The 144,179-nt window shown below is 40.7% G+C and overlaps 1 protein-coding gene and 1 long non-coding RNA gene across 5 annotated transcripts; one reads left to right on the top strand and one right to left on the bottom strand.

Annotated features, from left to right (window-relative positions):
• Positions 1 to 29,578: 29,578 nt before the first annotated feature.
• On the top strand, positions 29,579 to 63,998 carry LOC134476999 (uncharacterized). The gene is made up of 3 exons (XR_010048867.1): positions 29,579 to 29,731; positions 54,011 to 54,109; positions 63,603 to 63,998. It is a non-coding gene; the product is annotated as an uncharacterized LOC134476999 (long non-coding RNA).
• Positions 62,473 to 143,758, bottom strand: Epc1 (enhancer of polycomb homolog 1). Of its 4 annotated transcripts, none has more exons than XM_003468708.5 (15): positions 143,498 to 143,758; positions 87,821 to 87,980; positions 80,367 to 80,512; positions 79,737 to 79,943; positions 79,299 to 79,447; positions 77,121 to 77,280; positions 75,311 to 75,487; positions 75,138 to 75,227; positions 74,897 to 75,045; positions 74,366 to 74,718; positions 67,406 to 67,524; positions 67,257 to 67,325; positions 66,344 to 66,485; positions 65,845 to 66,208; positions 62,473 to 63,835 (listed from the first exon to the last, which is right to left on the bottom strand). In XM_003468708.5, the coding sequence occupies exons 1-15, from the start codon at positions 143,498 to 143,500 to the stop codon at positions 63,763 to 63,765; spliced, it is 2,361 nt and encodes a 786-aa protein (XP_003468756.2). In that variant the 5' UTR covers positions 143,501 to 143,758; the 3' UTR covers positions 62,473 to 63,762. The 4 variants fall into 4 exon arrangements, with proteins under 4 accessions (XP_003468756.2, XP_063109804.1, XP_005003293.1 ...); XM_063253734.1 differs by lacking the exon at positions 143,498 to 143,758 and adding an exon at positions 119,733 to 120,122; XM_005003236.4 differs by lacking the exon at positions 67,257 to 67,325 and having other exon boundaries at positions 143,498 to 143,757.
• Positions 143,759 to 144,179: the final 421 nt, after the last annotated feature.

Raw genomic sequence — 144,179 nt, 5'->3', positions numbered from 1 at the left:
CTCCCCATAAGCCTGTCACTTACAGCAGGGAGTGAGGGATTGCTGCTTCTTGTTTGCCAGCCCACCTGCAGGAAGGGGCTGGGGTCTGGCTGTTTCAGTCTGGTCCCAGCCTGCGTATGGCACTGGTTTCCAGACTGGGCTTGCTTGCTGGTGTCTACTACACCTGTTCTACTTCTCAAAAATCAAATTCCCTGGATCCCACCCAGGAGACCTGAATGAGAACCTCTGGGCATAGGCACCTGGACTGCACATGACAGTTCTGCACCCTGGGTGATTATAACTTGGGCTATACTAGGGGAGCCACCGCCAGAGGTTCTCCAAAATGAAGGCTCAGCAGCGCTTATCCAGGTGTCCCCACACTCGAGCTGGCTAAGCCAGAAGCCGTGAGTGTCGAGGCAGCTGGTGAAATCTGGGTAAGCAGGCTGCAAGTTTTATGTAGCTAACAGCACCTAGCGCCTCATCCTTCTGGCGTTTGGTTTTCACTGTTTCCCCCATATGGAGGTGCCTATGCCTCTTATGCCTCTTTTCGATCAGGACTGTCTGTTGATCAGGGACTATCTCAGTCCACCTCTCCAGACCCCTCCTTGCACCACTCTATCAAAAGCTATCTCTAATAGATGGGTAGGTTAGCACACTTGCCTTTTTAAGTGACATCTAGGTACCCATATGTTCAAGTGAAGTCACTGTAGGGCCCCAGAGTAAAGGGTAAACCTGGCTCTACGGTGCTGGATGACCAGGTTGGGGGTGCACAGCATCTATTCATGTGACTGGGGTCAAGACTGAGTCCAGATGTCACCTTCTTTCTGTGAATTTGTGGCCAGTTTTAAAAATTGGCAATTAAGAGTGAGTTAGGGGGGCTGGGGATTTAGCTCAGCGGCATAAGTGCCCACCTTGCAAGCAGGCAGGCATGAGTTTGATCCCCGGTAGTGATAAAAAGGAAAAAGACAAAAAAAAAAGGAGTGAGTTAGGCCATTTTTTTTGACTTGGACAGCACAAAAAGGGATTTCAAGGATTATAAACTGTCATGTTACGAGATTTATTTTTAAGCACTACAGCAAAGAAGTGAGTGAGTGTGTGTGTGTGTGTGTGTGTGTGTGTGTGTGTGTATGTGTGTGTGCATGGTTCTTAAACGAAAATGTACAATCTAGGGCTATGTAATTAGATTTGGAAGATTAATCTAGAGGCCCATTTCTCCAGAGAAGAAACTTTAAGCCTTTCAGTTTTATTATAAAAGATGGCTTTTTTTTTCTTTTCTGCTATGCAATTTTATTTTATTTTTTCATAAAATCAAAGAAAACACTCAAAAAGAAGCTAAAAATGGATTTTATAACTGGCTTTTACATTGGAAGAGTGGCTGGGAGCTGAGCAGGGGGGGGGGACAGCTTCACACCTTGCACGCGGTGGCCCTCTGCCCCGAGGGGACAGCAGTGACCAAGCTTTCCACCACAGCCCCTCCTCCCCCCGGCCTGCGACTGCCCAGTGCTGCTGCTGGGACGTGGCTGAGTCTGCCTTGGGCAGCCTTCCGTGGAAGCTCTGCAGGAACAGAGAGCTGCCATTTCCTGGATCCTCCAGAACAGGCTCTACAGCTGTAACCTGCCAGGTTGCTAGTAAATATTTGCGGGTGTGACAGAGTTATTTCCTGAGCGTTGCTTTCACTGTAAGAAGCATCCTCCAGAAAGGTGGTGTTGTCGGAACAAACTGCAGGTTGCCCTCTGCTGTGTTTTCTATAAATTCCCCCAAAGGCCTGTGTGTTAAAGGCCTGGTCGCCAGCCTGTGGCACTCCTGGGAGTGGTGAACCCTTTAAGAGAGCGGGCCATGCCGGGCGTGGTGGCTCATGCCTGTAATCCCAGCACTCGGAAGGCTGAGGCAGGAGGATCATTGTGAGTTCGAGACCAGCCTGGGCTACAAAGTGAGCTCAAGGCCAGCCTGAACTGCATAGCGAGACCCTGTCTCAAAAAGACAAAAAAAAAAGAAAAGAAAAGAAAAGAAAAGAAAAGAGAAAAGAGAGTGGGCCTTCTAGGAAGCAGTTAGGTCCTTAGGGGCATGTCCTGACAGGGTATTAGCGTATATTCTCTCCCCCCACCTCCGCATTCGGGTTGTGTGAAGCGAGCAGTTCTACTTTAGGCCCCTGCTGTAATGTGCTGCCCCACCACATGCCCAAAGCAACGGGGTCTGTTCATCATGGACTGAAATGTCTCAATCTGTGTGCAAAACAAACCTTTTTTCTCTGTAAGAGATTGTCTCAGGTCCTTTGAGATAGTCACAGCAAGCTGACTACCACACCCTCACCAACTTTTTAAATTTTTGGTGATGACTTATATCTAACAATTTTTAAAAGGACCTAAAAATGGTGAACGGCCAAATTGGCTCCGGTTGTTCATAACATCTATGATCTAAAACCTTTTTCTTTTTGCATCTGCCCAACCTCCAACACAGCTGGCACTGCTCTGAGGGAATGTGCCAGGAGAAAGCGGCCATTGCAGGGGATGTCAGCCTGCCCATCCCACCTGTGAGAACCTGACCCCAGAACTGCTCGGCCCTGTCCTTGCTGGGGTGCATCTAGCTGCCTGTGCATGGCCATCTCTCCCAGCAACCAGAAAAGCAAAATAAAGCAAAACAGAAATCAAGGAAAATTTTTAAATAGGGCTTTATCATACTTCTACAGCAGATGATGTCAGTGAAGAGGGCCTCAGATGAACTCCAAAGCAATTCCTGAGTTGGTGCAGTGGGCCAGCGGGGCGGGGAGAGGAGTGATGGTAGAATATGAAATTGGGGGAGAAAGTGGGCCAATCTACTTAACTAAATAACGTAATTACGGGGATGTTTTGTGTCTTTATGTGCCAGAAACTGTGCTAAGCACTTTGTTTGTTTTAATGGCTTGGCCCTGCTAAGCAAGCCAATGAGCTACACCCCCAGCCTTATCCAAGCACTCTGAACTTATTATTTAATTTCATCCTTTCCCCAGATGAATAAGGACAGTGCTATTATTATCATGGCCCTTTGATAGAAGCAGCAGCAGGTGGTAGGTCTCTTGCTCAAGGTCACAGAGCCAGGAAATGGGGGAAGCAGGTCGCTGACACAGGAGTGTACACGCTCTCTCTCACCGAGTCTGAAAGAACCGGAACCTCAGGCACATGGAGGACTGAAGCAGGGTAGAGACGTCCTCTGGGTCAGGGGGTGGGGTGCGCTGGGTCACCACTGGGGATGGACCTGGCCTCCTCGGCTCCCACTGCATTGTCTGAGGGCGGTGAGGAGGAGAGGCAGGCCTGTCCTCTGATAAATGGGACACAGAAGACACTGGCGTGGTGCCTGGCGGCATGTGCTCTTCTTTTCAGGTGAGAGGAAAAGCGAGGACTGAGGACAAGCCCCCGCCCAAGACAGAAACCCAGAAAGGAGGATCCGAGGGCGGGCAATTGGAATTTGGGGAAAATGGAAGACCAGTGCCTAGTGTGATGGAGGGCCCTGCTGTCCTGCTTTGGTAGGGTCCTAAGTAATTCTTGGCATTGTTTTGGTCTTCCCCAAATTGACATTTGGAGTACTTCATTTTGATCCCTTTAACCATTCAGTTTTCCCCTTGTTTGTTTATTTGTTTGTTTGTTTTTATTGCTGTGCAGTTCAGGCTGGCCATGAGCTCACTTTGTAGCCCAGGCTGGTTTTGAACTTGCAACAATCCTCCTGCCTCAGCCTCCCGAGTGCTGGTGCCACCATGCCCAGAAACCTCCTTATTAAAGCCAGCCACAAAGTATCACAGCCATGTACCGCTCCTGACAGGGTGACAGAGATCAGTCCTCACCCCCAGAGTCCCTGCTTGCTCCCTGTCTGCACTCAAAGCATCAGAACTGCAGTGCTGGTCAAACCTCTGACCTTCGTGGTTCTGCTGGTATTTTCTTTTCTTTTATTGGTCTTTTAAATGCCACCTTTGGTTATGGAATGAGATGCCTTAAGAAATTTTTTCTGTTAGTGGGACTGATAAAAAAGGAGACATTTGGGAAGAGAAGACAGGACACCTTCTCAGGTTAGAAATAGTCCTGGTCACAAAGTAGAGGGAACCCAAAGGTCTGAGTGAGGGCGCCTCCAGCAGCTGCGCCTATGGCTGCAGGGTACACGGACCAGAGAGCAAAGCTACAGCAGACACTGTGTCCCAAGAGGCCCCACTGCAGCTCACCAACACATCCCGAGCCCCAGGGCCTGTCCTATGATGTAAGCACTTGGAACAGTTGCCTAGCCACACCTCTGGGCACTCCCATCCCGAGGGGAAAGGCCAGATCTCGGGGGCCAAGAACTAATGAGAAATGAAGCCATTTGTGCCTAATGAGGGAGCTGCTGCCCACCTGTCATCACAGAAACAAATCCGAGCCAGACACAAGTAGAGACTCGGCATAGAAACGTTACTGGAAGCTTCTGAATAGAGCAGCAAAGACAGGAAAAAAGAATGCAAGAAGCAACACAGTGATAAGTGAACTTGCAGTCTGGTTTTGTTTGTTAAGCCAATGAAAGTAGGACCATCTCACAGGCAGATGGGTACTTTGTTCAGGAGTTTTCTGTCTGTGTAAGTTAGTACAGTTCTGACCCCATCGACACGTCATCTAGATGGGGAGATAAGGCACGTGACTATGGAGCAAAGCAGAATTTAAGGCAGTTGGCATTACAGGACCTAGAGGAGGAAAAAAGTTAAGATTCATGGAAGAGGTGGGGTTTCCCTGAGCCTTGTACCAGTAGCTTTGATGGAAAGAAGGGGTGAAGGGAAGGATTAGCCTGTGAAGGTAGAGATGGGAACCGGCAGGGTGAGGAGCTGTTTGATTTATAACCAAGAAGGAAGAGCCAAACCTTGAAAGGATAGCTGGGCCCTTGTTCCTCCAGCCCTTTCGGTGAGTCTGTAAGTGATCCAAATTCTCTGTATAAATAAATTCCTGTGCTGCTAAGTGGATGAGAATTGGCTTAGGTTGTTTGCAACAAGAACATTGCAGGATACGGTTACAGGAAATTGTGTTTTAAATAAATCATTAGCAATGGTGGATGGGATGATAATAATAAAAGTTATTGATCAACTCCTGCACGCCCTTACAAGCTAGTGGGAATAAAATAGGAAACAACAAACTCCTTCTCCTCTGGAGTATGCAGATGAGCCAGTTTCTCATTTTATAGATGAGAAAACTGGGGACCAGAGATGATAAAATCTGCCTGAACTTGCACAGCTAGAAAATGGCAGAGTAGGATTCCAGACCAGAAAGCCTCAGGTCTACAGACTGAGCTGTATTACATGTGGTTGGGTGTTTCTAAAAAGACACAGGACCAGTGAATGGGCACACCCCAGTCTGAGGATATGGAAGATACCTCCCTCTAAGAGATATTTAAGAGAGATTGGGATTTCATTTTGTCTTATTTATTTTTGTTTTTTTTTTTTGAGATAGGGTCTTGCTATGTAGCTCAGGTTGGCCTTAAACCTGCATGGTGATCCTCCTGCCTCAGCCTCCTGAGTGCTGAGACTACAGGTGGGCATCACCATGAGGTTGGTTTTTTAAAAATGGATATAAGTATAGAAAGTCATTTACAAAACATAATACAGTTATTCCTAATCCCTTCATTTTTCTTTTCTTTAAAAAAATTTCACAGCAAGGGACATTATCAAGAATATACAAAGCCAACCTCCAGAATGGAAAAAACTTCCAAGTCATATATCTAATGAAGGGTTAATATCTGGAATATATAAAGAACTCTTAAAATTCAACAACAGAAAGACAACCCAGTTAGGAAGTGAGGAGAGGACCTAAACAGACATTTCTCCAGAGAGGATAAACAGGTGGCAGAAAAAGCACAGGAGAAATGTGCATTGTCCTGGTCCTTAGGGAAACGTAGACCGCAGCCACGGTGAGACACCGCTGCCCACAGCCCAGAGGCGGCTGAGATCAACAGAGGAGGGAGGAGGAAGGGGGGGGGGGCGGAAAGAAAGCAAAGTCACAAATGTCAGAGAAGACAAAGAGAAACGGGAACCGTCGTGTGCCCCAGGCGGTGGCGTAACAGGGAATGGGTGTCGTGAGAAGAAAGTCTAGCAGTTTCTCAAAAGGTGCACATAGAGTTTCCATGTGAGTTAGCAGCTCCGCTCCAGAGTATGGGCCCAGGAGAAGTGAAAACACCTACTTACAGACATTTATACGCACGTGGTTTAGCAGCATGTTTAGAACAGGAAAGGTAGAAGCAACCCACCCAGGCCTCCGTCCTCGGATGAAGGGACCAGCTGGGTGCAGGATATCCTAGCAATGGAATAATAACAGTCACCGACAGGGCTGAAGTTCCTTCCACACAGGTTCCAGCGCTGGTTGAACCCTGGGATGGTAGGCGAAACCCCTGCAGTTTCACATTGCACCCTGCTGTATGCATTCATCATCCGGTATAGGCAAATCCATCGAGGCAGAAAGCAGGTTAGAGTTGCTTGAGCTTCGGGGAGGGAGAAACGGGGGTGATTACTTCATGGATACAGGGTTTCTTTGGGAGATTGATTTTAAAATATCTTGAAATTAGAGAGAGTTGGTGGTGACACAGCATTGTGAATGCAATGAATGCGGCTCAAAATGAACAAAATCGGTTAATGTTGTCACGTGACTGTCACCTCCATAAAAAGAGTGCTCAGTTTGGGAAACAATTAAAAAGACAGTTGGAGCCAGGTCATAAGAGATTGAAAACTGAGTACAGGATTTGTGCTTTGTTCTGTAGGCAGCAGGAGGCAGTGAAGGACTTGGGGGTGATAGCTAGAGTCTCGCAAAGGGGACCGTGGGAGGAAAGAACTGGAGTTTTCAGATCGACGGGAAAGCCGTGGCTGGAGTCTGACCACGGGCCTGAGCTAGCACAGCTCTGGGGGTGGCAAAGAGAAAGGCACAGATGTGCAAGCAGAGCCAGCACCAGAAGCTCTTGGCAACTGACTGGGTGACAGGAAGGACACACAGGAGCTCTCGGTTTTGACTGTTGAGCATTGAGCCTGGCGGTGGGGACAGGAAAGAGAAGAGAAAGGGGAGGAGTTCAAATCAGCTCGAAGCCCACAGGGCTGGGGAGAGAGCTCATGAAAAACTATCCAAGCAGGACCACAGCCTGGTTTTGGGGGCTTTCAAATCCCAGGCCCTGTTAGTTTCCCAGACTAACAGCTCCCAAGGTAGCCTCCATGGTCCCCAGCCAAGAGGGTAAAACTAAGGCCATGGAGATGCCACCCACTGTGCCCAGCATGGACGCAACAGTAGAGGACTCTGCCTTTGCCGCATGGGGTGTAGGGGGATGCGACGCAGCACAGAGATTTGGGAAACAGCTGGAGTCACCCAGAGAGGTTGGTGGAGAGACCGGGACTGAGAGCCACCTCTTGAAAGCTGACAGTTGAAGTGAGAATGGAAGAGACTGTGGAGGTGACCAGTCACAGGACACTTAGGGAAGAGAGTCAAGGGTGTCTTGGGGAACTCTGCTGGAGGGGACAGAAAGGAGAATTACAAAGGGGGTGTTATATTTTGAGGAGGAGGAAGAACAGAGCTCAAAGCAGATCCCACAAGAAAATCAGGGTTTCTGCTCCAAGAGTGCAGAGAGATCCTGGACGCAAGGCAGAGAAGGCTGATTTGGGGGATCCTGAGATCGCCTTCAAGAGGTGTTTTCCCAGGGTGGTCAGGAATGAAGATGGAGATCTGGGAATGCAGTGTGAGGAGGGAGCGGGTTCCCCAGGGGCAGAGGGGTCACTGAAGCACTCAGGGTCAGGGGGGCTGAACCCTGGGTCCAGTCCTGAGTAAACAGTCGCTGGGGCAATCACCTCCTTGTGTGAAGGTCACCGAGAGCACTTGTGCACACCTGGTTGGGACACTTCCTGCCCTTGGATGTCAGTCTGTCACTGGTGGAAGTGTCTCGCTGCACAGCAGTGGCTGAGCTGAGTCGTGGGGTTGGGTGAACTCGCAGGAGGCTCAGGAGAGGTTAGCAAGGACCAGCAGAGGTCTGTCCCTGCTCTGCCAGGGGACCTTATGTGGAGGCAAGGAGACACCCAGAGGGGAGAGGAAGGATCAAGGTGGGCGGGGAGACTCCCAGAGGGTCCAGGAGGAGAGGGGCAGGCTTGGCTGAGCTGGGTGCTGTCTCTTCTGAAATGCAGAAAGGAGGCATGGGGACAAAGCCAGGACATTTTGGAAGAAAATGGCAAGTTGTCATTTTAGTCTGAGTTTCTTCCCAAACAGACCTGAGATGAAATTTCTGTGCCCTTACGGTATTGGACACGAGACTGAAGGGATGTCCCCTGTGGACAACAAGGCCTCAGTCTTGCTGAGGACATTTGAGAATGTGTGGAATGTGCCACAGAATTGTCCCCAAGAGATGAGGAAGATGGGGTGCCCAGCCCACCCATAGAGTAAGAGGTGCACCTGGGGTTACCTTTAAGGTGAAGTCCTTGGACAGCCGTGGTGCAGGGAATTTACCCACAGGTGACCTCCATGGTAGTTGTTTTGATGTTGTTGTTGTTACTGGTGGTGGTGGTGGTGGTGTGTGTGTGTAAGTGATGGGCAGATCATTGTCAAGGCTGGTTTATAGGCTACACAAGGTCTTCAAATCCGGAAAAGGGAATCGGAAAGGCTGGTGCCCAGGCACATTTCTGTGGGGAGGAGAGACCACACAGGCTGGGCACAGATTTGGCACTGAAGAGCCTTCTGGGCTGATCTGGGGAGAAAGTACTTTGCTGCATAGTGAACACAACACAAATGTACAAGAGAGCCAGGCGTGGTGGTATATACCTGAAATCCCACTACTCACGAGGTCAAAGAAGGAGGATCAAAGGTTCGAAGCCAGCCCTTGTGACCTGGCTGGCTCAAAATAAAATTGTAAAAGAATGGCTGGAGTAAAGTGCCTCTGAGTTTGATCCCAAATACCAGAAAACAAAAACAAACAAACAACAATGATAATAATAAGCCAGCTCCAGAGAGTGAAGACAGGGAGGGAGGAATACAGGAAAAATACCAATCGGGGCCAGATTGTATTTCTGGATCCACCGAAGTCACAGGATTTGGGGAAAAGAGAATTTCAAGGGAAGGTATTACTTTCAAATTATAAGAGAGGGACCCTGGGGAGAGTTACGGTGCACAGTTGTGTAGCTGCTGGAATTGGGGACCTTTCAGGTATCTCTTGGGTATTTGTTTAACTTGTGAGACCTGGAAAGCAGGAGACCACGCCCATGGGGTTAACTCTCACACAGGGCCTCGTGCTCTGCGATTCATGACTCAGTGGTCTGAGAAGGCACACTGCCCCTCAAAAAAACCCCCTCACTGCGGGTGATTCCTACCAGCTTGCAGAGGGGTCCACAGCCGCTGGAGCCTGCAATGTTGCTAGAAGAAGAAGCTCTGGGTGGGGGAAGATGCCAGTGGAACCTTCGTCTCCTCAGGTCTGGCCAGTGTCCGGTAGTCCTCACTGGGTGCCTCTAGATCACGAGCAAGGTGTCTAGGAGCCAAAGCCGGAGATGGCCTCTGCCCCTTTTCAGTCACTGACCCAACAGTGGGACAATAGCTGCCTTGTTTATCAGGATCTTGACTATGTCTGTGTTTATGCAGACTGATCTGGGGTGCCTGCCCGAGAAGGTTGGGGTCCTGCTGATTCCTCATTAGGTGCAACATGATAGTTTGACAGAACCTGACACTTTTCTGCAGAAAAGTTGTGATCGTCAGAGAACTCTGGTTAATTTAATATGATTTATTGTCTAAAAGGAACTCCACAAGGTTCTCATCAAAATGATGATGGAATAGATTACTGTTTCCTCCGCTATTGATTTTAAATTAACTAGTTTACTTTCCTGGATTTTTCACCTCCTTTCCTTCATTACCATCTTATATAAATTTTCTTTTCCAAATCTATGCTCCAGGATTTTCAAATGGATTTATGATCCTGGCTCCTAACCTTCCATTTTGCAGGTCTGTTATAAATCTACCTCTAATGATTTGAAATCCATCACTAAAGAGTGAAGGTGCAGTGGACCCCTTTTACACCAGGTTGAGGGCTTAAGCCTCAGCATCCTGGGGAAAGCTGTGTGGGGTGCAAGAAGGTGCAGATGCTGGAGCCCAGGGGGCAGGTGACTGATAAGCTGGGGGACCCTGGAGACATGAGCGGCTTTAGAGTTTCAATCTGCACCTGTGAAATGAGAAAATGCATAGATAATCTCAGATACCGATCCATCTGTAGTGGCTAAATATACCATTGGGTGAGCATGACAACAAGTTTGTTGTTTTTTTAATTGACACAATAATTGTATGCACTTATGGGGTACAAGGTACAATGTGTAATGATTAGGTCAGGATAACTATTACTGTATACCCATCATCTCTGACATTTATCATTTCCAGTACTTGGATGCCCTCAAAACCCCACTTGTAATATACTTTGATATATTGGTTAATTGTTATCAGCCACAGCTATCCTATTGTGCTATGGAATTTCAGAAGTTATTCTTCCTACCCAGCTGCACGGCAAGTGCTGTTTTTGATTTGGAAGAAGAGGCTAATGCTGAATTCAAGGTCAAATTTTGCAAAAACACATTCCTGAAAGAAGCGTCTGTGTGTCTGAGGAAAGACATCAAGTTTGAATACCAACTGGAAATGCGAGTTGGTCAGGAATGAGTGGCTTTCAGTTAAAAAGTATCCTAAAAACTTCACACTTGGCTGGCTCAGGCTTTGAGAAAGAGGGCGGGGTCGCAAAGCTTCCCACACATACAGCAGTTGCTGTAGGAAGAGTAACTGGGTGACTTTTCCTGCAGCGCACTCTGTTAATGACAGAACTTTATTTGCCTCCACAAGCCCATGGTCCCCTTCATGTGCTTTTTCCACCTCTCATTCTTTGATCCTGGAAATAATTGCACTTGAAAAATCACTATATTCAGGATTGATCCTAGTTTTATGCATTACCTTACTTAAACTTCCTAATGCCTCAATCAAATAAGCACTGCCATATTCCCATTTTACAGACAAGGAAACTGAGGGCATTCAAGCAGGTAAAAGTCTTGCCTACAACCGCATGAGGCTTTGTGGGGACATCTAGGCACAAAATCACAGAGTATATAATGGAAACCTCACTCTGAATAATTCAAGAGTCCTCTGGTGTCCTTGCAGGGTGCAGCATGAACTAGATCTCCCTGGTTTTGACAGTCTTGACCCTGAGGGGGTGGGAAAGAGATGGACACTTGGAAATGCAGGCAGAGGACGGGAGAAGAAGCCAGAGGACATGGGTGAAGAGAAGATATATGGGCACACAATAGCTTTCAGGTTTGAAAGACTCACCCATGCAGGCAGTTGGGGGTCTGGGGTATAGGGTGGACCCCAGGCTTGCCCTATTGACAAGAGGAAGACAGCCTTCCTTGGGAGGGGCCACAGAGCTCACAGACAGTGGACACAGGTGAGCTGGAGGCCGGAGAGCGGGCAGGGCCGCTTTCTGCTTATCTTTGGCAAAGCTTCCCTACAGATTCTGATTCAGCGCAGTTGAGGTGGAACCTAGGGTCTTTATTTCTTAGAAACTCCCTGGATGGTTTTGCTGCATGTGACCCGAGGAAATCATGCCGCTGGTCCGGAGTTCTGTGGATAAAAACTGAGCGTCAAACAGATTTGGTAGCTAACATTGCAGTCAGCTAACATACAGCAAACCTCAAACCCAGGAGTCTCAGCTTCTTCTTTTCTTTCCCTTCTTCTTCAGCACACACCAGTGCGATGGAAGGGCGATTGTGAGCGTGGAAGGTGGGGGCTCTGCAGGAAATTGGCTCATGAATTTGTCTTGCACGGCATATGTAATGAGCGTGCTGCTTTGGCGCAGAATGCTAAAAATCAATAACAGGATAAAGGCAGCAAATCTTAAAACGACTTAAAAGAGTGAAAATATAAAGTCACTGGCTGGAAACACAAGCTGCTTGAAACTGATGCCAGCAAATAAAATAAGAAAATGTGACTAATAAAAATGTGTATTTTATTTACATGCATGCAGAACTTAACTAGAATTGATACAGTTTGACCTTTCCTCATTTTTAAATTCTAGTAGATTTTGGCTGACATGAGGTTAAATGTATTTATATTGGGGCTAAGGATTTAGTTCAGCAGCATAAGCACCTGCCTTGCAAGCAGGTGGTCATGAGTTCGATCCCTGGTACTGATAAAAAAAAATGTATTTATATTTCTACTTACTGAATAAATATGCCAATGCCAATTTGGACTCCTCTGAAAATAGAAGTGTCCACCAGTGTAGTTCTATACAGAGAACTCCTCTTTCCTGTTTCCCATCAGCATGAGTATGGCTCGTAAAAGAAATGTGTGTATCTAATGTTCTTGGGATCCAGTCACACATTCTCATATACATACAGAATTATTGTTTGTGGCTGTATTTAATCCTTTATTCATTTATCCAATAAATATTTGCATTTTGCTAAGTACAAAAATGCCAAGAGAAGTTTTAGAGATCGTCTTAAGGAGCTGATAATCCTAGAGCTATGGGCAAGCAACCAACAGGCTCAGTACACGTGATTATTATCAAAGACAGCGTGGCGGAAAGTGTCTGCCTGGGTGGGAGGAAGCCTGTTACTTGAGCTTGATTCTGAAGGATGAAGGAGGAACTTGGAAGAGACAGGGGGAGAAAAATTCCTCCAGAGAGAGAAAAGTGTTGTGGGTAAATTCCCAGAGGCGAGAGAATTCAAGAAATTCCCAGAAGATGCATCTGACCAGAGCACTGGCAGCGTGGTGTGGACTCAGGACTCAGGAAATGGGACTCAGAAACTGTGTTCTCAGCTCACAGCTTGAACATTATTCTAAAACCTCACACATCACCAGCAGGGGCCCCTTTCGGTGTCCACAATTTTATAAAAACAAAATTGCTCTTACTGTGTGGGACAGTATTTCTCAAAAATTGAGACTGTCTATAAAATTGAGCCAGGGTATATTTGCCAAAACATTAAAGCAAAATACTTGGAAATAATGGGCTTTTATGACATGGCTGATCTGGGCCATAGTGAATATGCCTTTGTTCTAACCTCTATCTGTGAATTTCTACACCTTCTGGGATTTAAACAGATTTATGATTTTATTGACATCCACATCGTTTATAACCTTAATAGTCTGAGTTACTTAGGGCCTGACGGAGATATTTCTAAAACTGCAGCAAAGAGAATTTCTTATTATTCAGGCAACAAAGATTTATTGAGACCTGTAGTGCCAGACACTATTTTAAGTGTTAGCCATACAGCAGTGAACAGAATAAGATTCCTTCTCACTTGGGGCTGGTGGGAGAAGATGGGAGCCAAGCCAAAAAATGCATAAATAGAGATGTGAATTTCATGTATTCTATTGCAAGGTGATCTGTGCACAGCGGGGAAAAATAAAGCAATCAACAGGTATAGGAATTAGTGGGGACTGAAAATCTAAATCTTCAGATGTAAAATTCAGTGGTCAAGGTAGGCCTTCAAAAGGTCCCCATAGCAGACTTGGAAGGCGATCTGATGTAGAGACAGTAGCAAGTATTAAGCAAGTATAAAGGCCCTGAGGTGGAAGCTCGCCCGGCAGGCGAGCTTGGAGGACAGACAAGGACGCCAGTGCTGCTGAGCTGAGGGAGCAGAGTGAGCAGCAGAACACTGAGCCAGCCGAGTGGCCCCTGGGCTGGGCTGCCGTGGCTGTCTGTGGGACGCCTGAGCACGCAGTTAGACCAAACGGTTGAGGATGGATTCATGTCCATGTCTGGTGGGTGATAGGCCGGTTGCCCTGGACCAGCTTTTCACCCGAGACAGTTTGTCCTTGTTCTTGGCACCTCTTGCTCCCAGTATGCCAGCCCAGGTGTCTTCAAAGAGCCATCAGCTGCAAGGGCACAACAGGCCCAATATGCCAGTGTTTTGCAAATCTCTGCTAACAACGTGCTTGCTAATGTCTGAACCTTCAAGCAAATCACACCAAGTATCCCAGAGTCAGTGTGGGAGGGGGCCGCATTGGGTGGGATACACCAGGACTGCGTCTTCAGGGCCACTGCTATAAATCAATTCCACTCCCACCTCTGTGACGCAACACACGGCCTCAGGCCAGCCTGAATGCTCACTTAATATATGGCCTCTGTGATCACTGTTTCCTTCCTCTGTCACGGGGGAAATGCATTCTCTTAGAAGTCCAAGCACTCTTCCAGTGCCTTTAAAAATAGATGTTATTTTTCAGAGCAATTTGGGTCTTCAGAAAAGTGAGTAAGGTACAGAGGGTTCTCATATTCCCTCTACTCCATCCCAATACTCACAGCCTTCCCTGTCATCCTCCCACATCAGAGTAAGCATTTGTTACCATTGGTGACTCACATGGACACACGCCAGTCACCCAAAGTCTGTGTTGGAGCCCCCTCTTGGTGTTGTGCATCCTCTGGGACTGGGTAGATGATAATGACACCTATCCATCATGAGTATCACACTGAGTATCATCCTGGGCTTCCAAGAGAACACATTTCCCCATATGATAGAGGAAGGATTTGCCCTTCTTTTGATGCTGTCTTCTTCCAGAATGATGCTTCTTTGCTCATATACTCTTAAGGTTCCCCCCTCCAGGAAATCTTCCTGATGCTCCGCAGTAGGCCCCGGCACATGCCTATGCTAGTTTATGCTGCTGTTCCTTGACACCTACCGCCCCTCTCCCCAGAAGGCCCTTCTCACCTCCCTCACCCAGTCCATTCCCTACAGCATGATGTTCTGCTGGCTGTGGACCACAACAGAGTCATGTTACCACGGACTGAACCTCTGAAACTGTGAGCCAAAATCGATCTTTCCTCTTTCAAGTTGATTTTCTCAGATATTTTGTCATAGGAATGAAAAGCTAACACGTCTCCCAGAGGGAAGAGTGGATCATAAATCCAAATCACAGTAATCATAGACAGGAGCAGATTGATCGAGGGATGGAACTGCTTTGGGCAGACACACACAAGGGTGCCGAGAAATGTGAACAGTGCAGAGCAGGTATCCTGGTCATTTCCCAGAGTATTGTTTGATTGTGGTGACCCACTTTCTGTGTCAATTTGACTGGGGATGGACACCTGGATAGCTGACAAAACATTCTTTCTGAGTCTATCTGCGAGAACATTCCAAGAAGATTTTAGCTATTCAGTCAGTAGATTGGATAAAGAAGATCAACCGTCACCAATATGGTCAGGCTTCATCTAATCCCTGAGGACTAGATAGGAAAGAAAAAGGCAGAGGGAACATCGAACCCTCTCTCTGTCTTCTTACACCAGGGATTTTGGCTTGCAGGAGGAAGTTAGTGGATCTTCTTATCAGCCAATTTCCACAATAAAATTCTCAGACACACATATGAGTATAAATATATCAACCACTGGTTTTGTTTCTTTGGGGAACCCTGGCTGATACAGTCAATAGTTCTAAAAAATATCCACCAAACATTCCAGCTTAGATGCTTAATGCCCTCTAGTTCTAAAACCAGGAAAAGTCAACAAAGCTCTACTGTGGACAGAGCTGTACTCCAGGCATTAATAAAACTGGCCCTTGGGGGAAATGCCGGTACACAATAACCCTGAGAAGTAAGGGAACGGCTTGGTGTACAGGGAGTTGAAAGGGTCTGGGGAAAGGGAAGCCTGCGCAGGTCAAAGGGGACTGGGGCTGGGGAGGCAGTGATGCAGGCAGGGCCAGAATTACCGAGAAAGCGACACCGAGCAAAGACTGAAGACAGCGAGGGAATTGTGTGACCCTAGCGTCTTCCCTTCCTCTCTTTTGTCTCTTGGCCATAAGAACCACCTGGGGAAGCACAAGGCCGAAGGCTGTCAGTGTGGCCCTGAGGTAAAAGAATGTTTGGTGGTTTGAAAAACGGGCGGTGTAGGGTCTTTGGTAACTTCTGAAAATTAAAGCTGCTTCAAGCCGCCCTAAGCTGGTGACCGTTTCCAGTACTTCTTGCCCTGCATTGTCTTTGGGGATCATGATTTATTACTCTTATTGTTTTAAGCCTGAATTCACTCACTGGAGCCCAAATGCAAGAGCGGTTGGTCACCCAGTGAGCGATGGATAAGTTTTGGGGGGTCCATCAAAGGAACAGGGCCACCACTGGGCTCAGAAGGGCCTCAAACTCCTAACTTCAACATTCTTTCTGAATGATGATAAAATATAGTTATTGGCAGTTGTGTGTAGGTAAACATGCTTACCTAACAAATATTGATTTACAAAATATACAATATTTTTACCTTGGTTTTGACATTTATTTATTATAATACAGCAAGATCTTTAGGAAATGAAAGAACCACTGAGGAATGGGTAAAAAAGTTGTGGTATTTTTATACAGTGGAGTACTACTCAGCTATAAATAATGATCACATTGAGATATTTATAAATAAATATGGGGCTGGGGATTTAGCTCAGCGGCATAAGCACCTGCCTTGCAAGCAGGCAGTCGTGAGTTGGATCTCTGGTATGGATAAAAAGGAAAAAAGACACAAAAAAAGAGATATTTATAAATAAATAGATGCAACTTGAGACCATACTCATAAGCAAAATAAATCAAACTCACATATATAAATACCATATAGTCTCCCTAGTGTAAGAAATGGTAAGAGTACATAAGATACGAAATCTCAATAAATACAGTGAAAGGATAAGAATCTGCTCAAAGAGGGGAAAATAATATCTCAGGGAAAAGAAGGAAAAGAAAAATATCTAAAATTAGATAAACACACTCAGGATAGCTAAGATGATTGAGGTACTATGTAAGACCGGTGTCGCAAGGAAGACTCCAAGGGCCTCGCTCTCATGTAAGAACAAAGGGGTTTTTATTATTCCATGTACACGGGGTCCTCCAAACAGGTGGAAACGGAGAACCCTGAGTTGGGGCAAGGCTGGTGTTTTTAAGGGGGAAAAACTGCAGTGTAAGCGTTTATTACAGAAGCCAATCATTACAGTTAGTGCGGAGCGGTGGGCATCTTATCTATCTGCTATTGGTCAGTTCATAAGGGGTGACCAGCGGGTCAGAGTTAATTAACTGTCTTTGTTCTGCACAACTTATCTTTAAGACACCTGGTTTCTGTAGGCTCGAGTCTGACATATTTTACAACCCTGATTAGCGTAATGGCAGGCTCTATCTCTGAGTTCCCTGGCACAGCACATCCCGAGAACATCACAGCCACAGATGTTTTTTTTTTTTTTCTTCCTTTAGGGCTGAGTTAGGACTGAGTCACGAGGCCCAGTGCTGTTTCTAGCTGAGAAACAGCATCTTGTTTTTAACCTTTAAATTTCTGGTTCTTCAGTACAAATTCTATTAGTTCTTGGAGCAAAACAATTAATATTCATGGGGTTGGATCAATTTTCCATGTTAGTGTCTGGTGATCTGAGGAACTCTTGAAAATCATTATGTAAAATAACAACCCTAGTTATGCTCCCACTACCTTGTTTTGAAGGCCTGTGTCACCATTGTTTTGGACTCTCTGCTATTGCTATTTATTTGTCTCTTTTGTTTCATGTTTTTGTAGTAATTTGCTTTGTTTTGGTTTGTTTTTCCCTCTAATACAGAAAGGATAGGTGTACATGTAGAGACTTATACATGTGTAGAACAAACTATTTAGAAGAAAGCAAGAGGCATTATGGTAGCCAGTGATGATCTCCTGTTGTCATGCTTTGAAATCTGTGTCACTTACTTTGTTTTCTTCTGATCTGCTTTGTTCTGCTTTGTTATGTTGTTTTATCCTCTTTAAAATAAAAAAAGGAAATGAAAGGACCTATGTCTCTCAAAACTCCAAGAAGCCTTGTTAATATGATGGCTCACTCCAACTCTTCATCTTCCACAAGTGGCCCTGAGGTGGTCGATAGTAACATCTTCAAATTATGCAGAAGGCACACAGTGAACTCTTTCTTCTAGGGTGATTTGGAAGGGGATGACTTCGTAAATACTTGGATAATGGCTACAAAGGAACTCATTAGATTTTTTTTAGGGAAATATGTTAGACTAGATATTATTAGATTAGATATTAAGTAGATTAGGTTAGATATTCATGGGAAGTATGTCCGTCAGCTTTCCATCAGTGTAACAGAATTCCTGAGAGAATCAAAAGAGAAAGGGAAAAGGCTCATTTTTCTGTTGGCAAGGCAGAAAGAACATCATGGTGGCAGCATGTGGCAGGGAAAAACTGCTCACCTCTCAGCCAGGAAGCAAAAGAGAGAAAGAGGAAGTACTCAGAGTCCAGCAGACCCTAAGTGAGGTTTCCCCCATGCAGACCTCCACCTAAGGGCACTCCTGCAGCCTGCACTGCCTCTCCAGTGAGCCCTAAGCACGTGGAACTCTGGGAGACACCAGAAGAAGCCTGAGATTTTCTTGAATAAAGATAGATGAGTGCAACATAAAAAAGAAAGTGCTTTCTCTAACCACCCTTATTTATAATATGATGCCTGGATTGCAGCAGCCATGTTGTGATAAAGAAGAAACAGATAGTCACACCTGGTACTGGAATCACTGATCACCTTTCAGTCACCTTGTTTCCCTTAGGCAGATTTTCTGTTACATGCACTTGCATGCATTTTACCTAATATGCCAACAGCATTTTTATATTATTTAAAATGTCTTTTAAATGCCAAGATGGAATGAAGTGCTTTTCTAGAAAGATGTTCTTCCTTTGTTCCCTACAGCACTGTCTTCCAGAAATCTCAAGTCAACCTAAATTAGTTGACCTAAATATGTCAAATCCCAGGGCTAACCTTTCAAACACTGAGAAGACATCCTGCTTAACAGATCCTAGCCCAAATGACCACAGCCATCCTTTCAGAGGGCGGATTTACCCCTTGGCCAACCCATGTTAACAAGTGGTCCGTGACTTTTGGTTTTCACCTTTACAGTGACGGGAAGGCCGTATGCATTTGGCAGAGGCTGACTTTCAGATTTTGAACTTTGATCTTTTCTCAGGCTAGCAGTACGTGGTGTGATATCCTTGCTGGATGCTGAGCAATGGCAGTGAGCTACCAAGCTTGAGGGTAGACAGCACACTCTACTGTGTTTGGAGGGCTTCATGTAAAAAGTACTTGTTTACTTAAGATTTTATTTCTGAGGCTTGTTTGGGGCCAGTGATTAACTTCACATCCTCATGCTTCCTAAGAACATGCTCTACCACTGAGATAGCCTCTTAGCCCTAGTATTTTCAATGTTCTCTGGATTTATCAGTGTGGGGAGTGTTGTCGGTCCCTATCTTTAAACAAGATACTGATGGCTGGGATGGTGATGCACACCTGTAATCCCAGCAGTTGGGAGACTGAGGCAGGAGGATTGCTGCAAGTTTAAGACCAGCTGGGCTACATAGTGGGTTCAAGGCCAGCTTCAACTACATAGAGAAACCCTCCTCTAAAAAGAATATATATATATGTATAGTACAGTTACCAGCATTCTACCTATGATCACTGATGCTTTTTATGGAGTTCTTGTTTCCCCAGAAATGTTTGTAGCCATTGATTGACTGATTTGTATGACCATGAGCAGTGGTGCCCGTGTTCTGAACCTTGGAAGTCCCTAATTCAGATCCTCCTGGCTTTTATTCTCTTCTACTTCCTTGCAGTCTTGCGGGGGGGGGGGACCCCCTGTTTCGCTCTTTTGATTGTGAAGTTACAGAAGTGACATATTCCTAATAAAGAAGATGAGGACATAACAAAAGCTATAAAACAACAACAAAAATACCTGTTGCAATGCTTGGCCTAGGACGAGGACTTGATGACCACTACATCAGGGTAGAGGATGTAGCTCAGCAGCACACTGCCTGCCTGAGTTGGATTCCTGGTACCAAAAAAAAAAAAAAAAAAAAAAAAAAAAATTGCCCTGCAGTTTCTTTCTTTGACTCTGTCTGTGCTAATAATCAGTGCCACTAGGTGGCAGACTTTTGACCCCAAAACTAAGAAATTCACACATAAAAATATTAGGTCCTCACTAAGGGGATTTTAGGGTGTCCAATTAATATGAATCTACTTAGTTCTCAAATCACAGAAATAAGAAAATTGTGGGTAGCAAAGATCTCTTTAGGCAGGAAAACTATCTAAATCTATGCCCTGACCAGTACTTAGCAGATGACTCTGCTCAGAAAATTATTATGATCTGTGTACTCAGTACTGGTAAATTTCTATTTACCTTGCAATATTCTCAGTGTTTGTTGGTGACACTGTTTATTTCATGGTCAAGTGTTACATTTGCAGTCACATGTTCTTTGAAACAATTTTATTGGAGAGTTTGCTAACTGCAGCTCACATATTTACCTTCTCCAGGGACTCAGAGGTGGAAACTCCAGGAAGCTTTTGCAGGAGAATTGAGAGTCCCAGCTCAGTTTGTGACGACTAAGGACTGAAGACCCTGCACGCTTCTTGTATGCCGGTTATTACGCTAGCTCCTCGGGGTAACCTGCTGATATTATGTCTTTTCCAACCAACTTTTGCTAATTTCAAGATTGCATTTGCTTCAACATTGGAAAAAAAAATCTATGCAATTTCTGTACAAGAGGAAAGTTACATGGTTAATTCCATAGGTGCAGAAGAGTCTGACAAAATTCAATATCCAAAGTAAAAATTCACCACAATGGGAATGAAAAGAAACTTCTTTAGTTTGATGAAAAATATGTAGCTGCAAAAATCCACAGCAGACATTAGAAACTTTTTGATAAACGAAGAAAATTTTCCTAGAAAATCCTCGATTCTTTTCTAATGCTCCCAACATGAGGAAGTGTTGGGTCCGCTGGCCAGGTCCCCTGATCTGGGCTTGACTGAATACAATTAGGAGGCACCGATTAATCTAGGAAGAGCCAGTCCTCTGAAAAAGACACCTTGCTATTTATTGTTTTCCCAAAAATTATTTTTTTAAATGTGACAAATATTCTTTTTAATAGTTTGTTTTATTTTTTAGCTTTCTGAGATACAGTCTCTCTCGGTAATTCAGGCTGGCCTTGAACTCCCTAGTAGCTTGGGCTGGCCTCAAACTCAAGGCGATCCTCCCGCCTCAGCTACCAGAGTACTGTGAATACAGGCATGCACGCCCCACCTGGCCTGATACATACACTTATCATAATTTTTACCATTTTTGTCATTTTTAAATGAACAGCTCCGTCATCCTCCAGAACTTTTTCACCTTCATAACCTGAAACTCTACTCATAACCATCTTTTTACTTCCTGCCTGTGTGGCTTTTTCTATCCTGGGTGTCTCGTACACGTGGAGCCATACGACACCGACTCCTCTGTGACTACTATTTTACCTCCCATAAAGTCCTCAAGGTTCGTCTGTGTTCCGGCAAGGTGCCAGGATTTAGTTCTTTTTAAAGGAACACAGTGTTCGTGTTTATCCATTTACCCGTCGATGGAAACTTGGTTTGCTTCCACCCTTTTGCCCTTTATCAATAATGCAGGTAGCATCATAGATATTCAACTGCCTCTTCCAGTTCCTGCCTCTCGGTTGTTGGGGTGTACCCTCAGGGGAGGAGCCACTGGATCATGTGCTAACTCTATTTTTTTCAAGCACCTGCCATGCTGTTTTCCATACAGCTGTATATTACACGTCTACCGACGGTGTAGAACAGTTCCAGTTTCTCCACTCCTTGTTAAGACTTGTCATTTTCTGATTTAGTTTCTGGTGATTTCCGTACTTATTTACTCATGAGTTTCTCAGTGAGTTTGGTGTGGATTTATCTAATGATTAGTACACAGTATGGAGCATCTTCTCACTTATACACTTTCTTTTGAGAAACGTCTATTCAAGTGCTTTGCCTGTTTTTATTTTTTATGTGTGTAAGTGTCTTTATTTCTCATTTGTACCATTGACAAGAATTTGGTTGGATTCTATGTAGTAACAGACACAAACTCTAGCTTCTGCAAAAACTTATTGCAAAATTACAAAGGTACCTCAAAGCCAAGGATGATGGTTAAATCCAAACCTCAAGGATGGTAACCAAAAACAGAAATCAAAGCATGCAAGCTTAAGAGAAAAAGGAGGGATTTATTGCGGCGACCCATCAGCTCCTGAGGTTCTTGGGGTTAAGGACCGTGAGAGGATGAAAAAGAGACAGAGCTGGGGTCAGGTGGGGTCCTTGTCCTCCTGATGGGAGGAAAGGCAATGGCTCCTCCCTGCAGGGGCATTTATTTAAACCTTTTAGCAACTTAATATTACATGACGCCCTGTTGTCCTAGCAACCCACTGTTCAGATTGTTTTGGGGCCAGGTGTTCTCCGGGCTGAAGCAGCATCTGCAGGTGGTTTACCCAGGTGCTCTTTGTTCTTGGAATGATCATGCTCCAACCTTACACATGCGGTCAATTTCCAGCTTCTAGGGCTCCCAACAGTTTACAATTGGGATACGAGGACACCTTACCAAGCCTGGGCAGGGCGTGTAGCCACGCTTCAGGAGTGCTAGAGCCAGGAAAGAGGGCACTGTTATGAAGCAGGGATCATCGTGCTCTTCCAACCTCTGCTTTTCAGTTTGCCAAGGCTGCATTGCTCTCTCACTGCAGACGGGCCACTTTTTCTTCCCAGAGTGCACAGTAGGCCACGGGAACTCCCAGCTCCCCGGGAATACAGTTCTAGTCTAGAGGCTGGTCAGACAAAAGCTCGAATCTCTAATCTCCAACCCCAGATTCCTAGAAAGTCTTCAGACCTTACCAACAGCAACCATCACCCCCTTCTCTAGGATGCACAGGAAGGCGCAAGGTTCAGGAAACAAGGCCAGACAACCACTGAGTTTTTGTTTTTACCGCTCTTTGCCTCCTTGCCATAGAAATGGCCAGGTGCTTCAAAAGATAACGGTGTTCCAACTTCTCTACCATTTCCTGGTAGCAAAGAAATAGAGACCTAGACAGTGCTATTTATTTTCTTATTTGAGACAAGTTTTTTCATTTATTGTAATGGATATGATTTATCTCTGGAAGATATGAGGAGGTCTTACATCACTTAAGCATAAAATACTTAATCATTTTTCCTGAGAAAGCAGAAAATAATAATTGCATGGACAGTGTTTAAGAAAAAGGAAAAAAGATTGCACTGCAAGTGTCAGAAATCCTTGATAACCATAAAATTTTGATCGGAGTTCTCATACTAGAAAGAAACTCTGGATTCAGACTTACCTAGCTTGAGTCAGGGGTCAGTGCATTCATCACCACAGCAGAGGGAGAATGGCATTCTGAAAACAGGGACAGCAGAGGGAAAGCAAATTATTCTCTGGGTTCCTTAAGATTAGAAAGGCAGTTGATTTGTATTTTTTAGATTCGAAGATGGAAGTATTCCATCTAGGCCCACTCATAGCGAAATAAAATCCTCATGTCCAAAGTATAACAAGAAGCTGTAGGCATTTTATTAAAATATGTTCATGATGATCCCTTAAGGTCTTTCACACATTGAAAACACTTATTACCCATTTTATCTTTTAAGGAGATACAAGAAGTTAAGCTTAATAGTCACGATACTTCTGTAGCTCTTCCCATAGCTTTGTCTCAAGATACAAGAACCAGCAGGAGAAGCAGGACCCCTCTGTGGTAAAGAACAAGAAAAACAACTTTGGCCTGGACACATTCAGAGCTTCAGAAGCTGTTTAACTGAGCTGATTTCACTGTGCCCAAGGTTTGAAAAGAGTCATTAAATATTATGTTGGAGGTTTTGCATCTCAACTCCCGTGTCTCTCCGTGAAAATATTTCCCTAATGCTTTTGGTTTTTGATCGTCATAAATTGTTGCATCATTACATGTTCAGTAATTCCGCTAATGAAACGGTTGACAGGTGTGAAAATACTTTTCCACTGGAAGTTCCCCAAGGAAAGGCCTTAACTTCTTTTTTGCTAGAGAATCGTCAGAAACTGCTCATCCGCTGCTTCTATGCTTGGGCTGTGATGAGAATCAGCCGGTGATGCGGGTGGGGTTAACGCAGCACCACTACGGTTTGGTACCAAGCTAACTGGGTGGGGTCACAGAGGGCCTCGGTTGCTGCCGGGGAGACTCCATCTTTAGAATGACCTTTAATTGCTTTCCTGTGTGCAGCTTCTGTTTTTCTTTGCTCTTCCTGATGTAGAGGACTCCGTGGAGGCTGACAGTCTCTACTGAAAGGAGCAAAAGCAGCAGTGTGACAGTTTTTCAGTGTGCTTGGAGTTTGCTGGAGCCGCAGAAACAGAGGTGGACCCCGCGAGGAAGCGAAGCGCAGGATGAGGCAGCAGCTCCATCCCAAGGCCCTTTGTTCTCTTGCTGTTGAGCTGTACTTTGTGTTCTAGATATTAACCAGATACCTGACATATGATCTGCAAACGCTTTACCCCATTCCATTGTTTGCCTTTCCTTCTGCTGATACTGTTCTTTGCTTCACAGTTTTAAATTTTGATGTGACAACATTTATCTTTTTTTGCTTTTATTGCTTGGGGTTTTGGTGTTATGTTAGAAAAATCATTGCAAAATTCAGTATCATGAAACATTCCCCATGTTCTAGGAGTTTTACAGTTTTAAGCCTTACATGTATGCCTTTGATCCATTTTGAATGTGTATCGTATATAATATATAATATATAATATATAATATATAGTATAAGGAAAAGGTCCAGTGAAGCATGGTGGTACAGGCCTGTAATTCCAGCTCTTTGGAGGCTAAGACAGGAAGAGTACTATGAGTTTGAGGCCAGCCTGGCCTACATAATGAGTTCAAGTTCAGCCTACTGCATAGTGAAACCTTGTTTCAAAAAGAAAACAAAAAAATGAAAAGGTCCAATGTATTTTCTTTCTTGGTTTTTGTTTCTTTGTCTGAGGTACTGGGACTTGAACCCAGGGCCCTGCACTCAGCTAATTCCTCAACGCTTTTAAATTTTATTTTGTTTTGAAACTGTCTCATTAAATCATTAAGTTGTGCAGGCTGGGCTTTCACCTGGGATCCTCCTGCCTCAATTTCCCAGTGCTGGGATTATAGGCCTGAGCCACAACACCCAGGAGAAAGTGTCCAATTTCATAGTAAGTTTTGAAATCAGGAAGTAGAATTGTTCTAGCCTTGTTAGTATTTTTCAAGGTAAGAGCTTGGCTGTTTTGGCTATTTGGGGTATTAATTTTAGTTAAGATTTTGTTATATCTGCAGAAAAAAATCTTTGAGACTTTTACAGAGATTGCATTGAATGTGTGGAATGCTTTATGTGGTAAGTCTTCTAACGTATGGGCATGAGATGTCCACTTACTATTACTTGCTTAATTTCTTTCACCAATATTTTATAGATTTATGTATAACTGTATTCTTAATTACATATCTTCCTATTTTATTCTCTCTGGTGCTATTCTAAATGAAATTAAATTCTCATTCATTCTCAGTGTATAGAAATGCAATTTTTTTTGCATTCTGTTCTGTATTCCAAAAGGGATGACTGGGGGGATAGAAAAGGGTAGGACCACATCAAGACATAAACCCAGGAGGGCAAACATTAATTCTGGCATGCAGGACACAGAGTGATCAGCAGGCTTGCTGTTTGCTGCCCACATTGTGTCTCTCCAGCTGAAAGAACAGTTCCTTGACTTTCCACTTCTATCATCTCTCCCTTCCTGGGGTCTCTGCTACACCTTCAGCTTCATGCCCACAGACTAACACATTGCCCTCTCGGGGGCTTCTTGCATATCTCCCAGGCCTTCCTTTAAAATCTGACTGGAAGCCTCCACAATCCCACAACTCTTCAATTCTGCCTGCCAGCAAAACCAGCACCCAGCGGGTTATGCTAAGGTCTGCTGCCCACATGAGCAGTAGCCAGGCCCCTGCTGGACCAGGGCTACAGTGGCCTACGCGTGTCTGGATGGCTGGGCGTACTGAGTTGAATCCCAGGGAAACACTTCCTGAGAAGTCTTTCTGAAAAGGGGTTCTCTTGTCAAAGGAAAGGTTGATACTTTTGTACCCTTGAATCTGTGATGGATGGGGTCTTGCTGATTCCCAGGACATCTTTTATCTTGTCCTGGCTCAAAGTACTTGGTTTCTTTTCAGTGGTCTTAATCTTTTCAGTAACCATACCTCTTTAGGTCCCAACTTTTGGTTCTTTCAAAACAAGATTTAAGGTTTTCAAGTATTTTTCCTCCTGATTTTTCACTATGAATCTGGTTAGAAGCAGCCAGATAGCCATGCTATAATCTGGATGTTGGGCTGCCTTGAAATTTCTTCCCCCAGATCAGGTTAATCCAGTGCACATAGACTCAGTTTCCCACAAAGCCACAAATGTCAGCAAAATGTAGACAGTTTTCTGCCGGAGTGTAACAGGCATGGCCTCTAGTCCACTTTCCAATAGAAACTTCATTCTTATCTGAAACCTCCCGAGGCTGGCCTCTGCTATCTGCATTCCTGTCAGTATTCTGGTCTTCTGCGCTCCAACAGAATCACCTATCAATCTCTGTTTATAGCATTTCAAGGATTTCTCAAGCTCAGTTCTCCAAAATTTTCCAGACTTTTCCAACAAACCAGTCCCAGTGGCTTCTGAACTACATGTTCAGATATTATCTCTGATGCCAGTTTTCTGTATTAGTCATATTTTATCACTGGGATCAAATACCTTACATACACAACTCAAAGGAGAGGTTTATCTTTGCTCAGTGTTTTGAGGCTCAGACATGAGTGAATGATCACAAGGCAGAAATGTTATGGTTGAAAGGGTACAGGGGACTAAAGGTGCTTAATTTGGGGGAGCTGGAGAGCAAAGTAGGGGAACAGTGCTGAGAGGAGAGGGGTAGGAACCAGCTAAGGACCCCAAGGTCCTGTGTACATGACACACACAGAAAACCAGAAGTGTGCTTTACTGATCTGCTATGTGCATTAACAGTCAAGTGATACTCATGATCAGTGGTCACACTTGCCTCCCAGAAATAAGTTCCACTTAGTTGTATTGTGTAATTCTTTAAATAATCTACTGAATTTTGTTTGTTAAATTTTATTTTATTTTGAGACAAGGTCTAGCTGTATATTCTGGGCTGGCCTTGAATTCACTAGGAGCCCAGGCTGGCTACAACTCATGGTGATCTGCCTGCCTCAGCCTCCTAAGTGCTAGAATTACAGGCTCCCACCACCACGCCTGGCTTGCTACAATTTTTGCGAGAATTGTTTGTGTTAGTAGTGACCAGGGATATTGATCTGCAGTTTTTCATGGGGATTTTTTGGTTTGTTTTTCTCATAATGTTCTCATCTGGCTTTGGAATCAGGGTAAGCTCATCTTGTGGAATGAGTTACAAAGTGTGATCTCATCTGTGTTTTTTTAATTTTGTTTTTGTTTTTTGTTTGATTAGTTTCTTTTGAATGAGTTTAAGAAAATTTGTGTTTATTCTCCTTTAAATATTTGGCAGATTTTTCTAGTAAAGTCTTATGGTCCTGGGTTTTTATTTGTTGGGGAGTTTTTGATTATTGATTCAATGTTCTTATAGACCTGTTCGGATTTTCTGTTGTCACTGTGATTCTATTTTGATGGGTTGCAGTTCTAGGTTGATTTTATCTGTGTTATCTGATAAGTTGGGACAGATTTCCTCATTGTGCTCCTGTGCGTCTGTAAACTTGTCCTCTCATTTCTGATTGGTTTGCATTTTCTCTTTTTACTTCATCAGTTTAGCTACAGTTTAGCTCATCAATTTTGTTAATAATTTCCAACTATTGCTTTTCTAGTCTGTATTTTGTTTATTTCTGCTCTGATCTTTATTATTTCTTTTTTCTGCTGTCTTTTGATTTCACTTTTTTTTCTAATTTCTTAAGGTATAAAATTAAATTGTTAACTTAAGATCTTTCTTTTTTATTATGATTGTTTATGGCTATGAATTTCCCTCTTAGTACTTTTTCATACTGCTTTTAATAAATTCGGGTGTGCTGTAGTCTCTTCTTCATTTGTCTCATTTATTTCCTAATTTCCCTTGTCATTTGTCATTCAAGAATGTTGCATTTCCACATATTTGAATTTTCTAGTTTTCCTTCTGCTGTTGATTCCTAGTTTCTTTCCACATTGATTAGAAAGATACCTCATATGATTTTGCTATTTTAAAATCTATTAAAACTTGTTTTGAAGCCTCATATTATTTGTCCCAGAGAATAATCCATATGTATTAAAAGATACATCCCACTCCACTGTTGACTGATGTGTTCCTCCAGATATGTCCCTTAGGTCCAGTTGGTCTATTTGTTATTCAGATCCTCTAGCTGCTCACTGGACTGTCTGGGTGTCATATCAAGTGGGTACTATTTTTTTCTCCATTTTATAGAGGATAAATAAAAAGAGGCAAGAGAGACGTAAAATAGCCTGCTCAATTTCATATCTATAGGTGGTAGAATTAAGATTCAATTCAAAAGCTGGGTTCTCCTCCAAACCTTGTGCTCTGAAACACAACACTAGAGATAACTTTTCATGCCATACACATGGTGATCCTCCTGCTAGTCATCCCCACGCATTTCTGCACTTGATAAGGTTCAGTAATTGCCAAATACCATACACGTGCAGCTGTATATGCGCACATACGTGTCTATATGTACATCTCTGTGTATTTCCCACCTGGCCCAGCTGTGCAACAAATCACTCCAAACCCAGTGGGTTTTGTTGCACACCTGGGTCCTGCAGGTCAGGAGTTCAGTCAGCACAGCGAGACCGCATGCGTGTGTCCTCAACATGGGGGGGGGGGTCTCAGCTGGCAGCTGGCATCGTGTAGAGGCTCCCAGGCTGACCCGAGAGAGCCTAGGCTGGGATGAGGGGAAGCCCTGGGTTGCTCGCTGCTCTTGGCCTCCACTCGAAGCTTGGATCCCTCATGGTGCAGAGCCCAGGGCAATCCACCTCCTCAGGCAGCTCTCATGCTCCAACTGCAAGGGTCGTGCCATCTCTTCTGATCCAGCCTTGGAAATCACCAAACATCAGTTCTACTGCCCTGGGCTGCTCAGGGGGTCCAGCTCAGCGAGTCCGGGGTAGGGAAGCTGTTCCCAACTGCTTACTGAGGGGATGCAGGAGGGTCCCCCTGCAGGGGAATAAGTGGGATGCAGAAACCACTGTGGCCACCTTTGGGGTTACATTGGGCCCCATGTGTCCTGTCACCCTCAGCCCACTAATTGTCTGCATCTGTCTGGACTCAAGTCCCCTGGTGTCTGCGGATTCTCACCAGCCTGCCCCTTCCACAACCCCTTTAAGACTGGTTCTTTGAGTGTCTGTCTCTCCTGGCCCCCACCTTGCCTCTAGGAGAACCAGGATTTACACAAGGAGCAGTGGGCCTGTGACAGTCTCTGCAAACCCCAAGTAGGGAGGTTTGGTACCCCCTTTCCTTCTGGAACTCTTGACATCCTGTCCAGCAGGCTGGACACATACAAATCATCCAGTGATGGAGGGAAAATCCACAAGCTCTTAAAATATGAAGCTCTCTAAATACAGGTTTTCAGACTTGTATCCCTAAGATATTCAAACATATGCATGTTTCTAAAACCTTAAAAGTCACAAATGTTATTTAGAAATTCAGCCCATTCAACCAAGCAAGTCACAGGATGGCACTGGAAATGTGACCCTTCAAAGTGCACCTGGGCATTTTGGCAAAGTATTTCCTTTAGCTGAGGTTCTTATCTTTTTCTCTCAGGGCAGTCACTATCAATGATTAACTACAGAAGAATCAGACATAAATTATAGATTAGCATTGCTAGAGGAAAAACACAAGGAGAAAAAGGGAGCCAAGCCAAGGTCTCCTCTGTCAGCCCCACCCAGCGAGCACCATTTCCTCATTCTGGGCAAAAAACCACCCAGGCACCTCTAAGAACCTGGGGATCGGCATCCGCTTATTTCTATTTATGAAGTGGAGAAAACCAGGTAAGACTATGAAAGCATACGTAACAGGATTTCAGCATTTATCGTGTCTCACTGATGTCTGAATCAAGACATTTCGTTTTAAAATGACCCAGGTGGCTATGTCACTTAGCTTTTACTTTGAGAAGAAAAAGTCATGTGATCCCATGCTTAGGCTAGAGTTTGGGGTGTTTATTAATAATAAGGCAGTTTTCACACATACAGGGTGCCAGCAGGGACAGGACATGTATGTGGTTCTGTTGGTCTCTTTACAGAATATTCTTTTTAAGTCGTCATACTGTTTCTCGCTGCTGAAAGAACATGAGTTTCAGGGAGTTTTCACTCGGGTTTTTATTTCAGCCTTTGCACGGCTTCCTGCGGCCTGTGAGCAGAACTGGAAACAGAGCAGGCCTTTCAGGGATTTGGATGGATCCCTCATTCACAGTCTCTTGCTCACTGGGTTGGAAATCTTTTATTATTGTTATTACTGTTATTAATTATTATTGTTATTGCAGTTCAGGAGGTTGAACTCTGTCGTCTCACTGATCTATTTCCCAGCCCTTTTGTGAGACGGGGGGATGTCTCTAAATTGGGCTTTCATTGTTCGGAGAGGGGATCAAGCCCAGGAGGTAAGAATGGTGGTGAAACATTTCAGGAGAGGATGAAACTTGGTGTGAAGTGAACCCTGGTGGAGGAAATGGCAGTTTGCAGCGTGAGAACACCTGGCCCTTGTGCAGTTAGATGTGACAATCTGTGCACGTCTTTGCCACAAGGGTAAAGGCTTTGCATTTGGAAGACTGAGCCAGAAACCAACAAACAGATTGGCAGAATCTCGTGTTTTCTTTATTACATAAAAGATGCCAGTTGTTTTTAGTAATAGCTCCTTTGGATATTTTTGGGTCATTGCCCATGTAAGGTTGATCTCTCCAATTCTGGGACTCCAGACCCCTTGAAGGTAATCCCTCCGCGCCACCACCAATCTACAGCATGCAGACACTAAATCTTTACCCTAGGACTGGGTGTTTGGCTCAGTGGTAGCCTATGTGCTTATGTGGGAGCTATGGAAGAGTGCTTCAAAGACCAGGGCTTTGGAGGACCCTGGGGACTTGGTTAGCACATGCACCACACAGTTAATACACAAGAATGTAAATATGTGATAACAGCATATGTAACAACCAAACAAGAAAGATGCTTGCTGTTTTTGCTGATGTTGGCTCTGTGTTCATTCTTTTTCCTGGGGAATCTCACCCATGAAAACACCCCTTTGGCCCTCTGACCCTGACATGTGTACAAAGCCTTGAATTCAATCCCCAATACTGAAAAAAGAAACAGGAAAAAAAAACTTTACTATTTAAAATTGTTGTCCCATCATTATATTCTATTGAAGCATACAAAAATCTTAAACATAGTTTTCGTCGTCATGGGGAGACACAGAACACGACACAGTAGTTGCAATCTTGGGCTCGAGAGTCGCCACATTTGGGTTCACAGATCTACTCTGTGATTAACTGATTTAACAAATTTTATCAAATGCAATTTTTCAGGCACAGCAAACCAACTTTCTCTGCCCTTTTCCTGCTTTATCCCTCTTCATAACACTTTCAATATTTGGCATTTATTTATTTGTTGATTTCGTTAGTTTCTCCCTCCTCTGCTGTTAAAGAGAGCAGATCCCAAATTGAGTCACTTTGGTTAAATTCCACATTTTCAAACTGAAACGTAAGTCATTTGCTTGTCATAGCTGCCTTTCTAAAACATCAAGAGAAAGATGAGAGCCAAATCCCAGAAAACCAAGATTTTACTTGCATGGCTAGAAAGAAAGCAACCTAGAAATGACCAATCTGTTCTTCGTCCCTAGATTTTGCCCTTCTCTGTTTTTCTGCTATAAAATGCACCTGCTCTGCTTAGCTCTCTGGAACATCTTTGCGTTTCCAGACTGGGATACCCCCTTCCAGAATCTCTACCAAAAGCTTTTCCCCAGTGCTAGGGAGCATCCATGTATTTTAGTATCATTGAGGACTCTTGGAACCACATCCCTACAGACACAGAAGGGTGAATGTACATGTTCACTGCGTAGAGCAGTGTTGGAAATCTGAGACTTAGGCAGGGGTGGTAGCACATGATTATAATCCCAGTTATCTAGAAGGCTGAGGCAGGAGAATCACAATTATTTGTGCAATCTAGCCACACCCTGTCTCAAAAATTAAAATATGTAAAAAGGGCCTGGGATATAGTTTAGTAGCTAAGTGCTCCCTGGCTTTGATACCTGGTACGACAAGAAATAAAAATTCTGAGATTTTACCCTCCTTGAAAGCAAAGTTAGCCTACTACGACTTTGTGTAAATGGCATAAGGCAGAAGATGCAGGACTGGAGACCAGGACTTCATTCACCACGAATGTCAGCATCAGTATCCATCCCGTGCCTCAGGTTCCTAGAGGGTGATAGAAGGTGGGTCAGGTGCCGCCTGTCTGGGCCATAGAGAACTGCAGTCTACGGGCCTCTGCAGCCCAGGCCGGGGATGCTGGGGAGAGGACCTGCTTCCCGGGTCGGGCAGGAGGAGGTAGGAGTCCAATTGGCATAAAAGGCACCAAAGGACCCAAAGTGATCTATCTGCCCCAGGCGGCAGCTTCCAGAGCAATGGTGAAGACACAGGCCGCACTTGGGTTCCTCTCCACTGGGAACCAGGCCGACTAAAAAGTGGGTCCCAGCCGTCCATTAGAAAGGCCAACTTCCTCTCCTGCATTTCTTCCTTTCTCTCCTCCGTGAAGAAGGTAAGGGAAGCTGGTAATGCCCTTTTGTTTTGATATCAAGAACTAGATCTCCCTTTAAAAATGGGACGGCCAGCAGGGCACATGCCTATACCCCAGCACTAGATGGCTGAGGCAGGAGGGTTGCAAGTTCCAGCTCGGCCTGTGTAATGGAGTAACTTAGGGAGATCCTGCGTCAGAATAAAAAAATAACAGTTGGGTGTGGCTGCAGCTCAGTGAGAAGGCCCTGGGTTCAGTCTTCCAGCACGGGGGTGGGGGGTGGGGATAAAGAGTCCTTGAAAAGCAGCTGACGTCTTCTGTTATGAAATCAAAAACAGTTTGTTTTCTCATCCTACGGAAAGGCAAGACAGCTGAACAGCAGCTCTGAGCAGACCTGAGATACTGTGAGCATCTGTGGGGTTTGCGGGTTCCCTTTAAAGGCCATCCTGTCCGGGTTTCCTGCGTGCTTACTTCACTCCTCCTGTGATCTATCAGGTGACAACCGACAAGGGCGGGGAGAACAGGTGCAGAGGGGGAGTCCCCGGAAATAACCCGACCTCTACTGCAGACGCGGAGGCCCCGGCCGCTCTGGCTCTCGAGCGCCACCCACGGGCGCTCCTGGAAGCGCAGGTCGCGAGGGCGGAGCCTGCGTTTTAATCAGCGGCCCGAACCCAGGCTGGAGCTGGGGTGGAGGTGGGGGATATGGTTGTTAAGGCTGCAGTCTAGTGAGGATCCCCGAAACCCCTCACATCAGTAAGGCTTCTTAAAGCATAAAAGTAGCGATACCAAGCTATTTGGAACTGTGAACAAGTTTCCAGAAATTTCTGTCCCTGCAAGCCCCCCTTATCTCCCTCAAATCCAGACTGCATCTACTTTTGAAGGACAAAGCAGGAGAGTCGCTCTTCCCGGGATACATACCTTAACATTAAAATTCTGCACTTCTACTTTACAAGGAAAGTTCTACTTAATGAGTAACTTTCATAGCTGGTTACTTATTGACCGATTTCTTCCCAGAGGCTGATGCCGGGTTATGTATTTATACCACTTCTCATGCAAAGCCTACTCGACTGGGTTTTATGCTTTTAAAATCCTTTCATTGCTTTGGCACAAACAGACAGGGTCACTGCTGGTGAGAATGCAGCCGTGCAGACACTTCAGGGGCATCTTTATGGACGGACAGTGTATCTTTCCCAGATGGGGTGGCCTTTGTGGCTGGAACCAGGTCAGCCTCCCTGAACAGCTCCTGCCTCCTACCCACAGAGTGTGCACCCCCCGGACCCTGCTCTGTGTGCCCCTGAATTTATTTAACAAATATTTTGCAACTCTGCTAAAATAGGTAAAACCATAACTTTAATGCCCATAACTTTTATGCCCATAGAGAAGGGATGCATGTCCAATTCTTCATCCAGCCCATTAATGAAGGAGGTAGCCAGTGGGACATTAATATTGGTTCAAGGAGCATTTTTACAGCTGGATACTTTGAACAATTTAATAAAGGATTGTTAAGATATGGCTGGTAAGTCAGATTTTTAAAACTAATATTCTACAAGGCAATACATTGTGAATTTGGGGGCCATTTTTTTCCAGCAGAAATTATTGGCATCTCTATCAGAACTTTTGAGGTTAACTTTTAAAGGTTAATGAAATAGTGCACTAGGTAGAAAGTAGGTCACATAAATCTTGCATTGTACCAAAAGAACAACCAGAAATCTCTTTGCTGTTTCCAGTTTTTCATAATTATATTAATAAGTCTCCCTCACTTTCAGTTAGAAATAATTTTCAAAGATTATTCTTGGTCATAGAAAGGCTGCTGTTGCTAGGTTTGGTTGGCTTGATTATGTGCAGAGGCACAGAAAGAAAAGTAATTCACTGGTTTTTTTGTTTGTTTTGAGATAGGGTCTTGCTGAGTGGTTCAGGTTGGCCTTGAACTCACGACGATGTTCCTGCCTCAGCCTCCCCAGGGCTGGGATCACAGTTGTGCACCTCTGCATCCAGCCGCTAAGTATTAGGTCAACTTGAGTTTATGGGCAAACTCATAGCCGCCCATGAAGGAGCAGTTACCAAGCCCTGCACATCACAGCTGCAGTACTGACCAGGCCAGACCAGGAGAAAATCACTCTCAAATACAGTGTACCGTTCCAGGTATGGTTTTGACTGCACAGACAATTTTTCCCATTATTTTATGAAAGAAAAGTAAAAAGAAAAAACAAACAGACAAAAAAAAAACAGGGCAAATTATTACTGAACTTTACCAATAATGATATCATTATGGAATGTTAGGAGACTCAGTAAAACGCTTGCTTCTGAAGTCTGAGGGGTCAGTGAGAATCCAATACCATTAAATGCTCTCTCCCAGTTTATAGAAGCACGGGCTATTAAGCTGAGTGTTAGCTAAATAACACTTAGAGACCCAGAAAGGGCTTTCTTATCTTTCCATGAGTGTGGAGCATTCAAAGTAATACTAATAGTATTCCAAACAAAACAATGTTGTTTGCCTCGGTTCAGTGCTATGTGATTGATTCTCATATGTCTGAATTTGGGGGTTGAAGTCTGTGTGTCTGTGACTGGACTGAAGAGTCATGGAAATCCCCCGTCCAGGTCACTGGGACAGTCTGAATGTAATCAAGGGACAGCCTCTCCAAGGCTCGCACATAAGAGTCTACTCTTTGTTGTTGTTCTTGTACCGAGAATTGAACTCATGACCTTGTGCTTGCCAGGTAGGTGCTGTGCCACTGAGCTATATCCTTGGCCCCTGAGAGTCTGTTCTTTCCTCTTTGTTTGTTTGTGTGGCGGTGCTGGGGATGGAACCCAGGGCCTCACACATGCTAAGGACTTGCTGTACACCAGGTCCAAGGGTGTCTTCTCTGAGGTAGCAAGAGTTTGAAATGAGGCCAGGTGTGGTGGTACACACCTGTAATCCCAGCACTTGGGAGGCTGAGACAGGAGGGTCACTGTGAGTTCGAGGCCACCCTGAACTGCATAATCAGACCCTGTCTCAAACACCTACATTCCCCAAAAAAGAGTTTTAAGTGCCTGTAAAATAGTTCATAATCATTTCATGATGGTTTGGTCAATATTCATCAAAAAATAAAGATATATGATAGATAGCAAGGGCTTTATAAATTTCTGAGAATTTCCATTAAATTTCAAGTTCTGATTATTTGTATTAATAATTTATATTAATAGAAACTTAGCCCTGGGGAACCTTGATACCACTTTTGATTTGACTTTTTTCCATGCATCATGTAATAGTGTTGAGCTAATAAAGAAATATGAAATGTTATATATCAAACAAATCCAATTATTTCTAATATGTCTCCTTTTAGAAGGTGTTATGGTTGATACATTGTGTCAGCTTAAGAAATTTAGAAGTTGGGGCTGAGGATTTAGCTCAGTGGCATAAGCACCTGCCTTGCAAGCATGTGATCTTGAGTTCAATCCCCAGTACTGGTAAAAATACAAAAAAAAAAAAAAAAAAGAAAGAAAGAAATTTAGAAGTTTAAGAGAGGCTCAGCAGGGAGCAAGGTTCTTACTTTGTAAATATCGGAGGAGGGCAAGGAGGTTTTGTCAGTGCTGTACCTGCCTTGAAGTGGGGGCTGGCCTGTGTACGGTATAAGGCAGGAGAAGAGGCTTGTCTTGCTCCTTTTTGCTCTGGCTTTTTTGCTCTGGCTGCTTCCTTGAAGTGTTACCCCGGTGCCATGCCACCCTGCCTTGGAGCCAGCTGATTATGGACTAAAACCTTTACAAACAGTGAGCTCCACCTTTCCTCCCTTCATTTTGGGTGTTGGATATTTTGTCCCAGCAATAAGAGAAAAGTAAAAGTAACCAAGACAGAGGGTAAAGAATAAATCATGGTGATTTCCAAAAACAATTTGGGGAATTTCAAAGATGTAAAAGGCAGCTCCCCTCTTTGTAAAATATGTTAAAGCCCAATTTTCAGAAAACAAAAAAATAATCAGAGGATGTATGATACATGGTTAAGATCAGATTGTAAGGAACCCTGGGATCAATGCTTTGTTATTTCTTCAATTCATGTGAAAATATTATAAAATAAACACAGAAGAAAGCATAAAGAATTGTCTTTCACAAGCAAAGAATACTTCACATTTTCTTATATTTTGAAGATCAGCAGCATTATTTTATATGTACAGACTCTGCTGCCTGAGGAGATCACCCAAAAGGTGAAGAATAACCTAAATTGGGGCCAATCTACCATTTAATGGAGAGAAAGCCAAGTCCTAGGTTTGAATTAATATACTACCAAGATGTAAATGTTTCACAATGCCTCTCTTTAAATAATCAGTGACTAAGTTTGTCAAAACAAGGCAAATCTTGTCAAAAGCTAATAAATGCCGTGGAACCCTGCCAGACTCAGGCAGAAAAAACCAAGGCAAATTAAATCTATTCTCTCATTCCTTTGAAAACTTGCTATGCACTCAAATTTAGTCTTTTAAAGATATGTTCTAGAACATATTTTAAGATAAAATTCGTTTGATTCCTGGCACCAAAAAAACACAAACAAACAAACAAATAATGAAAAAACTGTTTCTTGGGAAACAATTCATCCTATAACTTTGTATACACAGTCGCATTTTCTTTGCCACTATTTCTGGAAGTATGGTCTTAATTAGCCATGTATATTAACTATAACCCTAACCAAAATAACTAAATTATATTTCTGATGTAAAACCAGGAGGCAGATCACTGAGAATGTTCGTTGCCTAGAATCGTCTCAGCAGATTAGTAAAGTTTATTGGTGTGTATAACACAACTCTAAAGCCACACACAGACACCCCTAGTGCATCTTCTTGAGGTGGCAAAAATGAACATTTTCCTTAGCCCAACACAAAGATATAATAGTTCTATCACACATAAAGATGAAAGGCAGTCAGGTGGAAAGGCGTACGTCCATAATGCAGCTCTCCAGTGGCTGAGGTGGGAGGGTTGCCGTGATTTGATGCCAGCCTAAACTACAGAGCAAGATCCTGTCTCAAAAACAAAGAAGGGCAAAAGGTACATGAACTTAGCATACTTAGTAACCAGTGTTTAAGTATTTAGTCTTAGGAGTCATTCAAGTATCAAAGGATTATTCATTAATTACATTGATTTAATATTAATCGAGTTACTAAGTGGCCTAAGAACCTTAGCAACCATGTTTAAGCTGGCATACCACATAACATACCTCCTGCAATAAAAACACTCATTGAAATTTTGATTCAGTCTACTTGAACACAATGTTAAACATTCTGTGAAAGTACTTTTAGTTTATTTGATAAGTAAATCAGTACAAAAATGTGGGATGTTCATGTTAACTGAAGCACTGTTAGAACTAGTTTGTCCACCTAGATCAAGTTTCTCTGCTTTCTGGTTTATAATTTATTAAATTCATAGTATTGTAGTTGATTTTTAGAGATGCTTGGTTAATTTTTACCATGATTTTAAAGTAATTTTCTTTTTGTAGCATTCATTTCAACTAAAGCCCAAATTTGTCACAATTGCAAAGAACCAAGTCGTGAAAATCACCTTCTAGAAATCAGGGGAAACCTTAACTATCTGTGATCCTTTTTGTCACTATCATTCCTATTTCCATATCTGGTACATGTTTAGCAAACATTCCTTATTTTATTTTATTCCACTTAAAGGAAAAGAAAGATGGTGAGTCAGCCATATGTTCCATGAAAACCAAAACAAAACTGTTTTCAGACTCCATCTGCAAAGCTGCTGTCATTGGTTTTGCCAGTGTTTGTTGTACATCAGGTTTTGCTTCAGCCGGCATAATTTCATGCTGCATTAGCCGTAGAACGAGGTCTGATGGCAAATGACATCCACCAGTTTCAGCGAGCAGTAATGCCAGGTGTGGAAACTGTAAGGGGAAGATTCTAACCTTATTCCCAGAGCAGCCTAGTGACGCAAAACATTGCTGTAACATCTGCTAGAGTCGCTTTCATTAGCAGGCATTTGCAGCACTGTGAATGGAATGCTGATTTCCAAAGAGCGGCCAATCAGCAGTTGCTTGACTTGGAAACCGTGCTGTTGATTTGTGTGACAGTGTCAGCCTGCTGCAGACAATGCTGTTTCTGGTTTTGACTTTAAGAAAGTGCTGTTTGCCTGAAGGATCTTTTAGAAATTTGGTAGATTTAGGGAAAAGGCTAGAAAAAGCACTCCCTTCCTGTTATGGCTTGTGTCTAGATGGCCCCCCAAAGCCTCATGTGGTCATAGAACTTTTTCAGAGGGATCTAGAGTGATGCATGCTGGGGTTGATTCATGGTGCGGTTCTAGGCTCAAGAGTGTTAGGATGAAGGGAGTGCATGCTACCTGCCTGAGTATCCTGGGTAAGATGTAAGGGACAGAAAGAGCTGTGGTTGCTTCTTGCTTGCTTTCCTACCTCCTACCTGCCATGAAATCTTTCTCCTCTACAATCCCTCACAGCCAAGCTACCCTGCCTTGGATCTAGCCAATGACAGACTGAAACCTCTGCAAACCAAGGATCAAATAAATCTTTCCTCCTTTATGTTTGTAGGGTATTTTGTCTCAGCCATGAAAAAAATAACTGAGACACTTTCCTTCCACGAACCCATCACTCTAGTCGGCACCTTGGTGGCTCTCCTACCCGTGGCCACCCCATCATGCCACCTTGCTCTATACCTATCACTCTCTCTGTCCTCATTCTCTGTCCGTCTGCTATGTCACCACATTGCTCCTGCCTGCCTATTTATAGTGTATACGTCTGATTATATTTTGCTTCCCAGATCTGAGTTGTTCAGTGACTCCCTGCTAGTCAGTCATCTGATACAACCTAACCTTTGTGCTCATGTACCACAGCCACAGGGCTGCCCTTCATTCCTGCTAGGCCTTGTCTCCTTTGTCCCCTTCCTGAAGCCTCATCCCCGGAGGATGGAGATGATCCCTATACTTCCCCTTCAAATCTCTTCTCAATGGCTTTCCTTTGTGAACAGTTCCAGGCATGGTGGTGCATGATTACAATACCTGCTACTCGGAAGGTTGAGGCAGAAAGACTGCAAGTTGAAGACCATGCAAATGCTGCGTGCCATTGCTAGTACTGTAGACAGCTAAGTTAGACAGAAATTGGTAGAGAATCAGAGAGAAATTGGGCCCTTGAAGTCAGTGCAAAAGATGCAACACATCTAGATTGTGGCTGGAGGTGACCATGAGAGGAACCAGGCTTCAAGACAGAGACAAATAGCCAGGCCTGCAGCCCCCCAGGCATAAAGAGCAGCTGTGTTGCAGTTAGCAGCACCTGGCCCAGCGAGCCAGAGAGGTGTCGGGTCTCAGGTGGGGCCCAGCACATCCATCAGACCCACACTCCCTCCCTTTGGAGGAATGCCGTGTGCTGTCCACATTCCTTTGCTGCATGACTTGTTTCCCTATGGGGCCAACATTAGCTCAGTAGCTCTCCTTGTAATCCCACGGGCTGATTATAGTTTGCCCTGCACTGTACTCACATTGTGCTTTTGCTGTATAAAATATTATTGTACTAAGAGTCTCTGAAGCCACCCACTTGGAACCCCTCCTGGAAATTCAGGAGCTATTTTTATTATTTCTAATAAAAATCTCCTAACTTCTTCCTGTGGTTCACAATGACTTCATTCCTTAATGTTGTGAGACCACAAACTCAGGACATCTGACATCAAACAGGTCAGGAGTGACTTTCCCTGTCACATTGGTACCACACACAAAAGAAGGATTTCCTCAACTCTGTAACACACCTAGGGGGCCTCTGCTGGTCTGCTCCTACACCACGTGTGCATCATGGGATAACAAAACACGTTGTTAGCGGTACTTGGTGTATCTCTCTCCACTAAAAGGATGGCACGTTGAAAGCAAAGCCTCTTCCATTCACCTTCATGTTCAGATCCCGAGGGCCTGGCATGTTACTGAGTGAACTGGTAAGCTAAATAGTGTAAATATAGAGTTGCATGATAATTTAACAAAATAAGCAAAAGTGTTTAGAAAACAGTAGCTATGCTTTGTCATACATTTACTATTTGCCAGGAACTTAGGCAAACACTTTATGTCAGTGTTTTCCAAATTTCAATATATACTGAACTTAACTTGACTCATCTTTACTAACGTGTTTTCAAAGGAAAGTTTATATTATTATCATATGTGGAAAGCTTATGGAAATAAATTATGTAATGTCAACAGAATAGTTAATCAACTTACCAAAAGGTTTTCCAATGGGAAAGAAAACTGTTTAAAATGAGTCAAAAAATAAAAAATCAGCTTAATTACGCATACCTTAAGAAAAATTATAAGGATCTACATTCATGAGAATGTGTAGTTTTTGATGTAAACCTGCACTAAAAATTCTAACTCACGTGCAGATGTAATCCAAGAAGTGATTATATATAATTTTCTCTCTCAACAGTTACTAACTGAAGGGAGGTAAGAAATTTTCATGCGAAGAATTTTAGTTAGACGAAGCGTCTGAATAGATTGCCAAAATTTGTACTTTATGCTTCGTTGAGACTGACATCCACAGTGATAGAAAAAACTTTTTCACCTGAGGCTGCTGGTTGGGATTGGAAAATGCCTGTTGTTTTTTTTTAAATTTGGTTCTCCCATTATTTTTCAGTTCAAAATTTTCTCAGCAAGAGTTTTGGCTGGGTCCAAAATAAATTCATTCAGCTAACAAGAAGAAATAAGAATCCCACCATTAAGAGGTGGCCTTCCCTCCATCTAGCCATTGTGTATACTTCGTTTGCCTGTGAAACACGGCCATGCAAGAATAAATTCAAGGTTGTGCAGATAAGCAAATGCCTTGCATGCCTTATTAATTTTCAAGCTCATGAAGCCATGTGTATTGACTCAGAGGAGAAAGATTCCCTTTGGAGTGTCTTTCTCTTCATATTTGGGGTAGCTCTGAGAAAACCAAATGGCATCCAATGGTCCAAAGATGGACAAAAGTGGAAAATTCCAGTAAAATGAGCCAATGTAACAATTTTACAGTTTTCTTAAGGAGCTAAGTGCTTCTCTTTATCTTCAAGTATTTGAAGGCTTCTCTGTGCTCCAGCAGAGTACAGAGTGAGGTGACTGTGTGAACACAGGGAACAAATCCTCTTGGCTTCATCGCTGTGTGTGCCCGACACGAGACCTGACACTTCTTAGCAGGGATCCGAGCTGCTGTGTTACACTTTCCGCACTTGGAAGGGATTATGGCCGAAGATGCCATCACTGAGGGCCTGAGGTGTACCGTGCATGGTAGGCAGAGCCCAAGAGACCAGGGAAGCCTCTGTCAAGTCCGCCCCGTATTATAACTCTGGTCAGCACATCTACACCCAGAGCTGAGCAGGACCTGTGAAACTTACATGGGGGGGAGGGGGGAGCTCTGCAGCGGTGACCGACATTAATGACCTTGAAATGGGAGATCATTCTGGACTATCTCAGCAGGCACAGTCCAGTCCCACAGACTTTTCTCAGGCTGCGCTCTTTGAAGTAATACCAACAAATGACAAAGGATCGGAAAGATAAAACTTTGGATCAGACTTGACTGAAAGAATGATCCAACGCCTAATCATTATGATTTTACCAAGTAAGATAGAGTAAGTAGTTCAATGGGAGTCACCAGACCCTTTTTCTCTGAGGAAATAAGCCAATTAAAGCTGAGATGATAACGTCAGGGGGATGCACTGGAGTTGGAAGAGACATTCCAGGGGCATCATTTTACTCCCACCTTTGTGCCTTGCTTGCCCCTCAGAGAGCGTTGAGCGGTCAAAACAGTCCAGAAGCGTAACCAAGAAGAGGGGCCCATTCTGTGGCCACTGGAGAAACCTAACAACTCCAGAGACTGGGTGACAGCAGGAGAAATTTATTCAGTGGCCCAAGAATGGAAAAGCAGGAGTTTTGCTCCCCAAGCATCTTTGCAGCCCCAGGCAGCTGAGGGTTCCAAATAGCAGACAATAATAACCGGGGAGCAAGGAGATCAGCAAAGGGGAGGAGTATCCCAGCAGAGGCCGAGGAACTCAGGGCTCAGCTCTTTGCATGTGCTCATGTGTCTGATTGTGGCAGCTGCAGGGACAGGGAGGGGTCGCTTCCTTGAGGGGGAAGAGGCACAAGCCAGGCTGGGTCAAGTTTACACACATCTAGGGATGGAGCTGAGGAGAGTGTGAGGCAAAGGCTAAGGTAACAAAGGAGGCAACATAGTATGAAGCCAGAGGTGGCAAGCCCATTTGGTCATCCATCAGATGTCTGCAGGCCCAGCTGAAAGTCAGCATCTTTAAGAAAAGAGGCCTTCCGGTCCCTGATAAGTAACCTAGGCAACCATTATCATAACCAGCCTGCACAGCAAAGCAAGTGGGAGACTGAAAGTGTACTGGCCTGCTGTGTGACCTCCAAAGGGAGTGGCTTCTCAAGCCAACTGAGGACGAATGAACATGCAGTGTTTATTTTCTATGGTAACAGAAGGAACCAGTTGTTACCAGGCCCCTCCTTCTCAGGGTCAATCAAGAATGTCCAGACTATGATGGTGTTGGATTTTGGAATTAGGGGAAGGAGAATGGAGGGAGAGGAAGGGTAGCCAATTTCTTTCTTCATAGATCTCAGCAAATTGGCCTTTTCCTCTTTTTAAGGCCTTAGTGATAAGCCTTGTCTTAGTCTCTTTTCTCACTGCTGAGATAAAACACCTGAACCTAAAGTTAAGGAAGGAAAATGTGTTTAGCTCACAGTTTGTAGAGGTTTCAGTCCATAATTAGCTGGCTCAGAGGTGGATTGGCACAAGGCAGCGAAGACAGCAAGAGCCACAAGGGAAAGAGAGACGAGCCTCGTTCTGTCTCTTCTAATGTACCCAGTCTACTGGGATTAGGCCTTTGCCAGTCCAATCAGTGGGCTCACCCAGCAGTCACCACCCTTAATCCCAGTACCCTTAACCCCAGCATTGCACTATGGATCAGTCACACACTCTAAATTTAGCCACCTCCAAAAAACCCCTATGATGGCGTGAGGCTTTGGGGGGACATCTAGATACAAACCATAACAGGCCTAATACATTTTTTTCTTTTTGGAAACAAGGTCTTGTTATGTAGTCTAGACTGGCTTGTGGTTTGTGGTGATCTTCTGGCTTCAGCCTCCTAAATTCTACAATTACAAGTGTGCACAAGTCTGATATACTGGTGCATGTAGCTAAATTAGAGGAGTTAAAGAAGGCTGTTTAATTTGGCTAAAAGAGATTCTGAAGTAAAAATGTGTCCTTAGTATTAGATTCTTGAACCGGAACACACATCATTGCTGCTGCTTGTTCTCAGTTCTTCCACCCTACACTGAGTATACAGCATCAGTTCTTCGTCTCGTCAGTGGAAAATCTTGGGACTTCTCAGCCTCTGTGATTGCATGAGACTATTTCTTGCAACAAATCTCTTTTCATTTGTTCTATTCATCCGGCAAACACAGAATCAAACACACAGTCTTTTAAGCCTGTATTAGAGAGAGATAGGTCTCAGAAATTGTATGACCCCAATTTATGATAGACTACATTGTTTCCATACAGAGACTACATTTCCCAGTTTCTTCTAGGTAGATGTGGCTGTGTGGCTGACACTGGGCCCATGGCAATAGGAGAAGTGATGTAGGTTTTCTTCAACTCAGAGTGGTCATTTTTCTTACATACAGGGGACCTGGAACCCAGCTACTTCAGAGATGTGCCAGTGTTCATGCAGCCAAGACAATGCTTTTGAGGCTGGCTATGAAGCAACTGGACAATATTGTGACAGGGAAATGTTAATCTACCTTAACTTAAGCCATTATTTGTTGGGATCTTGCTGATCTACCACAATAAAATTAAAATCATTGACTGATCTTTATAATGAATGTAATGTAAAGTATCTATAGTGATTTTATCACAGAATTTATTTAACTGTAATGTTTTAGCTCTAGAAGTCACATTAAGCAAATCCAAAGTCTTTATGCTTGAAATTTTTCCATTGTTCTAGCTTTTATTCAAATGCTTTGAATTCTATACTCTCTAAATTGCCAATAGAAGATTAACACAGATAACATAAATTGCTTTTTATGATATCTTTACAAACAATGCCAGGGAATTTATAGAGACTCAGTAATATCCTTTGACTAAAGATGACAAAAATGGTCCAAGCTTTTTGCCTCAAGATACTAAAAACATTTTAGAAGATTAATGAAAAGAAAGGTAACTCTTTTCTTCACGTTTAGATAGTTTTTAACTTTGTCTTAAGTTTGAAGTTTCTGACTAAAGCCATAAAGTGGCATATTTTTCACAGTGATGTACATTGGGTCTATTCTTTGTCATAAACCACTGTTTGGCCATCATTATATCCATTTCTACACAGTCAATAATTTTGAAGTTTGTTTGAGGATTAGAATTTTGGACATTATTGCCTTCTATCATTTAGTTTTCCTGAGATGTCCTATCTTAATTGCAATATAATTATATTTCATACATGATTATTGTTATGGTTTGTGTCTATATGTCCCCCCAAGGCCTCATGCAGCCACAGGTTGAGGGGGCAGTTTCCAAGGCAACTGAATCCAGAGTTTGTGATTGGTTAATGGCCCAGTGCCAGGATTGGGGATGTGAGTGTTACACCCGCCCCGTGGCAAGTGGCCTGCAAACAATGTAAGGGATGGACTTATCTATAAAAAACTGAGGTCCTCCTCTCATTGATCATTGCTGTTGGTATCTTCTACCACCTTGAGTGATTGCTCCCCTGCCTTAGAGCCAGGATCGATCATGGGGTGAAACCTCTGCATACTGTAAGCAAAATAAACCTCTTTCCCCCTTCAAAAAAAAAAGTATTAGTACTACCATTAGTAGTAAGAAATAGTCATAAACTTTCCCAATGAACAATGAATAATTGGGAATGAAGAAATAGAAAAATTTGCAGAGAAAGGAAGATATAGGTTTCTTTCCCTTAGGATTTAAGAAATGTGGCTGGGCATGGTTGCTGATGCCTGAAATCCAGCTACTTGGGAGGCTGACACAGGGTGATTTCAAATTCTTGAATTGCAGATCAGCCCAGCTACCTAGTGAGATCTTGCCTCAAAATAAAAAAATAAGTAAAAATATACTGGGATATAGCTTGGTGGGTCAGCACTTATGTAACAGGCCTGAAGCCTGGGTCCAATTTCAAGCCCTGAAAAAGAAAAAAGAAGGAAAAAAGAAAGAAAGTATAGTTACATTAGAAAAGAAACAAATGGAATGGGAAAAGTTGAAGCTAAAAGGTAGAGGATACTTAAAAAGCCATGAGACTGAGGAGACAGCGCCTGCCTGGCAAGATCCAGGCCCTGAGTTCAATTGCAGACACACAAACAAACAAACAATGAGGAGACAGGACACAGACACAGGTCAGCCTTTAGGCCTGGGAGGGATGTGTGGGTCATTGTGCGAGGAGGAGATAGAGAAGCGGGCGACCCTTGCAGGAATTCATTTCTCCACACAGCAGACCGCGTCCTGACCAGGAGGACCAACAGCAGGAGTACTGCAAAGACCTGGAGAGTTGCAGGCAGGAGGCAGAGGGAGCCGCTCTGCAGATGCAGCCAGAACTGGAAACCCAGACAGCTGCACGCTGCCAAGCCTGCAGCCACTTCACAGCCATCAGGAGCCTTGGACATCCTGTAGCTCTGTGGCTTAGGAATTGGTGCTGGCTTACTGGTCATCACCTTGTTTCGAGACCTCCTCGGCATGTGTCAGCTCTCACAATCAGAACGGGGCTGCAGCAGCAGAAATAATGGTTGGAGACTTAAGGGGCTAGGATGCTCAAGGAAACTTATGTGCAATGTTTAGGGTTGGGGCGGTGGCCCCGGGAATCTGGGGATGAGGGATGGTAGTTGGCATAACAGCGTCAGATGGTGCACGCTGCATCGGCACATGGATTTTTCCATGAGGGTATAATAAAGAGCTGGGAGGATTTGGACATTACTCACTGGGCTCAAGGGATGAAGGAGGTGGGGAATAACTGCTTGTTACTGAATCAGAGAGAAAAAGCTCTTCTCTTTACAACAAAGGTGTGTTCTCATACCAAGTGGATTTTTAAGTCTAAAGTCTTGATGATACAGCTCAGGGGGCTGTGGTTTGGAAATTCAGTGCCATCCAGGGCCTGTATGTTGACGACATGGTCTCTAGGATGGCTCTGGAGGTCACAAGAAGCTTGCCTTGAAGTGGATCAGGGATTGCAGCCTGCCCACCAGTCTCGCTCCTGGATGATGAGTGAGCAGTTTGTCTGCTACACACTTTGGCCAGGATGTGCAACCTCACCCCGGCCCCAAAAAAGAAAGACAACCAAGGGAATACTGGAGCCTCCAACATCACAAGCTGAAATAAACCTTTCCTCTTTCCAGGCTGATTGTCTTGGGTGTTTTGTTACAGCAATGGAAAGTCAGCTAACACAAGCACAGAGAGTAGAGAACAGTTCTGGAAGGAGCAATGCCATGGTTTGTGCCATGAGTCTGGATGGACAGCAAGAAGTACATGTTCCTAAGAATTTCCAGAGACGATTACATGATCTTGCTTGATTCCAAGTAAATCTGTGGTCTGCATTTATGATGTACACTTGCTCAAGTGAGAATCTTCAGCTGGCCTCTGGTTTATTTATTCAAAAGCAGTGCTTTTTCCATTTAGTACTTTACTTGTATTTGTATCCATATAACCAATTCCTTTTTCTCTTTTTCCTGTGTCCCTAGAAATCACCAGCACTACACACACACACACACACACACACACACACACACACACACAGACTGTATTTGGTTTTCTTTATCCTAATACCTTTCAATACTATCTTATGCCATTTTTCCTAGTCTTTGTGTTTTTGCAGTGAGTGTGTCTCTCAATCAATAATCTTAGGTACACAAGAAATAATATTTTCCAAACTTTTTTAACAACACAATGTTCTTGTTTGTGCACCACATCTGCTGATCTGGTAAAAAAACAGAGGTAGCCATTTATAAGGTTGTGTCAAAGGTTACAAAGTACAATGCTTCTCACATCATCAGGTGCCCTGCAAGGGCTGCTGTTGCCCTCCACGTGGCTTGGTCGGTCCCGGCAGCTCCAGAGCTTTTGTGTCTGGCCCGTCCGCCTCAGCGCAGGCTGCAACCCGTGTCCTGGAGTCACCACTTCTCTGACTCAGGAGCTGGCCTCCAGACCACTCTGCTCTGGGGTGTGCAGCCCTCTGTCTCATGGTGGTGTCTTCTTTGCTTAGGGTTTTTCTTCTCCCTTCCTGTTCCAGCCCGGAGACTTTGTCCATAATCACCTTGGTACTGGGGCTTATGCTTCTGAAAACAACAGGAGGAGAAGAATTTGGGCAACTTCCATTTTCTAAGCCTAGAGGTTTTCTGTGGGAAACTTTCGCCATGTATTCAATTTCTTCAATAGATATAGGGCTAATCAGGCTTTTCATTTTTTCTCGAGTTAGCTTGATAGTTTATGTCTTTCAAAGAATCTTCATTTAAACTGTTAAATTTATGAGTGCAAATTTAGTTGTTCATTCCTATTATTGTTGTTCTTATGCCTATAAACTCTTTATAATGTCTCCTTTCACTCCTGATATCAATAAACTTTATCTCCTCCATCAAATCTGTCTCTTCCACCTTGGTCACTCTGTCTAGAATTCATTGATTTGCTTGGCTTTAAACTGTCAGCATTTTATTTTATTGATTTTTTTTCCTGTTTGTCTATTTTCTGTGCATTCATTTCACTGCTATCTTTAGTATTTCTTTTGCTTATTAATGCATATAATGTACCCTGCTTTTTCTAGTTTTTTAAATGTGGGAGTTTAAATTACAGATATTATTATTTTATTATCGTATTTTGTGGTGCTGGGGATTAAAGCTGGGACCTTGTGCACGTTAAGCAAATATTCCACCACTGAGCTACAGCTGTTCCGTGCCTGTTAGTTGGTATGCAGTAAAGAAAAAATGTTAACTTTGGATGAGTTCTAGTCTACAGCATTTATATTACCTTTTTTTTTAATGGTTGTAACCCAAACAACCATCATATTTGGCAAATGGGGTCTTCTTGGGGGCCCCTCAGGACATGCCCTCTGAGCTGTAGGGCTCTTTCTTCTTTTGGGGACAAATTTTGAATATTTGGTGTTTGCTTTGGGAGTTTGCCTCGGGCCCTGAGATCAGCCAGAGGATTCCTAATTTCTCCAAAGATCCTCTGTTTTTAGTGGGCCATGATATCTAAATGCCAATTAGACATGGTCAATGTTCTGAACCAACACTGTCCAGACTTTCTGGGGATGGAACGAGGAGATATTAACACATGCAAATCATGGACTTATACTGATGCCTCCAACTTAGAACAGTCACACAAGAGTCTCTTTCACTTAAATAGGGCCTGGTGGTACACACCTGTAATCCCAGCACTGGGAAGGCCAGTGGGGCTACACAGTGAGTTCAAGGCCAAGCCTGCATTACTTAGTGGGGAACAAAAAGCTGTGCCTTCATTTTCTCCTATCCAGGTATATAAGGGAACTTTATATCCACTAATGATAGAATTTCAGATCTGTGAGGAGAATATATGTTACTTGAAACATTTGCTATCAACCTGAAAACAAATCCACATGTAACACTAAGCAAATTCTGAATTGGTTAAAGACATTGAAAAAATTGCTATGAAACAATTGGAAAAATACTGGTGAAAAACATGAGCAGTGTTGGAGAGGGAGAACCTTTGCTCAAAGCGAGAAATCGCTGAACCCCAGAAGAATGAGGGTTTGTGATGGATGGCACTGCACACGGCCATCGCGCACATGTGCGAGGGGAGGAGGATCACCGGGTTGTACTCTTGTGAGTTCCCAGTGCTTTGCACAAGGGGCTTTGCACTGCATATAAAAATGCACGTTTACACTTTAAAAACAAACCTCCTCCGGGCGCACAGGTGTTTCTCTGAAGGTCCTGCAGGAAGGCCAGATACCAGGGGACAGATTCCAGACAGCAGTTTAAAATGTTGTAGAGCAGCATTTTAGTGGGTAGGAGCAGGAGTGTCCAGAAGAATCAGTCAGCCGTCCTCGGGGTCTGGAAGTCTTACACCTGCTCTAGACCTTGGTACCCACTCAGGCCGCCACCTCTAGGAGTTTGATTGTTCTCTACTGCATCTCCCCAGCAACTCTGTGAGAGAGAAACTCTGGGGTCCGTAATGGACACCTCCAAAGGCTGAAGGCTCCCACCGCACAGCGCAGAAGATGGACAAGAGATGCTGAACAGGTTTTGTAGAAAGAACCGTGGAATCTTCCCTTCACTATTCCGCCAGTGTCAGCCCCAGGGCGAGGTAGTGTGACGAGACCTTGGGACCCCATGCCAACATGTGCCTGCAGCCAAGAGTCCAAGGAATCTGCTTGGGTTAAATGTGGAGTTGCCATTTGATCCAGCAACCCCACTTCTGTGTACCTGCACACAGAAGAAGAAAGCAGAGACCTAAAATGTGTCTGTATACCAACACTCAAGCAACACTACTCAGGGTAGCCCAAATGTGAAAACAGCCCAAGTGTTCCTCAAAAAACACTCAATCAGGGCTGGGGATTTAGCTCAGTGGCATAAATGCCTGCCTTGCAAGCGCATGGTCGTGAGTTTGATCCCTGGTACCCATTAAAAAAAAAGGAAAAAAAATGAAAAAAAAACCCCACTCAATCAAAATGCAGCACACACATACCACATGATTCAGTCCCGAAAAGGAATGGAATTATGCTGTATGCTACAATCTGGATGAACCTGAGACATTATACTAAGTGAAGTAAGCCAAGCCCAAATGGATGGATATTGTGTGATTCCTCTTGTGCGATGCTATGACCTGAATTGTCTCCTTCCTATTTGTATGTGGAACCCCCACCCCCGGTGTTCTAGGGTCTTTGTGGAGGTAATTAAGGCCAAATCAGGTCATAAGGTACAGTCCTGACTCACTAGAATTAGTGTCCTTATACGAAGAGACATCTGAGCCCTTGGGTGCCCCCCTTGCCCTGTGGGGTCACGGTAGAGTCTACAGCAAGGAGCGTCCTCACCAGGAGACGATGCCAGCCTTTGACTTCCAGCCTCCAGAAACTCGGTGCCGGTGGTATTTTGTCACGGCAGCCCGAGCTAAGACAAATGAGGTACCTGAGGCAGTGAAATTCATAGAATCAGAAGGCAGAACAGTGATCACCAGGGGCTGAGAGATGAGAGAAGGCAGTGTTATTTTTTAGTAGGGAGACAGTTTCCTTTTAGGATGATGAAAATTTCTGACAGTAGATAATAGCAATGGTTTCATAGCAGTGTGAATCTGTTTAATGCCATTAACTGCGCCCTTAAAAATGGTTACAGTGGGAGGTTTAGCTCAGTGGCATAAGTGCCTGCCTTGCAAGTGTACAGTCATGAGTTTGATCCCAATGAGTTTGGTACCAATAAAAAAAAGATGGTTACGTGGTAAATTTTATGTTAGGTATATTTTTACTGCAACTTAAAAATTAAATTTAAAGCAACAGGAAGGATATCTATAGTCCTTTTGAAACCCTGAACTGCACGAACCCCCTTAGGCTAGGTGCCACCTTGTCTGTCACCTGGCCACAGCAGCCTGCAAGTGTCCTAAGCTAGGGTGCGTGGAAAGCACACAGCTCAGGGGATTACAAACTGGAGAACATTTCAAGTTCTGAGGTCTCCAGCTCTGCTGTCACTGAATTTCAGTCCTTTCCCATTAGGGAAAAAGCAGTTTAGAAGAAAGAATGTTTGCAGCTGGAGTCTGAGTTAGCAGTTTTGTCTCCCAAGACCGGAAAACACCTGTCCCCGCAGCCTTTCCATTGAATTTTATACGGCTTTCAAAAATAGACTTATTCTTCGCTGACTGGCAAGATGTAGTTATGTGTGGTTGTCTTCCATAGTTTTATCTAAACCCAAGCAATCACGCGACATTTTATTTTTTTTAAGCAGGGAGTACACAGAATTATTGTCTCTCTAGGTCACGCAGTCACTTTGATAGCTCAGGAAGCTTCCAAACTCAGGAAGTGAAGTCCACAGGGAGTGAGGCTCCAGGTGGAGCCTGGCAGCCCTGGCAGCCCTGCTACTTCGAGCCCTGCTCCTGGCCCAGCAGCATCAGCAATTCCTCAGAGCTCACAGAAGTGCTGTCTTCAAGCTCAGCCTGGACCCAGCGAGTCAGAACATGGATTCACAGAATTTAACTGCATTTTCCCCCATTGCCCCTGCCAGAAGCCAGGGCTTCACACTGAGCTTCGCCTGGATCCTCTCTATTTTCTTTATATTGAGACAGGCTCTCACTAAATTGCCCAAGCCGGGTCCAATTCTGCAATCCTCCTGCCTCTGCCTCTCGAGTAGCCAGCATTACAGGTGTGTGCAGCTGCGCAGGAAACAAAGTCCCTCCTGAGTGTTCTCTAAGGACCCAGAAGGGTTTCCACACTCCCCCAGCTGAACCGTCTGTGAAACAAATGCGGAAGTGCACATTCCTGAGCGTGCCCAATGCCAGCAAAAATCACCCCGTCTGATTCTCAGGCTGATGAAGGCTCAGTTAGCTGTGAAAAGAGCCCTTCCGGTCATCTGAACACTAACTCCCCCTCTCCACCCCGCCCCCAGCCCTGTCCTTTGGGAACCAGAGCTGGAGAGCTCAAGGCTCCCCAGTAATCCGTGCGGGGAGGGGACTGAGAGGAGGCTGTGGGACCTGGGGGTCTTCACCATGTACCCCAAGTTGAATGGCTTTCTGAGGACATGGCTACCATCCACACTTCATTCCCTGTCTCAATTTCCCTTCACTCCCCCAGCACTCATACAATGGGGTCAAAACAGGAGAGGGACTCAGGAAAGATGACCTTGGATAACTGTCTTGCCAAGGACCAACTCTGAAGAGCTGGCCCCCAAGGCCCAGCGGAGGTGTGGCTGCAAGGGCTGCCATCCTCCTGCCTTTGCAACTGGCCTGCGGGGAGCCCTGGGGAGAGTCTTGCCAGCTCTCAGGCCAGCTGAGATGTCTGCATTTGAGCAGCTGTGGGGAACCCAGTCTGTGAGCTGCTTCAGCTACTGGCAAAGTGGATTTGTTGATTTGGGTTTTGCTGAACCGGGATTTACTGGCCCAAGGAAAAGGCCAGAAGGATAGACAGAGAGAGGCTAGCAGCGTTGGGATATGGTGAGATCAGAGGGAGGATACCAAAGAAAGATGTCCCTTCCTTCTCAGGATTGAAGATCAGCTTTGGCAGGCTCAGCTCACTGCCCGTAATGGAGACCTTGTCCTCTCTGCTCTGGGGGCCTGATGAAGGTGTCCTGAAGTCAATCAAAGTGGATGCTGGAGCCGGACAGGACTGTGCAGGCAGTGTCTGTCCTCTACGGATGGGTCCCAGATCCCCCAAGGTCCAGGCAAACTCCATGAGCAGAGTGGCGTGAAGTGGCGAGGTGTGACAGAACTGGAACACTGGACTCTCCCACATCTGTCTTGCTGCCTTCTGAGAAGAGGCCAGAAGCTGAGAATTCTTCACAATTGTAACCTTTCTGTTTGTAGCCAGATGGCTGGCAGTGTGCTCACTGTGGAAGCAGGGTCAGGAGCATGGATCTTACATGTTTCCTCACAGGTTAAAGGCTTGGTCCCCAGAGAGGTCATCCTGGGGGTCTTCCAGATGCAAGGGATCTGCCCTGGGAGATGCACTCCAGCCCCTTCTCTCTCCCTGGCTATTTGCTCCCTGGCTGCCAGGAGGGGAGTAGCTTCCTCCTCCTGCACACTGCGCCCCGGCCCTGAAGCAGCAGAGTCAACCAACGGGGGACTGAAATCTCCAAAACTTGAATGTGAAAAAACCTTTCCTCTTCACAAGCTGACCAGCTCAGGTGTTTGTGACAGAGGCAGAACACTGACTAACACAATGGGCTTTAGCGGCACACAGACATGGATTCAGATCTACTCTACTTACTTGTTTATAGGACATGATCAAGTGATAATTCTGAGTTCTGGTTGCCTCATCAGTAAAATGAGGGTAGCAGTATTTGAACCGCAGAGTTGTTAGGGGATGGATGAGGAGAGGAGAGGAAGGTTGGGTTTCTCCGAGTTGAATAAACATAGGAGGCTCGTAGGGCTCTTCTGGATTATTGCTCTTGGGACCTGCAGAGGATGCATTTCTAGCAAGTTCTGAGTAAGTCACACATGGGAGACTTAATTTTTTTCTTTTGCAATTTAAACATTTTAAATAATTTTATGCTTGCAAAAAAGTTGGAAAAGGCCTGGGGGTGCAGCTCAGTGGTAGAATCCTGGGTTCCATCCCCATCATACAAAAAAAAAAGTTGGAAAAAACATAAAACCCCAAACAATACAAAAAAAGCCTTCAACAAACTTCCTCACATATTAGCACCTTAAATGTAAAGTCCGAGGTCACGATGGCTTAAACAAGACTCTCAGCACTGTCACTAATCCTCTGCCTTTTTCCTGTTTCATTTACTTTTGCACCTGTGCGTTTTCTGGACTCTGGACTGGCTGACTGTGGTCATAGCCAGTCATCCAGTGGCTCAGTCTTGTTTGCTCGGCACAGACTTCAGGGGTGACTTAGGGAGAGGCAGCTGTCAAATCAATGATGACCACTGTTGCTTCTTAAACTCTGTTCTCCGACTTCCTAGGGCCATCTAGGGAGCATGTTTTACCAGCATTCAGAGCCTGCTGATGCAGGTGGCCACAGGAACAGGTTCCAAGAAGCTGTCCAAGAGCTGCTGGCCCAGGTCAGTAAACCCTTGCTGGGCGATTGACCCTTCTGCAAGGGCAGTGTCTCTATTTCTTAAAAACACTATAAAGCATCCCATTCCCATGGTGACATTTCTAGAGATAGCCTGTGTCTGTCCCTATCCATTTTGCATCCCCTTGTTACAAGTGGAAGCAGAACAGTGGCCTGGTCACCCGTCACAACCTCCAATTTCCATGTTTTCTGGGCAGACTTATGACTTCGCTCGTTCTCAAAATTCGCCACCAGGGGGCAACCGTGACTTCCTACCTCCAGCAGGGCCTTTTGACACAGGTTGTGTGTGTGTGTGTGTGTGTGTGTGTGTGTGTGTGTGTGTGTGTGTAACAGTTTGTAGACTAATCCAGTTTGTTTCCTCAACCAGTTCATCACCTGTGACCTCGGGTCAGTAGTGGAGAGGGCCCAGATTTAAATCTGTGTGTTGTGCAATGGTAAATGTTCAACAACCAACATTTCAAACAAATCACCTGTTTTCCGCAGGCTGATTTTGTGCTGTGCCTGCTGTCACAGGGCGTTAGTCTGAGCAGGGTCACTCAGAAGCTGGCCTGGTGACACTGTCTGCCACATAAATAACATGGGAACAGCCTCAAGAACACAGCTCTTAAAGACACAGCGTGCCTTAACTAGGAAGTGATGAGTTTGGACTATTATTTTTATTTTTAAATTCTTAAAATTGTGAAAAACTACACATGATGTAAAACTTACCATTTAATCATTTTAAATGTGATTTAATAGTGTAAAGTACATTCACACTGTTATGCAATCAACCTTCACAACTCTTTCCCCCTATAAAATGAAATATCTGTATTTATTCAAGACCAGCTCCATTTTCCACGGGTGGTCTTTGTTCTACTTTCTGTGTTTACGAGATTAGCTACAGTCTTTACCGCATGGTTATTCTATTTTATTTAGGATAATGACCTCAAGGTTCATCATGTTACAGCTTGGGGCAGGAATTCCTTCTTACAGGCTGAATGATATTCATGTATATATTAGTAGACCAGCTTTCCTGGGGGTGGACACTCAGCTTGCTTTTCTCTTGGCTTTGTGAATAGTCTTACATACAGGGATCTCTTTGAGAGCTTTCAATTCTATTAGACACATAACCAGAAGTGGAATTCCTTAATCACCTAGTTGGGTTTTTTCACTAACAAATGATTTATTGCTACTAAGAGTGACAGAATATATGAGTGGCAGTGTCTGTATTAATGGACTTTATGACCACTCGGAGAATGCACCTGTGGTAGTTAACTGTGTCGCCTTAAGTAAAAATGCCACGGGAAATGAAGAAGGCTGCTTCTGAGTCCCTGGAGGAGCTCCAGCCTTCACTTGCACCTCGGAGGTCTTCTCCTGGCTTCCAGCGCAGACTCTTTAGCCTCCGGCACAGAGCCTTGGGCCTCCTGATGCAGACTCACACGGGACAGCACACTGAGCTCCAGGCCTTGACTCAGTTACAGGCAGCTGAGCTAGTTAGAAATATTACAGGCAGGCAGACAGCGCTGGGCCCTCAAAGGAGTCAGAGCAGACCACCAGGTATCTCATAACCTTGGAGGAGACAGACATCTCTGCTGCAGGCCAGATCTCAAGACAAAAGGCAAAACAAATGCATCCACACCCTGAGTAGGAACATAGGGATTGACACTCTAAACAGGTATCAAACACCTTCAGGAAGCCAAGAGTCACCACGGCAACTCCCTAAAGGAGGAATCACTGCTCTGTTGGCACGCCCTCTCGCTACATGACTCGCTTCCCCATTTGTCCCTGATTTGGTCAGTTTTACCTGAGCAATTTTATTGGTTGACCATAGCTCTGTCCTACCTCAAGCCCACCTGCCTTGCAAGTTCCAGGTTTTCCCCACTGTGGACCCCTCTCACCTCGTGATTTCACTCTATACAAGTCCCTAGAAAAGGCAGTTTTTGGCAACCCATTCGGGACCCCTTCTTTCTCAGACAGAAGCTTTCTTTCTCTCAATATATTCCGTTCTTAACCTCCATTGTTCTTAAAATTCATTCTTAGGTTTTAGAGAACATAAATTCATACTGGGATGTCTAGTAGGTCGGGAGTTTCCTTCCCCTGTATCACTTGGCATCTCCAGGGCACCCACAGGCCCTCTGCCCTCTTCCACACCTGACCTGTGGGCAGCCACTATAGGTCAATGTTGTAAGTTCTTACCTATTTGTATATTTTGCATTAAATGTTTCTCTAGTAAGCATTGACTGATACAGCATCTTTAAAATAGAAAAAAGAGGGGCTGGGTATTTAGCTCAACGGCATAAGCCTGCCTTGTAAGCAGGCAGTCGTGAGTTCGATTCCCGGTACTGGTAAAAAGGAGAAAGACCAAAATTAAATAAATAAATAAATAAAATAGAAAAAAGAGAGAAAAGGTTTTGTTTTGCCCCAACTCTGAAGCGGTCATGCCCAGTGTAGGCACGGCTGCGGCTTCATCCCATTTGTAGCACTCTTGGGTCATTCACAGGACAAGAACACTTTGCAGCATTTTAAAAATCCATTTTGTATCTTAATCAGAAGGTGGAACCGTTTGCTCCATTAGCCCAGTGACTCTGTGTGGTCTTATTACCTTTGTTAAGCGGTGATCCTCTAACATTTACGTAGGCGACTATTTCTCATGTCCCAAAAGACTTTAGGGTTTATCTTGTTTTGTAATAGAAGAAAGGACCAGTGTGAACCCATGAGTCAGGCTAGTGGTTTGGTATTTTTTTTTCCTTAAATTTGAAACAGTCTTCCTAAATCACTAAGTTGCCCAGATTGGGCTTGATCTTGCCCTCCTCCTGCCTCAGCCTCCCAGATTGCTGAGACTATTGGCACAGCCAGCCACAAATGCCTTTCCGTGTATTTGCAACTTCTTCATTTCAGCACTGTCTGTAGTTTTCAGTGTATAAGGTAATCATCTTCTTGCACAGTAAAATTACACAAGCTTGTCCCTATTTTATTACTTTTGGTGCTACTATAAATGGACTCATCTTCTGAATTTCTTCTTCAGAGTATTTGTGTGTGTGTGTGTGTGTGTGTGTGTGTGTGTTGCTTTTGCATCTTGAAACTCTGCTGAATTTATTAGTTCTAATAGCTCTTTCCACGGCATCGTTAGAATTTCCTATACCCATGTTCATTCATGTTATTGGCACATAGCCTTTTCTTTTTTCCTTTTCTGCTTTGTATGATTTTATTTCTTCTTCTCCCCTAATTGCTTTACCAGGATTTCCAGTACTGTGACGAGAGACAGAGGTGGGTGCCCTTGTCTTGTTTCTGATCTTGGTTTCAGTCTTTTGCTATTGAGTGTACAGTGCTGGCTGCAGGCTTTTCATGTTGGGGTTTCATGTAGAGTTTTTAATCAGATGATTTGACACCAAATATGTGACCCAGGTTCCGAGGTCTCCAGATATGAGGTGAATGTCTGCAGTTCAGCTCTGATGCCACCCACCTGGGGCTCACGGAGATGGCACAGGTTAAGGGCCCATTCCAAACAATGCCCCCGCTCCAAACACCAGTCACCAGGTCCCACTTGTACTTCCGACTAGTAGAAACTTGCTGCGTTTCTGACTGAGGAAATCACTCTAGGAACTATGGCTAGTTTATTATACAAGGTACAACTCAGAAACACAGGAGGGGGTGCATAGGATGGGGTGAAATGGGATGTGTGGGACCCTGCGTTAGTGACAATGGAAATTAAAACTGAGTCCACAGGCAGAGATTTCACTGGCTATTGGTGATCAAAGTCAGCATCCAACCCCTTTCCTCTCCTTGGGCCTGGGGCCTGGGATAAGCGACGCCCTTTAATCACGTGGATGGCAGCCAGCCCCATTCTGAGGTTATCAAGGGGACCCCCCAGTACCACCTTATTGAAAACTCTCGTATTGTTGAAAGGGGCTTCTTAGGACCAGAAGATGTGCCTCTTCTCCCTCTTGGGAAATTTCAAAGGTTTGAGAAGCTCGCACTTGTATTGTGTTGAGGCCATTTCCTTCTAGTCTAGTTTTTATATGAAAGGTGAGTTTTCTTTTTAATCATGTAAGTGTTGAGTTTTGCATCAACCGAGACAACATGGGGCTCTTCCCTATGGTTCTATGTTGATGTGTGCTATCTGAGCCATCCTTGCAGTTTAGTGGTAAGACCCACGGGCAGGCTTGGATAAGCCTTGTCGTGTGCTCCTGAATTCTACCTGCTGTACTCTGCTGAGGATGATTTACATTATTCCCCAGGGACATTGTTCTGTAGTATTTTATTATCTTCACTTTTAGATAATTTACTGTAAGATGGCATGATTTATTTTTAATAATAGCTATTAATCAATTCATGCTTCTCAATATTTAACATCTGCCTCTCATGAATGATATCAGTGGGTTCTGCATATACTAGCCAGACTTTGCATGTCTCTCTATCCTTCCGTACTTTGGGTCTCAGTGAACTGAGTCAGTTAACTTTGAAAAATTTTAGGAAGAGTTGGAAATGAAGAATGTATTTCTATGTCATTTATGTGACAAATAAAAATTTTTTAAAAAATCAAGCTAGACACGGGGGCACATGACTGTAATCGCAGGACCCTGGGAAGCTAAGGCAGGAGGATCACAAGTTTGAATCCATCCTGAGCAACTTAGCAACTTGGTGAAACTTGTCTCAAACCAAAAAGTAAACAGGGTCCCTAGCTCAGTGAGAAGGCCCTAATTCAATTTCCAGTACTGAGGTGGAGAGGAGAAAGAAAAAAAAATGTCAGAGGGCTGAGGACATTGAGGATATAACTCAGTGCTAAGAGCATGTACCTAGCATGCGTGAGGCCCTGGGTTCAATCCCCAGAACATGCATGCACATGTGCACACTATGTGCATGCACACACACATTCTACCATGCATGTGACCTGGGTTCAAGTCCTAACACCACCACATGAAAAAAAACCAGAACAAGTATTAATCTATGTATTATTTCCTTGGTTCCATTCTGACTACTATATAATTTGTACTTGGGATCAAACTCATGACCTTGCACTTGCCAGGTAGGCACTTATGCTGCTGAGCTAAATCCTCAGCCCTCTGACTACAATTTTTTTTTTTTTTTTTTTTTTTTTTGTCTTTTTATCGGTACTGGGGATTGAATTCACGACTGCCTGCTTGCAAGGCAGGCGCTTATGCCGCTGAGCTAAATCCCCAGCCCCTTGACTATAATATTTTAACAACATATAGTTTAGTCTTTTTTGAAGAAAGACACCAATTTTGGGAGGTTTTTTGGATACTGGCCTAAGTTTCCAGAAGCTGATGGAAGCCAAGCTGGGTCCTGGAGGAGAAAGAAGCCAATTTGACCCTGTGAGCAGGCAGAAGTCATGCAGGGCCTGGAGGAGAAACAAAAAACCAATTCCCCCTTCCTTTCAGCCAACCAGTGCATGGGCCAGGAGATAAGAACCCATCACACCCTCTTCCTCCACGCCCTAACCCCTGTACCCCTCATAAGCAACTGGCTGACTTGGCAAAACACAGGCTGAGCTAACAACTAAAGTACAAAAACCAATTAATGCTTGTATTGCTTGATTTGACTTTCCAGGCCTGAGGCCAGTAGTCTGAGCATCTATTAAGGGGGTAACAATATGTAAGATAGCAATAAGGGGGATTTTCTTCTATCTTGTTTTTGAAATCCAATTATTGTTGCTTTGTTCTATTGTTTTGATTCAATGTTTTGCTTTGATTGGTTTTATTCCATTCCATTGTTTGATTTTATTATGCTTGAAGGTATGGGCAGCAATTTTGATGATCACAAGAGGTATTATGGTAGCCATTGTTGATTATGTATTATCTTGTTTCGAATTTCTGTATAATTTTCACTGTTTTGGTTTTTTATTCTAAGATTTAAAAAGGTAATATTGGCCTAAACACTTTACTTACATGTTATTTAGTTCCTCCAACAATGAACAATGTATCGTTCTACTCCTCCCTGATTTTAGAGAAGACACTAATGTTCAGAAAGCTTCTCTTTGGCCAAGTCACTTGGCTGTAGGTAGCGTGGCCAGGTCCTGCACCACAGAGGCCTGGTCTCACTTGTCATTTGTACATACTGGCTTCAGTCAGGGCGCACCGTGCTATCTGGTTGTTCACACAGAACTGTGTAAGGTCTGCAATCTGCAGTTCTGGCTCCACCTCACTGTCCACACTGTCAGAAGGAAACGGAAAATCATGACTGCCTTCTAATGCCACACCCGGGTCACAGTAAGTCATATAAAACCTCTCATATCTGATCACAGTCAGTTAAGGGTTGGTCCTCTTTTATGATGTATTATCCTTAGTATGCATTTTTGCGACTTGCTAGTTTTTTTGTATTGACATTCATAGGCACGTGTCTTTGTTTTTCGTGTTTTAAGACAGGGTCTCATTGCGTAGCTCAGGTTAGCCTCCAACTCTTGCCAAGCCTCCTTCCTCAGCCTCCCAACTAGCAGAATTACAAGCATAGGCCACAATTACCTTTTTTAGTTAAAAAAAATAAATCTACTTCATCTTGAAGGAGTTTTATCTGTATCTTTAAAGGGAGTTTTATTGCTAAATTAATGGCCATGACCTTTTTAGTATCATTTTCATTTCAGTAGAATCTGTAGGTATGTGTCCTCTAGTGCTTCCAAGGTTGGTACATTTTGTTGCTAGTTGGTCCGTTTTCTCCAATTCTGTTGCTTTATAACTTTTTGTTTGGATTCTTTTCCTGTCAAATTTTTGATTTCCATTTTGATGTTGCTTCCATTTCTCTATCTGCATTAGGTTTAGTTTGCACTGGTTATTCCAGCTTCTTGAGGCAGTTTATTTGCTAAAACTTTTTCTCTAAGCATCGTATTCCACAACTTTCAATACTTGTACTTCAATTTTCACTTAAAAATGGGTTCTTCTGATTTGATTCACAGGCTTCTAGCTCTCAAATATTTGAGGGTCTTCTACATGTTTCTAGTTCATCCGAATTTGTGTTCAGAGGAAATATTTTATTTAAATCTTTTCAAATTTACTTACACCTCAGTAGCTGTTGGACAGTGCTCTACAAATGTCAATTAAATCAAGATGGTTGATACAGTTGTCCAAACTTGAGTCCTCACACTTTCTGCCTAGTTGTTCTATCAAGTTGATCAGTTCTGAAATCTCCAGCTAAGCAAATGGACTTGCCTTTTTCTGTTAGTTTTACTTATCATACATTTTGAATTTGTGCAATTAGGTACATAAATTAGCATCATCTTCTTGATACAGTGATCCATTTATTAGGAAATGATTTTCTTTAATCCCTAGTAATGTTCTTTTTTCAATCTATTTTGTCTAGTACTACTAGATCTGCTTTAATTTGGGAGATTGTTTTCTTTTGACTAGCATTAATATAAAGTCTTCATTCTAATTACTGTAGGCAGCATAAACAGTTGGATGTCTTTTTTGTTACTACCACAAAATACCTAATTTCTGTAGGACAGAACTTTCTTTCTCACAGTTCTGGAGTCCAGCAGGTTCCCATCAGGCACGCTTGGCTGTCTGTCCTCCAGGGTGCAGCAGGCAGGGTTGTATGAAGACAACTTCGCAGAGGCTCTATGCCATCAGGGTGCAGCAGCCTTCAGGGCCTTGTCACTGGCCAAGTCCTACCTCTCGAAAACACCTTCACATTGGTAATGCCTAGATTTGGGAGTGGGTCATGTTCAAACTGTAGCAATGAATCTTTGTTTTATGTATGAAAGTAATACTACTCTATTCCTTAGTAAAGCAGATCTATTTTTTATGTTGTTGTTCTGTGTATGCACTCTTTCAAGGGTTCTGCTGTTAAAAAAAAAAAAATCAGAAAAGAACGGCAATCAGGAACAAGTAGAAAAAGAGCACAATGATGTAAGCAGTGTCTACTGTCAGGCGCCACACACGTGTTTTACTCCCGATTCCTGCATGGGATCCGAGCCTGGTCTGAACCAAGGCACTGCGAGCCTCCTCAGCATACTCGGCTCCTCTGCTCACTCCCTTCTCTTCAGATGGACAGCCCCACACCTGCGCTCTGCCCCACTGCTGTCCTTCCCAACCAGCCCTCAGGGGCTGCGCATGGCCTCCCTCCACCTGGCCCACTCTGATCACCTCCCAGCCTCAGGCCTAACGGAACACCTGAGAGCCCTGTCCCGCTCCTCCTCCTGTGACTGTAGCCACAGCTCAGGCAGGGACATGATTCCCTTTCTTGTTTTGCCTTTTCTTCCTACTACTTACAACACATTAGACATTAGCTCAGCAAGACTATAAAAGCTCTCTCCAGGCAGGACCTGAAATAGTCCAACACAATCCATTAAGGGTTGAAAACAAGTTACCCGCCCCCATTGTTCTTGGGTTGAAAATAAAAGCAAAAGACCACTGCACATTAGTTTGTCAACATTAATGCCCTGGGTTTATTTTGTGAGAATTCTATCACAATTTTTCCAGGTGGGATTAAAAACTTTAAGGATAATGTATGCCATTGGACTGGGCATTCAGACTTCGGTACTGACAAAGCACTAGTAGTAGTCTGTTAAGTACCATTCTCTTCACAGAAGAGAGGTCAAATATTTCCAAAGGAAGGCACCCGATATTTGTGGTTCTGGCCTTGCAGCCTTCTGGAGAATCTTAAAAGGAAAAAAGCTGGCTGGCTGTTTTTAAAAACTGGAATGATGATACACGTACAGCAATTACTGCATTCTTCTCCCTTATATCCTCTTTATAAGAACAAGTAAAGAATGAAGTCTTTTAAACAATTCGACAATAAAAAAGTACAATTTTTTTGTGCTAAAAAAAGGGCAAGACAACATAAACTCCAGTTGTAAGGACCCCATTGCATACTTGATTTAACACTTTTTGGCGTGGAAGGGATGGGACTACTGGGCTGTTTGCAGAGCAGCAACATAACCTTAGTGCTTTAGTACCAGAAAACGCCCGCGGCTCATTGGGCGGGTGGGGATGGGAAGACCCAGGAGACTTCATTTTTAGCTTGTTACTTGTCCTAATGATAGTGGACCAGGAAAATCCCCATTTAACAGCACATTCCCCATCTTTAAAAAACTGATGCCTTTTTTTTTGTAAAGTTCTGTATGTATGTCACCATTTTTTTCACATGATACACAGAAAACTCAAGGACCCAGAGGGGAACCAAGTTATGTTATACCATTTACAAAATACCAAGGAGTCCACAGCTACCTAACACATTTACTACAGCACAGGAACCAATGAAGGTACAGTGTACAAAAAACTGTAAACACGGCACAATAAATAGGTAAAACAGCAGGTTCCGCACCATGCACATGATGTGATGACACTTCATCGCTATACAATCTCACATCTCACACTCTTTGTTGCAATTTATTTCCCTCCCACCCCCCACCCCCAAGTGCAAAGCATCACAAATGAACATTTCTGTATTCAAGTAACATATATACAAGGGTATTACAAATATGCAGTACTGTACAGATAATTGCTGTATTCTTAATTTACAGATGTTGATTTTTTTCCTATTAACAGTAAGAAAAGAAAAACTGAAGCATGAGAGATGAGCATCGCTGTAAAGTCCCCACAGCTGCCACAGAAACGCATGTGCTGCATTCCATCATCCCTTGCATCCAAAATGCTACTGATGCATAGCACCTAATCAAGTCCCAGGCTGCATTGCGATCTGAGGAAGCTACGTCACCTCCATCGCTACTGTATTGTCTGCTATGTTGTTCAGGGCTGGCTTTTCTGATTCGTGATTTTCCCTGTTGAAATAAAGTTCAATCCATTATTTTATCTGTAATATCCAAACCAAGCAGATGAAAAACATCTCAATAAAGAGCTTCTTTTTCAGTGACAGAAAGAAATTTGACTCTTTGGGATAAAAGAGAAGAGCACAGCTCCTTATAGTTCAAACTACTCAGAAAATAGGCCCAAGTACAAATGTCATGATCAACTATTGTGTATTACTAACAAAGCTCCAGCAGCACCTAGAAAATCTAGATGTTAGAAACAAAAGAATGACCAGCTTTTAGTAATTATTTTAATTTGCTCCTACAGTACAAGTACAAGTACGACTGGAGTTCGTTCAGCTCAGGATTCTAAGTCAGGGATAACCAGCTGCTGCCGAACACGGGCCCAAGTTCTACACGGGCAAAAATGTCCTCGAAAAGGCCTACGTTTTATCTCATCTGTTTCCCCTCTTTTAAACGGGGACAGAGCTGTAACACCAGAAGTCCTGAAAATGCTCTACTGTCGTATACATCGATACATTGGGTAAAAATATCTAAGTCAGAACTATGAATGACTGATTAGCTATGACTAGATGTGGGTACACATGGATCTCTATGGGCAGACAATTACTCCTGCACAAGCTCAGCAGGAAGAAGGTGTGGGTGCCATCCCTGTGTAGGAAGCACTTGAGGTGCTCAGCAGTCTGGTCTTCGCTGCCATTTCACTTTCAGTTACTGGCCTTCCAACTGTCTATGAGAAGTTTACTATTACCTCTAAATACTTTCCCAATTTTGTATTTTCATTTTGCTCATTCCTGAAATACTTCTTTCCCCTCTGTGCCCAACCAAATAGTACCTCAGGTCAAGTATTATTTGTAGGTTATCCCTACAATTTTCCTGCTGTGAAGATTTCTCCTTATATGGAAATTATAGCCATCATCTATATACCTAACTTGACAGGCAGATAATGCACTGATACCTCTACAATTATTTTCATCTACTATCTGTAGTATTCTAACATTAACTTTTCACTTTTAAGCTTATTTTCTAATGAAACTAAAATGGCTTGCCTTTCCCTTTGTTTCTCCGTATCTTTTAGACAGCAGGACTTTTTTTTTTTTTGGTCTTTTTCCTTTTTATCGGTACCAGGGATCGAACTCACGACTGCCTGCTTATAAGGCAGGCGCTTATGCCACTGAGCTAAATCCCCAGCCCCTAGACAGCAGGACTTTAATCACTACATAAAATGTAACAGAGCTGGGCAAAAATTCTAAAGTATTTTATTTTTATCATGGTGGTAGGGACCGGACACAGGGCCTTATGCATGCAAGGTAAGAGCTCTACTCCCTGAGCCACATCCCCAGGCCTTCCTAAAGTATTTACTGAAATACAAGTGAGCACAAAAGAGTGACTTGACTGAAAGCTGACCTGGTATGAACACTGTCTTTATTTACATTAATAAGAGCAGCTTGGCATACCAGCAATTGGTAGGTTCTGCCAATCTGAGCTATTTACACAAGCAGCAATGAAAAAGATTATCAACAGACACTCTCTGAAGAGAACTTTCATCTAGAAGGAGAAAAAAAGATTACGAACTGCTTTTATCCTAAGAAATATTTGAATCATATATGCAATTAGTCATTATACCATTTGGTTCAAATTCTCAACCAACACTGAATTACAACATTCATTTACTTAGGTCTTAGTGCAGCAATCTATTAGTTTCTGTAATTTTAATAATAAAGGGAAGCTGGGCTCACTGGGACAAGCCTGTAATCCCAGCTATTTGAAGGTTAAAGCAGGTACAAGTTCAAGGCCGGCCTGGGCAACTTAGTGAAATCCTATCTCAAAAAACAGAGATCTGGGGCTGTTTAGTGGTACAGTTTGCCTAGTAAGAGCAAGGCCACAGATTTGGTCCCCAGCACTGGGAAGGGGAGAAAAAATTATATACACATATACACATACATGGCGAAAGACAGAGTACCACTAGGTTTCTAGTTGCCATAATTTGTCAAACATTTGAGGTTTGCAGTAACACTCACCTTGGAACTGGATCTACTGAGGATGCGGACGGGACCTTGGAAACCTGACAGTTTGCTGCGGCAGCCAGCTTTAAGGCAGACGATGGGACAGCACTCAGAGTCCTGGGTATATGCCGTGCAGTCACTGGGGCAATGGAATTCACGGTGGCAACTGACGAAGGTACAGTTAAGCGGATGTTGTTCCCAAACAGAACCTGAGTTGTCCCCGAATTGGCAGCAGTTACTTGATGACTCAGTGCACTGTGGGAACTTGAAGTCTGTGTAATATTAGAAGGCTGTAACAAAGGTGAACCTGCTGTTGATGGACTTGTATGCATAAGTGCTGTTGGCGTAGTACTACTGAGGTGTAAGCCCTTGTATACTCCTGGGGAGAAAAAATAAGCATGTGTCTACACAGTGTGCAACTCTGCAGTTGGTATTTATGAATACGTATGTTTGTAGTATATGATCTCACTACACAGAAATACAATCACAGTAATTTAAATGTCTTCATCCTTACCTGAGGCTGGAAGGACGCCATTCACCCCAATTCCAAGCACCACATCATCCTTCATCTTGAATCCCATCAGTTGTTCCGATGTCATCAAAGCAGAAGCAGCAAATTGAGCACTAGCAGAGTCCAAAGTCTTAGAAACAAAACCCTAAAAAAGAAATACAGAAATCTAACTAGTACAATTTATTCTCAAGTGAACATTAATGCTATACATGTTAATCAAAAATCAGCTCGGGAAAACGGCAAACCACTGAAATTTCTTTCTCTCTTTCCATCATCACCGCCATGGAGGGCTAAGAATTGTCTAACTCAAGGGTTACTTTCACATGTGATAATACAGAATGTGCACATACAAGTTACCAAAATAAGCCTTTTATACTGTGGAGATTGCACATGTCCAACACAGAATGTTGGGTAAGAAATACACTAGCAAACACATTTCAGTGATTTGCAAATACATATATAATGAATAAAAGAATACACAAAAGCTTACCTCAACTACACATGCCCCCAAACCCAAAGACATCTTTGGGATAACAAAATAACCATGCTTTGCCTTAAGAAACCAAAGTAACAAAATATAGAAATTTATCCTAGAGATGAACAAGCTGAATTTTTTAAAATAATTTTTTCTTGCAAGAACCTTGAAGGCTCAAATCTTGGTTTTTATGCCCTAACTGTGTCTAAATGGCAAATATTTATCATGCTTTACGTTGAAGAATGATCTCTTTCAAGGATAAAAGGTTATCTTAATTGTGAAATTATAATAATTAAATGTTTAAGGATCACAAACTGCAGGGAATTATACATTGAAGAGGTACATAACAGACTGGAAGACAGAATCTTCATTTCATTCAACTATGCTTTTTTAAAAATTGCTTTTAAAATAGGGAGTAGAGGCAACAGCTTCCTTACTCACCTGGAATGTTCTTTCTAAACCCTGTATATTCAGGCGAAAGCCACTTTTCTGCTGGTTAGATGCAAGGTTCTATGACAACAGTTGGTAATTAGAGATGAACTCTGGTGGGAAACAATGAGGGATAATCATAAGACAGACAAATCCCTCACCTGTGAAGTGTTGGTGGAGGAATTACTATTTGCTTGCTGTTGCTGTATTTGTGCAAGCTGCTGTTTCTGCATTAGTGCCAGTTGCTGTTGATGTTGCTGGTATTGTTCGGCTGTAAATGCTGAACATAAAACAAGCAAACACTTTGTAAATAAAAAAGCACAAACATCACATACATCTTATAATACTAAAACGAATCCCTCATTTAAAAAGTGTGTCAAATTAAAGCATCTGAAAAAGGCTTATGACCCTACTAAAGATCACTTCCAAGTGGAAAATTTCAACATTTTTGCTACCACATTTAACCAAAGTAGCTTCAATTTAAAGAAAATGAAAATTAAGCTCCCTAAATTTAAATAGGAAAGAGAACTGCTCACTTCCCAAATTTCAGTACCATTGTATCTGTACAGCTGTGACACTTGTGCTAGATTGTTTAGAATGATAGTTATCAGCTTTTTAAATCCATAGATCTGGAATTCAATTTTGCACTGAGCTTGAGAAGAAATTTGATAATTAACCATTTAGTGTCATTTTATCCATTTTATCTTCCCAATGCATTCAGATGATTCCTAATAGTTCTGTGTACAAACACTACTATGTATTTTCTACTTTTAGTAAAACATTACAAAGATTTCTTTTGTATGAGAGATAAAATTGTTGGTTTTTTACCTTTTTTTAAAAAAAAAACTCATCCTTTATAAGTTTAACAGGAAGAAAAGAGGCTCCAATGTTAAGGTCAATTAATTTTCCCCACCCAATTAACCCACCTGGAAAAAATCCAGTCAATAAGAACGGAGTTGTTTATGTTGATTTACTGTACAGAATGATGTCTGAGGAAAGACACTGTGTTATGCTACTTATGTTTGTCTATGGAGAGCTCAGTTCTAAAAAAAACAAACAAAAAAATGTTCATTTATTACCCCCCAAAAAGTGTGTGCAGTTTTAAAAAAGGAAACCTTTTTCTTTTCCTTTTTGCCAATTTAAAAAAAAAAAAAATAGCACATACAATCACAATACATCTGACTTTAAAGGCTTCTTTAAGAAGCCTGTGATGTCTGAGTTAGAATTATTTTAAAACAAAAAGGTTATCATGCATCCCTGGATACCAGGGAATCCATAAATCATGCACGGTTCCTCAATCTAAAGTTTGATGTTTTCAAAATATTGTCACCTCACTTGTTGCTTAACTACTGGTAATTTTCAGTTAAAATACTTTAAATTTTATCTTTTTTACTTTTAATTATCTCCTATGATACTGTTTCTGCCTATACAACTAGAAAATATTTAGGTAACAAATTCCATTATATTTTGAATAGATCTGAAATTGTGAAATATTCAAGAAAGTTTAAGTTATTAGTGCCTCAACAAGTCCTTACACTTGAGCTGAACTTAAGTGCTTGGGTGATAAGAGCAAAAAAAATTATTTATTGGAAAAATTTACTAATAATTTTCTTATATATAATACGTGTTGCAAATCTGTTTAACTGACATCTGTCTTTTAATAAGTGACTTTTCTTACTGTTTGTAATCCAGAAACCTGAGATGTACAGGGGAGATATTAGGATAATATTCTTAATATTAGGAGAAGATCCCGAAATAAAAGTAACTTTTGTTCAGTTATTTCCATGCAACAGAAATGTGTTGGGTCAAAACTTTAAGAAAATCTACAAAAACACTGCCCTGTGAGGATGTCCAAAAGTAGTATATTTTCCTTATAGGTTAAAAAAAAAAAAAAACGATTATTTAAACATTGGGGGCTTTATTAGTTTGACTGGCATGTTTCTGACATTTACACTTTTAACTTCTTGAGTTTGAGTGTGCCACCACAGCCTTGATTTTTCTCAGTAGAGACTGCTCAGCACATTTTAAAAAAAATGGAACATTTTTGGAAATTCAGATTGTAAGGTATTTAATAATAATTATTTAACAAGAATCTAGCATTTGCTAAAGACTAATATATAAAACTGCACTCATGAGTGAAAATGTTGTTTTGCAGAAGGTATTAAGATTTTAAAAATTCCCTTTGAACTACAGATTATAATCCAAAAGAAGGATGAGTAGGAAAGCTTTGATTAGATAGTAACTGGGTGAATCCGGACTTAAATTTGCATATTATTTATATAGAAAACAGTGAGGACTCAAGGTCATGACACCATTGTAATCACACACTAAATGGAAGACAACAATAACCACATCTCTCTAAATCTCTATGAACGGACCTAGATATAACAGCACAAAGTTTTTGTTAAAATCTACCTCCAGGGGCTGGGATTTAGCTCAGTGGCACAAGTGCCTGCCTTGCAAGCGCACGGTCATAGTTTGATCCCTGGTAACGATTTAAAAAAAAATCTACCTCCAGATACAGGATAGTCAAATTTGTAATTCACATAAAGATGGGCAAGATGTTATTACAGACAGATGACCAACCTAGAATAGAACCATTACTCAGTATTAAACAAACTGAGATGAGAAGAAATCCTTAATGAGTTTTCCCCTATAACCTCATATTAGAGATAAGAAACTTCCATAAGAAGTCCTGGATATTCAATAATGGGTGGGGAGAATCAATGCGACACTGTTTTTAAATTTAAAGAGACAAAAATTCTGCTTTATATGTAAGATGTTTTACATTTATATGAAAGTCAGATTTTTATGCATCAACATTGTAAGTTCTTTAAAAAGTTCTTATAGAGCACTTGACAAACAACAATCTATACAGGGGCAGGAGTAAAGTGTGGCTATGATTAAAAACGGAGAATGGTCAGTGGGAACTGCAGCCAGGAAAAGAAACATGATGGGATTTTAACATCTGAAAAATAATATGATATTGGTATTATACTTCGTATGCTTCCTCAGGTAAAACACAAACCTGGAAGTTTCAATTTCAGGAGGCAACTTTTAAAAGGCTGAATATACAGAAAACTTTCTAACCAAGATCCCCAAATTTAAACTAATCTGCAAAGCTGCTGAATGTTCCCTCATTGGAAATATTTAAACCACATTTGTTTCTGTAGCGCTAAGCAATTCTCTGGGGTAGAAATTTGTATAAAGTAACCTGACTGTGCGAGCAGAGTTGCTCAAACCCTCAAGGGAGTATGGTGAAAGGGGCAGGTGCTTTGAGAAACATTCAAGATTCAGTGAGGAAAAACCGGAGTCCACAGTATTAGAAGGTATACTTGGTCAATACAACACCAGTGTGCCACGCACACTCACAATGCTAGGCACCAATAGGCTGGAGCAGGAGAGTTTTATGTTCAACACCAGCCTAGGCTACTGAAGAACCTGGGATGAAGTCCCGTAATACGGTGCCTCTGGATTCAATTTCCAGTATCATAAAACAAAAGGGAAAACCAGACCCAAAAATTATTTTAAAAGACACCTCAAATTAGAAATTTGAGTTCTTTTTAGTTCATAGGTAGAGCATTAATGCAAGAAGAAGGTAACTTTACATAAATACGAAGTTAAAGATGAATCCATGTAGTTCCTAATTAGTGAGCTTGAATTGATAGGGTTCATGCCCTTATGAGTCACCTAGAAATCCAACCTGAAAACCAAAGTTTATTGTCACTCCTCTGGCCAGGGTGATTTGAGTATGACATTGTTCGCAGTCATATAGCCTCTAAGCATGGCTACTCTTGCATACCACTGTGCAACTGCAGAAATACAGGACGTGTTATTACAGATGCTGTATGATAAATCAATCCACTTTCTACACTGAACATTCCTCCATTTTTAAACATTTAAATAAAAGATTAAAGCCCTGCACATTTATGATATTAACAATTAAATATTCAGAGCTCAAATTTAATTTCATTTTTCACAGTAAGATATAATTAAGTTATAATCTAAATTGCATTAAGCTGTATATACAGAAACAGAACACGAGATCCTAGCCACAGATTTTCTATGCACTTATGATAATAAATCATATCTTTAGCACACATATGTGAGCTTAGAAAAATGACTTACAATGCTATTGAGACTTCCTCTGGAACTAGGAATTCAAATCCTAACCATATCTTGTGGTTTAAAAAATTTGTTTTCTAAGTCTTTCTGAATTATATCAAGGACTCTTAAGAGTCCTTTCTAATGAGAAAGTATTAATACTATAATTTGATATTCCTCAACTAAAACACACAGAAGTGAATGCTGAAGTCATTGAACAAATGCTAAAGTTTCCAAAGTGTTAATGTGGATTTTAAAAATTAAAAAACTGCATTTGGAAGCTGTTCGAATCACTTATTAATAATCATTAAAAATAAAATTTACCCTTTAGCATGAAAATTTAGCCCTTGAGATTCTAAATGCACATGTAGGTTTTCCCCAGTGTGGAGGAACACTGTTACACTACTGCACAGAAGCAAGCTCTGTAACTAACATGTGCTGAGGGAGGTTACCTACATGTGACTCCTCAGGACACACTCATGGTCACACAACTTTGCACAAGGGCCAGTCTGAAGAGCAAGCCAAAATGATTCCAAGCACTTACAAAAGGCTATAAAAACTGTGTTCAATAAACTCATGTAATTTACTAAATCAAACAGACTCCTGGTATTTTCAGTTAGAATTTCCTGTTTTAAAGTAAGAGTAAGACCTCACATATGATTCTTCAGAAAAGGTAGTTAGCCCAGAGGGCAGAGATAGGTAACTTTCAAGAATTTTAGTAACAACTGAAAATGGCTACATTGTAACCCATATACAGCTTAAGCAGCAGAGAAATAGGTCAAATGCTTGTACTTAATATACTGGTTAAATCGCGATCGTCAGAACTAGGCCTTAAAACTCCTTTGGCGGAGTCTTCATGGAAACCCTTGTTTTTCAGTGAACCCAACACAGTGTTGACTTTGGCATCACATTGAATTGGGGGTTCGTTGGTATTAATACTGTTATCTGATATTCTCCAAATATCTAAGCACTAGATGAAATCAAGTTTGGTTTGTATCTGGGGCCACGCTATATGGAAAAACAATCTAATACTATAATTATAATGACAGCAGTGAGATACTTAATGTATGAATGAAGTAACAAGGCAGACAAGGGATCTTGCAAAAAACACAGCAAAGAAATTCAACTTCTCCCATTCTAGACTCATTCTGGAGAACACATACTTTCAGGAGAAATGCATTTACAGTCTAGTGCAATAGGTTAACAGTTAAATTTTCTCCCCACCCCCAGGACCAATAGTTGAATTCACTTAAGTTAAATGCTCATACGATACGATTACATTGAAATTTGTACAATGTAAAGAGAAAAGGTGTGGTGGCTGGGATGTACATAGATATAAAAACCAAGGGCAAAGCAAAAAGCTAGTAAGCCCATATTTAAAAGAAAATTTATATAGAAGAAAGGAAATGATTAAGAAGAAAAATTACAAGAACTACTAAAGATGTTTTTTCGATTAACTTTTGATAATGGTCAAATATTAATATTCTTTGGTAAACAAATCCAGGAAGTTTTATAACTGACAATTAATGCCTACTTAGGTAGTATAGCAAAAATAATTTACATTTTAATTAATACCACAATAAAACTGTTAGGACAGTTATACACTCGGTCATGGTTTATGTCAGTGGCCCCCAAGCTTCAGGCAATTCGACCAAATCTAGCTTTGAGATTGGTTCATTGTCTAGCACTTGGATTGGTAACGGGAGTGCTACCCCCATCTAGGGGCAGAGCCAGGATATGATGTCAGGGCAGGAAAAAGGTGTGTCTCTCTCTCTTGCCTGTTCACCCCTGCAGTTTGCAGTCAGCTATGAATGGCAACCTGCCATGCCACCCTGCTGCTTGGAGCCAACTGAGCATGTACTGAAACCTCTAAGAACTGTAAGAAATGAACCTATCCTTCCCTAACTTTTGAGTATTTTGTCTCAGCGACAAGTAAAAAGTAACCAAGATACTCCAACTTCTCTATACTGGGCAGAGAAATGTAGATTAATGGAACACAGCTGGTTTTTTTAGAAGTTGCAAACAATTATCTAGAAGCCTAATTATCAAGAGAAAACTATTCCAAACTTATACTTTTAAAACCTTCATCCTCACACAGGATGTCAATCTTCACTTTGACTTTTAAGATTACAGAAAAGAGAGGAGCTGGCTTTTGGTGATAAAACACATTATAATAAATGGAATTATTAATAATGCTAGGCCTCAGAAAAACTGCACATCTCTGAGTAAACTTCTGGAATGTGATTTTTGTTTTCTCATAAGCTGAAAGACTTATTTCATAGAAGTGCCCTTTTGGAGAAATTAATTTATGGAACATTTTCTGTAGGCCTTTAAGAGCAAAACTTCGTATTTATAAGACAGTTTACCTGTAACCTTAACAGGTGACTACAGAAACAAGAAATAATCTTATTTCAAAAATCTGTATTTGTTACCTTAAAAAAACCTGTAATAATACACTTCAACAATCCATTTCTATAATCTGTCTCAGAGAATACACACACATATATTAAAACAGAAAGCTTAATGAGAGCAATTATTTTAAATACATTTCAGACAATATAAACATACGAGCTGCTGTCTAAAATGTTTTCAGATATATTAAAACAACTTTTGACTTATTTCTCTATGGAAACTTATACATTACTCTGAGTTATGGTGTCAGCATGTAAGTTATACATACTTATTGACTTGTTGGGCTCTATGTTTAAGCAGATTAGATAAAGACTGGAGGTGTTCAATTAAAAAACATTAACAATGTAGGATCTATTTTCTTTTCATATTGTTTGAAAATGTAACTGATGAATTTCCAGGAACTGCACACAGGAAACATCACATACTAAATAATAACACACCATCTCTGTACATGGTGTATTTAAATGAAGACAACTATATGCAAACTCATACAGCAGTAACATTACTGAAGAATATCCAAATAAATAGTACTTTTAGCCACACATACTCAAAAAACTGGACAAACCCAGTAATTGTATAGACAGATGCATCACAGATGAGCATACCGAAGTGTGTTGAACTGCTGCTACTTTTACTTTGCGTAGAGGTACTGCATGTCTGGGTCCCGGGTTGTGCTGTGCCTGTTCGATTTATACTCCTATACAATTTTCTACTGGAGAGTTCATCATTGTCACTGTCATGTAGTGATGGTGTCCGAGGCCTAAAATGCCGCCATCTACATGATTTGATATTGACTAGTATCTGACTGAGGTCTTTAGAGCAAGATTTGTCCGAGGTATTTATTTCTGAGGTATTGGCAAACTGATTGACTGGAGAATGTTGTGGTGAGGAAAGCATTTCCAAATCCAGGTGGTGAAATACACTGTCATAGTCTGAATGAGCTCTATCCAGTAAGACCCTATTAAAAATGAGACAAAAACTCACATGAAACAGCTATTCAAAGATTAAATAAAAATACATCTTTCTTCTCCCAACCCATGAACTTGAGTAACAGCACACCAAGTATTTAAAGACTTTAAATTTGATTACTCCACTATCCAAAATATCCCAGTGATAGGAATACAGAAACACCTTACCTTCCACCACGCCCAACCCGTCTTCGTGCAAATCCAATACACCTTTGGGGTACGGTGAGAGTAGTTAAGCAGTATCTGTATCGCACATCCCCTAATCCTCCATCTTTAGGACTAGTCCAAGGCCAGTTGCCAGTTTGGTCTAAGTGAGGCTTTAAAAAAAAAAAAAAGAAACCCGAAAAGCATTATTTTACTTTGGAGTTAAAGGCAAACAGTTTATGTACAAAGAAAGCCTGAAACTTACAGCATAGTACTGACAGCCTGCTTTCCTACGGAAAGCAAAAGGACCATCAGGATCATTCTCTTCCTCAGCTTCTGAAGAGCCAGACAAAACCTTTAATAAAATACAAGCAATAGGTCAAATGCATGACTTCCTATATTGCTCCTCTATACTCATAAGGGCATTCTTGTAGGTACCTGGGAGAGAGGTTCTTCATCTGAGCTGGGAAAGTCATACTGATTTAAATCTTTAGCATTAAAGACTGGCAGTGCAGCAGGACTCGTCTGTTGAGGAGTAGCAGCAGCAGACGAAGGTAAGACTTTGGGCTTCTTTTCGTATTTCCGTTTCGGTCGGATAACATCGGATTTATCTTGCTGCAACAAAGACATGAATTAATTATAAAGGTACAAGACACAAAGAATTAAGTCTGACAACATATGTCCTACAATCTATATGCAGTCCTAGAACTATTTTGTTTCAACTGAAGTCAAAGGGGAGAGCAGAAGTTATCCAGCTTCTAAAATTCTGTAACTGCAATTGGTATTTACTACTGGCTCCTCTAATTTTAAATTTTCTATAAAAATTCCAGGGGTGAGGGGATATTTAGTCCTTGCTCTCAAGCAATAAATCAGTATATAAAAAAATAGTAAAAACAATTTGACACACACAACTACAGATAGCCGTTAACAAACTGGAAAAAGAAATCCTAATGCTGAGGGATTATAAAACAAATTGTAAGACTGTAGCTTTTAGGAATGTTAGAACAGTTTCAGAGGATAAAGATATGAAATTATTTGAGGAAATTACCAGGATAAAACACAGAGCAAACAAGACTGATTTGACAGAATACAGCACAGGCCAGATGATGGCAATAGTTAGAGGTATGAATTTGATATGTACATGATGGGTAAAGAAAACTGAGGAAAAAGTTGTATTTGTTAGGAAGAAAAAAAGATGATGGCAAATACTGTACCATGGTTGTGTAAATACACCAAGTATTTATGGTAAATACACTAAATATTCATGTTTAACTCTTCTGTCATAGTTTATCAAAGAAAGTTAACTATTGAACTATTGTTATCTGTACAGTTCTACTGTTGTATCATCAACAACAGCCTTGAATCAAAAACTAGCTACAGTTACAAGGGTGCAGACAGGGGACAATACCTAACAAAATGTAGATTAAGCATAAACTTTAAATGTCTGTGGATGATATATTTATATGAATAAAATTTAACATTTTGGAGCATGACCATAACTTTCTAGATTATCACAGTCAGTGACTGTTTTTCTTGACCAATTTCCCAGCGATTTTTAAAATGAGAATGCCCATGTTTTCTCATAAAATGGTCTCTGGCACTACTCTCAATGTCAGGAAAAAGCTGAGGCTGCGGATGTTGTAACTCTAATTGGCATGACAAGTTACGCAGACTGGAGGAGTTTCCAATTTCATGATAAATTTCAAAAAGAAGGAATGATGCTTCCAGGTAAAAAATTTTTCAGAAAGCTGCCACTTAACTACCTTTATTTCTATTAGTTTCTCTTCATTAAATTTATTTTCCTTCACCAATTTTATTCTTCACAATTTGTGGAATATCTGGATACAGAGGAATTTGTCAAAATACTTCTGTTACTAAGACACTACCTATATTACAAACTATTAAAAACAGATACCTAAATTACCCCTTATATGTTTTTATTCCACTTATATACTAACATGTTCACAAAGGACGAGAAACTCATACGACCAGGAAGGATTTCAAGTCCTTCTCTCTAACTCCTATATATTTTGTTTAAATTCTTTCAACAGCTCATAATCTTACAACTATTAAAATATTCCTTTTATGAGACAGAGTAACAAAATCTTTCTTTTACAACATATGGAATTTCTATTATAGTTTTACATCATATTTCATGCTAGGTTTTATATGTATTTTTAAACTCTCATTCTAATGATAAAATATTCTTTCCATTATCAGATGCTATTGTCACAAAAACTTTAATCACCTTATTAACTTTAAACTCCTTCACATCCATTACTTCCTGATGTTTAAATTGACTGCTATTAGTAATAGGGATGATGGGCACAGCATAAGTAGGTTTCATTGGCTGTCTCTGTGCCATAACCTCAGACATGATCTCTCCACTGTAGTCACCCAGATTATACCTGAAATTTTTAAAAAGAAAGTTTAAAACTGCATATTCAAAGAATATAATGTGATGTCTGATAAATATACACGGTGAAAGGACTAATACAACCAAGCTAACATATAGTCATTACTAATAACACACAGTCATTATCCTGTGTATGGTGAGATTTAAAGATGTTCTCTTTGCAAATGTCAAACATCAGCATTACCAACATTACAGTATCAACCAGAGTACACAATCTGTCTGCAGTATACCCTCTGATCATTACACAAAAATGTATACTTTTTAATCTGTCATTTATACCTAAATTAAAGTTGGGAAAGAAAGTTTTGTAAATGCTTATCTGTAAAAACTGAGCAGAATAGAATATAATTATGACATCAATTAAACTTAAGGTTACAGTTAAACCATAATTATTTGTTGATATCTATTAAAATTAAAGATTAAATAATTCCTTTTCTTTTTTGGTGCATAGTTATATCTTGGTATACAATGTTTGTAGGGCAAAAAAAAAAGAAAAAAAGCCAAATTTTTAATTTTGCAATTTTTTTTTTTTTGGATATTTTTTTTTAATTTAAAGAAAAGGAAACAAAAGAATACATGGAGATTTTAAAAAAGGGTAGAAATGATACAAACTTACAGAAAAACAAACGGTAAGAAATTGCTGGTTGATAAGTTACACATTGTCATCTTAGAAGTAGCTGTTCATGTTATGGAATTAAAGCATTTAGAATGACATTCATAAAGTGACACTACAAACCCTTCTGCTCTATGATCGAACAAGAGCTCAGTAACATGATTATCAGTCCTACACATTTGTTTTACTTCTCAAAGAAGGTAAGATTAAACATATCAAAACAGAACATAGCAGTTAAAAAAACAATTTAAAGAAATAAAGATTTCATAGGAAGCCCACTGGAGATCTTGATTGTCTATCTAACTGTCTCTAGTTTTTTACAGATAGTTGTCCCCTTCTTCATCCACCTTATATACTTAGTGTATATTATAGAACTAATCAAATCATTGAAGACTTTTTAGGTCCTCAAGTACCAAATTAGGGAAGACAATAGTAACTACCAACTCATCTCTCCTTCTCTTTGTGATAGCTGTCCCCATCTCTACATATGCTGAAATTGAACTCAAGAAACCAGTCCAATGTCATTCTAATCAGCAAACATTAGTATTGCTAGAATTTCTATCATAATGCTACTAAATTAGCCTCGAGTTTCCTAGTGTCTCTTCCTCAGAGTATCTGTTCATTACATCTTACATTATAATTTTGCAATTTTGATGACAAACTTGAAGTTAGAATTAATGCCTAAAATGGTATAGAGAATTTTTGCTGATTAGACTTGTCTGGATTATAAAAATTTTTCTGAAAGGAATCACACAAACACTTAATAGTGATTTTATTTGTGGTCAGGACTCACAAAGATAGGGCAGTGGGGCTAGAAGTTTTTAGCGTGTACATCACTGAATGACTGAGTGTTAAGATGCACGCGTGGGCCTTTCTGCCTCCCTCTTGTACTTTTCTGTTTCAAAACCTACCCTTTCAGAGTATGTTGGCATATACTCTCTGTTACTTTGGAGGCTTAAGTGGAAGGATCACAAGTTCAAGGCTAGCCTGGGCAACTTAGTGACACTCTGTTAAAAAATTAACAAAGGCTGAGGATGGAGCTCAGTGATAGAATGCCCCTGGTTCAATCCTCAGTACAGGGGAGAGGAGGAGGATCTAGTATCTAGTACATAAAACGTAAGCTTTAGAATGGATGAATGTTCTCTTTCACACATCTACACACAACTGCAGTAAGAAAAAACAAAAATAGAAATATCTCACATATTTTAATTAGCCCAATCACTTTTAAAGAAAAGATGAGAATGCAAGTAGAATTATATAAAGTATAATGTCACACCCACACTTAAAACAGTCTTATAATTATTAAAAGAAGATATTTTTGTAATTATCATAATTGCTCAGGAAACAAATTAACTCAATATATAAAACATTACTCGTAATATTAAAATATGCTTTACCTCTTTTCCATAATCTCCAGTGTTAAATGCAATAGCTCCCTTTTACTTTTTTCTCTTCTTTTTATCATCTCTAGAATAGTAACAGCCCGACTTAGATCTCGACGCAGCTTAAGCATTTTTTCATAAGAGGCTTCATCGTTTTTGCGATTCTGCAGGCATAAAGTTGATTATTTAATATTAATAAGGACTTCTAAGTAGTGGTGCTATGAGCAGAGTTACACTGTAAGGCAGTATAAAATCACCAGGAAATCAATTTTTGTAAATTATCACTAAAATATATCATTAATAGCTCCATAACACATCTTAAAGGTGAGCTTATTTTAATATTTTACCTTGTAATTGTAAGAAAAGGCTTTTTACAAGATGCATCAAAGAATTAAAACTATTTTAAGTAACTTTTAAAATAGAAAAAATTTTTAAATGCACAAATTCACTTACTTTTCGAGTCTGCATTTTTTCAGTGCGTCTTCTAAAAGCCACATAAGGATCATTTGTGCTGGAACCATCTCGCTTCTCTTGTTTTACTGATGGAATAAGGGATGGCCCTCGACAGGTTTTTCTCTTTTTAATCCAGTATTCATAAACTTCTCTAATTAATTCATCATCTTCTTTTAGTAGCAGTTTGGCTTCCTGCAGACTGACTGGCTAAATGTAAGACATTATGTCATTTTCATATAATACATATATAGGGGTCAAAAGTATTCCAAATTAAAATGATCAAATTCAAAACTACAACAGTACTAGCAAACTTATCTAAATTATCTAAATAGTACCTCTTATACATATCTAAATAGTACCTCTTATACATATCAGTAACTACACTAGTAGCTTTATACCCAGTGTTTATTTAGTTTTCATAATAATCCAATGATGTTTATTATTTCTGTTTTAGATCTCAGAAAACTGAGGCAGAGAAATTTAAACATTCTACTTAAGACTGTAAAGGTTAATAGTAAGAGGTAGAGACACGCTGTGAACCCATGCTTTTTAACACCAAAGCCTTCTAGTTTAGCCTCTAGTTTCCATAAATACAAGTATTTATATAGACACACAGTATATAAGTTGTACCTGCTGACCACTGCCTTTTTCTAGACGATCAATCATTTCCTCAAACTGCAATGGACAGATGTCCATTTTCTTTTTCAGTTTATTCACAAACACTTCATCTTCAGAATCCAAATCATAATCAGGCTGTTCAGCATCCAAACTAAAAGCTGACAAGAGGAAACCATAAGCAATCATTTACTGTGTGAATTCACTGATTAAAAATGCAACAAAACAAAAACCCAGCTCTCACAGATGTCTGAATAAAAGCAAGACCTTTTCAAAGAAAGATAACCTAAGTTTACAGCTGTCTTCCACACTTAAAGATTATCTTTACTATAAATAAAAATAATGAAGACAATGAGACCTCTCATGTACACTCCTAACGGCACATAAAGAAGCACAATACTAAGAGCACAAAGAGATTCCTAAATGTACTGGCTGAACCATGTGCCAATGTGCCATATTTGCTGCTCAAACTCACGTATCAGCAGCTTCACATAGTTTTGCAGAATAGCTGTCGCTCAGCAAGCAGATGCCTGGCAAAATTTGTTCCCCAATGAGACTCACTATCATGGTAATGGAAATGTGAAGTTTACCATTGTTTTATTCTTTCTAATGCCATTCAATTATTTATTTATCAAATTAATATACTGATATAACAGCAAAATATCAAATAGCTTGGTATCAAAACCTTATTCTCAACTTTTCTTGGCTTAATTTTGTCTATTAAATCTAGTGACTAAATGCTTATGTTAAGAAACTTTTTGTACCTAGTCTCTCTAGTGTTTTAAATAGTCTACGATCCAGTAACATTAAATTTCATAAACATCACACAGTAAGTTATTTCATAGTTTCAGGCCTTTACATTAGCTATTTTCTACCTGCCCAACCAATCACCAAATGACTAATCTTTTTTAACATTTACTTAAGATATCGTCTCTGAAATTCTGTTTATTTTTTTGTCACAAGGTCTCACTATGCGGTACTGGCTGGCACTGAGCTCACTTTGGAACTCAGGCCGGTCTAAAACTTGCAATGATCCTCCTATCTCAGCCTCCTGAGTGCTGGGATTACAGGCATGTGCAATAGTGCTTGGCTCTGAAACCCTTTCTTGACTGTCCCTCACCCTATAAATGGTTCCTAATATTTTACCTTTTAAAATTAAAATTAACTCTGAACCCTCTCCTTACAAAAATTGGTATGTAAATCATTTGCTTTTACATAAACAACATGCAATTCAAACATGAGACCTAAAGGCTCATAGCAGAAAGGTTAAAAAGCCCTGTTTTAGATCACTCCCTTTCTCCATACTATCTTCTGCTCATACTTCACAATCCATTTGTTAAGAATTTCTTGTCTCCTAAACTGTGACTGATATCCTTGAGTGAGACCCAGGTCTTATTTATCTCTGCATTACCAAGTGGAGGAAAGGGTGACATGTTTCCTCTCTTTGTCACCTCTGCTTCCTGTACTCAACTAAAAATTATTACAATTTTATGTACGATTTCTTAGATGGGGAAAAACTAGGGAAAACCAACCAACCAACCAACCAACCAGTCACTCATTAATGAAGTCTGTAATAGGTATTAGAGAAAACTGGCTGCAAAGTAACTGCCAACTTTAACACACTGCCTTAGTGTAAGAATCCAGTAAATATTTGTACAATTAGATATTATTTCATTGTTTTATTTTCCATTTCAACCTGTAGCAATTCCACAGTATTCCTAATTAAAACAAATGGATATTCAGACCTTACAAAAACCTCTAGACATCAGTATTTCTACCTGTATTATTTGTAACAGGATGCCCTCCAAAGATTTATCATGATTTCATTTTGCCTCATCATTGCTACATGAACAGGGTTTTAGAGATCCTGAGCTGGATCAACACTTAAGATTAAAACAACTGATTATTTTTGTTGCTGTTGCTAACCAAATTAATTCACATCTGTGTTGTCCAGTGCAACACAACTTGCCAGAAGTGGCCAACTGCATTAAACACAAAATTTAAAACTCAGTCTTTCAGCCAAATGTGGTGGTGGTGCATGCCTATAATCTCAGCACTCTGGGAAGCTGAGGCAGGAGGATCACAAGCTTCAGCCCAGCATGAGCAAATTTAGCCACTGAATGAAACTCTGTGTCTCAAAACAAAAAGTAAAACAGGGCTGGGAACATAATTGCAAAGGCCCTGCCTGGCCTCAATCCCCACTGCCACCAAAATAAAACAAAAATTCATTCTCTTGGTCACATGAGAGCAAAGCTAACTGGTTCAATACCTGGCATCAGTCACTGTAGCTTACCATATTAACAGACTGAAGAAAAAAGTACAGGCTACCATTGTTACAAAATGAGCTTGACAAAATTTAACACCTATTCATGATAAAAATTCTCAGTACATTAGGACTAAAGAATTTCTTAAATTTCATAAGAAACACTCTAAAATCTATAGCTAACATCATACTTGGTAATAAAATTAAAAAAACAAAAACCAACAAAAAACCCTGAATTTTTCTCCTCTAAGGTCAGACCAAGACAAGGGTGTTGTTAGCTTCCTGGCTATTCTTACATTACCTATTCTGTTGTTTTAAGACTATCAAATTATATGCTAATTTGTTTCATTTATACTAAGCTCATCTTAGTGAAATTTATAGTTTTTTGAAAGAATCTTATTGCTTTATGTCTTATACTGAGTAACTACTTTGAAAACAATGATACCCAATGTAATATTTATTATAGTCATTATTTGGTTATGAAGATTTTTTTTATAAAATAATTTCCAAATGTTTCTTACACTAAAAAATATATATACATGTACATGTCTATCTATCCTCAAAACTCAACAGTAAAACAAATAATGCATTAGAAAATGGGCCAAAGACATGCATAATCATTTTATTAAAATTGTGAAAAATTAGTAATTCCAAATGCTGAGGAGATACAGAAAAACTGGATTACACATACACAGTTCATAATATGATCCATTTAACCTACAAAACAGTGTGGCAGTTACTTTTCAAATTATAAACGGATGAGTCAGCAAATACACTCATGAGCAATGATGCCAGAAAAATAAAAACTTAAATTCATATAACTTGTACACGAATGTTTTTAATGTTTCTATTTGTAATACTCTAAAGACTAGAAGTTACACATTATTGATAAATGTAATAAGAACCTCCAGGATGTTGAGAGCAAACAGCCAATCTGAAAAGTGATACAAGGGCTGGGGATTTAGCTCAGTGGCATAAGCGCCTGCCTTTCAAGCTCGTAGTAATGAGTTCGAGCCCCAGTACCAAAAAAAAAAAAGGTGATACATACTACATAATCCCATTTATGTAACATCTGTAAATCAACATATTCATACAGATAGAGAACAGGTTAGTGTTTGTAGGTATTAGGGACCAGGAGGAGGTGAATACGGCTATAAAGGAGTAACTGAGAAGGAGGTTTCTGGTGATGGTACAGCTGAGTATCTTCATTGTGTTGAGTTATAAAAGGCTACAGATACAAAAAACCTGCAAAGAAATGCAATAAACTCTGGATTGCAGCCCAATGTCAGTTTCTTGGTTTTGAAACTGTATTATAGTTGTGCATGAGGTTAACATTGGAAGTGGTTGAGGGAAGTGTGAAGGCCTTTTGCACAATTATTTTTGCAACCTCTTGTGAATCTACATCACAAATTTAAGTGCACTCATTACCAATAATCTAAAATGTATACATCTTAGTAAAGATATCTCAAATTTGTACCCACTAAAAAACTTTCCCTCGCAAATAAACAATTCTGCTGCCACTTTATTGCTACCGGTTGATAGCAGTATCAGTAGTCAATTCCTTTTTCAATATACTACCCTTTTTACCTTCCAGACATCTAAGTTAATAGTAAAATGTGTATTGTGGTAGGCCGTATCTTCAAAGAAATACAAACCTTCTTGTGACAGTAATGATAATGTAAACTGATAAATGTACTTTTTTCCTACTCAGTCTTGCTTTAACCTAAAAGCATGCATTTGTAAGATAAAACTAAACATACAAAAATCAACTATGTTATTGTACAACAATGAACCCATGAAGAAAAAAATCTGGAAACCAATCCCACTGTCAATAACTTAAAAAAATTAAGTACCTAGAAATCAATCTAACCAAGAAAAAATACCACTATAATGAAAACTATAGAATTCTTACGAAAGAAATTAAAGAGGATATTAGAAAATCAAAAGATACTTCTTGTTCTTGGATCAGCACAAATATTCTTAAAATAGTCATATTACCAAAGTGATCTATATAATACAACCCCTATTAAAATACTAGCAACGTTCTTCACTGAGCTAAAAAAACAACAACAACAACAAAAAACCCCTAAAATTTGTATGAAAACATAAGAGACCCAATATACCCAAAGCAATTCTGAGCAAAAAGCAAAGCTGGATGCATTCCAATACAGGATTTCAAGCTATACTGCAAAGCTGTGGTAACAAAAACAACATGGAACTGGTGGTACAAATATAAACATGTAGACCAATGTATTAGAATACAAGCAAAAGAGCTGGATGTAAAGGTGCACACCTGTAATCCCAGCACTTGGGAGGCTGAGGCGGAGGATTGCTCCGAGTTCAGGGCCAGCCTGGGCCACATAGTGAGCTCAAGGCAAGTCTGAACTACATAATGAAGAAAAGAGACAACTCCATCTCATTTTTGGCAAAGCTATCAAAAACATACTTTGAGGAAGAGTGCCTCTTTCAACAGAAGGTGCTGGGAAAACAATACCCATAAGCAGAAGAATAAAACTAGATCCCCATCTCATTTGTCTCATTTAGTATCTCATTTGTACTAAATCAAATCAAAACATATCAAATACATAGATTAAAACAAAAAGGGACACTTTGAAGCTGTTGGAAGATAACATAAGGGAAACACCTAAAGCCATACGCACAGGAAAGTTACCAATAATCAACAAATTGGATTGTATCAAATAATTTTTACTACCTACTCATTGGACAGAGGATTCTTATCTAGAACATACAAACAACTAAAACGAAACACAAATAAACAAAAAAGCAAAAGAAAAATTCCTAACCCTCAACAATCAAATGACCTGAGAAATGGGCAAATGGTCGGGAGTTTAGCTCAGTGGACAAGTGACTCCCTGGAAAGCCTGAGGTCGCAAGTTCAATCCCTGATACAAAAAAAAAAAAAAAAAAAAAAAAAAAGCCAATGAACTGGGAGATATCCTTGAACAATTAAAGACAGAAAATTCCACTTTACCTAGCTATATCTTTCCTGGATATATTCCTGAAATATGTACAGTGAAACATGTATACATGTTTATAGCAGAATTCACAATAGCTAAGCTCTGGAAAAAAACCCTGAATGGATAAATTGGTTAAAATGTGACATATATTCACAATGAAATATTATTCAACCGTAAGAATAAAAATCGTGTCAAAAAAAAGAAAATCATGTCATTTACAGGAAAATCATGCTAAGTGAAATAAAATTACCTATCACATGGTTTCTCTTATGAGAAATCTAAAATATAAATGAAGTGACTATGATAGGAAAGTATAAGATAGAGTCTTGAAGATGGGGAAGGGGAGGAAGGAAAGGAGGGAGAGGAGGAATTCAGCAAAGAGTAGTAGGATAGAAAATGAGCAAAACTTATCACATGCATGAATCAATTCTTCAAAACAAGCACTATTCTGTATTGCACGCATACAGTAATTTTAAAAAATGTAACTTCCCGTGGCAGTGAAACAGAATGTGACTAACAAACACTTATGTAACTTTTAGACCCATATGGACATGGTTTTCCAAAGAACAATCTTTCAGGTCCTGATACCAGATTTGTTTAGTCTCTCCCCAATCCATCTCCCTTCTGCCCTCCCTCCCTCTCTGTGTGTGGGGCTGCAAACTCTGGGACTGGGCATGCTAAGCATAGGCTCTATCGCTGAGCTGTACCCCCAGTCCTAAAATAACTTTAAAATTTTACAGTTATTGTAGCTCAGTACTTTGGGATGGCATCTCACTATGTTGTTGCCCAGGTTTGCCATGAATTCCTGGGTCAAGCCACCCTACTGCCTCAGTTTTTACAGTAGCTGACGCTACCACACATGCACCACTGCACTCCACATCTGTGTCTGTAATGGATTAAATGTTAGCATGCAAGTAAATACACACTACTTTTTGGTTTGCTTCAAATCCTTAGTCAACCGAAGAAGTAATTGTTCTAAAGGAAATCAGTAATGACATGTACAAAAACCACAGTTAAAAAAACATGAAAATATAATAAAAGCCAAAATGAACGCTAGGTTTACTTTTGGTTTGTGTATTTAAGAAACTACAAAGCTGTGACTTATAATCCAGGACAGAAAAAACTGAACCAGCCTGAACTATATACACAGAAAAGGTCAAATAAATCAGAAAACTAGTTAATGAAGTAGGATTTAATTAAAACTGGTTTCCAAATGTGTTTGTAAGAATGAATAAAAACAAATAGTTTATATTGTATGGAAGAGTTTACACGGGCTCCTAGAAAAACCTCTTGACCATCAAAACTATAGGAATTTATCTCTCAACTGTTTGTTTTCAAGTAATCACCTACTTAAGGATTGGATGGATGAAGAGGTACACATTAGGTCTGTAGCTTTCAACTGTTCATCACCAAATATGGTAGCTATCAAAGGATCATGTCTACTGACCTTGGTGGCACATACCTGTTTTAATCTCAGTATTTGGGAGTCTAAAGTAGGAAGATTACCCCAAGTCTGATGCAAGCCTGGACTACATAGTGAGACTCTGAATGAATGAATGCATGAATGAATGAATGAAAAGGATCATGGCCAAAGAAGCACCTATTGTTATTAAGTGAAACAAGCTCCCAATTAGAACACCAAAGCCTTGTTAAATCTAGCATCTGGCATGACTATGACCTGTGGGCCAACTCTGGCCTATCATGTTTTTATCATTAAACTTTTACTAAGACACAGCTATGTGCATTTGGTTTTATACTGTCTATAGCGCTTTTGCCCTACAATAGCAAAGAACAGCAGATATGACAGAGACTGAAGAGCTACACCTCTGGTACTTTTTTCCCTTGTGATCCTCTTGCCCCATCCTCTCCAGCTGTGATTGCTGGTGCATTCTTTTAAGACTATTGATATTACTAATTCTGAACAGGAAGGAAACTATTCTCAGGCATATTCTTCACCCTACTTATTTAAAGTAGCATAGGATCCTATGCTGGAATGAAATAAAAATCCTATTATGTTAAGTACTCCTTTGCCAAGAATCAATAAAAGACATCTTAAAAATCAATAAAAGTAGAAAATGATCTAGATACATTAGTAGGGTTATAAACATTGAACAAATAAGGCAGAAAACGGGCTCTAGTAAGTTTCAAACTGATGCTGACTAATAAAGATCAAGTTACATAAAAAGATAAATATAGAAAATATAATTATTAAAAGAACAATTACTTACGCTGTATGTGAATGAGCTGCTTTGGCATCTTAAATTCCCCAGGATATATAGATTCATAGTAAGCAATATTACTTTCTGCTTCTGGGACTGGTATAACCATATTATCCCTCTTCTCTCCATATACCTGCTGTGCTGAAATAGCCCGCTGAAGATGATGTTCCTATAGAGAGGGAAAAACAAGTAAGTTTATTTAAAAAGTAGCATACAAATGTGTATCCTTATAAACAGGAATTTGCTCATTTGTTTAAAATGGATTTTAATAGCAAGCTTTGAAAGCACGTTGTTTGCAATACAACTGAAAAATATCCTGGGCTGGGTGTGGTGGTACACACCTATAATTACAGCACTGGGGAGGCTGAGGCAACAGGACTGCTCCAAGCTCCAGGCCAACCTATGTTGAGTTCAAGGCCAGCCTGGACTGCGTAGCCAGAGCCTATCCCAAAAAACAGAACAAAACACAACACAGCAAAACAGAACACATATATACTTTTAGGTCGAAATGAGATTTTGTAAAAAACACTATTTCCTCCAATTTTTACTGACCATCTGCACTAATGTATGGGTTCATTCTTGGTGTCGCTTTCTTTCTTTTTTTTTTTATTTTTTATTTTTTTGGTATGGGGACTGCCCTCACACTTGCCAGGCAGGTGCTTATGGCCCTGAGCTAAATCTGGAGGGACTTACTCAAATTTTTACACATTTTTTTCACAAGGTACTACAACAGGAGTTATGCAAATATATTCAAAAGAGTTAACTAAAACTGTTTAAAGCTTACATTTTACAGATGATACCTGAAGAAAAAGTTAAACATCTGAATTTATTGTACGAAGAAAGGTTATAGGTAAAACACATTTTAAATCTCCTACTCACATAGTGTTTTGTAAATTTATAAGGGGGTTTTCCAAACAAAGCGATTATTGTCTTCTCCATTTTTATTTTATGAAACTGACACAGACTCAAACCTGGATTTTCCAACTCCCACCCTGGGACAAGGGATCAAATCTAGAACTACATCCTCAGTCCATTTTATTTATTTTTGAGACAGGGTCTAAATTGTCCAGGTGGGACTCAAAACTTGCAATCCTGACTCAGCCTCCTACCATACTGGGCTCATACACGTTGTTTCCGCACTCAGCTAGTAATAATTTTCTTATGCAGAAGAGTACAGGAACTAAAAGCACATGCCCCAGACTCAGACTGTCTGGATAAGAATCCAACAGAATACTGAGCAGTATGTGACTCTTGGCAAAAAACTTCAGTCTTCTAAATTGGTTTCTGCCATAAGAAAAAGATATAATCTTAGGAGTTGGTTGGCAACTTAAGACAGATACAAATAAAATGTTTAGTTAAATACTCAAAATTAACTTTGATTTAGTTACCACCCAGACATCTAGAAAGGTATGCAATACCATAAAAACTATTATTCTCACCTAAGCAAATCAACACTAAATTTTGGGATACACTTTATGAAACTTACATAAATTATATAGGTAGCCCCTGTAAAGAATGCACGTATTTTCTCAAATATTTTTATGTATATATCGATGTATACATATAATCCATTCAACATATGCAGTATAGCAGGGAGTAGATATATATCACACAAAATTTTTCCCCTAGTTTTGGTTCACTTGAAATATGCAGGAGACTTCCTATATTAATACTTCCATAATCTTCACAATAGCTGTAGTGTATCACACAACACAGCCAGATTATAATTTGTAATTGCATAGACAGAAATTTATATGAAGAAAAACTCTGGAAACAATCTAAGTGCATATCTTGCTTCCCAAATGCCAACAAAAACAAAACCTTTGGTGCATAGGTGAATATGGGAAAAACATGGTTTATCTTTTAGATCCTCCTGCAAATTAGTCCTTTCAATGTTGGTAATGATACCTTTGGAAGAGAACATGCAAAAATAGTTTTTAAATTTTGTTTACTAGTTTTGATGTCTACCATCTGATCCGAGTGAGAGGTAACTAGGCGAGTACTAAAATTAGTTGGACAAGAAAAAAAAAAAAAAAAAAAAAAAAAACCACTTCACATAGTAGCTTACCTCAACATTAAAACAAAACTAAAAAACTCTCCCAATAAGGTTTCTACCCTACTTTTTACAGTTATTGCATTTGCATTTTATGTTTTATATAAAGGAATTTACCATTTCCTCCCTAGTGAGCAGCCCACGTTCATAAATCAACTTTCTACCTTATTATATTTTAAGTATATAATAAATCCTCTTTGTAACAATTTTTTTGAGACCGGTGGGCCTCTAATTCAGCAATGCTCCTGCCTCAGCCTCCCAAGTAATGTGATTATAGGCGTACAGCACTGTGCCTGCGTGTAACAGTATTTCTAAGCAACCAGCCCCACTCTCTTCTAGGCAGATACTTAAAAAGTGTCTTAAATAGTGTGGCTCTCATACAACCTCATCAGAATTCTCCTGGATCTGTTATTCTTTTCATGTGAATCACAATAATCGTTGAGAAGTATGAAATGGCATCTTAAGGTATGCTGATTTTTATAGGCAATATAGTGTGGTTGATGGAGAAGAACATAGATTTTATAAACAAGACTACTCTGGGCTTGAATGATAGTTCCAAAGTCTACTGGCTCTATGACTTTGGGACAAGGGACAAATTATTTATATTGCCCTGGCAACAGTTTATTATCTGTAAATGTGTTTTACACGTTCACTGTATGCGTCTGTGATGAAGATAAAATGCCCAAAGACAGTAAATACGCAAATGTGTGGTAACCAATTACTTTTCCTTATTAGAGAAGCTAAAGAGTTTTCATATGCTTTCTGATCATTTATAATCTCTTGTATAGATAAGGGTCTGTAGAAAGAACTTTTACTTATGCTTATATCCATTTTCATTAACTATGTAATGAAATGTTTATATTTTAAAAAAGCATCAATGCTTTTTAAAAAATCTTTGTTTTTATTGTAAAAAACATTTCCCACAAGTTCTTTGTGTCTTTAACAATGGAGAAAATGATGCCCCCCCAATTTTATTTATTTAGGATGAAGCATCATAATGCACAAAACAAACTTTCTCATGGGTCAATTAAAAAAGAAGATTCAGGCTGGAGATAGCTTAGCAGCAACAGTGCCTGCTTGGCAAGCCCAAGATCATGAGTTCGACTCCCAGTACCAAAAAAACCCAAAGCAGATTCAGTTGGGCACAGAGTCACATCCCTCTAATATTAGGCTCCAGGAAGGCTCACGCAGGAGGACCACCAAGTCTAAGGCCAGCTTGGGGAACTTAGCAAGATACTTTTAAAGTTGGTGGGGGCACTAGGATCTACAGCTCAGTGGTAGAGTACTGACTTGCATGTATGAGGGATTGGGGTTCAATCCTCAGTAAAGAAAAACAACAGGAAAAAAAAACAGGATTTGAAAGAACAAGGAAAAAACCCTGTAACATATTAATCATTATAGAATGTGGGATGAAGGTGGATAGTTGCCCACTGAACTCTTTGAAATTTATTACAAATTAGAAATGTTATATGATAAAGAGACAGAGTATTAAGGGTACAAAAATGTATAGAATATACAGCAAACATTCTTATATATGCTGGTTAAATTCTTCTTTAAAAAAACTTCATTCCTGAACAAGTAGGATAATGATAACCCATTTACTTGCTCTCCAAGAACAGAAAAGGAGAAAGGGCAGAGATCAAGCAGCAGGCCAGACTGATTGGAGGCTGAGGTATGGAGTGGCAAGCACCCACACAATGCAGTGAAGCACAGACCAAGCAGGCTTTGGGTCACAGTCCGCATCTCTCCTAAGAGCAACAATGCTCTTAAAATATCTCCCTGGCCGCAGAGTGAAAATGGGATTATTTTTCTTTCAAGCAAAAAGATGTAGCATGGTGAGACCAATAACAAATCTCTACTCATTATTTACTGCATGCCTTGACAAGACACCTAAAATAATGTAACTGTAGATTATATGGGGGAAAAAAAGAGAAGGGAAAGAGAAAATAAAAAGAATTAAGACGTTATATACATTTACCATGTTCTCCATGGCAAACATAATCACTATGTACTGCAAATAGGTTAATAAAAAATTAAAATCTTTAAAAAAGTCATTAATAAAATTCCCTGAAAACTGCACCTATAGATGAAATTCTTCCATAAACCTACTTATTGCACTGTACAGTTGAACTGTGTTCTTTGGAAAAATATTTGCAAATTACTATTGGGTAGTCTAATAAAAATGTCAACAGTCTAGAAAAAAGTATCAGGAATATGGAGTTTGAAACTGTCACAGAACTTTAAGACTGCTGAGAGCCCTTAACATGCTAATTAATGTAAATTGGTTTTCCATGAAGAAAAATAGTTCCTTCACCTCAGCCTTTTAAGTGCTGGAACAGGCGTGCACTACCACAACCTGCTATACAGAGAACTTTTAGAACACAGTTAAGGGAGTCTTGGGATAAAACTAAAATATACAGAGCAGCTGAGCATTCAGTTTTCTTACTTCAGCCTGCCTAGTGCAACCAGCATGAATCTGAGACACAGATCAAAGTACAGTACCTATGCATCTTAGATTCATTATCTAACCCTCGATGATCCAGTAAGTCGCCCTGTTATATACTTTTTTTGGCATGATACATGTATTTTTAACCTATTTTCGCCCTTTCTTTTCCCTGTCAGAAGTCTTTGCCTTTTTATCCTCCACTTCATTTTTTTTATCCCAAGAAAATCACTGGCTCAAGTGGCTGGGAGCAGGGTATGGGAGGACTCAACCCAGGACCTTCACAAACAAGTTACATCCTCGGTCTTAATTCATTTGTCTTTCTGAGACAGGGTCTCACTGTTCAGTTCAGGTTGGCCTTGAGCTCACTCTGTAACTAAGGCTGGTCTCAAACTTGCAACAACCTTCCTGCCTCAGCCTCCAAGTGCTGAGATTACAGGCATGTGAGTCACCAAGCCCATCTAGCCTTTTTCTTTGGAAACAAGATCTCAGTAAGCTGCTGGGGCTGGGCTACAACTTTGGGTCTTTCAATGTCATAGTGCCAGGATGACTGGGCTCTTTAGACAGCTTTTTAAAGCTCTCAACAGGGCAAATCACTAATAACTGAGGGAATTACATGATAGCACTGTTATGACATCAGAGTTACTTCATATATAAGATCTACTGCAAAGGGTAGGTTTGGCAAACGTGTCAAGAACACAAAGGCTCTGTAGCTTTGTGCACAGGCGTGGGTATTTTTGCTGGTATCACCGTTCTTCACAACCCCATCCTACCTACCACACATGGAAAATTCCTACTTGTATTTCCTAAGTCTAGATTATAATTATTTTTCTCCACCTTTCCTAGGCAGGATCTCTCTCTCTCTCATCTTTTCTCCTACAGTAATGTATTCCATATGTAGTACGTCACATATAATTATTTGTTAACATACTGAACTCCAAAACATGATCTCTTTTAATATCAGAGATCATGTATAATTTACCTTTTTATCTTTTCCTTCAAAAGATACATTCTCTTGCAGCACTTTGGGATTATCAGTTTTTAAGCTTGAGGACTAAATAACTGCAAATTACTGAATACCTATTTTGACTTTCTGTAGCTGTTCAGTATTTTATGAAGTATCAATAAAACTGAGGACCAACCAAAGTAAGGCACACGAAAAAGACATTTCTACTTGCTCTATAATATCCAGCATTACACCAAACTAAAAAGCAGAATTCAAGGTTATAGTATGCAAATTTCTGAGCAGAGATTAAATCATATTTATTCATTAAATTTTTAAACAAATGATCCTAACACAACCATAACAAGTCACTTAGATCACACCGAGTACTGAATTAGAGACAACTTACTGTAAGTAGTTAAACTGTGTAAAACTCTCTTTGGGTAAGTTATAACTAATTCCATAAAAGGGCTACTTTAGGAGGCTTAAATCCCCAATTATTTACACAAATAGAGCTAGACTTCATGACTAGCTCAACAACAGTTCTGAGGCACAATACTTGTTCTCTTGTTTGTTATTTCCAAACACCAATACATTAATCCCCCCAACCCCGTATCAATCCTACTAAGGAACCTATTAAGGAAAGACACACTGCCTTGGCAGGTACTTCCTAATTTCCCCCAACTAACACCTGACCTTGGCCGGGCATATTACATCGACATGCACTTTTTTTTGGTATCAGGACTGAACTCATGACCTTGTGCTCGCCAGGCAGGTGCTTATGCCGCTAAGCTAAATCCCCAGCCCATCTTGCTTTCTGAGACAGTGTCTCACTTTGTAGTTCAGGCTGGCCTCCGTCTCCTGGTGATCCTGCCTCAGCCTCTCAAATGCTGGGATTATAGGCGTGTACCACCATGCCCAGGTGTAGTTTTCTGATTCCTTTCTTTTACTTTTCCTGTTCTATAAAGTCAGACAATGTCATTCCTTAAAACTGCCCAATTATTGCCCATCTAAAAATAAAAACCAAAGTTCTAGAAACTGCTTACTGTGAATTCGATTTGCATTCCCCTTGTTACCTACTCCAGACAATACTTGCTATTTGTCAAACTTACAAAAAAACAAACAAAACAGCTTCCTTTTTTACCTCCAAGTTTTTGTTCTAAAGTCATCTTCCTTCTTACATCATTCTTTTCCAGCTCTCACAAGATACATTTACTAGCATGGCTAAAAATAAAAAGGCCATCATTATGAAACGATGGTAAAGATTTGGAGCAATGAGAACTCACATATGTCAGTGAGATAAAAGGCGTGACAGGTTTTATAACCCTAAACACATAATCCACATGGCTCGGCAATTCTACCCCTAAGTATTTACCCCAAGGAAAGGAAAACACAAGCCCACAAATAACAATCATTAATTTTTAAAATAATAGCCTTAAAAGTAGGTGCACACAAATGTCCATCAGAAGTTAGATGAACTGAGGTCCAGTCATGAAATGGAATATTGCTCACCAAGAAAAAGGAAAAACTATTTAAGCTGCAACTACACATCTGAAAACCATTATGGTATAGAAAAATAAAGTCACACAAAAGCATGTACTTAGACCCTATTATGTGGATTTCTAAAACAAGCAAAATTTAATGTATGGTGGAAATTTACAATACTACACACTTGTCCTTGGAAAGTAGGAACAAGGATTGACTAGGAAGGAAAATGAGGGAGTTCTCTTGGGGAATGGTACCGCTCTGTACCTTGATGAGGCTGGGGTCAGCTCATGTATATAATTTGTGACTTTCACTGCATATCAATTTTACCTCAAAGGCAACAATAACTTTTAATACTTTAAAAAGTATTAAAATCTACTTAATGCCATACTTACATGCACTGATGTTGGTAATTTACTTTGAAATGCTTTTATAAATTGGGTAAACTGATTGAGAAACAGGTTCTGGGCAATACACAAGCAAACGAAAAGGAAACCTTTTTTTGGAGACAAGGTCCTACTATGCAGTTCAGGCTGGCCTTGAGCTCACTTTGCAGCCCTGGCTTGCCTGGAACTCACAATGATCCTCATGCCTTGGCCTTCTGAGCATGAGGACTATAAGCATGTACTACCACACCTGACTTTCTAGGTGAATTTAACAGCAGTATCTAGCTAGTAAAATATCAGAAGTGGGTGGTCACTATAAAATTGCTGAAACTTTACTAAATGTATGAAAAGCTTCATAATAAAATTTTGCCAAAAAAGGATTATCTCTTAACTGTAGAAAACCTTGTTCCCTTATCTTGCTTTTTACTTTCTTCTAGAGTACTTGTTACTTCCTTACAGAGTACTGTTTTATATAGTCAGTTTACTCTTACCAGAATATAAGATCCAGAGACAGAAGCTTGTTTTTTGCGTTGCTTTACTCCACGTATAAAATTGACATAGCAGCCAGCCTGCCACATAGGAGCTATAATGAAAAATGGCTTAGGAAGAAGTCTGCTGCAGATGGTTTTGTTGTCTAAACTAAATTCTCCCAGAAGAGCTTACTGATCCCCTTTTAAATTCTCACAAAGTAACAGGTAGGTGGACTCAAACCTCATGTTGACCCTGCTCGACCTGATAGACCTCATTTACAGGCACTGGGCTTTAACTGCAAGGTCTGCTTTCTCTAGGACCTGTCAGTCAAACACTCATTCCACCCGACGTGAGGGTGGAGCCTCACAGCTACTCCAGACCACTCCTCAAATTCGAGGGCTATCACCTCTGGCTTTGCCTGCTTGGAATTCTCCCAAGTGTACTGTCCTCTTCAATAAAAAAGCCTAAACAGTCCATTTTAACCATCATACAATAAAGAGCATCCTGAAAACTTACTACTTTCTCATTGAGTCTATAAAAGTTCTTCCACAACTTCTCAGGAAAAAATCCAAGAACAGAGACCATAATATAACATAGACTATCAACCTAGTCCAGGCTGACTTAATGTCCAGTAATAGAATCATGCACAACACACACAAGTACCCAATTAATATTTGCTGAGTAAGTGTGCCAATGAAGTGCATTAGTTATTTTAAGGTCCACAAACTTTTCTGGGTGAGAAAAGGCTTCGGCTGGGCGCCTGGGCTACAAAGTTGAGTTCATGGTCAGCCTGCACTACAAAGCCAAGATCCTGTCTCAAAAACAACAACAACAAAAAAAAAAAACCAACCCCAGACTTCAAAGCTGAGCACTGTGGTACATGCCTGTAATCCAAGCTACCAGCGAGGCTGAGGCAGGAGGACCACAAATTTCAGTCCAGGCTAGGCAATTCAGTGAGACCTTAACGTATAAGAAATTTGAAAAAGGGCTGAGACACTAGCTTAGTAGTATACTACTCACCTAGGAAAGCCCTGGGTTCAATCCCCACTACTGGAAAACAAAAACTAAACACTCCTTACTTTACATTTAACATACTAGGGTGAATAGTTAAAGGATAGACTATCTCACAAGAAAAAGCAATTTAATATTGGTTTCCACAACAAATACATAGTAAAAAGACCCCACAGACTATTTTTTTTCTCTCCTCCCACAAAAAGCACAGTATTCTGAATTTACTTTTATTTCTGTAATATAAAATAGTAAGAAGACCTAGCTGGAGATTTAGCTCAGCGGCATAAGCGCCTGCCTTGCCAGTGTGTGGTACTGAGTTCGATCCCTAGTACCGACAAAAAGAAAAAAGACAAAAAACAAAAAAAAGTAATAAGACCTGTGCTAAAATTTCCTTATTTATCAATTCACTATGGAAATGGCATACTGGCATCATTTTCATATACTACCAGCATTTTGTAGCTTAGGAAGGGCACTTTACCTTCATTGCTGGAAGTATGCAACTAATAAAGAGACGGAGGATGCTCTTGTTCATTATCGAGAGCTGCATGATCAATGGGCGGCTCTGGGCAGCCTCTCTCCTAGCTTGTTCCCTGAATATGGAATTAATCAGGGTAGGAATAGTTGTTTGAGTCTGTCAGACACTCAAAACCACCTCAACAGTCAGAATAGACTGTACATGACCTAGGCCTCCCAGCAGGAAACACTAGCCTAGGATACCCATGAGTTACCTACAGAAGCCAACCCATGTGTACTTCCTGAAGAGAAGAGCTTTGGACATAGATGTTCTTTGTCTCCCTGAACTAGCTTTTCAAAGGAAATCATCTTCTTACCTCTGTACTACGTCTGCTGATTTGCTAGTAGTGAGGTTAATACCTGAATTGAATTTTAGCAACACTGTTTCCTACTGTGTAGGATGTTTCAAAGGCAGCCCTAGGCAAAATTCATTTTGATCCTTATATTGTCATTTTTGTAGCTGTCACATTCCTTTAGGCTTGGGTAATGTGTACATTACTTATTAGTGTCCACATGTGATATCTGGCAATGACAAGGTGAAGAGTAAAATTATAGACTTTCTTTGCTCTGAGAAAAAAAGTTACAATATTGGAATGTTTCATAAAAATTAAAAAATTTTTAAAGAAACTCAAGTGGCTGTCATTTGGCTATAATCTTTTTTTTTTTTTCCCCGTCTTTTTCCTTTTTATCAGTACCGGGGATCGAACTCACAACTGCCTGCTTGCAAGGCAGGCGCTTATGCCACTGAGCTAAATCTCCAGCCCCTTGGCTATAATCTTTACAGGGATAATTTTATGTCTTTTGCGTAGCCCTGAGAGCTGGTTCGTTTCTATCACTAATTGGTTCCTTTTAATGCTGGCAGAAATACACAAATGTTTCTTTGCTTTTTATTAAAACAGCCTACAGCAGCAATGTAAACTTGACTGAAACTAAACATGCTTACCTTATCCTCTATTTCTCTCCCATACTACCAGTGGTCTTTTTCAAAGTTTGAACTCATACTCTCACACTGAATCCCTGGCTCCTTAATAGGTGAGACTAAAGCTTCTTGGCAAACAGGACCTTTTATCATCTACTTCTAGCTTTATTCCTATCCAAATAGTTATCATGCTGTACTCTCAATTTCATATTCTACCATAGTGAACATCTCACAGAACTTTCTAGTCACTCTTGTATGTAATATTACTGATCTTTAAATCCATATATATATTCTCCTGTTTTTAAAAATAATTCCACTAGGATGCATGGAAAATCCTTCACAACTATTATGTAGCTATCATAACAGTAACATGGAACACAGGTAAAGGTGATTGAAAAAAAAAAAAAGATTACTTTCCCAAGAGTATTACTTGAGCCCAAGAGCCTAAAAATCAAAACTGTCTATTTCATATCTTTTATGAAGTAGAAACATGTGCAAGTTTCCAGGGGAAAAAAACTGTTCTGTTGATACTATGCCCCTAAAATACCTGCCTTCACATACCAGAAGGAGCAGGGCATAATAAGTATGGAAAAACGAAAGAACAAGTTTAAAGATATTAAAAAAAATTTACCGGGGATAAAGTATTAAATTTCCTTGGGAGAAATGGTTTCTAAGGGCCTTTCAGCTTTGGGCTAGTCTTTAAGATTTATTATTAAATTTATTATTTGTATCACCGGAAAGAATTGTAATAACATCAACAACAAGTAATAGCACTGAGCATGTATTACCCTCTTAGACCCGAGTTCCACACTGTACTTCACATTTTCACATAAAGCTTACAACTGTGCTGATGTGTAGCTCTATCATCCCCCTATTTCACAGATCAGTAAACTTGCCTGGGCCCACCACTAGCCAGATTCAAGCCTGAATAGGACTCCAGAACAATTTCCCTAATTTAAAAAAAAAAATCAGATTCCCCCAGATTGTGTTAAGGTAACAGTACTATCTATACAGTGGAGAAATTAGAACAGTTTACCAAGTGACCAAAATTAATTTTACCACCGAGGCACAGACCCAGGTGAATGCCTCCAGATGGGATACCATAAGACACAGTAACTCCTATATAATAGTCCTCTTAGGAACCCTAAATTTAAGTCTCATCAAGAGGACAAGATGAACCCAACAAAAAAAAAAAATCCAAAGAACCGCATTCTTCAGAAATGCCTACACCACAAAACATTAAACACCCATTGAACTATTTAGGGGTAAAGGGTCATGATATAATAAATCACTTAAAGGAAAAACTGTATGTTTGTCTCATGTGCATGTACACGGGACAGGAAAAAGGGGAAGGGCAAGCAAACAAGCAAAATAGGCGGTGTTGTAAAGAGCTTTCCCTGTATATACTATAAACAATGTTCTTCATATTGCTCTTCTTGCAACTTTTCTGTACTTGAAATTACTCCCAAGTAGTAGTTTTTTTTTTTGAAGAGACTGAGAAAGAGATGACACACTTTGAGAGACCCAAGTACTTCAGAATTGTTGCCATATAAATAGGATGTGCACATTCATGAAAGTTTTTTAATCTCTGTTATTTACTGCTTATAAACTAGTTTCAGAATATTGTTTCATTTCAGAATATTCATTTGGTTATGTAAGGATTGCTGTACTGATGTTTGGTGGGAGCCAATCTTTAATTTATATTAGTAAAAAGTATGCACACATTAACATGAAGTTTTAATATTGAGTTGTGACATGTAAAAATTATGCTCTTCTACAACAGACAATACATGTTGGGAAACCCAACCCTCTTGACACCTTTCACTGTGGAACTTGCAAATTTTTTGTTAAGTTTACTTATTTATTTAAAAAGAAACTCTATTTTGATCACAAACTCTCCAGCACTGGAATTGCTTTTTATAAACCACGATATACTATAGTAAGGGCTTAGTAGTCAAACCCAGCCTACCACTTGGTTTTGTAAGTAACTTCATTGGAAACACAGCCATGTCCAATCATTTACATATTGTCCATGGCTGCTTTTGCCCTCTGGAAGAGTTGAGTAGTTCTGACAGAGGGGAACACCTGCGAATGCAAAGGTTAATTCTTCATACCTAATTTTTTAATCCTAAATGACAATCTTTCCCTGAAGATTTACCACTATACCATTTTATAGGGCAAACAAAGCTCAGTAAGATTACGCCACCTGCCAAAAGTGATGGAGTAGGATTTAGAATGAGGTCTGACCAGAATACCTAGTTTTACTACTGTGGATTCCTTTCTCCTTTATGTATTTTTGCTTTCCTCATCTACTAAGTTCTGGGTGATACTGAAAAAATTAAGAGAAGCAAAAAATAGCTTAAGCCCACCTATTCATCACAAAGTACCAACTTGAACAATGAAGTTAAGAAAATATATATTAATATCTTTTGTCTTAAAAGAAAAACAGTAACAGAGCTTTCAGTGATACAGCTTTTTATTGAAAGGTAAAACTGCGTTTAGCGAATTGCTGTGTGCTGTTATCAGATGGCTGACTGTGGGGCAAGACTGGAGTGACGTGGCCAGAGAGCGGACAGGGAGGACTCCGGATGCCTGCTGTGGCCTGCATGCCACTGGTTCACCACCACTGGCTTAAGTGATGATTAATAGCATCATGGTGTAAGGATCACTGGGAAGCTACAGGTGGTCAACTTAAGGAAAAAGAGAGACTTCCTAACTTGTTTATAGGATTCTCTTTAGTGTATCCACTGGATTAGAATTCGTAAGGTTGACAATGTCTAGACATCCTGGATATGAGGGATAACATAACTAATTGCTTATCAACCCTATGGGTGTCAACATACAACTGTCTTTAAATATTATTTTGCTGAATATTAAAAAAAAAACCAGCAATGTTACTTACTTTTGATACCACTGAGTATTATTATAAAACCTACCAAAAAAGAAGTCAATGGGTACTAAACTACCATTAACAAATAAGGACTTATGCAATAAACAATTAGGTTGAAACTTAAGTGTCAAATGAGACTAAATTTAACAATGCCCTGATTCTTCTATCAAATAGATTTGTTCCAGTTAGCCAATGTTGCCAACATGATTTAGCTTACACTTATTATTTTGTTTAACGCATCTAAAAAAAAATCAAATCTTTAGGGCTTGTATGGAAGCTAGATTCGTGCATGTTTAAGATAACTACAAAATATTTTAACACTGCTAGTACCAAAAAAAGATAGCTCATACAGTGTACGCATTAACATTAGACAAACTAAAAATAATCTTAATTTTTAAAAAATCATTACAAAATCTCTTGGTTTCTACCAAATCATAAAATCCCTGGTGTCATTTCTGGTATGTGTAATAAATCATTCTGTACTGACAAAAGGGATACCTGACAGCTTCAAGAACTTAAGTTTTTCTGTTTTCTGTATTTGTTCAAACCCCTCCCTTCTTTTTATAGTTAACAGCAGATAAAAGCAAACTCTGTTATATAATTTCAAATTATTCCAATTAGTTTAGTATTTTCTGATATCAATTCTCTCTTAAAAATGTCATAAAACATGTGAAAAATTTTCTGATTCACTACATATGCTTTATCTATTTACTATCATGTACTCTGATGAGAAATGTCCTTTGGTATCCCAATTCCGCAGTTTACTAATTGTGGGCTGGACTTCTTGAAACTTCAATTTCCTTTTTTAGTAGAACCATGTAATTGCCATTTTAAGGACAAAGTGTGGTAAGAGATCTACATAAACAGCACAGGACCTAAGGAAAATATATTTGCTTTCTGAATATTAAAATCATTTAACATTTGTTTTCTCATTGGTAAAGGGCAGAAGATGCTATCTAATTTACAAGATTGCTTTGAGGATTAAAAGAAACTATGTCCAAGCCAAATAAGGTGACACGTGCCTATAATCTCAGCACTCTGGGAGGATGGGGCAGAAGATCACAAAATAGAGCCCAGCCTCTACAACTTAAGTGACTTGGCAAGACACAGTCTCAAAAATAATGTTACATCCATAAAGCCTTAGAGCATTTATTATTCTAGCAAATTATAATAATGGCCTAAAGATAAGTTTTACTGTAACTATACATGAATCAATAAATAAAACTATTTCCTAGTTTATTCCGTTGCCTTAAGATAGCCCTTATCCTACCCAATTTTTAAAAATATTTTACACTTCTTTTTGCCTTTTTATGGCAGACTGTCACTTAAAATGATTAACCTCTGTAGATTATCAAATCCCACAAAAGAATTTAAGAACTTTATGTAACAAATATAGGCACTACACTATAACAAATTCAGCTGGTCACTTCAGTTTTATTTCCATAAAGACACAAAAGAAAAAAAAAAATCAAAGTCATAAGGACACAGGTTTTCCCGACCAATGTATATGTCAGTAATTCATTCTAAATATTATTTATACCACATACTTTATTCCATGTTAGATCTTAGATGACTCGCAAACACATTTTTAAAAAGAGTGCTACCTAAATAAATTAAATAAATCTGGTAATTTGTTTTCCACTGACACACACAAAAAATATGTAACTTTAATTTGAGAACAAAGGGGCCAATGGTTGTAAAACTAGCATTATACTACAGTGGCGGCAAACCTATGGTATGTGTGCAGGCTGTTTGTACTTACTGAAAGTTCTGAAAGATTACCCATTACTGCTACAGTAGTTTCAGGACTATTTCCAGTACGTTTAAATCACTGTATTTTTAAATTGCTATTTACATCTGTAAGATGGCAATTAAAAGGGTCTTAGGTTCATATAACCATTATAAAAATTCCTCCCCTTACTGCACTGCAAAAAGTGATGAAACATTTCAAATAAAGTTTCTAAATATTTAGACAATTTTCTCACAAAAATATTTAAAAACCATGCTGAGTTTGTATCACCTTAGGTTTGCATTAAACCTGGCCAGAAAGAAAGGCTATTTCTTTTATATCTAAACAAGTAATCAGAATCTCTTCTCAAAGAAGTCAACTGTACTTCTTTGTGATTGTCAGTTCTTTTATTTAAAGCTCTCTAAAGGTAATAAATGGTGATAGGGGGCTAGTATTACAACAGCTGTAGATAATCACAGATTTCAGTCTGGGATGACATCAAATACAGAATGCCTTCTACTGCAGTAGTAAGGGTGTATTAAATTCTAATCAAAAAATACATGCTCAGAATACAAAACTTACTTGTGAATTTTGACAAATTAAAAACCTTAACAGGTAAAACATGGCACACTTACGCTATACCTCTAATCTAGCTCTAAAAAGATTTTCTAAAAATACAAGGACATACATTGCCAAAAATATAAGAAACATAAAATCCACATCATCTCATCTTTCCTGCACTAATACACCAAGATGAATACTCAAAAGTGTTACTCATCAAGTATTTGGAGGATAACCACACTTTCTGGTCCTCCTGTGGTCAAGGGAGTAGACAACTAATTCTGGTCTATGACTTATAAGCCAAAGTGACCTACATTGTATCTGTACCATAGCACTTAACTGATAGTACAAGATGAGAAATTTTTCTAACACTCTCTACTTGTTAGCATGTTGGAGATGCTGACTATTATCATCTGGTTTTCTAGCCAACTTATAATAATCCAAAAACTGTGTCATCAGCAAGAGATAAACATGTGGTGTTACACGATAATAGACTTTGAGGCGATTATCATAGTATAACATTGCTAATCTTAAAAAATTGGTATTCTTATGTGGGGTACTGTTATATAAAAAACAAACAAAACCTTATAAAATACACTGTATAGCACTGATTTGAAGGGCAGAAAGCAACTGCTAAGCAGTTAGAAGGATGGTAATCCATATCATTTTGTACAAATTATTTGGTGACAGTTATAAAAATTTGAAAAGCAGATAATGTACTTAATAAACTCGCAGCTCTGAGGAAGGGGGTTAAAAAACTGTTAAAATAGGGCATTGGTTGTTATGTTTCCTATTATAAGAAAGGAAAGACAAGGCAACACAACAGACACCAAAGGGGGTAGCTCTTCAAGCAAAACCCTAGGCGGTTCATGGTAGACATGTTCAGTAAATCGCAGTGAAAAACACTGGCAGACTGGACTGAATGGAAACACAAACCAAACTACCACCAAGAGTTGGGTTAAAAATCTGATTCAAAGGTATGCTTAGGTCTCCAACTTTGCATAGGCAGGAAGCAGACTTATACAGGATTTTGGCTCCCAAAGAGGGTGTATTTTCCAAGCCTACTTCAGATGAAACTAAGGTAGATGTAGAAAAGGAATAATCTCCTATCTATCCACGTCAACACTAGAAGAAAAAAACAGTGGACTGAAAAGCTGGGTGATGATGGGCAAACAAGAATACTCCCCATACCTTCTTTAAGGGCATCCTTGTCTAGTCAGCCTAATGATATGGATCACGGTAGGCACAGCAATGGTTCTTTCAATCTCCCTTAGTCCAAATAGAAGTGTTCACAAGATTATCTTCTCCCAGTTAATCCAATGTACCATACCGAGGGGTGAAGAGTTGTAGATTACATTTTCATTCACAACTCTCCAGATCAAGAGAAAGCATATCCAGACCTGAGATACATAATAATGCACTTGGAAACCCTAACTTCAAGTCTGATGCTGTGATTAACTGAGACTTTTTAACTGGCCTTACTGGGGAGGAGATGAATGTATTTTGTCAGTGGAAGCACGTGAGTCAAATGTGGTTGACCTGAAGGTTAGATTTGTCATCAGTACTGTTTCCCAAATATTTGCTTCTGCCTTCAAGTTCTATGATAGGATTGTATCTCCTGCTCCCCCTATGCCTAGGTGGAGCTATGTTACTTGTTTTGGCTAAATTTTGGCTAAAGCATTTAACAACTGATGTAAACTCACATCCTACAATAAAAGCATATTCAAATAACTACTTAAATACAATTTAAGTTACTTAAATATAATTACAACAGTAATTACCACTGAAGATGTGGTTGTGAGAGCCTGTGATGGTCCTATTAAAATGAGTGGACAACTAAGGAAGTGACCTTGAGCTGGGTCTGAAGTATTAGTGGGAGGTTACTGAACTAAACCACAAGGAAATGTTTTAGCAGACAGGAATACATGGAAATGATCTTGTAACAGAAAGGAACCTGAAAGTTTGGAGGAGCTAAAAAGAGGCTAGATCACATAAAATCTAGTATATAAGCAAACTTGAGAACAATGGGAACAAGTTTCAGCAGGTGTCACACAGTGAGATTTCTGTTTTCAAAAGATCACTGGTTGTCCCACTGGGCAGTTTGTTGTGGTTACGCATGCCTGTAATCCTAGCACTCAGGATCACTGAGAGCTCCAGGTCAACATGGGCTACCATAGTAAGACCCTCTCTCTCTCTCTCTCTCAAAAAAAAAAAAAAAAAAGAATACTGGGGAGGAAGCAACTATGTCTTTAATTTTGGGAGACAGTGATTGGAAACTAGGCAAGAGACAATACTACTAGACTTTGAATTAGGGAAGTAGCAACGATACATTAACATTTGAAATATCTAGGAAATTTCTTAAGATACCATTACACTGGAATCTTTAAGATATTTTAAACACTTGCCAGCCTAACCTAGTTTTCTAGCTTCTCCATTACAATTCATATTAAATAAGACTAAACTTACAGAAAGGATTAACACCAATTTGTTTTGGTTAGCTACGAAAAGAACTAAATTTATATCACAATATCCCCCAACAAGACCTAACAATCCTTTCAGAAGACATGTATTCTGTATTAGGAATGAGTGATCATCTTGCTTTGCTACTTTAGTCATTAAAACCTTCATTATAATACATTATTTCCCAGTTTATCAGGTAGGCCACTTAGCGAAAACTAAAATGTGTACCGTCATCATCATCATCATCATCAAAGTTCTAAGTAGGCAGGCATGGTGGTGCACAGCAGAAATCCCAGTCTCTTGGAGGACAAAGACAGAAGGATTATAAATTCAAGGCCATTCTGGACAATTCGGCAAGACCTTGTTTCAGAAAAGAAACACTGGAGATGAGCTCAGTGGCAGAGCATCCCTCAATATACCCACAACCACTGTGAGAAATTTTTGAAGTCCTATTTATACAAAATCAAAGCAAACAAGTTCAAAAGATGAAATAAATTCAATGGATATTTTAAATTAGTACACAGAAAAAAATACAAGATAAACCAAACAAAGCATATATTTATGAAGTTGATCCTAACTACTTCCTGGTATACAGAACAAAAAGCCCCTACTACTTTAGCAAGTTAATGGAACTGCATTACTAAGAAAACAACCCACAAAAGGGAAAAAATCAAACTTGCAGATCAAAGAGAACATATTTTAATGTTAAAAAAATTTAAATAGAGTAATAGATTTTTGTTTTACATGATTTATATTTACTTCATGGTAAAAACATGATTTTTCATAGTATTTATTTTCAAATATTGGCTTATACAACTTTATATGCATGGTAACATATAAACTATCAAAACAAAAATTAGTATTTCTGCTTCTTACATCAGTAATTTAACTACTTTAGATAACATTATGAGCTACCTAAAGGAAAAGATGAATTACCAGCTCCCTAAAGAAAAAGATGCTTGTTTGTTGATCCTGTGGTTATTTAGCTTCATTTTGAACACATGTTTACAAAGTACTTGATGTGTAGTCAATCTCATAAGTCAATACATTATACAAGTACTTTTAGAACTTCATAAAACACACTTTTGAAAACACAATGAAATTTTCTCAAGCTTAAAATTGTCTTTAGAATTTCTCACATTCTTTTCATAAACCCAATTTTAAATCCTACTTCATTAGCCTCACTCCAAAAATGCAAAAGCAGAAAAACAAGAGGTACCTAATTACTATTTTAGAGCACAAACTTTAATTGAATGCCTAGATTTTCCCAGAACTACTTCCTCATTAATTTCAGAAACATTTGTGCCACAATAATACTAAGGCCTGAAGATACAATAATGCTTCTCTTTTTAACAGGTTTTGTAATCATCTAAGTCATATAAATGCATTTGTTTTCTAAAGTTAAGGAGCTATATGATAGGGATTAAGACTACAGATTTCACAGAAGTTGACAGTAAGTTTGTTGAGTGGACATAAAAAGGGAAAAGTGCTTGAGGTTAAAGGTAGACACATAAGCAAAGGCAAAGGTGAGGAACAACAGTCCTTCTAAGACAACATTAAGTATAGCGAGTAGCTCAGGTCCCTTATGAAAGGGTTCATGTAGCCAGCACTCAAGATGATAGCCAGGAATACTTGCCCCTTGGTACTCAAAAGCGTAGGTCATTTCCCTCCCACACGGTACCATTGTCTATCTGTACAACCAACAGCATAAGGTAGAAGCAACTGCACATCACTCCTAATATCAGATGGCAAAATGAGGCTTTTGCTTTGGATACACTCTTAACTCTCTGCTGAACCACTGCTCCAGGATGTGATGTTCTGAGGGCAGGCAGATCAGCCCACAGAGAGGCCCGTGACATGAGCCTCCAGTCAATGATGTAAGGGAGCCTGAAAGAGCTGTGTCTAAAAGCAGGATTTGCAACCGGAACAACTTTTCTGAACCTGAGCCAGAACAATCCAAGAAAGTTCCTCCTAGATTCTTTCTTGGTCCTCGGAAACTGTTTATATTATATAGATGACGTTTTAAAACTGCTAGCTTTGGGTAGTTATGCAGTGATAATTAACATACCTGTTAGTACTGAGCTGACAACACAACAAAACAAAACACAAAAATGCAGTATCACAATGGTTTGGGGACCAGGTCACAGGCTTTCAGAATAGTCCATTAATTTAGAAGCTGTAACAAGGCCTCATAGTGTTTCACAGGCAGCAGGTGTGAGCAGATTAGTGATGCAGACATTACCAGTAGAAACTAGAAGGCTTATCAACTCCCTTTAGGAAAGGGCAGCAAAGTTTAGTATGACTGTCATTCTCAGTTCTGTGAAAAGTGGAAACTTTACCTAGTAAACTGGATGATTGAACTAAGATTCTTCAACCAGAGTGTAAGTGCTGCTTGTGTTTTTCACTATACATAGTATAAATAAAAGTCAGTCAAAAGCTCTCAAGAGAAGCCAGGACTTGATGGTTTGGAAAAACTGTAGTGTCTATAAATTATAAACAATTTAGACATGCATTATGAGCTAAGATCAGCCAATGCCAGCAAAACATGGTCCAAAAATGAAGCTCAGAAAGTACTACAAAATCTTTTAAAACCTAAGAAAGATGAAAAATGGTGCTGTAGAATACTACTTCATTGGGCAAAAGGCCTGCTAAAGAGACTGATGTGCTTCGCAGATTATCTAAAAACACAACAGGGCTTTGAGAGAAGCTTAAAAGTGCTATCTCAGCAGCAGCTCAGTAGATTGTAAAGGGCTGATCCCAAGAAATTCATGCATATGGCTTAATGAGCAGACCTCAAACAATTCAAGAAGACTCAAAGTTTCTAAAAGAATTATTATTGCAAAAACACTGTTCATTTTATTGAAAAGACAGGAGGAAGTAGAAAATGGAAGAGGAAAGCCGGCCATATGTAGAAACATGTATCTGTAATTCCAGCACTCTGGGAGGATGAGGCAGGAAAACTACAACTTCAAGTTCAGCCTGGGCAATTTAGTGACTCAAGAGACCATGTTTCAAACCAAAAAAGCTGGCAGGGGTTGTAACTCAGTGCAAAGGCCTAGGTTCAATCCCCAGTCTTGAGCAGGGAGAAGGGAGCTCTTCGGAGACCCAAAAATTGACAGGAAGCAAGCTAAGTATTTGGTTACAAACATACTTTACTTTTCACGCAAAAAGGGTAAATCACCAGGCAGAACCAAACGCCCAAACAACAAAGCTAAGAGCCATGGATGACCTAAAACTAGGAATCTGAAACTCAACCAAGAAACTTTTGATACTGCCTGACCTGATTTCAGAATTCCTCTGGAGTAGAAATACCCCTGCGCCTGTCACCTCCCCTTAAATACAAGTGTTCTATCAGTCTTAAGTATGGACCAATATTGCTCATTGGGAGCGAGCCTGACAATACACCTCTCCAGCTTCACTGAACAACAGAAACTGTACACAGGAAAAGCTGAATTAAGGAACTACACCAAAGACACTTCAATTGTACCTGAACTTGATTTAGATGAGACTCTGGGCTCTGAGCTGATAATGTAGTGGTAAGAGATCTGGAAAGATTTTGGAGAAAGGTAAAAACAACCTGAATGTAAGAAAGACTTGAATTTTTAGGGGCCAGAAGCCTCCAATCACTTTCCCCTCCTGGTCCCCAACACTCAGACACCCCTTCCTCCCAGCTCAAATCATTCATGCTGGGTTAGCTGCCATGGTGTGAGGCCAACAGAGAAGCTCATACAGCGGTCGAGAGCTTTAGTCAGCCAACAATCAAGGCTTGCTAACAACCATGTGTATGAACTTGCAAGTGAATTCTCCAGACATGCTCTTTCATCATTCCAATTATACATGCTCAAATAATCCAAAGACCTAATTATAAAATAAATTAGCAAAAAATTTGTATTACCTTAACTGGGAAGTGTCTATCCAGGAAGACAAAAATGAAGTCATCACCAATGCTCACACCTGTCAAAAATCCTTGGCAATGGGGGCTGGGGATTTAGCTCAGTGGCATAAGCACCTGACTTGCAAGCAGGCAGTCGTGAGTTCGATCCCCGGTACCGATAAAAAAGAAAAAGACGAAAAAAAAAAAAAAAAATCCTTGGTAATGTAACAGCTAAAAAACCAAACTGTAGAGATGTGGACTTCTGATGACTCAGATACTACAAATGGCCACACATGGTACAATACCTATAATCCCAGCACTTGGGAAGCTGAGGCAAAAGGATTACTATGAGCTCAAGATGAACCTCGGTTACACAGTGAGTTTGAGGCTAGCTTGAGTGATACAGCAAGATCATCTCAGAAAAGCTAAATAAATAAGTAAATGAAATAAAATATCACAAATGGTGTTCATGTTGATGAAGTGGTATCTCCTACAAATGTTCTGAATGAGAAAGTACAAGTCTCCTTTATATACTAGTTGTATTCCTAAGAAAGTTTATCAATACGCAAAACGGAACTAGGCCCCAGTCACAGATAACACATACACGGCTATTTTATCTCCTGGAGTAGTCTACATGATAGTCAAAAGTCAAACTGGGCATCAGTCCCTTTTGGGGGAGTAGGGTATGTTTTTGCACAATGAATTTATATGGCTCTCTCCTTAATTGCCAACAGCATCTCCTAATCACTTTAATAACCAAAAGTGCCCTTCCAGAATGTCTCTAGGGTGGTAAAATAAATAGTACAGTGCCCCCTGAAAACCACTATAAAGAAAGAAGTTTCAGATAACAACCTTTAAAGGTTCATTTTCTGAGCACTGAAAAAGTATGCAGGATGAAATTCATTATAAAATATTCATAAAAATGCAGCAGAAATGATGGATAATCCTTAGACTTTCAAAGGACCATCCGTTTCCACCCAGGAGAACTACTCTTCCTTCAAACTACCACATCATCTCTAGCTTCACAATGGTCTTAATAGCTGAAAATATTTAGCTAAGAAAGTATCCTAAACCATTTGCTCATTTGAGATTGCCCAGATAAATCCCATCATTTTTCCCTATCCATTCACGAGAATCCAATACTTAAGATCACATTGGCCCACCCTGATCATCAATCTCATCGCATCAGTCTCATCTGAACATCTAGCATCTTCTGATCTGACCCTGCCATCCACTCTTCCTCACATTCTTTTTTTTTTTTTTTTTGAGAAGTCTTGGTGTGTAAAGTTCAGACCAGGCTGTCCTAGAACTTGCAGCAATCCTTCTACCTCAGCCTTCCCTGAGTGCTGGTAATTACAGGGGATGCGCTATCATGCCCAGCAACGTTCTCAATTCTTTTCACTGGGTTGTTCAGAATAAATATCTAAGCATGTAACAATGCACTTAATCGTCTTGCTCCAAGGGAAGCCTGGCACTGTTTCCCACAAACAGTGTTCCCTATATAGCTGTTTCCTTTCCCATACCCCACATATTTACAGGTGCGTTAAGTATTCATCTTCCTTATTTCCCACTGCTAGTTGTACACTATTTTTTCTTGACTGTGCTTTCAAAGACAACACAACATCAGGCATGATGGCACACACCTGTAATACCAGCACTAGGAAGGCTGAGGCAGGAGTATCACTGCAAGTTTAAGACCAGCCTGGCTATGTAGTGCATTCAAGGCTACCAAGAGCTACATAAGGAGACACTGTCTCAAAACACACAAAAAGCAATCTTCTCAAGAAGCTCCTATCTCCCAAGTTGTCCTGCTCAGTTACAGAGTTCACTGTCTTCCCAAATGTCACATCTTCTGGTATTATTTCTTAGTGACAATAGCTATACAGACAATCATTAATACCATGACCTGCAAACCCACACTGGTTTATTAATCTACTCTTCTGCCACCACTCCTGTGGTTGTTCTCTAGGTCTTTCACACCTCTGAAATCTAAGTGTAAGCACTCAATTTTTTACCACCTTCTTGCCTTAACTCACCTAATCACTCACTCCTGCTGTAACAAATGATTCCACTAAGTTTTGCTCTGTTTTCCACTATTCATCCGTTTCTATGTCCTCTTTCTCATCCCTGTTTCTGAATCTACCTCACAAAACACTGCTGATTTCTTCACCCCTCTGCCTTTGTACTTGCTGGGAAAACCTCAACCCTTAACCCATACTACCTGCTTTGTGCTGGAAATCAAGCTGAATGCTTCACTTCCACTCAACTGCTCAAATGAGCTGACCAAACTCAGTTGAAAATGACTCCAAATACTGTGCCCTCCGACAGTTCATCAATCCTACTTCACTCTCTCATTAGATGATTATCTGTGTTCTCCTAGGGGTCGCACATTTTTCTCATATAGCTGCATTCCTTAAAGAGAAAGAAGTGCTCATCTCTCCTTAGCCAATTCCTGCAAAAAACTGATCCAGGACAGGCAGAAAACAGCTATGAGGAACAAAGTCTTTGGAACTGGAGAGGGAACAGGATAATTTTACCCTTTTAAATAGAATTATTTTATTGTACTAGTTCCAGTAACTGTTTAATTGTGTAACATTTTTACCCACCAATTCCACTACCTGGTTTATATCTTTTTCTGTTGATGCTTTTCTCTAGTTATGGGTCGTTATTTTTCTGCTGCTTTGTATGCCTTGTAATTTTGACCAGATGCCAATCATTGGAGTTTTATATTGTACCATCTTTTTCAGTACTCCTTCAAATATTCTTAGTTTTTGCTCTGAGATATCAGTTGCTAGTGTTCCGGGTTTGTCCGGGGAAGTCTAGAACTACTCTGACCGTACTGCTAGGACAATTCTGACGACTTGGCTTGACATCCTGTGTGTCATAGGCCTTTCCATTCTAGTCAGCAGGAACACAACACTTCCAGAACTGCACCATCTCCGTCCTCCCAGCTGCTTTCTCCTCAGACTTGGAGCTTCCCCACAGGCTCAGAGCAACTGAAGGGGGGCCCTTGGGGCTCTCTCTGTGCAGCTCTGGTGTTCTGCCTGGAAGTCACTGTGGCTTCCCCAACTCTGAATTCTCCCTCAACTCAAGGAGCTAACTAACAACAGGCTGTGCTTGGACTCTTTCCTCCCCATGGTGCAATTAGGAAATTCCCAAGGTAATGAACTAGAAGGATTTGTAGCTTAGTTTCATCCCCCCTCCCCTTCTTTTCTTGTGTGTCTGCTTAAACTTTGCAACTAATAGAGACATTTGTTGATCTCACAGCCCTTCTTCAGCTTCTGCACTATTCTCTTCCACTCTCCTTCATAGCAGAGCTATTCCAGAGGTAACCGTAGCTCCTATATACACCAACCCTTTTCATTTTCTCTATTTCTCAGCTACCCAACCCTTACTCCAAAACAGGCCAATGGCACACATCTAATAAAATCAATCACTTTCCTGTATTCCTCTTTTCAGCAGACACAACTAACACCCTTCTTCCCTGGGACATTCACATTCCTCACTTTCTTGCTACCTCTCAGTCTCCCTACCTCGAACAGTTCCACCTTCACCTGGCATCAAGGCAATTTTAAATAAAAGTCTACCATCCAGTGCTGCTGGTGCTACCTTCAAAATCTATCTCAAAGTCAGCCCTTTTTCTTCATTCCTGTTACAATCACCCTTCGTGAAGTCCTATTAACTCTTATCTAACAGGATCCATTCCCTATCTGATAGAATGATCTTGAGAAAAGTCAGACCATGTCTTTCTACTTGCTGAAACTAACAGTTGACTTCGTTTCAAACCAATCCAGACTCCTTATGGCAGTTACAATACTACACTGATCGGACCCTCCGAGTGACTGCGGGTTCCCGTAACACAATAAGCAGCCTGCTCACTCTGCTCTAGTCATACTGGCCACCTCTGTTCCTACCTCAGGTTCTTAGCCTGGAATGTCTTTCATCCACATCATCCCAGCCTTGCTCGTTTTTCCTAGTAAACCTCAAATCAAATGTTCCTAGACCACCCACGCAAGGAAAACCACCATCCCCCTAGTTGAAATTATTTCTTGTTCTGCTGCCATTACAAGCTCATGTTATCCTTTTACTTTAATACAACTCTTTTTTCTATGAAAATTCAGCATTCGATTAAACACTACATGTCAGGCACTATTTCAAGGCACAGAAAACGTATCAGTAAACAAAACAGATGAAAATTTCTACCCCCACCCAGCACACAGTCTAGAATGTAAGGTCATGAAACAGCCTCCTGTTTGTTCACTGTTGTATCCACAGAGCTTAGAATAGTATCCAGCTCATAGCAATTAAGCAACAAATACTTGCTACAAAAGTGAATAAAAATAAGACTTACCTGTATTTTCTCAGTTTGCACAATAAGCCTCCCACTCCAATCTCTCCACTTGGCTATTACCTTAAATCCTGGATAGCCTGGCTTTAGAACTTGTGCATTCTGAGACTCAAATGGAACCAATTACTGCATCTACACACCTTGGCTACCTTTACTTCTTTGTATGTTATGCTTATACAAAATGCAAATGAAGTCACCAGTTCAAAATTTCATGACTATTAGACAAACATTAGAAAACACTTTGGAAACAGACACATACATTGGGAACACAGTTCATTAGGGTAGCTCACTTCATCTTACAGCCAAGAACACCTCTGTGAAAGCATACAAGTTCTCCTATGCGGCTCAGAGGCTGGACTAGGACTTACTCCAGTACTCCCACAGTTTTGCTTTTCTCAAGTCGTAATTACCTAAAGTGAAGACAGTGTTTTACAACTATATTATACAGCTCTGTAAGGAGGGAGTGCACATTTAACACTTTTCTGATAGGCAATCTTAAGGGGTGATACGAATGTTAACTCACTTTTCAGCACCAATAAAGGAGCCCTTGTAAAACCTCAACTTGTCTTTGCTAACAGTAGAATCATCTATGCATCACTTTTACATCCTCAGTACTGCCTTAAAGGTACCTTAAAGGTAGATCAGAAAACTCTTGAAGAGACAAAAGTTCATTTTGTAAAAGGCACGTTTTGTCAAGGAGATACAGCTGAACTTGGGACTCTATATTACCAAATAACTCATCCCAATGAAGATTAGAACAGTAAATCATCCACAAGACCTTGGGTACCCATGCTCCTTGAGTCACTATAAGATCAGATCCTATTTATTCAGTCAGTACCTTCTAATAGTAAGGTATATTCAATCAAAATGATTTACTTTAATAATCTTCCAAAATTCAGCAAGTAGTCATAATGTATATTAAAAGCTGAATCAAACTTTAAAAGATAACCCTTTATTCCATTTTACAAAGAACTGATTCCATAAAAACTACAATGTAGACAGTGTCTCATATTTATTAAGGTCAGCAAGTTTGCTTTTCTTCTGCCTGCAACAATGCACAGTGGATGAACCTGCTGGGTGTTCATGTTTACAAGACTTTAACAGCTCAAAGTCACTGTAATTAAGATATTCCTACAAGTAACCCACTGAGTGCAATTCTATCAAGTTGTTTAAATCATGGAATCCTTTTCTAATTTCCTCATAATTTGATTATTCTTACCATAAAGTTATTATATAAACAAGTCACATTTTAATGGTCCAAGAGTATAACTGTTGGGCAGTTAAGTTCACCACTTTTACTATAAGTAAACACAGTAGAATGGAATATAAAACTAAAACCTGTCCCATTTTAAATAAAATATTAGGAGTGATTGGTGCAATATTTAACCCCGCCCAGAGTCAGTGAGCCTTCAAGCACAACCTTCTCCCTTTGTTTACTCCATGTTTAGATATACTGTTTAAGTCCTTCAAAAGAAAATGTAACAGTAAAAAATCCTGATGATGTCGCACCCAGGATACACATTCAGATATATAAAGTCCATCAGTTTTTACTGTATTATACATAAGTGAAATACAAAGTAATCCAAAAATTTAAGCATCAAACTATATAATACAAAAGTTAACAATATTTAGGTGTTCAAGCATTTAAGTTTCCAAGAGATCTATTTTATACAGTTCAGTCCTTCGTTCCTTTCTAGGTTGCCTATATCCTTTAAAAATTCAATTATTTTCCATCAATAAACTCTTTGACAATGCCATACTGAGACAAAACCAGTGCAGGACAGCACCTTATATGTAAACTGTCCTGGTCTATTACCAGTACTTTGAGGAACTGATACCAAGTATGAATCTTTTACCTAGAAAAATACATTACAAAACTTGACATGCAAGTTGTGGAAATTCACCACTTCCATAATTATTTCCACATAATTCTCAGAAGCTATCTGAATCTTGTACTAAAAAGTATCTTGAACAGGGTAGAAAACTGAAATCGTATTTTATTACTGCTACTCAACACTTTGATTGTATCTGGACAATTTGTTATCTAATACAAAATCCCCAAGTAACTCTCAATTATTTTCTAATGCAAACTCCAGTTTACTTAATTTTGCCTCCACTATAATTGAGATTTCATATATATATCTTCATTTTCAGTGGACTGAAGAAACCAGGATATTTTTACAGCTCCAATTAGAACGGTTAAAAACCATAATTTAAGAGATGAAAAAGAAAAAAAAGGACTTTGTTTCTTTCAAAAAATAAGAAATGAAACTTTCAAGATTAGATCAGTTTAAACTTATTTTTATGAAAGTGAAAAATTAGTTTGGAGGGCAGGGTCTCATTGTAGTTCAGGGTGGCCTTGAATTCACTACATAGCTCAGATTGGCCTCAAATTCAAATGGCAAGCCTCCTGTCTCAGCCTCCTCAAAGATGGGATTCCACACTGGGCTTTTTTTTTTTTTTTAAACTGAAGTACTTTGGGCTTCCTACCTTTGTATACTGGGCCAGCAGTGAAGGAGAGAAAAGGCAGGACTTTGAAACTATTTCGTCTAGTTAGAACCCTATAATTAAGTTGCTTGGGGTTAATGGTAGCCAGACCACACTTCTAACAGTTTCAAACTAATGTCAGTGTACTATCATCACCTACTTCTTAAATACACCGAACATCCTATTTAAACTATTACAGGTTACAGGTCAGGTCTTCACTCCTTGTAAAAAGGTCTACACAACCCAGTGCAAAATTAAACTATGGTAGCACAGAAACAAGTGCCTCCAACTTGCTAAATATATTAAACCAACTTTTAAAGATCTATCCTAAAGTGATGTTGCCACAAGAGAATAACATTAAATTCTGATATTCAAAAAGCCAATTTTAAAAACTTGATTTCTTTAGTAATGTACCAATCCTTCAATTAAATGTGAAGCTTTATCACTAAATTTAAGATTGTAAAAATATAATTATAATCAAGTTCAAAATGCAAATATAAAATTTTATAATAGGACATATGCCTCCTCCCTTAAACATTTTCTTAATGTCCAAAGGGACTTGTCTCATAAATTTGATAGTTTCTGATTTTTAAAAAATCTGTAATTCACTAAAACCAAAACTTTCAACTATTATCTTTTAAGTTGCAATTTACTACATTCTATAAATTCCAGCAATCTCTAACATTAATGACCCACTCAATCATCCAACTGATTATAACCTAGGTATTTTCTAATCTTACAATAAAAAATATAAATTCTAAAATTCACATTTTCCACCTCCAAATTGGGATAGGGGATGAGGGCATCTATTTAAGGTGGCTTCTTAAAAATTAAGAAGCATGGCTAACTAGGCCAATGTGTTCAGCTTCTTTTCAAGCTTGTTAAATCTGGGTACATTAACAGTGTCTTCACAGTGTTAAAGACTTACTGATTTTTTTTTTTTTTTTTTTTTTTTTTTTGGTCACACGGCGCACAGAGGTTCGAACTCACTACCTTGCGCTTGCCAGGCAGGTGTTCATGCCACTGAGCTAAATCCGCAGCCCAAGACTTAAGATCTTTATCCAGTTTACTACAGACACAAAATTTAATAATCATTAGGTAGATTTCTCTTTGTAATTCTGCAGATGTATTTTGGTCATGAAATGTTTTCTAAATAAGATGGTGCATTAGAATTATTGTCACCTAAATCTGTTTCCATTCTTCATAACCACAGTAAGACAAAGCTAGGCAGTCCATTCAGGTTGTGGGTTACTGGGGATCCAAGATGAGACTTAACCAAGTTTTTTTTAACTCAAGTACAGAATGCTTGAACAAATTATTAAAAAGCTGTTTTAAGGTTAGCTCAATTGTCTGTTTAGTATTCAACACTGCAATATCCTTCTGTCAATAATTACACTTGTATGACCCAGTACCAATGGTGTGAACCACAGGACTGTACAAGCAGCATGTTTACCAAGCACTTTGCATTCTATTAAGCTCGGTGTCTATTCATCAGGTGTATGCTTCACTGAGTATGCAGAGTTTTGGTTGGTTGCAAAGTGAAAAATTTAAGTAGATGACAGAAAAATAGTCGGGGGGGGGGGTTCTTGTTCATCAAAAAAGGGACCCGCATACTCTGATCTAATGACTGTCATGCACTACAAATGTCAAAATTACTTCAGTGAACTGAAACTACCTGTAAAATTTAACATGCATTTAACAGATACATTAGTTGAACTCAGCTTTTATTTCAAGTTGTAGCTCTTGGGGCGTCCAAAGTACTTAGAGAAGCAAGACAACTAAATTTCTGAAGTGTTCTGTAGTGCTGTCTTTAATCAAAGATTTCCCCTTCTTTGGCGGCAAAACTGCTACAAATGAATTTTCAGAATTTTCAGGGACAAATAACACCCAAACTTGAAAAGTAGGATTCATAAAGTTTATAAAGAGAAACAAAAATAAAACCCAAAGACAACATTCTGCAATGACAAGTACTTTAATTTTAAAAAACAAGTCACTTAATGATAAACAAATGGCACCATTCTACTCTAATCAGATACAAGTGAAGAGATGCTGTTCTCATAAGCGATGTGCTGAAAGTCAGTTTTACACTCAACAGTCTCTACCACACGCAGTTTATCTGTCAAGTCAGACTGGACTACTCTCAAACATTCGACTGTCACAACTCTTTTACTTAAAAGGTGAAAAAACCCAAACAGTTTACAAAGTTTTATTAAAAAAATTACAGAGCAGTTTCTACATTAAAAAACAATCCTTACAGCACCAATGCAAGTATTACAGTACAATTTTCCACCACGAATTGTAGTGCACCAGTCCGCGCGAAGCCTTGACTCCTTCAACTGTCAACACACCGCACGCCCCTGCTTAAAAGGCTGAACCTGAAAACCAAGGCATGCGAGTCCTTAGGGTCCGAAGTCATCAGGTCACCCTGCCCCGCAGGAACGGGGACAGAAGAGGTCCGCCACTCCGGGGTCCGGGCCCCAGCGGCCGGCGGCGCTCCGGGGATGCGGACGCGGGCACCCCACCCACCCACCCGCCCGCGGGCCGTCCGCACCGGCTCTGGACCAGTGCACCCCACCCGGGCTGCAGACGTCCGGGGCAGGACCTCCTTCCCTAGCATAGCCGGCCACACCGCTCGCACTTCCTCCGCCCAGCGCTGAGACCAGAAGTTACTCTGCAAGTAAACGCAGGCTGGGCCGGAGCCGCGGGCTCCGAACCCGCAACGTGCGCTCGAGCCCCCGAGGGCGCCGCGCAAAACTACGGCTCGTGCGCCCGGGCCCGCGGGAGCAGACGCGGGGCGCCCCCGCACCCCGCCGAGGCTCCACGTGGGGCCGCGCGGCGCCCCGTTTCCGGCCCGCGGCGGAGTGAACGCCCGGCCCGTGCGCCAGCGGCCGCGCTCCCGGCGCCGGCGACCGCGGTGGCCCTGGAGCGCCACCCAGCGGCGCGCGGCGCGGCCTGCAGCGGGTCCACGCGGCGCCCGGCCCGCCGCACCCCGCCGCCGCCCAGCCCGTCCCCGCTCCGGATGCACCAGGCCCAGCCCAAGCTCGAACACCACAAAATGGCTGCCGGCGGCGCGGTCACGTGACCCCTTTGTGCTTTTCGAGCCGCCGAACTCCGCGGGGCCCGCGCACCAGCGGCCGGGGTCGACCGGGGGCCTCCAAGAGCCCCCCCCCGGGCCGCGGCGGCCGGAGACCGAGGCCGGGGGAGGCGGAGGGAAGGCCCGGCCGGCGACCGGAGTCGGCGGCGAGGAGAAGATGGCGGCCATTTTGTGTGGGTCGCCGCTCGGCCGCCGCCGCGGGCAGCGGAGGGAGCGGGCCGGGCGGCGGGCCGGACAGGGGAGTTAACACGTACCGACTCCTCTTCCTTCTCCATCCCGGTGGGCATCTGCGGCACGGCCCGGTTTATCGAGGCGTACTCGTGCAGGTCGGGCAGATCCTCACAGCGGAAAACCGGCAGCGGCTTCGAGGCGTCTAGCGCCCGCGCCCGAAACGACAGTTTACTCATCTCAGGCGCAGCAGATACCTCTCCGCTCTGGGGAAACGGCCCCGGCCAGCGGGATCATGGAGAACCGGGGGTTCGGTCCCCACTCGCCTGCCGCTGCCGGGGACTGGAGGGGCGGAGCACAGAACCCGCCGTCCGGGCACTACGACCAGCCGGGAGGGTGGGAGGCTGTGCCGCTCCGCGCCTCGCTCGCTCGCTCTCTTCAATACGCCATGGCCAACATGGCGGACATTAAAACTCCACTGTGCGCTCTTCAGCCAACCCCAGCCATTCCCCACACTGCATCGCGCAGCGGCGCGGGCACGCGGGGGGGGAGCGCGGGCTCGAGGCCGGCGCCGGCACGGAGCGCGCGTCCCGCCAACCCCCGGCGCCCGCCGCCTCGCGCCCCGCGCCGCCCGCCCGTCGCCCCCGCCCCTGCCCTCCGCCCCCGCCCCCACCCCCGCGAGCCGGGCGCTCGGACGCCGGGAGCCGCGCGCGGGGCCGCCCGTGCCCCGCGCTCCCGCGCACTTTCTCACGCTCGCTCCGGGCCGGCGCCGTTTTCTGACGCGCTAAGGTGCGGGGCCAACTCTCCGCAGCTCGGCGGCTCTTCTGGAGGCAGCGCGGTGCAGAGCAGGCGCCGAGGCGCCGTGAGCTCGGGGGGCGCCGCGGCTGGCGGGGGCGCTCGGGGGCGCAGCGACCCCAACCCCGCCACGGGCCGAGCGGAGGCGCGTTGCGGGAGACTTTAAAATAAAACTGCACGCGAACACTTATTCGTAAAAACAAAAACTGTGAAATAAAAAATAAAAAACTCAAACGAAATGAGCGACAAAATGCTACTCTGGGTAAACCTGGACCAGGCCTTATTTTTATGTCAAATGAAACTTGGGGTCTAATAGGCTCTGCTTCACTGGTCAGTTTCCCACCTATTGGGCGCAATCCAAATACAGTATTTATAATCTATTCAGTTACAAGGGTTTTTTCCCCCTCAAGGCTGTATTTTATCTACTCACTTACTCCTTTATTGTAAGTGAAGCAAAAGGAATAATTACCATTACACCGTGACGTTTGGGGGAAACATTTAAAGCTCAGTCTTGGAAATCCTAGAGCTGTCCCTGAGGTCTACTTGGCGATTTTCTGTTGTACTGCCCGAGAACGCTGCTTTGACAGCCCTGAGTTCGCACTGACTCTTAGCCTTTGCTTGAAAAACTTTATGCAACTGTATCACATAAAATCCCATAGAGCTCCCACCAGACCGAAAAAGAAAAATAAAAGCTGAATTAGAAGAGATTTGGATGGATGTGGGACATGCTATCAGATGGTTTATATTGTACATGAAAATGAGTATTCATCTTGTTTAGTGGAATATTTTACAAATTGAAAAGATTTCTGGGGTGGGTTTAATAAGCTTGACAGCAAAATCTTAACTGTTCAGATAGTATTTTTGTAAGTCTGCTTTTCTCCCTGGAGGCTCTTAAATAACGATTCTTAAGTATGGGATTTGCTATGAACTGTTATTAGCTTAGGGCATGTAGGCAAAGAGCTTTCTAGGCTATTCTCTATGTACCATTAATCTTTACCTTCATTTCTATTGGAACATACTCTGGAAAATTCTAGCACATTTTGCTATACTCTAGCAGGTGAAGAGAAGAGCTTGGATTTTGGTTCTCCAAAATTATCCTAAAACGCCAATATTGATAGCTGAGCTCTGCAAGACAGACAGATTTGCATACCTTTCCTACACACAAACCATACATTTATGCATTCTGTGAGCAAAGCTTTCCTGAGCCCCCCATTGCCTTCTACGTATGCTGCTGATTATTTGGCACCCACAAGGCTCCTATTATAGGAGCTCACACACGGACTAGGACCTGCCAATTCCAAATGTCACACAGTGCGATAGTATAATGATAACCCAGGCTACTGGTAATAGGCAGGCATGCACCAGACCCAGGGCAGTGGCTCCAATAAAGTATTCAGGGAAACCTTTTTAGAGAATGAGATACCTCAGTGAATTACGTAGGGTAAGTATGGGTTAACTTTGCAAAACATGCAGGGACGAAAGGTACCTAGCAGATGCAAAGCCAGGCATGAAAATCCACGTCACATTTTGGGAACTTGGAGTCCACTGTGGAGTATGACACCTATTTAGCCAGGTTTAACAGTTCTAAAAACACTGGCTGTCACAGTCCTCTCTAGCCTACAATATTAGATTCCTGAAAATCCTTGTAGTAGAATGAGGAACTTCAGGCAATGTAGGAACAAATAAGAGTTTTTAAAAAGTGAGCCAAAAAAAAAAGAATTTTTAAAAAACCTTACAACAGCCTACAGATCACTGTCCCCATATATTACAAGTCATTAATAATGAGTATTGCACAAATAAATGCTTTGTCTCCAGAAATTCTAAAATCACCCCATATAACAAATCCAGAGATATGCTTATAAATTCAGCATGACTTTCTGCAGATTTATGCCTGCCCAAAAATATCTTTTTCCTCATTAGCTCTATAGTCAGCTCCACGATGCCCTGAATTTTCAACTGGCAGTTTCCTCTGGATTCTCAAGAACCCAAAGGCCAAAGTCCCAAGCCCCTACTACCATTCAGTTTCAGTCTCTTCAAGGTAAGGGACAGGAGTACATCAAATAAAATTCAGATTTAATTTTCCTTTGCTTCCTTATTGTAAACCAAAGATTGAACTTTGCTTTCTATTCCTAACTTCTAAAGATTCCTCACAAAAAAATGATTTGAAATTCTCAGGTTTGCAAAAAATGTATAAAATAGATAATACTGAATTTTGCCTCAAAGGGGAAGGGGTTTGGATTACTTAAAATAGCTTCAGTTCACATCACAAATTAACTTGGCAATAACATACTATCATTGTAGGGGATACAAACAGAATCCAGGTAAGATGGGTAGCCAGTTTAATGTTGTGGTTTAAATCTAAACTATCTCCCAAAACTCTCAAGTGTTCAGAGCTTTAGAGAAGTGAGCAGGGCTGGGGATATACCTCAGCAGTACAAGTGCCTGCTTGGCAAGTGCAAGTTCATGAGTTCAATCCCCAGCACCAAGAGAGAGAGAGAGAGAGAGAGAGAGAGAGAGAGAGAGGGAGAGAGAGGTGACTGGATGGCTCATGATGGCTCTAATGTCTCCAGTGGGTTAATCCCACTAATAAGATCATTATTGGGAGGCAGTAGAATCAGGAAGTGCGGCCTAGGTGACAGTGGACCATGACAGCGTGACCTTTGGATACTATAATGGATTCCCGGCCTTTCCTGTCTGGCTTCTACTCTCTCTGCTTTGCTACAGTGAGATGGACTCATTTCCTCTACCGCTCCATCTGCCATGATGTTTCTGCCCCACCACAGGCCTAAGAGCAACGTTGCCAGCTAACCATGGAGTGAGCCCTCTGAAACCATGAGGGAAAATAAAACCTTTATCCCCTGAGTTGACTGTGTGTCAGGTATTTCATCAGATCAAGAGAAAACTGATTCCCACACCACCAAGACAAGGCACTGTACGGAAATACAGCGCCGTGGAGGTTCAGCAAAGAGGGCAGTCAGTTCCACCTGGGTTGGTCAGGCAGTGTGGAGAAGTGGGCATGAGATGTGGTTCTGAAAGATGATGGAGATTCCAGCCAAGAGCAAGCATAAAGTGGCAGAAGAAAAGGTGTCCATGGAGGTGACAGGCAGACAGACACGAAAAGAGAGCAGCTGCCAGACAGGAATGGGGAGGGCTGTTTAGCTAGAGTTTACTGGGGACGCCAACAACAAGCCAGCTATGAACCAAACTAGTGAGATCCGAGTGGATGCAGAAGGAGCAGAGAGCAAGGAGCCGGATGTTACCCACCACAGTAGGGTGCTAACCCACCACCTCCTGCCCCTGTCCGCCTTCCCAAAGCCACACATTTCCTCCAGTTGCTCTTTCTCTGCCCCTTCTAAAAGCTACATTCTCTTTGGGTCAGGTAGTCAAGGCCTCCTATAAATCTGCCTCTGTCCAACACCGTTTTTCATTCTGCTTGGATGAGCTCCTTATTCTAGCTGCTAAGTCTCATCAGAAATCTGCATTCTTTCCCTTTTATTCATTCTGTCTTCGCTAACCAGTTCCAGGTTGCATCCATTCTATTTACTGAAATCCTACAGTAGAAATGTTTTGAAGAGTAAATAAAACAATCTGTGAGAAGTACTTACAATAGTCCCCGATTCACAAAGAACAGTCAATAGATACAAACTATTACTCTTAGCCTTCAAAATCCAACTCAAATGTCTCCTCTGTGACACACTGACTACTTAATCTCTCTGGGCTCTAACTTCCTAATCTCAAATATGAGTGAGCAGTTAGATGAACTCAAAAGAATTCTCGTTTGTTTTTGAGACAGGGTCTTGCTATAGTTCAGGCTGTCCTCGAACTCACCATGTAGCCCAGGCTCGTGGGGCTCCTCAAACTCATGGGGATATTCTTGCTTTGGCCTCCCCAGTGCTGGGATTACAGTTATGTACCACTATGCTAAGCAAAATAATTCTTAAACCTACACAAATGTTTCTCATCTCTGAAGTTCAGTTACACTTTTAATCAGTAAGCATAATATCTGTAGAACACTTAACTGCTTGCCAGGTGACACAGAAGTACTTGGCATTATCTGATTTTTCTTCCAGACAGCCCTATGGGTTTAGAGGGGTCATGTGACCTGCCTATGGTCACAAAGAGAGGCAAGACCAAAGGTAAAAATCTTTGCTACTTGATTCCAGGAGAGCCTCGGAAATGGGCTAAAGTCAAGTGGATAGAGAAGATTAAAGGGAGAAAGGAGAGAGATTTCAAGAGGCTTAGCAAAACAAAACAAAACAAAAAACCTCAACAAAACAAAAATGAGAAGAGATCGGGAGAGACAGATCAAGAGGTAGTCATCTGGGTCAAGTTTTGTGTTGTGTTTCAAGTGAGAGATGTAGATACCTTTGTATTAAGGAATTCTGCAAATGGATTGGCTTTCTCTGAGGCGGGGAGCAGGCAGCATTAGAATCGATAATAATGCAGGGTTCAATTCTATTTAACAAGACAAAATTAAAAATCATAATGCTGGTTTTGGTAACAGATTCCAGATTCTTCATTCCTTTAAGCGTTCAACAAATATCTTCAGAGCAAGGAAAAGTAAGAAACCGTAGTAAGACATGAGACCTATAACCTCACGAGTGAGACGCTGTATTTATATTTAACCGAGAAAACATGAAATTAGTATCATTAAAATCTGTGAAGCCATAATGATCTCAACACTAAAAAGGGATAGTCCTGCCAGGCATGGTGGCACACGCTTGTAATCCCAGCACTTGGGAGGTTGAGGCAGGAGGACTGCTGTGAGTTCAAGGCCATCCTAGGCTACAAAATGAGTTTAAGGCCAACCTGAACCACATAACAAGAACCTGTCTCAAAAAGACAGCAAAAAGTCCTCTAATCAAAAATGTTGTGCAGAGTACTCCTACTAATACATATTTCACTCGAAGTAATCATTTTTCTTAACATTCTGCTTTTCATAATAAGCTATATAAAGAAATGACAGTAATTCTTCCAACACGACATTTAAGAAAATACAAACCAGAAGCCCCTTATGATACTTTTTTTTGCTCTAAAAAATGTTGGAACACTATAACATTATTCCAATGTTGGAATAAAACACTACAATTTGAGTCCAATATATTTAATAGGGTGTTACAGGGATTGTGTCTGCACTACTGATTTCTCTACAGTAATTTATACATGGAATTCTATACATAAAATGTAGGAACTATGTTTAACATAAAAACAATCATTCAGAATATATGAAGAAACAGTCTATCTCCAATTTAAGAGAATAGTGGACAAATTATCAATCCTAACAAACACAGTAGGATGGACTCAGAACTGTTCCAGTTTCTCTCCAATATGAGCTTTAAAAGAACATTAAAAAAAAAAAAAGATAAACAGAACTATCCAAGAATGAACTACAAGTTTTAAAAATCCACAAAATGGTTTCAGCAAAACTGAGATTAAAAGAAAAAGATAACACACGGTACGTCTCATTTTGTAATATAAATCTTAGTTACAGAAAATCTACTTTAAGCACAGCAAAATTTTGTCAAAATTTTGAACCTCAGATGCCCCCAAAGGATGCCTGAGTTTGAGCATTTTTGAGATCTGCTTCCTTTAATTCCTAAAAATCACCTGATCATTTTCTTTTTTGCAGGCAAGCAGTTGCAAACTCTATGACAATATTTCAGCGGGGACACTACCACTGGGAGAAATGACGCACAAATGCAAAACCATCTGGAACTTGAATTTGGACAGTGACAACTTCGGATTTAATAGAGGAACTATCCAGCAGTAGTTTCCCGCATATTATACATCCCGACGGTAAGTTTTCCAGGAGAATAAAAGTTCATCTTAGAAAAACAAGGAAAATGTAAGGATTAAACCATATTTTAAAACTATTTGGTTGTATTTAATCTAGCTAGAATTATGTTAATTACTGTTAACCCATGAAGCCCACTGATTGGCACTTACTGACAAGGCTACTGTTTTTAAAGCCGAGGTGCTAGTGCTGTCTTCCAAGGGGCAGAAGGATAAAAAATGTGAGAGAGACAGAGAGACAGACGGAGAGACAGACAGAGAGCGAGAGACCCAATAACAACCTGTCAGTATCTTACCAACCTAAATAGACAGACTTACTACTTGAACTTTCACCCTACTAATTACCATATACACAAACAATATGGTCTAAAAGGCTGAAGAACGAAATTTAAAAGAACAAGAGGAAAAGCCGTGAATAAAATGGGAACTTACATTGGGAGGTTTAAGTCTGACTGATTTGTGGGTGGCTGGCAAAGGAAGACAGACGGGCAGGAGGGCACTGGAGAGAAGGGGACAGTAATGAAGGGCCACTGCTTCTCTGACCTGAGGAAGGAAATTATTTCTAGTGTCTTCTAACACTCGGTTCCCAAAGTTATCTTTCTGATCATCAAGTAAGTTAATGTTAGTGAATTAAGTGTTTCTTTTCATCAGCACTTTGAGGAGCACGGTGCCAACTGCTCAGTTAATAAACACTCGGAATCCAGTTCCTCCTTCTTGCCAGAGAAGGGAAGAGAAAGTGATGATTTCAGACCTGGGGAGTGAAATTACAGGTGTGACACATGAGTCAGGGAATGAGAGGAGAAGGGCATGGAGAAGGGAGCCTTGGGGAAGACCAAGAGCCAGCGAGGCCGGAGGCAGCCAAGTGAGGCGGGCAGTGCCAGGACATCAATGAGGAAGGAGACAAGAATCCAAGGTTGCGAGGTCACTGGAGGTCACAAGCAAGCCAGACTGCTGCAGGACGCTTCCAGCAGGGAGGCTGGGGTGAGCAGAGGGAGAACTGCCACCATCGCCCGCTGTGTGGTACCTAGCCCTGTTAATTATCATTTTCCCAGCAGCCCAAAGCCAGCTACAATTCTGAAGTGACTCCCAGTACCCTCCTATAATAATTTTTAGGTCCTTGCTCAGAGGAGTAAGACCACCATGACACTAAAAATCAGCAGCAATGGCTCCTCAGGAGCGCTTCCCACAGCAGGAGAGAATACAGTCCTCTAAGTCACCAAAAGATAGAAGAAACAAAACCAGTCATCTGAATTCCAAGGCTCCGGCGCAGGCATGGCAAAGTCCACCTGCCTGGACTACACAGATTACTGACAACATGTAAGCCACGCGAGATCTTAAGATTTCTTCTGAATTAAGTTTCCCAAACATGAGGTTCATTGGCCAAATTCCAAGACAATACTGTGGTAGGCATATGTTTGGATTTAATAATATATTTTGTTTTTAACTGATGTATTCATAAGTTAACATTTTTGTGCGTCTGCAATTCTGCCAGTCTTTTCTGGTTCTGCTGGCTCATTTTTGCTTTTCCATTTGCCTGTTTTATATGCTAGGCGAATACCAGATACCCTATTTTGTGACCTTTACTTCTCAATATGATTTGGGAATGTTCCTATCTCATTAAATACTTTTCTAAGAATATTTTTGACTAGGTATTTAGTGCATACTGATTGTTCTTTATTATAAAGAAAACATATGATCCTACTAGAATGTTTAAAATTTAAAACTCATTTTAAATTTCACAGTTTATGGCACAAAACAAATGTAGCTTTCTCCAAACAGTAATGATGCCAAGTCTGCACCAGTAAAGTTGACCATTTTATCACCCATCTCACTACCTGCCAAATACTTGGATCTTACATAGTAGGATTGTTCCTAGCTATTTGTTTGTCATTTTCCAAAAGTAAATTCCATAAAACACTAATTCCAAATATTCTCAGATGACAATTCCATGGAGAGAGTCACACGAAACACACAGAGCAGGAGGGTGCAGACAGAGAGGCAGAGTGTCTGCCTCCCAGGCACACGCACAGTGTCAGGTTCACTCCCAAAACTGTAAAAATTAATAAATACGCACGTAATAGGTTAGGGAAATGCGGTGCTTTACATCCTCCTCTTTAAAAGAGGGGCAGGCTCATGATGGACAGGCTTGGGGAAACCTATTTACTGACATTTAGTGCTGTAATTTTTAAATTCAGCTGAGCATGGACCCCCTTTTTATCCATCATTACCTTTCATTCTCAGTTTGGGAAACCTAGTCAAAAGAATTCAAGGAAGTAACATTCTTTGCTAGTCAACCCTTAATAACTTAAGTCTGACATGAAAACTTTAAAAAAGCTTAAATTTCTCTTAAAAGTATAATCTTTTGACCATTGAGATTTTTTTTAATTTTTTTTTTTTTTTTTTTTTTTTTGTCAGTACAGGGGATTGAACTCACGACTACCTGCTTGCAAGGCAGGTGCTTATGCCGCTGAGCTAAATCCCCAGCCCCAACCATTAAGGTTTTTATCCTGCTTTTAAAAAATGTAAACTAAGATACTTAAATATAAAACTGGACAGAATCTTGACGGACAATATTTGGTATTTCATGCCACCATAGTTCAGTCCAAAAATTTCTGTACAGAAAAGAACATGCTAAGCTCTGATCCAGATATTCTTATTCTGATTTAAGTTCTGAGAATTGCAGTTTCCCCATCCATAAAACAAGAATCACAGCAAAATTCATCAGCTGGGCTACTACGGGGGCTCAATGATGTAATTCATGCAGAGAGCACAACATGGACCTGACACACAGCTAGTGCCACTTTTCAAGCACATCTGTACTCTGTTCCCTTGAATGATCATTTTACTTTTCTAATTTGTTTTTCTTGTGCTGAGGGTGGAATCAGGGCCTCACTGATGCTAGGCAAATGCTCCGCCTCCTACCCACCATCCCAGCCCCGAGCTTTGACTCCTTTTATGTGCAGGATAAAATAGTTTGTAAAGGCTTCGAAACCACTAAGGAAGCCAGGCGTGTAATCCTAGCACTCAAGAGGCTGAGGCAGGAAGATGGTCACCTGAATTCAAGGCTGCCTGTAGAGTGAATTCAAGGGCAGCCTGGATACATGGCAAGACCTTGTCACAAAACAAAAACAAACAAAAAACTCCTAAGGACACACACAAAGCCTCAAATGAAACCAAAGACCTACAAGATATTTTATAAACTAATTTACAAAAATGTACTCATTCTAGAATGGTTTTGTTGTTTTCATTTCATAGTTTTGCACCATCATGTGTTATGCCTTGAGCTCTGTGCCTCTTTTTCACTCCACTGCCAAAGGAGTCACCATCAACCAAATGGTGACAGCATGCTCTCCAAATCTGGTCAGACAGCCCAGTCAGACCTCTCCACACAGGTGGCTATTGTTGGCCCCAGGGTGAGTGCTTTGAATAAAAACAAGCACAGTATGAGGCATGCCGGGAGGAATATTGGTTCCCTGTGGAAAGATCTGGATCCTAATCCACTATCAGCCGCACCCAGGGTAGGACCCTAGAGGGGTGACCTAACTTCTGGACCTCAAGTGTACCACATGCATTGTCTAAGGATACCCAGGGACAGGAAAAGACACCTACTCCCCGCAAACAACACCCTGAAACATAAAATGCATGATCTGTTCAACTTGTGCAGTTAGCACAGAAGATCTGATTGCCAGAGTAGGGCTCTCTACACATTTCCGAACTTAGGACACCTTTAAAACAAGACTAATTTTTTTTTTCATTATTGGAGAATTGAAACCCAGGCCCTTCCCAGTATGCTGTGCTCCAGCCTTCCTAAAAATGTTTCCTTTTTGGACAACGTCTTGCTGAATCATTAAGTTGCCCACGATGGGCTCAAACTCCCAGTGTGGTGGGATTACAGGCATGTGACTCCACACTCAGCTCTATTTCTTTAGTAGTTTTTGTTCTCTTCACACCTCCTAATTTATTTTGTTGTATTTCTTCAGTGCACTTTTGAAATGTCTAGTCCAATGTAAAGTTTAGGAAATCTATGATAACTATGCCTCACCAGTATTATAATTTTTACTAATAAAATTTTTTTATGAAAAATTGAAGTCTCCTCCTTATCACCCAATCTAGAACAGAAAAAAAAATTTTTTTAAGTTTTCTTCCTGAATTTGCTCACTAATCCCTTTATTTTTTCTTTCTTTCTTTCTTTTTTTTCTTTGGAGACAGTTGTGGACTATGAAACATAGGCTTGTAACTGTGGTGATCCCACCTCAGCCTCTTAAGTGCTGGAATTACAGGCATGTGCCACCACACTTGGTGAATTTTCCCTATTTTTAAAGCAGTATAAAGGTTGCTAGTAAATAACATTTAGGTATCCTAAGAAATTCCATTGCTAAGAGATACAATGTAATTCTGACTTAGAGTCAGATATGATTTGGGTAAGAATTTCAACTCTTCTAGCACTGCAAACCTGGGTAAAACTCTCAACTTCTAGGAGCTTTAGCTTTCTCCTGCAAAACACAAATATAAACGCGTCCTCCAAACATTTGTTTGAAAAGAAAATAATCCATGTAACCACATTTACTGTGCTCTTTGAGCTGGAGGCTTTCTATGTATTATTTGATCCCTGTAAAATCTTTTAAGAGATCTTAAGTGCCTGTCATTATAGTAAGATTTCAGTAAGTATGAGTTAGTAGTGGGAGTAGTGCATAAAGGGCTGAGTATTTCTCTTAAAGACCGAGTACTTCTGAGGGTAACTACTAGAAACTCAGCGGCCACTTCGAGGACCTGGCCAAGTTCTAGCCACTTCCTTCATGTGAACCCAAGTATAGCCCCGCTGTGCACTAGCTGTTACTCCTCCTGTCCCTGGAAAACGACAAAACACTCAAAACCAAGACCTCACAAACGCAAAGAATGAAACAGTGCCTCCCTCCACTTCCTGGGGATTGAACCCAGGGCCCGGGGTGCTATGCAAATATTCTGCCACCAGCAAAAGTGTTCCTTCCTGAATACTTCTTCAGACCTCATCCTTTCTCCTCCCAGTCACAAAATACTAGTACACAGACACACAGACACACAGACACACAGACACACACACACACACACACACACACACACCTATCCATACACACACTTCTTCACACCAAGCTTTGGGGGTTACCAGGGTGTGGCTTGCCTCTATCTTATTTCCCCACCTTCTGTCTTAACAGAATTCTCTTTCTTTGTCTTCTTGAGATGTCCTAATATCTATGTTTTTTTCAAATAATTAGATGTTCACCCTCTACTTGAAAAGCAATGGCTTTTTGGTATTAATTTTGAACTAGACTCTATATAATGATCTTTCTTAAAATTCTTTCCTTAATTCTCAGTGTGAATAAAAGACAAAAAATTTAAGTGTAAAGAAAAGCATCTAATTTTATAATTAGTATTTCTGCTTCAGTTTGGTTTTAAAGACTATTTTTAAGAAGCAAAAGATTTTTTTTTTTTTTTTTTTTTTGGGTACTACAAGTCGAATTCAGAACCTTGTACACGTCAGGCAGGTGAGCTATACCCCCAGCCCCAAGCAAAAAGTTTTTTAAGCCATGGGAAAATTGTATAATTGCATTATCAATCACTTAAGAATTGATCCATGCTGGGCTACCTTACCTATGTTTATTCATGAGCATCTTATTTTGAAAAACGTATGTTTCAATTCTGGCTCTGCATCAACTGACTGCATGATCTTCATCTTAAACTTTCTGAGCCCGCCTCTTCTAATTCTGAACAAAAGGACTAAGACTCAACAATGTGGCCTAACTGTTTTAACTCTCCAATTTCATGTTTGCCTCTACTTTCCTGTAGTTGATAGGAAAAATGGGAATATTAAGATTTTTTACTTATTTTTTGTTTTTAGTGGCAGGAATTTTAATCCAGAGAGCACTAAGCTATATCCTCAATGCTTTTTTAATTTTTTTAATTTTTTTTTTTTTTTGAGGCAGGGTCTTGCTATATTGCCCACGCTGGCCTGGACCTTAGATCTACACGCCTCACCTCCATGAGTAGCTGGTATTATAGGCACGTGCCTGTAACAGCCGCCTGAAGCCCTTTACTGCAAATAAGAAAAGATCATTTATTCTGAGATATGTGATTCCTAAAGAAATTATGCCCCTACTATTTTTTGATGATGGAGTATGTTTATATGACATAGCAAACACTGAGGAATCATCTCAGGAGCAAATAAAGGCCTGAGAATCCTGCTAGGGCGTGTGATGTCAATGCACAACAGAGCCAAAGTCCATCAGTAATTAGTAACACCGGACACTTCATTAAACAGTGGCTGGTTTGGTTTTGTTTAGGGCTGGAGATGCAACCCAAGGGTCTCCAGCATTGCTAAGCCCTGCCATTAAGTATACCTCCCTGGCCCTCTAACAGGTTTTTATAGAATGGTTAGACTAGTAAGTGACTTTACCCTAGGTATTTTCAAGTGTGACTTTAAGGGATCCTGGAGCCTGCAAATATATCATTAAAAGTGTAAAATAAAGACTTGCAATCCTATGAAAAGATGAAAATGTCAAAATAAAGGCTGAAGCCAAAAGGATCAAAATAACCATCAAGAAATCAATGATCTGCAAGTAGATCTTCTCCCTGGAAAAGTGCAGGGAACTTATACATAATACATTTAGTAAGTGATTAACATAGTATTATTTGTTAGGCACTCAGAAAAATACCAGGCAACAATGATAATCATACTTTAACCATTTCAACATTTCGAGACGTGTAATGAACAGAGCAAGTTTTGTTCAAACATTGACATCAAAAGACTTGATTATGCTTTATATACTTGACTAAGTTTTCCTAATCCTGCTTTGCTTATCGGCCCCACCTCTATGTAAGCATTGTATAATGAATCATGGGACACACAAAAGACAAGATGTTTTTGCCCTTAATGAACATATTAGTTTCTGTGTAAAAATATATACAAATACCCTGTTTTTGCACTCTGATTTGAAGTTTAGTATCTTTGTACTCCCACAACTGAAAAGTTACTTATTGAAATAAAATATACTGGTAATGTCTCATAAATTTGCAAACTAATTTACTTTCATCTCTTTTCATGACATTGATCAAAACTGGCTCAATGTGAACTAGTATAAGCCTAAATTTACCATTACAGATTTTCTGAAGAAAATTGGAAATCAGTATTTAATAAACATGGAGCAGTCAGCTATCAATTTATTTGCCCATATGAAGTGACAAATATGAAGTGTATCAATATACATCAAAGCAAGCCTCTCTGATAAGGGAAATATGGGGACAGAAAGAAGTACACAAAGGACAGTCCATACTGACCACGACCTCCGAACTGTGTGTCCCTGTGTGTCTCTGTGTCCCACAGAGAATCATGCAGGAAAACAGAATGAATCCCTAAATGTGCAGTCTAGGAAGCAGTATGGGATCATCTAAGAGGGAGAGAGAGAGTGACAAAGCCAGAGAGAGAGGGTTTAGGATTTCAAGTGGGATGGGATAAGCAGCTTGTGACGGCACTTTCCACAGCTTTAAAAAAAAAAACTGCATGGAAACGTCCAATTTCCACTTGGAACATTACTAACCATTCAACCCTAGGAAAAGGTAGAGAGGGACATTTCACCAGAAAAAAATTTTATTACAATTTAGTATAACTCTGAATTAGAAATCACAAAGACTGAATGTCTAATTACTTCACCATAGCCCGCCCCCACAAAAAAATTCTATGTCTGGTGTGTAAAATAGTGTGCATAGTAAACTTTTAATTAATCACTGCACCACACTTTTATTTTCAAGTCTCCTTTCTCATCAGGAGTTCCTTTAGCGCAGTGCAGCTGAGCAGGTGTGCTTGGAACACCACGAGGGCTGGGCACAGTGGCACCCACAACTCAGGCACTCTGGGAAACTGAGGCAGGACAGTGAATTCAAGTCCAGCCTAGACAACTTCATGACACAAACTTTTTAAACGCGAGTTAAGGGTGAGGCCCAGCACTCCCTGGGTTCAGTCCCCAGGAAGTACTGCAGAAAAGGGGGCTGGGGAAGCGATATCTGAGAATCCTATAAAGGTGTGTTTTCTAATTAAAATCTGCAAGTTTGCCTCTTGAGCTGCTGTCAACTGAGGTGAATGCAATGCAAGGACAACCGTCTATTTCTATACCAGCAGTTAAGCAGCTCGGCCTTCCTCCATTAGCTAGCCTAACACAGGGCAGCTGTGATAATCCTCCCTTTCTCGGTTACTTTCTCTTTCTTTTTTGGAAAAGAATATCGCTGTTCATTTCTTTTTCACAGTGCAATCACCTAATGGAGAAGAAATGTTACAGCAGCAAACCTGTCTTTCACCCTTTTGGTGCCGCCTGCTGCCCCCTGCTGCCCAGAGTAGCTTAGTGACCACTGTGGCCACAACTTCCAACCTTTCCACCTCTATTCCATCTACACTGTCCGTCCTGAAAGCCAGATCATGGGATCGAGCTGTGTTCTACTCATGAAGAAACCTCAGCAATCTATGAAGGCAAACCAAGACATTCACCTTGGAAGCAACACCCAACATTGTTTGGAGGGCGTAACTGTTCCCTTAACAAGCAGGCAAAAATTTTAACTGCAGAAAGACTTAGAACGCACAGTAGGAAGCTCGGTAAGGAGTTTTTAAAAATGTAATTGTACCTATTTAAGAACACTTGACCCACTAGAGTAAAAGATCAGCTTACTCTGCTTGGAAGAAGAATTGTACAAGTGTGTTGTTTTGAAATATCAAAGAGAATTTAAGAATCACCATATGTAGAAGTTAAATGTCTTACACAGGTAAGATTTTTCTTAACATCTTGAAAAAATTTCCTAAGCACCAAAGATGGAATTAATCTAGGAAATTTGTAATTTCACTATAAGAAGTTGAAAGGTGTTCAATTAAGTAATGCTATATTGAAACTATGTACTATTTAGAAGATCATGATGTCTAACATTTTATTTTATTTTTTTGTACCAGGAATTGAACTGTGGGACTCACACTCACCAAGCAGGTGCTCTACTGCTGAGCTATATCCCCAGCCCAATGTCTAAAATTTTAAAGACTTATATATATGATGAGATTTGGAGACTGGCTTTAAAAACCTAAAGATCTACCTTTGAGTATGTAAGTTTAACTCACTTTATAATTTTAAAAACTCATACAACTTCAGAGTAGACCCTCCCTATACAAGCTCAATCTTAAGGGAGTAAGTAGCTTACAAAGAAAGAAAGGTTACAGACTTAAACTGGAAAACCTTGGCTGCTTTTCCTCCAGCTAAGGTTTGTGGTTTTCAGGCAGGCGACCTACACTGCCTTCCGCAGAGCTGGGTTGATGGTCCGTTACTCTTTGTTTAGGTCTGGACCTCCTGTCCTGCTTAGGAGATGGACCGGTGCTGCACCAGGATGCTGGAACCTTTCCCCACACGCCTGGTTCAAGGGCCTGCTTCAACAGCCAGTAACTTAGCAACTCAACCTCAGCTCCACACCTACGGGAGTGAGCAGCATCTGGGTTTTACATTTCTGGGTGATTTTACGTACAGACAGCGCCGCAGCTCCTGCAGGAAGCTGTTGCTACAATCCCCAGCACCGTAAGGATACACCCACAGAGAGACCCACCAGTACAGGAGCAGTCTGTCAGGATTTCAGGGATCAAAGGACATTCCAGACGGAGGCTGCGCTGTGGAAATGGTTCATGGAATGTTCTGTGGAAGCCACGAGCCAGGGGAGCTATGGGCCATTGACATGTGGCGTGCAACTGACAAAGTGAACTGTGCATTTCACAGGAATTCTGATTTAAATATAAAATGGAAATACACATAGCCACAGGCGGCAAGTGACCACTGCAACTGAGCAACACATTTCTGGAGCTTCAGGCCATCTGAAATGACCCGAGTCTGTTAGGAAATAAGTGTGGTGTCCCAGCAGTCCAGAGGCTGAGGCAGGAGGATCCTGTGCATTCCAGGCCAGCCTGGGCGCTAGCTACATAGACAGTCGGTCTCAAAACCAAAAAAGGAAATAAAGAAAGAAAAAGAAAAGAGATGAACTGCAGGGGTAGGGGGCACAGCTGCAGGGTTATCCTGGCTTCTGAGGACAGAATGATGATGAATGTACTGGCTGATGTCCCCTCCTCCCCGGCCAGGCTAACATTCGCTTTTAAAAATGAGCCAAGCCCTTCAGAACTCTAAATTTCCTAAGTCTCACAGCTTCAGGAAGGAGCAGTGAAGCAATTAAGGCTCTTGGGAAAGGCCTTCGCTCCTCGGGATGGGACGGTGTTTTCATCATGTCCTGTCACACAGGATGGAGGGTTTCCAGTGGGTTCTGGCTGGGGCCTGAGTTTCAGAGCTAAACATAGGTCCCTGGCAGGGTCAGCTCCAGCCCCGGACTCTGCAAGCCTGTCCTGCTCGGGAACAGGAGCCCCGTGTGAGTGGTGGGATGAAAGTTTCGAGAAAAACACGGCAAAATGACACAGACACAGAAGTCTTTGCGATGGGACTTGCTGTTCCACCAGACTACCTGTTTTTAAATCTATGGATCAGCATTCTACCTTTTTTCAATTTAATGAAGTTTACTAGAAGAAGGAAAAAGGTTCTAGCACTAGGCAGCATTCCAGACCAAAGATGGTTCTGGCTGCCTCTGCTGCAAATTTTTTTGTTCTTCCAGATAAAATATCGGGAACATACATGAGTTGCTAGCAAATAAGACTCCAATATGCTATTAATCCAGAAACAGAAGGAAAGTCCTCCAAACCTTCACCCAGCTCTCATCCTTCCAGGGACCCTGCTCTGAGTACCCTATTAATATAGTAAGATTTATGCACTGATTGGCTTCACCGTGTTGTAAATGATCTTTCAAGTTGCTGGTCCTTATTTCACACCCAAATATTTATCAGAGCAGACGCCATCCGATTCCCCTCAACAGTGTCAACAGAGGGTGACCCCCAGACTCCAGCCACCAGGGCCTCTGGGAACTGCCCAGAAAGACAACTCCTCAGAAGCCTCTAGACCCTCCCCACCAAAACTCTAGGGTCCCCAGGGCCCAGCGATCTGCGTCAGTCCTCCAGGTAATTCTGGGGGTGCCCCAAAGTTAGAGATCCACTCATCTAGAGTACAGTAAAGCCCCAAAAATATCTCCAAGGGAAAGGATTTCACGTCTGCTAAAATTTTGTGGCACCTAACACTGGCCTTTAACAGAAGCCAACACTTTATTTCGATCTAATGTTATAAATTGTGCGTTTATCTACTTTAACAGGGCCTTGCCGAACCACTAAGCTTTCGATGATTTTTAAATTTATTTTCAGATCTCTGTAATTTATTGTCATTCAACTTCTGAAAATTTCATGAGATGCTCCTGAGGAGACACACCAGTGTGCCTGAAGGCAAAGTCAACATATAAAAATTTCAGATATATACAACTGATACACAGGAGGACCATTCCTCATTCTACAAGATTACTAGATTTATAAAATAGTAAATAAATGTGCTAGAGGATGAAACACTAATATTACAGTGCAATTAATTTGTCAATTTACAGATTACAAATCTCCAAACTTCTCGTGTGACAGCAGGGAAGAGATAATACACGAACCCTGATTTCACACTTTTCAGGTTCAAACTCCAACTTTCCATTCACTATGTAATGTTGGCCAAACTTCAGGTACGTCAATTTTTCTATGCCCATTTCCTCGCCTGGAAAATGAATACAGGAATTGTTCTAGCCCTTCAATTTGTGTGAGGATCGCAAGGAGGTGGCAGAGGCTACATTCAGACTGCAGACTGGCACACAGTAAGCTCTAATTAAATGGTGTTGCCTTTTAAATGAGCTCACCTGGGACTGGTCACTACGAAAACAGGTAATGAACACTGTATCACTCAAGAATGTTTACAGAAAGCAGTTAAAGTTTATACAAAGCAAATAAGAGCTAACCAGATTGAACATGAGACACCAGCAGGTGTTTACCCTTGGAAGAGCTCTACTCTAGCCAAACTCATCATGGTAATTTCAGTCTCCCTGTCAGTGACTGATTTAGGTGTAATTATACCTTATGAACCCAGCCAATAAGCTCTACAAATGTCTGTTTATTATAAAAAATAAATAAGAGAAACTCTGATTTTGAAAATTGTCATATGAGGGTGCCCGGTTTGGGAGCTGCAGCAGCCATCTTGTGACCATGAGGAAAAATATTGCTGATATTATGACAAAGTAAAATGGATGGAACCTACAGAGGAACTTCGTAACACTGCTGAGCTACTGAGTTGGGCTCACCAAACCTACAAACAGCTTCCCTCCCAATATTAATTTGGTTGAAACAATAAGTACAATTTTTATAATACTATTTGTGGGGTTGTATGTTAATATGGAAGCAAACTAAATGATCTGACATTGAGCTGATATGGATTGATCGATTCTTTAATAAAATAACTTGGAACTTTATTCCTGAGGCCATTTTAAAGCCACTATGGAGAATCCTTGATAAATAGTGCCTTTACTGACAATTCATCTGTATAGAAATTATCATTAGCCTTTCTTTTTTGCTCCCTACCTGGTATGTTTAATGAACCATTAACTAAATGTCTACTATGCTCACTTCATAAATTATTTTTTAAAATTTCTACTGTACATATAGAAATTACAGATTTTAAAATAAAAATAAATACTTTAGTCTAATATAATCCTTCAATACCGATTCTATTCCCCTACCTTATCTCCATGGTTTATTTTTTTCAATGTTTATTTCATGGCAATGTGAACACAGTTTGCTGTTGATTTGTGTTTGCTTTTGCAGTAGTAGAGACTGAACCCAGCACTCTGCACATACTACACAAGGTTCTACCACTGAGCTGCATCTCTGGCCTACTTCTTTTTCTTTTCTTTTTGAGACAAGGTCTTGCAAGGTCCCCAGATGGCCTTGGGATCCTCAGCAGCGTCTCAAGTGGTTAAGATTACACACGAGTGCCACTCTGCCTTGCTGTGTTATGTTTAACTTTCTAGATCTAGAGGGTTCATCTCTGGGACACAGCACGCGTTCCACATGTGCAAGACTCTGTGTTTGATCCCCAGCACCTCAATAAATAAATATCCCAGCGTTTTCATCAAATGGATTCCACAAAGACATACTCCACACTCTGGTCAAAGGGTGCTCTCAATCTCTTCTTAAGCAAATGAGACAATGTTTTATGTCTCACTTTGCAACAGGAATTTGCATTGGAGGATTATCTATTTGTGCACCATCTAGTTGAACTAAGACTAAAACAAACATGCCCTGCCACCTCCGTTGTGAATACTTAGTGCCTAAATAATAGTCTTTTGATGAAAGACACTTGCCAGAGCCTGCATCAACTGATTCAAATTTAAAACATCATTTTTCCTACAGAATCCTGTTTGGCCTTCGTTCCCAAGTGGGTACCCCAAGTGCCTAAGACCTTAGATTTAAAGTATCTTTTAAACTAGTCATGGGGCACATGCCTATAACCCTAGCACTCTGGGAGGCTGAGGCAGGAGGATCCCAAGTCTCTGCCTAGCCTGGGCAATTTAGCAATTTAGCCAGTCCTTGTATTAACATAAAAAGAGTTAGGGATGCACCTCAGTATAAAAGCTCTACATTCCATTCCCAGTATGACAAAAACAAACAAGCAAACAAACAAAGCAGTATGTTTTTGTACACTATAACCAGCATCTTACAATAGCACATAAAAGACTGAGGCGTGGAACCAGAACAAAAAGTCCCCAAGTAAAAATAAACGTTGAATAAATTAAGTATAAAATATGCTTTTCTCTTTTTCAGAATTCAATCATTACCTCTGCTTTATTTTCCCCTCAGATTCTCCATCTGAGAATCATTTTAGAAAGATCAAAAACAAAAGTCATAACACAACACCCATTTTGCATATTATTTTCCTCTTTTTGCAAAACCACGCTGGGTACAGCAGTCTGTAGTGTCACAGGAAGCAGCAACACGGCCAGGAAAGAGCTGGGAAGTGGGAAATACATGGCAAGAAGTGGGGCAAATTCAAAGCATGCACAATTTCAGATCTATACTGAATTTGGTTTCCAAGGGTAAATAAAATACGCTGGAATTTTTCTCTCTTGTAGAAAACTTCACTCCAAAGGAAGATTAGATTGCGGCTGGTGGGTATTTTCAGCCTTTCATATTAGGTCATCTTAGTGTCTCTTCACCCCACCATTCCGTTTACCTAACTATCGGGTTAGCTAACTGAAATTTTCTCAGTCCTGCTAAATACATTTTAACGTGAAGTCATACTGGTTCGTAACATTGTCTTACCCATAATTTCAGTTTATTTCTATTATTGATCAAGCTCTATAACCTGAAGTTCATTTTTCTGCAGTTTATTGCCTAGATTTTGATTTAAAGATTCCCTATGTCTTGGGCATCGTGTCTTTCTCCTTCCTGCAACCCGATTCATCTATTTATTTATTTATTTGCCATTTAACTCATTAACCCCTCCCTCCATCGGAGGGATGGCCAGGGTGAGAGAAACGATATGACGTTTTAATATAGTCAGTTTTGCTACTTGCTACTATCTTTGACAAAATACTATGCAAGAAATAAATAAGGGAATGATTGTTGACTGAAATAACATTTCAGGATTTTTTAATAATAATTTTTTATTGCCGATGATCTAGCAACTGCTATCACAAAAAATTGAGTTAGTTCCCTCTATACTAAATTTAATAAAGGTTTTTAAATAATTAAAGACATAGTTTGTTATTACAATTCTAATCACAATCACACCAAATTCATGAACTGTCTGTAAAATGATATCATTTTTTTAAAAAATTAATGCCCAAGAGTTGAGAGTTAAAATAAAGCACAAGGTATATTTTTTAAAAATGGAGAATAATATAAATTACTGAATTGTTTTTGCCTCATAGATTTAAACCTCCTTACTCACATAGTGGCGTAAGGGCCACATATAGGAAAATAATCTTTAATATAAATGTCGATGGGTGATTTTGACAAGTGAAGATTTAACTCTAATGGTTACTTCATAATCAATGATGTAATAGTCAGTGATGTAGGAGAACAAAGAGCGTAGCTTCATATGGACTTCATACCATGTTTGTTTTTAAAACAGGGGCAGCATTACAGAAACATTTTCAGTTTTCATAGGTTAAATAAAACGAAAAATGCCACCATTGGGAATAGCAGAATATTTTAGCAATAAATGTGTGGGAAAGTATATTTTATTCAGGAGATCAACTTCAGAGAACTAAACTCTACAGCACAACCAGGTTAGATAATGGATTTACACCTGCAGTATTTCATTCTATAAATAATCTATAATGTCAGCAACCAGGCTGGAAGCAGCTTTTACACTGTACAGAGATAAAATGTTACGGTTAACATTTTCAAGTCTTTCTAGCCTCGCAAAAATAAAATATAGATGTAGTGCATAATTATTTTTGAAGTTCAAGGAAAGATACATAGATTATAGGAAATACTATTTCTAGTCATTTTCACACATTCACACATTCTTTTACTTCAAATTATTAAATGATTAAATGATGAAAATAGCATTTATGTACTTCAAAGAAAATAAAGACAGTAACTCCAGAAGTGTTCACTCTAAATAATCTGTTCAATCATATGGAAAAGGTGATCTAGGCTACTATTTCAGTTGTTTCTATTTTACTTGACAAAATTATGCTTTATGGTATAATTGCTGATTCTTCCCACTTTCTTTTTGAACTAGAGACGTATTTGGTATATTTATAAACAACTAAAAGGTTTAGAGAGCAGTAAAAATCTATGTCACATCATAACACATTTTTGTTCTTGGGAGGCTTTGGCCTAAATCCCACATTCTCTGATCAGATAACTCTCCACACGAACAAAGATGGTAAAGATATGATACCGCATTCAGATATGTGAACATTAAAATTTTTAAAGTTAAAAGCAATTGTGCACATATTTTTAAAAATATCCTATTACACAATATTTGCTCTTTTTAAAATAAGCCTACGTGAAAATTCAACTGAAAAAGCATTTGAAAATCAATAACAATAATGTAGGCATTAATACACGACAAACTCATGGAAAATCTTCAGGAAAGACTCAGAATGGCTATTTGAGAAATCCCAGGTTCAAAATGAAATCCAACTTTTACAATGTTCAGAGGAACTAAAACTCAAACGTTTGGTTACCCCGAAAAGACACTTGTAATTAAAAAAAAATCCAAAATGTCACCGAGGAGGAGGATAAACCGAGGTCTCAGTACTGAGGAATCTGATACAGCGGAAATAAATTAGATCTGTGAAACACAACTGCAAACTGCATGCCCGTCCCTGATGTTCCCTGGGCTGGTAGTGACGACATGTCTGCTTTACTCCAGTTCACAGTTCACAGAAAACATTTCAGTCCTACAAACGGCATATTTCCACTGGCCACATTAAACTTTCTTTAAGAAAATAAAAGGATAAGATAATAGATAAAAATCTTGCCCCACCTCTTTTTTTCCTTCCTTTTTTCTTTTAGTGAAACTGACATAAATTGTTAGGAGCACTACAGCGCCACCAACACAGATCAATGCAAAACAAAAAAGATCTCCCACCGTGTGCAAAAAGGAAAAAAAAAAAAAAAATTAGAAAAATGCCCAAAATTACAAAATGTCTCCCAAATCTACCTTTTCTTTAAGAAACACAAGCTAGATCTGCAAAAATTGGCGAATGAAGAGCTTTAAAGAAATGATATCACCGACTACAAGTTTAGATCTGATCAGCAAATAAAAGAACCACTATTTAGTAACAGCCATAACTTAATTTAAACCCGGCTATGTCAATCTCCACCTTCATTATACCAAGGGCAGTTTCTCCATAGTTTGTATTCAAGGGAGCCATCGAGAGGGTCATAATAGGCCTATTTCTTTAAAACTACGACCATACTTCGCCTGCTGATCATTTAGTCCTGGACAAATTAGGTAATATGTAATTTTTATAAAGAAAATAGATGCACATATTTAGCATTACCAACACTGCTGGCACAAAACAAGTCCATCTTGAAATATCTGAGTTCCCCTGTAGTTTACAGCAATGAGACTATAATTTATATCAAACATTTAGCTTTAATAATGAAAAAAAAAACCTATTTTTTTCTTTTGGTAAAAATTAACCAGACAAATTAGGTAGAACCTGAAGCGATCGAAGCTAAAGAAAAATACAAAGATTGGTTTTTGTTGGAAGAAACACAATGAAAATTCTTTTTCTCTGGCGGCCCCTTCAAAGACGTAATGCCAATAAATGTTTAAAATCACAAACTTACCATCCGTCCAAGCCAAGAAGAAGCCAGTTCTCGAGAGAAAATTGTAACAATATAGGCTGGAGACTTGTGTGCCTCGCAAAAAACAGCTTCCAGGCGGCAGATGGATCTCCAAACATCTTGAAAATATTTGGGGAATAAAAAGTCAGACTTTCTTCCATGGTCGGTGGCGGAATGGGGTGGCTTCCCCCAGGATCCGTGGGCGTTTGGGGGAAATCGGAGAAATATACACAGAAGATTCAAAGCAGCGGAGGCAGCGGCAGCCAGAAGGCTGGGGTTAACAACTTTGCGAAGGCAGCAGGCGCGCGCTGATTGGCTGGGCCGCGGTGTCCCTCCAGTCGCTCGGGCCCGGCCCCGCCCCCTGCAGCTCGAGATGCAGAGCGTGTGCCATTTTACACGGGGCTTCCAGAGCACGGCGCCCGCCCGCCCGCGCCGCCCGGCCCGCCGAGGCCGCGTCGGGAACAATGGCCCTGGGCGCGGGGAGAGGCCGGCAGCCGCGGGAGGGTCACTCGGGGCCGGCTGTGGGGTGGGTTGCGGCAGGAGAGAGTGTTTTTCGGAAGCAAATCGTGGCAACGTTTCGAAAAAGACGTGCATCTGCGATCGCGATGCAAACGTGGCGGTTGGGACCCGGTGTCCATCAGCGTGTGTGGCGTTTGGTAGCGTGCAGAAGGTACCTGAGTACGCA

The sequence above is a fragment of the Cavia porcellus genome, unplaced genomic scaffold (assembly GCF_034190915.1).
Source record: "Cavia porcellus strain 051 isolate PalLab524CR breed Dunkin Hartley unplaced genomic scaffold, mCavPor4.1 scaffold_7, whole genome shotgun sequence".
Classification (NCBI taxonomy): Eukaryota; Metazoa; Chordata; class Mammalia; order Rodentia; family Caviidae; genus Cavia; species Cavia porcellus.
The sequence above is the reverse complement of the archived record's forward strand: the minus strand, read 5'-3'. Positions and strand labels throughout refer to the sequence as shown.

Excerpts from the sequence above, each read along its gene's own strand:
- Epc1 (XM_063253734.1), bottom strand. The coding sequence starts at position 119,885 with ATGAGTAAACTGTCGTTTCGGGCGCGGGCGCTAGACGCCTCGAAGCCG. Across the intron at positions 77,281-79,298 it reads CTGGAGATTATGGAAAAGAG|GTATAATCTGGGTGACTACA; the intron begins GTAAAGCATATT and ends TAAAAATTTCAG. Across the intron at positions 63,836-65,844 it reads TCAGTAGATCCAGTTCCAAG|GGAAAATCACGAATCAGAAA; the intron begins GTGAGTGTTACT and ends TTATTTCAACAG.